The 144,179-nt window shown below is 37.8% G+C and overlaps 1 protein-coding gene across 2 annotated transcripts; it reads right to left on the bottom strand.

Annotated features, from left to right (window-relative positions):
• Window positions 1–56,922: 56,922 nt before the first annotated feature.
• On the bottom strand, window positions 56,923–143,864 carry LOC125239739 (unextended protein-like). Of its 2 annotated transcripts, none has more exons than XM_048147386.1 (16): window positions 143,480–143,864; window positions 86,710–86,881; window positions 85,376–85,536; window positions 84,109–84,292; window positions 81,318–81,866; window positions 79,157–79,273; window positions 76,763–76,934; window positions 73,878–74,069; window positions 70,700–70,846; window positions 69,755–69,892; window positions 68,541–68,683; window positions 64,571–64,697; window positions 62,574–62,703; window positions 61,043–61,139; window positions 60,671–60,733; window positions 56,923–59,169 (listed from the first exon to the last, which is right to left on the bottom strand). In XM_048147386.1, exons 1-16 carry the CDS (start codon window positions 143,836–143,838, stop codon window positions 59,101–59,103), a joined length of 2,820 nt encoding a protein of 939 aa, XP_048003343.1. In that variant the 5' UTR covers window positions 143,839–143,864; the 3' UTR covers window positions 56,923–59,100. The 2 variants fall into 2 exon arrangements, with proteins under 2 accessions (XP_048003343.1, XP_048003344.1); XM_048147387.1 differs by having other exon boundaries at window positions 86,719–86,881.
• Window positions 143,865–144,179: the final 315 nt, after the last annotated feature.

Raw genomic sequence — 144,179 nt, 5'->3', positions numbered from 1 at the left:
AAAGGCTTCCCAAATCACACCACATAAATAATTTTAATTACATTCAATAAGATTAATTTTCGATTAACATTTTCGATCTGTCAACCTGCACAAGGGACAAAAGTATTACGGGACTAAGAAAATTAGTGAGTATGAGTATGAATATGAATTAAAGTTTAGTTTTAATATCGACTCCATAGTTTTTTTTCATCTTACCATGCGAAAAATAATCCGAGGCCTGGTAATTAAATTCCGTTAGGCCGTTTTCACATTATCCGATCCGATATCGGATGTCGTAAGGATTTCAATGGAAAAAATACAAGATGGCGCCTGTAATGTATGGGATATCGGTCCTACATCCGATATCGGATCGGATAATGTGAAAACGCACTTACGATTCATTAAGTTTTGAAGGAGGAAACAGTCGAGAGCGGAACCTCGATTTTAAAGATTTTTTTCGCAATATCTTTTAACTGAGTTGTTCTGAATGGACAATTTTTTTCGATAAATCTAGTTAATAACACTAGTATATTTAACTAAAATTCCCAAATTGAAAGGGCTCCTTTCCTTTCCATTTTCGCTCCTGTAGCGTCTTAAATACCTAAAAGTACTTAAACACCTAAAAGTACTTAAATACCTAAAAGAACAACCAGCAAATCGTGTCATCACGCACGCACACAAGGGTAGCATAGCTAACAACTGCGACACGGCCGGCCGCCGCGGCACGTTGCCGTATCGTGCAAATGCCACATTGAGCGGTGTAGGGTTGCCAACCGTAGGTAGTATACACAAAGACAGGAAAAATGCTCTGAGGAAAATGATATGATATATAGTATTGTAAGTAATATATTATTTTGGTTCAGCGTACTGTAATTATTTTTAATTTCTGTACGATTTTTTTTGTAGGTACTGTACTACACACAATTACACTGTCATATTTAAAATAGATACCTAACTTAGATAAGTACTCGACACCGATAGCAATAAGAAGCTACAGGGCAATCATGGTCGCGCAATAAATGATAAAACATCGGGTCGTCCCTATCGCACTTACAAATAGTGCGATAGGGACGGCCTGATATTTTTATCATTTATCGCGCGACCATAATTGCCTGCCTGCTGTCTATAAGGCTGTCCTTTCGTCCTTCGTTCACATTAGATATGGGCCGAATATTCGGTAAATATTCGGTATTCGGCATATTTAGTTAATCCCAGCATCTCCAGAGGTCCGACAGGTTTTCTAAATATATATTGTTTTTTTTATTCGAGGTGAGATTTTAAAGACCAGTTCTTCGAAACTTGCTATTGTCATTCTGAAATATTCTTTGAACTTCACTTCACTTGTCTTTAATGCCGCATATTTCCTTTCAAGATGAGTTCCGTCATTATTCATTTTATATATATATATGGGTTGACCCAGCATCTTCTTTTCGTCTCCTTTTTTTTTAAGCGCCTCCGTAATACGAGCAAGAGCAGAATACGCGTAAGGGATCCATGTCTGGACTCTGGATAAAGACTGATCGTGAAGTTCTGCACTGTGTATAGTTATCGAGGCGCGGCGACGCACCGCCAGTTTTGGCGGCGCGGCGACGCGCCGCAAAAATTCTGCGTTGCGGTGCCGCGCCGTGAATCTTTGCGGTGCGTCGACGCACCGCGAGTTCTTGCGTCGCGGTGCCGCGCCGCAGATTTCCTGCCGCAAAAACTGGCGGCGCGGCAACGCAACGCAGAATTTTTGCGGTGCGTCGCCGCAACGCGCCCATGTGGCCAGGCCCTACGGCAAAAACCATCGTTTTGAACTATGATTTTAATATATATCCATAATTTTAAACAGGCCTATCACAGCTCTCGTTAAATATTACTTAGATACGAGAGACTAATACGATTGGTCGGCCGAAGGCAAGACAACTCATTGTGATTCGCTGAGACGCTGCTGCAAAAGAATACAAATAGATAAACCTTTTCATTAAACTTAACTATCTTATAATTTAATCTGGGGGCACGGCAGTACCCCCGCCAAGTCGAGCACGAAGCCAACACTGCCGTACCATCCTTTACTGGAACCATTTCGCCGCATTTTCAGGCCCCTATTTGAGAACCTCTGGATAAGACCGGAACGCAGAAATTTTCGTCGTCTAGTAAGCTATAATAACATACTTAAAACTCAAAATTGCAAGTCTGTACGTCGCAACACGGGTGGATAGCCGCCCCAAGATTAGTATACAAAAAGAAAATTTCTAAAAATTCAAAATGGCTGCCTTTGAACGCCAATTGCAATTTGTATGGAGGTTTTTTTTAATCGCCATAGCTCCGTAACGGTAGAAAAAAGGTTAAAGTGCTTGAACTAATGTTGTACAGTTATCTTAGGTCCATCGAATGGCATTTACAAAATTTCAAAATGGCCGACTTTGAATTATTTTTTTTCTTCGGTCCGAGCGCGGTAAAATTTGGCACGTGGTAAAAACGGGGGCCAAAAATAGGAATGAGAATTTTTTTTTGGAAAAGTCAAAAACGGCGGCGAGAGGGGACAAAGTCAAATTTCCCAAAATCAAAGTCGGTCATTTTGAAATTGTGTAGTTCAAGCTTTTTTGACCTTTTTCCTACCGTTACGGAGATATGGTTATTAAAAAAATCTTCCATACAAATTTCAATTTGCCCACAAAGGCCGCCATTTGAAATTTTTCAATAATATTCTTTTTGAATACTAATCCGTCGGCCGTCCTCGTGTGCCAAATCTCAGCGCGCTAGGACCATTTTGAAATTTAAAAAAAAGTCGGCCATTTTGAATTTTTTTTAATACAACTTTTTTCTACTCCGAGATCTGTATGACATTTGGTCGAGCACCCCCGGCTATCTCTTACAATTTAAAAGTTGCCATACAAAAGAAAAGTAGCCAGTTTTCTCACATTTGTCGCATTTTTCAATTTTTTTTTATTTAATTCTAATCAAGGCTACTTGGAGATTCTACGACCAAAATTAGAGTGCTCTACGACAAACTTGAAAAATCGTCTAAAAAAGACTGTCATTTTGAAAAAAAAAATGGCAGCGTCAAAAATAACCCAGAGTCCTCTATGACATTTGGTCGAACACCCTTTGGCTATCTCCCGCCGTTTGGTCAGGCCGTCCAACATTTTTTTACCTGGAACAGGTAGACCGACGGTCGGATTTTTACAGGGTTGCAGGACAAACCTCTATACGGCCACACCAAACACTGCCACCGGCGGAACCTCCTTCTGGCTGTTTTTTGAAAAATGTCAGTCGTGTTGCAGCTTTATATTACACTAGCTTTTGCACGCGGCGTCGCTCGCGTTAGAAAGAGACAAAAAGTAGCCTATGTCACTCTCCATCCTTTCAACTATCTCCACTTTAAAAAATCACGTCAATTCGTCGCTCCGTTTTTCCGTGAAAGACGGAGAAACAAACAGACATACTTTCGCATTTATAATATTAGTATGGATAGATAAATGTAAGTAAAAAAAATACATACGTATTTTGATTACCATTTTTAGGGTTCCGTAGTCCACTAGGAACCCTTATAGTTTCGCCATGTCTGTCTGTCCGTCCGTCCGTCCGTCCGTCCGCGGATAATCTCAGTAACCGTTAGCACTAGAAAGCTGAAATTTGGTACCAATATGTATATCAATCACGCCAATAAAGTGCAAAAATAAAAAAATGGAAAAAAATGTTTTATTAGGGTACCCCCCCTACATGTAAAGTGGGGGCTGATATTTTTCTTCATTCCAACCCCAACGTGTGATATATTGTTAGATAGGTATTTAAAAATGAATAAGGGTTTACTAAGATCGTTTTTTGTTAATATTAATATTTTCGGAAATAAACGCTCCTAAAGGAAAAAAAAGTGCGTCCCCCCCCCTCTAACTTTTGAACCATAAGTTTAAAAAATATGAAAGAAACCACAAAAGTAGAACTTAATAAAGACTTTCTAGGAAAATTGTTTTGAGCTTGATAGGTTCAGTAGTTTTTGAGAAAAATACGGAAAACTACGGAACCCTACACTGAGCGTGGCCCGACACGCTCTTGGCCGTTTTCTAAGGTAGGGTTAAATTCGAAACCAATTGAGGTAATGTCGAAAATCTGTAAAAAGGATACTAATGCCATATAATGAGAATAATTACAATAATGGCTACCGCAGTCTCACCACCTGTGTTTGCACACACGCGCGCGCACACAGACACACGCGGCGGGGGACTTTGTTTTATAAGGTGTACAGGCCCCGTAGCCGAATGGCATTTCTCCGACGCCAAACGAAAGCGATACGCCGCTGGCTCTGTCGCGCCAATACGCAAGCGCGATAGAGATAGATATCTACTAGCGCTTCGTTTCGTGAGCGTTTCGTGAGCGATTGTGCCATTCGGCTAGCCACCCTGATATATTATGCCGCCGTGCGCTTCGTGTCCATTATAAATGTTAATTAAGGAAAATATAGGAAATAATATTCAAGTTACAATTTATTGTTTTTGGGTTTTGTATCCATTTGCATCCATAAATATTTCCCGTCATAAAAATTACACCCTGTATTGTGGAACTAAAAACTGAAATCAATAGTTACAATAATATAATCACGGTGTATGAATAGGAGCGCCGGATCGAATTAGGTACTTCAATATCGGGACAAAAGGTTCTGGAGTTTCGAGGATTTCGTAGGGAAATGTAAAATAATAGTGCATTAGGGTAATTCCGAAAGTCGTCTAATTACGAAAGTCACATAAAAATCATCATTATTTCCATCATATCAAGATTCTCTCTTCGGAATTACCAGAGCATTTTTGTCATTCGGAATTACCCTAATGCACCATAATAAAAATTTACGATAGTTTAGCTAGTTTACTTCGTTTATTTTAGATAGTAGACCTTTACGTGTTTTCGACATTTATAATTGGTCTGTTTTCGTTACTAATGTAATAAAGTTCTTAAGGTTACCTACTATGTATAAGTTTTAATTGGGAAGACTTACAAAAAAATCGGGAGAATCCCGCCAAAGCCCGACCCTCTGGCAATCTTAAATTATGTATGACTGCGCACGAGAAGTAAGTACCTACGCCTCGTATCACAGCGCGGCGTCGCGCCAGCGGCATGCGCCAACCTGATTGGCTATCGGTTGCGCGCCACACAGCGCAAACGTTTAAAATACTACTCTATTGCGTTGCGTTTTATTCTGCCAAATATTGAAAACCCATGGATGAAAGTGACCCAAATTAAAAATGATGACTTGATATCATTTTATAATAATATAGACGTCAACTTATTAACATGAATTTTTTTTTCAGGGTTTGACAGGGTTTTTATTAAAAAAAATTTTTTTTTATATATAAGCAATGGATAAAATGTGACACACTTTAAGAAAATATATATATAATAATGTCCTGAATGGTATAAGACTTCACTTACCAACTCTAATATTTTGTTAGGTGTTTTAGGGCCAATATTAGACATTTTTGAAATATCATTAAACCCATGGATGAAAATGACCCAAAATGCATATGTACATCGGCAACCACGTTGTTTTTATATAGATACAAATAATTTCTTCTCGAATATTTCTTTGACTGAACACTGCTTAAAAATAGAAATACCTAAATTTCGAGCTAAGCAGGTACCTAGGACGACCCAAAATATTATTTTTATATTTGATCAATAGTCTAAAAACTATATGCAAAAAAGAAGCAACGTGAATATTATCGAAACCTCAAAAGCTATCGCTACCCGACTATGATGACATTTTGAGATTAAATCAAGGTGAGTTTTTGTTGGTAAGTTAAAAACAACGCTTGCTTTACTTACCTTCGTTTTAAAAAAATCGGCCAAGAGGAGTTCCCGTACTTTTCTCATAAACTATTCAACCTATTTTTATACCTATATAGGTACCGGCGATCTCGGAAAAAACTGTAACGATTTCGCTAAAATTTGTTATATGGGGGGTTTCGCGGGTAAAAAGAAACCACATGACACAATAAGTAAACATAATATACATATCTCTTTTGACGACCGGTCTGGCGCAGTCAGTAGTGACCCTGCCTGCTGCGCCGCGGTCCCGGGTTCGAATCCCGGTAAGGGCATTTATTTGTGTGATGAGCACAGATATTTGTTCCTGAGTCATGGATGTTTTCTATGTATATAAGTATTTATATATTATATATATCGTTGTCTGAGTACCCACAACACAAGCCTTCTTGAGCTTACCGTGGGCCTCAATCAATCTGTGTAAGAATGTCCTATAATATTTATTTATTTATTTATTTATATCTGTATGTGCACAACAGCAAAAGTACCTTTTATTTAACAGATTAAGCTTTTAGCCGAAAAAAAAGACATACATACATACATACATATAATCACGCCTGTATCCCATAAAGAGGTAGGCAGAACTCATGAACTACTAAGTTTCAGTGCCACTCTTGGTAAAAAGGGGTTGAAAGAAATCCAAATTGTGACATCGCAGTGACAGGTTGCCAGCCTCTCGTCTACGCCACCAAAAAGACACGTAAAAATATTAAACTAAAATTAAATTCAATAAAGCAGATCTGATAATTGATGATAAATTAAAGCTCAAGATCTGTCTGTGATATCGTCATCAACTCAACTTGTTGTTCATTTCCGACTTCATTTTAAATCCATCAAAGCAATTACTAGGTCAACTTAAAAATAGACTTAAACCAAAATTTGTCAAGCTTAGTCTATATTTCTCCATTCGAAATAACACTATATCTTGTTGCATTAAGTGTTATAATCAGAAATAACACTTCAACAATGAGTTAACGGGAACATTTCTTTTTTGTAGAAAAAGACCATTCATCATGGCCGATGATTGAAAAAAGAGTAAGAATTTTAAAGTTAGATTGACGTTACGTCATTTTCAATTTAAAAGTTGTTGAGTATTGTAGTGCGTTTATGACTTATGAGTTACTAGCTTTTACCCGCGGCTTCGCTCGCGTTGGAAAGAGACAAAAAGTAGCCTATGTCCATCCCTTCAACTATCTCCACTTAAAAAACACGTCAATTCGTCGCTCCGTTTTGCCGTGAAAGACGGACAAACAAACACAAACTTTCCCATTTATAATATTAGTATATATTATGGATAACTTTGCAGCTCAGTTGAAGAATAAGGAATATTCGGTAGGTACTTATACTCCCGTATTATTTTGATATTTGCCAGTCGCATTTCGATTAAGAAAAACGTCGTGAGGAAATCGGGCTAATCCTGAGGCCTAGTCACCCTTCGGGTTGGAAGGTCAGATGACAATCGCTTTTGTAAATATAGTGCCTACGACAAATATTGGGATTAGTTGTCAAAGAGGAAACCAGGTTCCCATGACCAGTAGCAAATTGCCGGGATAACGCAAGGAGGATGACGATGTTCCAAGTGGTCTTGCAAAACGCATTATGTAATAAGATTTCCCACATGTTGACGAGTGCACTGTAATACCTGAAACAAGCAAAAATAACATAATTACAAACTTAGTTTTAACAGGTATCATGTTTTGGTAAAATTTGTTATACATACATACATACAAACACACCTGAATCCCATAAAGGGGTAGGCAGAGCACATGAAACTACTCAAGTTTCAGTGCCAAACAAAGGGCTGAAAGAAAACGAAATTGTAATTTGTAACATTGCAGTGACAGGTTGCCAGCCTCTCGCCTACGCCACAATTTAACCCATATCCCACAGTCGACTTCTACGACACCCATGGAAAGAAAGGGGGTGGTGAAATTCTTAACCTGTCACCACACGGGTTATAATTTGTTATAATTGAAGTGAAGCTTCTAGTGCGACTTCTAACTGACAGCGCGTAACACTCAGTCATTGTTACGTTGCGTGAAATGCCGCTCACTCGGCGTGTAACATTATGTCAGTGTCGTTGCGCTCAACGCGACTCACTCATTCCATTCATTCACTTATTCACTCAGTCCGTGACAGAACAAAATGCCCTGAATGGTTTTGAATGGTGGAATGGTTGGTTAGAATGTGTGTGTTTTATATTTAGATAAACGTAACTAAACGTGATTCTCACTTGACTTCTGGTTCGAGCGCCATCTTGCAAATAAAGCAAAAGAAGTAAACCCATATTCTTTTGTGCCTATACTTAATAAAGTTTTACACCGCCTACAACTTTTAGATAGAGAATGCCTTATGGCATTAAGTTCGCTTATTAAACATTCTGTTTCTTTGTTCAATAAAGATTATTTAAATAAGTTGACGATGACGGTGATCACTGATCAGCCGTCACAAGAAGTCTCAAATTAAAAAAAAACTGTTTTGGCTAACTCACGTTTTCCCCCCTTCAACCCCTTCAGCGAAAAAAACTCAAAAATTAACCCATTTAGTATGCTGTCAAAATTAAAATGTGACCCCATAAGCAATAAGGAAACGTCATTAAACTTGGTAATGATCAATTTGCGCGGGTCCCGTTCGAAACTCGGTTAAAGCTGAACCGAGCTGACTGTATTTCTAAATTTATGAGCGAATAGCTGCGCAACAACTAGTATTATTTGACCCTGTCTGTTTTTGGATCCCTATTTATAACAATTCAATTTATATTGGGGCTTATACTTTGCGGAGAATTGAATACTGTCTTCGAATTCTTCTTCCATTCAAAAAAATCCCAATAAAATTATTAAACCTTTTTTTTATAAATTTTCCTGGTGTGACCCAATATCCTCCTAGCTTTATGAATTGTTTATTCGCAACTTCAACTTATATTAATAACTGTAAATATTTTTTGTCCTTTGTTTAAGAGTCCAAAATGTTGTTGCAAAAAACAAAATTCCAGTAGGTACCTACTTAATTATTTACAAAGTTTAGAACAGGCTTCGTGAAGGTAAAATCAGTGGGAGTATGAATGGGATATGACAGTTCGACTGGTCGCGTTTATGACAGGCGGTAACTGTGAGGCAACCGAGAGGGGGCGGGCGGCACTTTCAGCGGGGAGCGGGAGTGGCCATACTGTATGATAGTACTCTTTATTATACTGTGGAAATTTGTCATTTTGGTCAGACACCCGGTCAGCCAAATTGCATGAAACCGAAATGTGCAAAATTGCGAAATCGGACTGGATTCCAAAATTACAGTTTATTAGTACTCCTTGAAAAGTATAGCAAACTAGCTTTTACCTGCGGCTTTGCTCGTGTTACTTTCGAAAATTGCGGATTGCTCCATACAAACTTTCACTCCCCATTTTAGGGAAGTGGAGGGTTAGAAAGAGATAAAAAGTAGCCTATGACATTCTCCATCTTTTCATCTATTTATCTCCAATTAAAAAGTCACGTCAATTCGTCTCCCCGTTTTGCCGTGAAAGACGGACAAACAAACAGACACACACACTTTCCCATTTATAATATTAGTATGGATGATTGACAAATAGAGCATTTCCTGTCCTTGAGCCATAGAGCGTAAAATTTCAGACTACTGCGCTGAACGAAGTTGCCGCTTCCTGGCTCCGTCGAACAGAAAAATAGTTTACACACCTTGGACAATAAATAAGAAAGCCTCAGCTCAAAAGTGTTATTTTTTACTGCCATATTAAAACTAAGACTAATTGCACAGTTAAATAATTAATGATTAGTCTTAGTCTCAACTCAAGTTTCAGTGCCACTCTTGGCAAAAAGGGGTTGAAAGAAATCCAAATTGTGACATTGCAGTGACAGGTTGCCAGCCTCTCACCTACGCCACAATTTTAACCCATATCCCACAGTCGGCTTCTACTACACCCACGGGAAGAAAGGGGGTGGTGAAATTCTTAACCATTCACCACACGTGCAATTGGTTTCAATATCATGTTAATTTGTTCATGTACTTAAATGAATAACTTCTCAATAAGTTGTCTTGGATATAAAACGTCCTTGTGGCATTGCAAGGATACTAGTGACATTTCGAAACAGCTTTTGACTCAGGTCAAGGCTATATTGGTTTTCCATCAGCTCAGTCCGTTGCTAACAGCACCCTTCGCCTCGCTCGTAATCTCATTAAGCTCTCAGCCCGCAAAGGCCAATAAGAGCAGGCTACATACATAACATACATAAAATCATGCCTGTGTCCCATGAAGGGGTAGGCAGAGCACATGAAACTACTCAGGTTTCAGTGTCACTCTTAGCAGAGCAGGCTACGTATCCACATAAATCAAATATAACAAGATCATACCATCCCATACATTAAAATGCGACCGCCTAAGACCGCGCTTACACTCCACCACACATAGATGGCGCCACAAAAAAAATGTCTTGTAGCTTTCGATTATACTTGTAGATGGCGTTGTCACTTTTGACATAGATTTACGGCTCAGAATTGACACTTAATGCCAATCTACAAATAATCGGTGGCAACAAGACATTTTTTTGTGGCGCCATCTATGTGTGGTGGAGTGTAAGCGCGTTCGTAGGCGGTCGCATTTTAATGTATGGGATGGTATGATCTTGTTATATTTAATTTATGGTATCCAAATGCACCAACGCTCACGATAATATCTGTTTCGTAGCTATCTATCTCTATCGCTCTTGCGTATTGCGACAGAGCCAGACTGCGTTTCCATCGGTGTCTGGCGGCAATTGCTATTCGGCTACGTTGGCTGTTTCACAATTTCATAAAATTTGACTACTAGGAAATCGGATTAATCAGTTTGTGCCATTCCAAGTTAAAAGGGACGAAATGCTTACTTTGCAAAAACGACCATTTTATCAGAATTCTTGTTGTAATTTTGATTAAAAAAAGTACTTATATTATTTATGATGAACATAAACTTATTTTTTATCATGCAGAAACGTCTGCGAGCGACACAATGTATTTTTAAATTAAAGGAAAAATTAAAAAAAAAAACAGTGCGTGGAGTCTTCATAACACAACCTCAATATAATAACATTTTCTCAAGTGACCATCGCGTTTTTGCGTTTAGTTACGTCCATCTTTTACTGTTTTAAATATTTTACATTGCTATTTGCTCAACTTATTGAAAAACAAACATAAACCCATTTTGCACTCGATCTAAATATAAAACACACACATTCCAACCAACCATTCCACCATTCAAAACCATTCTGGGCATTCTGTTCTGTCACTGACTGAGTGAATAAGTGAATGAATGGAATGAGTGAGTCGCATTGAGACAGCATGTTACGCGCTGAGTGAGCGGCGCAACGTAACAATGACTGAGTGTTACGCGCTGTCAGTTGGAAATCGCATTTAGAAGTTTCACTTCAAAAATCACACCTCCAGCAGACCAAAAGCAAAACCCCGATTACCTACTCCTTATTACATTTGGATTGTATCATCAAGTTACTTACCTATTGTAATTGGACAGGGTAATTTTATGAAATTCGCGTAGTAATTATCTATAACATATAAGTAGTAATAATATGAATGCAATTTTACTACAAAAAAAAAACTTAACTACGAACTTATAAATAAAACTATAACTAAACTAAGTAATCATTATATATAATATGTTTTACTAAACTAAGTAATAATTATATATAATATGTTTTAATAACTTAAGTAGATGATAATTCACAGGAAACAAATTTGAAATAAAACAAAAAAACTTCAAATATTAACTTACGCCCTAAAATTTAAATACCGCCATAAATTAAATATAACAAGATCATACCATCCCATACATTAAAATGCGACCGCCTACGAACGCGCTTACACTCCACCACACATAGATGGCGCCACAAAAAATGCCTTGTTGCCACCGATTATTTGTAGATTGGCATTGAGTGTCAATTCCGAGCCGTAAATCTATGTCAAAAGTGACACTTAACGCCATCTACAAGTATAAACGAAAGCTACAAGACATTTTTTTCGTGGCGCCATCTATGTGTGGTGGAGTGTAAGCGCGTTCGTAGGCGGTCGCATTTTAATGTATGGGATGGTATGATCTTGTTATATTTAATTTATGATACCGCCAAGAACGATTTAAATAATACTGAACTGAAAAAGCCCATACAAAAACACGTACCCCTGAAATGTATGGACCTTTAGACTTAAAACTAGATGGCGCTGTTCGCAGCCTGGAAGTGGCCAAAATCATATTTTCCAAATATTTTTGCGTGTTTTTATTTTCTATATTGAACAAATGACATATTTCTTTTTTTTTAAATCATGACATCACGTCAATACACATTTTGAAAAAAATTTATTTGTAGGCATCACCAGTTTAATTATAATAGTATTTAATAGGTGGCGCTACTACAAATGACAATATATGATACTTATTGTCATTTGTTCTTATAAAAAATAAAAACAAGCAAAAATATTTACACCTTACAACCTAAATGGTCGCGCACCGTACGGTTTCAGAGGAATTTCCTCCCACGAACGCTCCGGCTATGGAATGAGCTCCCTGCCGAGGTATTCCCGGGGATGAACTACAGTATGGGGTCCTTCAAAAAAGAAGTGTACAAGTTTCTAATGGGTCGGCAACGCGCACGTGACACCCCTTGAGTTGCGGGCGTCCATAGGTGGCGGGCCGTATACCTGTTTGCCACCGACGTGGTATAAAAAAAAATTGGGAAAAAGGTGATTTTTTCCACTTCCAGGCTGCAAAACAGCGACATTTAGTTTTATTCCTAAAAGGCTCATACATTTCAGCGGTTCACTTTTTTGTATGAGTTTTGTCAGTCCCTATATATCATCCTTGTTTTTAATATTCCAAGCTTAAAGATGTAAGATCTAAGAGTCAAGTAAACAATGTAACAATAGAAATCGTGAGAAAAACTAATCCTCTACAAATAAAAACACCTTTTCAATTAAATAATCATTCATCTTTCAATTATGTATTACGTAAAATCCCACGGTAATCTTCCGTCCCTCTCGTACACGTTACAAATGTTTAGAGAAAAAGAGAGGGAAGTTTTTGTCTTGTAATTGTATCCTGTTTGGGATCTTAATCAAATTAATGGAAGAATTAGTTTAGGTTAAGAGGTTAGGTTCAGAATTCATTCAGATTGTTATATTTATGCCATCTTGTTAAACAAATAAATAAATAAATATTTTAGGATATTCTTACACAGATTGACTGAGTCCCACGGAAATTTTTACGGAAACGTTCGTATTTGTTCGTATAATGCATTTATTCGTTAACACACACAAAATAAACATGTTACAAATAAGAAGACATAAACAAGAAGGAGGTGCTACGAAATGGTCTAATCTTCCGATCAGACCATCATGGTAACAAAAATTGTAGAAAACATACATTTTAAATAGAAAATTACAGAAACATAGAAGCAAGTTACATTATATACAAAAACACAAATTATACTACAGGTTTTTAAAACTAAAACTGCTACCAAAAATATTAACACTTGTCATACCATCATATCTGGTCGGACACCGCTTGGCTGAACATTAAACCAGCCATTGCAACCAGCGCCACAATTTAATGCGGTAGCTACGTGCACTAAAGTGACAAACAAAACAAATCGAATCGTACTGAGACTGGCTGAAATAGCATGACACGTTCGTACGTTTCCGTAAGAATAGGAATGAACATCTTTTCGCACTACATCTGTACTAATAGACTGACAGACAGATAATTATGTCAAATTTATAACATTTGGGGGTTAAAAAAATGTTCTGCAAAATTCTTTTCCCCTCACTAGCTCGGAAACACGTGTTTTGTCCTTTAATACCAGCGGGTAAAAACGCATTTTATCCACTAGTGGATAAAGTAATTTGACCTTGAATATAGCCAAATGTTCTGCTTTAAAATTGATAAAAGTGGATTAATCTAGTGATAAAGATGTTTTACCACCTGTGGAACTACTGGAAGCAGTGATAAACGCATTTTTTGCGTTGTAGTTTCCTCGCTATAGTCAGGGGAAAAGTTTTGTGTTACACACGGGTGCAAATGTATTTTACTTCTCGTGTGTTAAAAAACTCGCAAGTTCAGGATTCTATTCTCGAACCACTCGCTTCGCTCGTGGTTCAACTATAGAATCCTTTCACTTGCTCGTTTTTCAATTCCACACTCGGCGTTAAAATACAACTTTGCCCCCTTGTATAACAAATAACTATTTCCCCCAAAAATTACCAGTAGCAGGCCTGACCTAATAAAATAATTCCATATACTTACATAAATATATCTTAAATGATGGCAACGTAGTTAGAATTTAACCTCCGGTATCCATAAGCTACAGTTAATTATAAATGCTTACTATCAACTAATCTGTTGGAAGAAGAAAATCAGCAGAACAAAAAACATACTGAAGGGCGAATTCAGAAAAATATTTCCAAAAATGTTTTGCAAAATCTAGATCATTTTAGCACAAAATATTCCAGTATCAGGCTGTCTGACCTTCTAAATAATTCCATCAAGGCCCATTCATGGATTTTTAACACTTCGGGATACACTGCGTATGAATTTTATAGCAAAAACTCTGAACCCTAATATATAAAGGATAAGGCTAAAATTGGCTGGTTGGCAAGACCATCTGTTGCTGTCAGTCTAAATATTTTATTAAGTCTGTTATAGATTTTATTAATATGAAACTGGTGACATCAAAGAGAGTTAACTGTGTTAGTAGAAGGACTTAGTGCTCAAAAATATCGGATCACTATACCTACCAGTGGCGGAGCGTCGATACAACTCGATTCAAAACGGGTTCCCTAAAATTATATATCTGTAGAAGTCCATACACAACAGATTCCGAAAACCCCTCCGGCTTTACCAACGAAAATTTTCACGGGTGTGATAAGTTTGACGTGTCTGTCTGTCTGTCTGTTTGTCTGTCTGTCTGTGTGTGTGTCTGTCTGTGGCATCGTAGCTCCCGAACGGATGAACCGATTTGGATTTTTTTTCTGAAAGCTGAGTAAGTCGGGAGTGTTCTTAGCCATGTTTCATGAAAATCGATCTACTATGTCGCGGTCGGGGGTTTATTCAAAATTTTAATTTTGTGGTTAGTTTACATGTTTACATTCTGAATTTATCGAAGCACTTCTAATGCGGTTATATTAGACTCTGAAATAAACCAAAGAGTGAATGAAAAGAGTTAATAAAAAACCGCCTGTTTACACGAGATTCATTATAGACAGCATTGTTTACACGAACTCTTGAATAACATACACGCGTGAATGTAAACATTTCGTGTCGGTTTTAGAATATGGATGCGCTATGATTATGAATAAAATAGATTCAGAAACTGTCTATGCTAATTTTTAACCTATTTTAGTTTTGACATTAAGACGATCTAGGAGGGGTCAATTCTCCATACAAACGCTCTCGACTATTTCCTCCCTGGTTTTTGAAAATAAAGCTGATTTTTTCAACACAGATTATTATTATTTTTATCTGTGTCAGACCGTTTTGATTTTTTTGATATTCTTATATTTGAAGACGCTAGAGCCCATCAATAAATTATTGATTATCGCAAAAAAAGGCGTGGTATTCAAAATTTGTAACAATTAGCTAAAAAAACTAAACGGTCGGGCACAGATTATTTCATTGTTATTCGTAGTCTATAAAAATAAGAATATCAAAAAAATCAAAACGGTTCGACGCAGATAAAAATAATGTAAAGTGATGAAAAATCATTGCTTTATCTTCAAAAACCAGGGAGGAAATAGTCGAGAGCGTTTTCCTCCTGTATAGTCTTAAAATTCTAGACTAAACGTTCTTATTGGCCACAAAACTTCTTATTGGCTACAAACTTTCATCTCAATAGCTTCAATCGAATCGGTATTGACGATACTACGTGTAGAAGGGGACGGGGTGTGCGGACTAGATCAGGCGACGTTGCCGCTCTTCGCAAACAAACTCTTGCGCAGGGCGGCGTTAGGGTTGTCACGCACGCGCTTCAAAATATAATATTGTGGAAGGTGCGTATTGTTGTTTTTTTTTAATATTTATTTCAGATCCATAATAACAACAATGAACAAAATGATTAGATAATAGAAAAATAAAAAAAAACAATATTTTGAAGATGTTTTCGTGCACTAATATTGTATTAAAATCTATATGTCTTTTTTCTATCATAACATACCGAATTTCAACATTTTGATCCGTACAAGATGATTTTCAAGTTATGTTTTAAGTTAAAATACAATGATAACATGTTTCCTCCTACTGGGTAAACTTTATACGCAAAACAGCTAGACAAGACCCGTTCCGTTCAGTAATAGTACATTACATCAGAGGCCGGGAAAATGAGGATTTCCGGCCAAGTGGGTATATAGGATATGGATACGAGGCCGGGAATCCGTTTTCACGCCGAGGCATGTATAGTGCTTTTCTCAAACATACAATGAAATAAAAAAAATGCTCTAAAGGACAATATTTTATTAAAAAAAAGTTACTTTGCAGGCCTAGGCCTAAAAAATAATATGAAATCCCTTTACAGTCCTCTCGAGTTATTGCGCCCAAAAAGCGATACTTCCCAGACCATTTTAAGGAACGTAAAGACAATATTTCATTGCATGTTTGAGAAAAAGATATTTCAACTGTGATTTATAATTTTAAGACACACTACTCATGTTTTTCGCTTCAGAATGATTACACCCATTAATATTATTTTTTGCGTCATGCGTACAACTTTTTATCGCTGTTTTACAGAAAAAGGTTTAAATTTGCATTTGTAGTATTAATATAGTAAGAGAAACATAAACGTTTTACAAATCATAGGTTTTTAGCATAATTGCTTAGGTAATTACTTATGTAACTAGAGCTACATAAATATGCTAAACCCTAGTCATTTTCAGCCCGATTCAAATGTAATAACTTGTTGTAGTTTTTATTTTGTTTCGATAGATTGTTATTTTTAAATCCTGTTTCTATTTGGTACAGGATGCAATAAAAAGGACTTTTCAAACTTTGCAAAGTGACAACAAGAACAATAACAAAAACTACTCTTTACTGCACACCTTGATAAAATACAACAATACAAACAAGGAAGCAACACGAACAAAGGTAAACAACAGGCGGTCTTATCGCTAAAGAGCGATTTCTTCCAGACAACCTTAAGGGAGCGGAGGTTTGCAAAGTGACTTTTGAGGTCATAATCAACAACTTTTATTATGAGACCAAAAAAAAAAACGCGAAAAAATTTTTGGCTGTTCCATAGAAATGAGAGGAGCCATGACAATCGAAATGTATGGAACATGGAACAGATAATTTTTTTTTTACAATTTCATCATTGGTCCTGTAATAAATCTTGGTTTCTGACCTCAAAAGTGACTAATGTCACTATGCAAAGTTTTACCAGTCCTTTTTAGGGTTCCGTAGTCAACTAGGAACCCTTATAGTTTCGCCATGTCTGTCTGTCCGTCCGTCCGTCCGTCCGTCCGCGGATAATCTCAGTAACCGTTAGCACTAGAAAGCTGAAATTTAGTACCAATATGTATATCAATCACGCCAACAAAGTGCAAAAATAAAAAATGGAAAAAAATGTTTTATTAGGGTACCCCCCATGCATGTAAAGTGGGGGCTGATATTTTTTTTCATTCCAACCCCAACGTGTGATATATTGTTGGATAGGTATTTAAAAATGAATAAGGGTTTACTAAGATCGTTTTTTGATAATATTAATATTTTCGGAAATAATCGCTCCTAAAGGAAAAAAAGTGCGTTCCCCCCCCCCCTCTAACTTTTGAACCATAAGTTTAAAAAATATGAAAAAAATCACAAAAGTAGAACTTTATAAAAACTTTCTAGGAAAATTATTTTGAATTTGATAGGATCAGTAGTTTTTGAGAAAAATACGGAAAACTACGGTAGTTTAGATCGATGACGGAACCCTTCACTGAGCGTGGCCCGACACGCTCTTGGCCGGTTTTATTTATTAGTAAATTACCGAGTTATTTAACTCGATTTCAAATAAATTTAACCCGCGGTCCCGGGTTCGAATCCCGGTAAGGGCATTTATTTGTGTGATGAACACAGATATTTGTTCCCGAGTCATGGATGTTTTCTATGTATGTAAGTATGTATTTATCTATATAAGTATGTATATAGTCACCTAGCACCTATAGTACAAGCTTTGCTTAGTTTGGGGCTAGGTTGATCTGTATTAAGGTGTCCCCCAATATTAATTATTGTAGCGAGACAAAATAACATCACGCGCGAGCGCGCGGATCCGAATACTTTCTCGCTCGCACATCACTACCTGTCACGATCAGCGGACCGATCTACCCGAGCGGGCGTGAAGAACTCCGAGCGGCGCGGGGAGCGCAGGCGGCGCGGAAACCGTAATAAAAGGCGCCGCGAGGCCGCCGATCAGTCATTCTCTAGCTAGCGGTCTAGCTTGGGAGACGGCCTCTGCTATCCCCAAGGTTAACCACTAAATGAGCGCGGGTCGAGACCGTCTACACGGCCCGCCCATAAGTTCATACTCGGTTGGCCTTTGGACTTGCAGTGGACATCCCCTGAGGGGCCGAGTAAGGGGTGAGAACGCCGATGCGTACCGCCCTATGCTCACTAGTACCTATGTTTTGTAGCTAGGTACCCCACTTTGTATGATATAATATTTGTTTGTATGAAAACCAATAAACCACTGGTACCTACTTGGCGTCTCATTCCGCCCCCCTACATTATTATTTATTTATTAGAGTCTGGTTAATGAAAGTTGAACCCAGTATTTTTTTAAAACAGCAACTTTGGATGTCATATCATCGATTGTCATCTGTCAGTGTAACTGTCACTTTAACAAATTTCGGTAAAAGTCAACAGCGAATTCTATAAATAATAATGAATAACACCATAAAAATTAGTAAAGTAAGTGTAAAAAAATAATAAAAAAGAAACCATGTTATCAATGTGTTGCCAGCTCCAATTTTTTTGAAATTTCCACGTTTTTTCGGGATCAAATTTCATTAGCCAGACTCTATTTTTTTTAATTATTTTAACCCCCGACGCAAAAACGAAGGGGTGTTATAAGTTTGACGTGTCTGTCTGTCTGTCTGTCTGTCTGTCTGTCTGTTTGTCTATCTGTCTGTGTGTGTGTGTCTGTCTGTGGCATCGTAGCTCCCGAACGGATGAACCGATTTAAATTTTGTTTTCTTTGTCAGAAAGCTGAGTTAGTCGGGAGTGTTCTTAGCCATGTTTCATGAAAATCGGTCTACTATGTCGCAGTCGGGGGTTTTTTTTAATCTTAATTTTTTATTTAATGTCAGAAAATCGTTCAAATTCATTTTGACAGCTCTTAAAAAGAAGCTGCTTTGACTAGAAGGAAAGTAGCCAATTGAAGCTTGCGTCTAACTCAAGATGTGTTGTCGTATCAAAACCAGTTCGCATCCGTAACCAGTTTTTGAACCCGAATCGTTTTTCGGGTAATTTATGTTGAGGATCACACAGACTGGCATCCCTTATAATTTAAAGCCGAGCATTTCAGTAAATTTAATGTGTAAATTTGACTCTCGTAGTTAGCAATGTTATTCCAATTCTATTCTGAGTAACAGGTAAATATATACCTACATAAGTGTAAGTAAACTTCGGTTGTGACATAGAATATAAAATATATACTTATTTTCGCAAAATGTGACAATGTAAACAAGAATTGATCAACTAAATAATAATTATTAAAAATTATAAATGAATCCTAGCTCTAGGCAATATACTTAACATCATCGGTGACAATAATAAAGTCAACATGAAGAAGAAATTATATAAAATATGAGAAAAAAGCAAATAACATATTTTAATGATAAACATAATTTTTAAAATTTCATCAAACATAATTTGTACCAATATTAGTACATTGATACGCTACAGGATAAAGTTGGCAACCCTAGCATGGCGTACGCAGAGCGGCAACGCGACAGATGCGTTACCATTGTTATAGGGCTGGCGTCAAGATTAATAAAAAAAAACAATCAATTAACTAACAGCTGATATGAGAAAAGTGGGTTTATTCCCGATTGGATCAGTTTAGGGAATCGATATTAAATTGGTTTTAAGTGAAATGTGAAGTTAGTAAACACCTCTAATAAAATTAGGTACACTAAATATCACCCCAAGCTGTTTTTGCTCTTATTCGAATCACTAGCCTACCCCACGCTTTTCAAGGACAGTAATTATAATTATTAAAAATTAAAATTTTGAAAAATAGTGGACCGATTTTCATGTAACATGGCTAAGAACACTCCCGACAAATTCAGCTTTCAAACAAAAAAAACTAAATCGAAATCGGTTCATCCGTTCGGGAGCTATGATGCCACAGACAGACACACACACATACAGACAGACACGTCAAACTTATAACACTCCGTCGTTTTCGCGTCGGGAGTTAAAAATTACCTTTGACGAATTTTTACTTAGAACGATTTTTTATTGAATAAAAAAAAACCGGCCATGTGCGAGTCGGACTCGCGCACCGAGGGTTCCGTACAAAATTAAAAATTTATGGTTTTCGTAATTTTTCCTTTATCTATGCTATAAGACGTTGCTTCGTACCAAATTTCAAGATTCTGAGTTCACGGGAAGCACCCTGTAGGTTTTGATTCCCTTGCAAGTGTCGAAAATTTGCGGCATAAACGGCTGTATCTTTTGATTGCGTTGGCTTAGAAGTTTGATTTTTTCACAGCTTCAAGGGACAGTAGACCTGAGTAATTGATATAAATTTCAGCTTCATACCTCCACGCGTTCCTGAGAAAAAGGGTCTTGACAGACGGACGGACGGACGGACAGACGGACAACAAAGTGATCCTATAAGGGTTCCGTTTTTTCCTTTTGAGGTACGGAACCCTAAAAATATATTATACATTTTTTATGTGAATGTTGTACTGTAGTAATTGTAATACTTTTAAACCAAATCATGACAAAAAATGGCTTTACAAATAAATGAGTATGAGTATGAGTAAAAGGTTATTCGACATATGTATTAGCCAAGTGACTTGCGTTCGAGAAATCTTCAAGTATAAATCGAGTATCAGCAGTAACGCCGCAGCGTCTCTTTGCTCTTATTCGAACCACTGACCTGCGCTTGCGCTTCAAGGACAGAGACGAAAGGCCTTACCATCAACAATGGTGGGCAAAGCCACCAGGAAATAAGGTATAATAGTAATAAATCTAAATCGGTTCATCCATTCGGGCGCTACGATGCCACAGACAGACACACACACAGACAGACAAACAGACAGACAGACAGACAGACAGACAGACAGACAGACAGACAGACGGACAGACAGACACGTCAAACTTATAACACCCCTTCGTTTTTGCGTCGGGGGTTAAAAATATACGCGATGAAATAAAACCGGCCAAGAGCGTGTCGGGCCACGCTCAGTGTAGGGTTCTGTAGTTTTCCGTATTTTTCTCAAAAACTACTGAACCTATCAAGTTCAAAACAATTTTCCTTCACCTTTATAAAGCTGTACTTTTGTGATTTTTTTTTCATATTTTTTAAACATATGGTTCAAAAGTTAGAGGAGACACACTTTTTTTTTCCTTTAGGAGCGATTATTTCCGAAAATATTAATATTATTAAAAACGATTATTGTGAACCCTTATTCATTTTTAAATACCTATCCAACAATATATCACACGTTGGGGTTGGAATAAAAAAAACAGTCCCCACTTTACATGTAGGAGGGGTACCCTAACAAAACATTTTTTTCCACTTTTTATTTTACCACTTTGTCGGCGTGATTGATATACATATTGGTACCAAATTTCAGCTTTCTAATGCTAACGGTTACTGAGATTATCCGCGGACGGACGGACGGACGGACGGACGGACAGACAGACATGGCGAAACTATAAGGGTTCCTAGTTGACTACGGAACCCTAAAAAGCCCAGTAACGGTGTACCATTTATATAAGTTGTTTATTGTATTACTAACATAGTTTTTAAGTATTATTGTACATAACTAACATCTTATGAGCCATGAGCTTGAAATAAATGAAATTTAATTTAATGTAATTTAATTTAATTTAATGTAATTTAATTTAATTTAATGTAATTTAATTTAATTTAATTTAATTTAATTTAATTTAATTTAATTTAATTTAATTTAATTTAATTTAATTTAATTTAATTTAATTTAAAATTTAATTTAATTTAATTTAATTTAATTTAATTTAATTTAATTTAATTTAATTTAATTTAATTTAATTTAATTTAATTTAATTTAATTTAATTTAATTTAATTTAATTTAATTTAATTTAATTTAATTTAATTTAATTTAATTTAATTTAATTTAATTTAATTTAATTTAATTTAATTTAATTTAATTTAAAAGGACCGTTCAAACTTTGCATAGTGACATTTGAGGTCATAATGAACAACTTTTATTCAAATCAATGTTGAAATCTCAAAAAATAATTGGCTTACATACATTTCGACTGTCATGATGGCGCTCATTTCTATGGAAACGCCGAATTTTTTTTTTTCGCGATTTCAGCTATGGCCTCATAATTAAAGTTGTTCATTATAACCTCAAAAGTCACTATATGCAAAGTTTAAAAGCGGCTTTTCATTTCACCCTGTATGTTTTTACTATACCAACTGGTAAAGGTCCTCGTGATTATTCGAAAACGGACAGCAAAATGTCACTTTATCCACAAGAGTGCAAAAGTAATTTCATAGAAATTTTCACTAGATATCTTATTCTGGATGTTAAATTTTACCTATAAATTATGATCTTGAATCGTAAATATTTCATCAAAATGAAATACTAATTGGTTCGAACTTAAATAACGCCGGAAATTAGATCTGGATAGAATAATTGTATAATACAATACAATACAAATACTCTTTATTGCACACCTCAATACACGAAACAACATAGCAAGTATAAACAACAACTTAAGAGGTAAAACAAGAGGCGGTCTTATCGCTAAAGAGCGATCTCTTCCAGACAACCTAGGTAGTGGAGAATAATAAATTTAACCTTGTATAATATATCGTATTTAGAGCTAATTTTTGAGGTAAGTTTACAAAAAAGCCCAAACTGTACAAAAAGAAGGCTGCATAAATATCTAAACACGCTATGGCTCTAGAAATAAGACTGAATATTTTTGAGCGTTGTTATTGTTGACTTTCAATAAGGCACTATTTCTATCAACTTTTTTTTTATACTACGCCGGTGGCAAACAAGCATACTTTTCATTGAAAACCAACCTTAACAGTAAAGTGGTACCTTTTTGTTGAAAGCGCCACAGTTAAACTTGATGATATAATCACAGCGCTAATAATAGTAACATTCTAACAATGTGCATACAAATGAAAGTAATTTAAGTTAACACGCCATGAATTAAACATTTTTATATTAAAGGAAAAAATGGAAAAATTTACGCTTCCGGCGGGACTTGAACCCGCACCATTTTTGCAATCCGTGCAATGCTCTTACCAATTGAGCTACGGAAGCCACGCCGGACTTCGCAAATCCTTCCATGCCTTTCCTTTTTGTACACACGTCTTGGGGTGACGTCTAGCGCCATCTACCGACAGACTATTACATCTTGCAACGGCACTGGAGTCTCAAGTTATATTGAGAATTCACCAGTAACAATGTGCTAACCCATACTAAATTAATTTTTATTAAATTTCAGAAACGTTTCTAGTGCTAACGGTTACTGAGATTCTAAACATTTTTATATTAAAGGAAAAAAAAAGTACCTGGAAAAATTTAATTTTCCTTTAATATAAAAATGTTTAGAATCGTTAGCAGACGTTTCTGCTTAATAAAAATTAATGAATTAAACATGTTCATTTTGTTCTTTCGTTAATTACGCTAAGGCAGCCATACTCAAAGTGTGCTCCGCGGACCCCTAGGGCTCCACAAAACCTCTCTGGGGGCTCCGTGTGAATTTTGGTTGACTGACATGCGACTTCAACTCTCTTCCATAAAACCAAAGATTCGCCAACCACTTGTAAAAAAACAGTTTCATGTAATACCTCACATTAGATTTTACTATTATGTTTAAGACTTATAATGTTAAAGATTTTTATAAACTTTTTTTTTTTATTTAATTTAAGGGTTCCGTCAGATATTTTGCTTTCCAAAAGTGTTCCATGGGAAAATAAGTTTGAGAACCACTGCGCTAAGGTAATGATTTATATTTCTACTACTTAGCTTAGCCAAGATGATATATTCACTACAACGAAACGCTAACCTGCCTCCCTTAATATTACTCTTTCATCTTTTCGTATTGTTTGCCAGTCACTAGTCGTTTGCAGTTTGTTGCCGGTCCCATAGTGGATAGGTACTCTCCTCCATAACCTAACCACAAAATTAAAATTTTGTGCCCGTGTGGTGCCGGGTTAAGAATTTCACCACCCCTTTCTTCCCGTGGGTGTCGTAGAAGTCGACTGTGGGATATGGGTTAAATTGTGGCGTAGGCGAGAGGCTGGCAACCTGTCACTGCAATGTCACAATTTCGTTTTATTTCAACCCCTTTTTGCACCGGCACTGAAAATTTAGTAGTTCATGTGCTCTGCGTACCCCTTTATGGGATACAGGCGTGTATGTATGTATGTAAAATTTTGAAAAAAACTTCGACTGCGACATAGTATACCGATTTTCATGAAACATGGCTAAGAAAACTCCCGACTTAGTGCGTTTTCACATTATCCGATCCGATATCGGATGTCGGAAGGATTTCAAAGGCAAAAATCAAAGATGGCGGCTTCAATGTATGGGATATCGGTCCTACATCCGATATCGGATCGGATAATGTGAAAACGCACTTACTCAGCTTTCAGACAATAAAACTAAATCCAAATCGGTTCATCCGTTCGGGAGCTACGATGCTACAGACAGACACACACGCAGACAGACAAACAGACACACACACACAGACAGACACGTCAAACTTATAACACCCCGTCGTTTATGCGTCGTGGGTTAAAAATGGCAACATTGTAGTGTCTCGTTTCAAAGGTTTACTCATTGATTTCAAAGGGACGACATTTTTAGGGTTCCGTAGTCAACTAGGAACCCTTATAGTTTCGCCATGTCTGTCTGTCCGTCCGTCCGTCCGTCCGTCCGTCAGTCCGTCCGTCCGTCCGTCCGTCCGTCCGTCCGTCCGTCCGCGGATAATCTCAGTAACCGTAAGCACTAGAAAGCTGAAATTTGGTACCAATATGTATATCAATCACGCCAACAAAGTGCAAAAATAAAAAATGGAAAAAATGTTTTATTAGGGTACCCCCCCTACATGTAAAGTGGGGGCTGATATTTTTTTTTTTATTCCAACCTCAACGTGTGATATATCGTTGGATAGGTATTTAAAAATGAATAAGGGTTTACTAAAATCGTTTTTTGATAATATTAATATTTTTGGAAATAATCGCTCCTAAAGGAAAAAAAAGTGCGTCCCCCCCCTCTAACTTTTGAACCATATGTTTAAAAAATATGAAAAAAATCACAAAAGTAGAACTTTATAAAGACTTTCTAGGAAAATTATTTTGAACTTGATAGGTTCAGTAGTTTTTGAGAAAAATACGAAAAACTACGGAACCCTACACTGAGCGTGGCCCGACACGCTCTTGGTCGGTTTTTTAATTTAAGTATACTCTTTTTTTGCAAGACTATACTTGCGCGCTAAACTTGGCAAGGAAGCACCGTTGCTTAGTGCCATTGATTCAACAACTACAAATACAGATTTAATCAAAAAGCCTTACTGTGGAACTTAAGTTCTTCTTGTGTGGAATGATACCTTGTGCCAGTGTAATTAGAGATCAATTTTGGACTTAAAGTTAGTTTACTCAGTTTATTGATACGGTACCTGCATTGGCGTAAAGCGTGCGGTTTAATATCGCGATTTTTAAATTGTATAGACTTCGGAGAACTGAAGAAAATGTTTGTATACACCGTGTTGTTTTTGTTTTCCATTAAATTCGACAAGTAGCTAGGTTCATTATCAGGAACCACCCTGTATATCACTTTTAGTTAAATTCGCAAAAAAAAATTCATCATTTTCATACATAATAAATGAATTTATTAGTGTGAGAGACCCTTATGAACAACATTCAAGTTAGTGTCAAGTGGTTGACGGCACATGTCAAAACAAATAAAATAACATTAGGAATTGGTAAAGGTTGTCACACACGTGTTCAGTAATTATCTTTATTTTTTTAATAACTCGATAACCGTAAGAGTTAAGACGCTAGTTTCTTAGATAAATTAATTATATTTGATCTAAAGAACCTTCCCTTAAAGTTAACGGAATTCAATAAAAACAGGTTGTATATAAATCTCCACCGAACCTCTGTGAGGGCAGCGGCAGCAGCAGAGGCGGCCGAGAAAATAAAGGTAGGAAAATACAGCGGTCTCGGCGCCGAATATATTTTTATTCCATTCGGCGTCGAGACCCTTGGTCCAAGGGGCCCTGGCGCTCTGAGTCTCTTCAAGGACTTATCGAAGAGACAACGGCGACCGAAGAGCTGGCAGCTTCCTCGCTCAGCGTATTAGCTTGACAATCCAGCGAGGAAATGCTGCCAGCGTCTTCGGTACTATGCCACAGGGGCCGTTTTTAGATTTACTTTAGTTTAATTTTAGTTTTATTTAGTTTAATTTAATTTTTATTTTATTTTATTTTAAGTTTAATTTTAGATTTAATAGTTAGTTTTGTTGTAAGATAATTTTATGTCCCTAATGTTTTATTATGTTATATATTAAAGTATTAAACCATTTAATGTTCGAATAAGATTTTAGTCTTTACTTTAGGCGTTGAGACCTTGGGGCCATGGGGGCCCAGTGCCCGTCATTTGTATAAACATTTGTCATCTCGCCTAATAAAGACCTCAGGCAACCAGAGGGCTGGCCAGTATTTTGAGCAACGTATAAGTATCGCTATACAGCGTGGAAATGCTGCCAGCCTTCTGGGTACCTTGCCCATTGACGGCGATTTAGGCCAAATTTTTTATTTATAAGTAGGTTAGATATTTAGTTTTAAGTAGTTTTATCATGTTTTTGTTTGTTTGATGTATTTATTGAATAAATTGATGGATGTCTTTACTAACAATATTCATACTTTTCGATTGTTATATTGGAAAATATACAAATCAACTTTCAATTATTATATCACTAGCTTTTTCCCGCGGCTTCGCTCGCGTTAGAAAGAGACAAAAAGTAGCTTATGTCACTCTCCATCCCTTCAACTACCTCCACCTAATCACGTCAATTCGTCGCTCCGTTTTGCCGTGAAAGACAAACAAACAGACACAGATAATAAATTCTAAAATAAAATTTACTTAGTATCGGTAAAAGAAACATACAAATATAAAAATTAAAATATACTTGTTTGACCAGTGGCCTATTACACCACAGTGACATTGACACTTGATAGTCTTGATACTGACAATTCATCATCATCCTCCTTGCGTTATCCCGGCATTTGCCACGGCTCATGGGAGCCTGGGGTCCGCTTTGACAACTAATCCCAAGATTTGGCGTAGGCACTAGTTTTTACGAAAGCGACTGCCATCTGACCTTCCAACCCGAAGGGTAAACTAGACCTTATTGGAATTAGTCCGGTTTCCTCACGATGTTTTCCTTCACCGAAAAGCGACTGGCAAAATATCAAATGACATTTCGCACATAAGTTCCGAAAAACTCATTCGTCAAACTTGTCACTGACAATTATGTGCCTATTACTGCTTCTTAAGTAAATTGTTACTCAGCATCAAAATCTCCTTATCCGAAGTGTCACTGTCGGGCGACAATTGTCACTATTGTGAAATAGGCCACAGCTATAACTATAACTAACAAATTCTTACAGTAGAAAATATTAGTCGTCATCCGTGCAGAAAAGTTGTTACACTCACAGTAACCACCTCGAAATTTAATTAAAGTAATAACTTTTCCGGACTTGGTTTGATATTTAATTTCCACTTTCGAGCCAGCTAGTTCAAGATTTTTAAAATTGGAGGAATAATTAGGTTTATTTTATGGCCCATATACTTTTTTATAGTCGTCTTTTGTGTAGACATATTATTGTTAAGGTATATAGGCATTTTCGCGAGAACAATCACAAAAAAAATGTTTCTGAGGTAGGTAAATTTTATGTTTTTACTACTACAGAATCACGAGCCATTTCGATCTAGGATAAAAAACAAGAGACAAAAAAATGGTCCCAAAATTTTCTATTATTTTGCATACTTTGAACCGCTGTGTTTGAAACATAGTAACAAAGTAAAAAATTAAATTTGGGACGCTTTTTTCTGCTTAGTAGGATGAAAAGGGCTTGTGACAATAATATGATAAAATCGCAAACATCGTACGCCTGCAGAGCGTTTGAAAAGCATTACGGCTCAGCCACGACATTGGTCTAACGGCTCAGCCACGACATTGGTCTAAGCGCGACAGCGGCGAGCGGCGGCTATACATTGAAGCGAGACACAGCGATGGGACTTTTCGTTCGCACGTATGGCTGCCGCTCACCGCTGTCGCGCTTAGACCAATGTCGTGGCTGGGCCGTTAGGATTACTCGTAGCTTAGCAATCCAAAAATATTACATCCCGTAGCCGACTTTTAAAAACTTACACATTACACAATGTATCATTTGTCTGACTATTTCTGGTATTTTTGATACAACGTACAGCTTTTGATACAATATACAGCATGTGGATTTTTTTAAGCGTTTGATATGGTCGATAAGCTACAATATCTTTGGTTTAGCCCAGACAGTGACTTTTCTATTTAGAAGAATAGTATGAGCGTCTAAAATGACTAAATTTTGCAGTAGTCGCAACTATTTATACATATTTTATCGCAAAACGGCCATAAAGTAATGAAACTAATGAGACCGAGTTTGGCGCACGCAAGGCAGTAACTTTGGGCCAAAGTTTTTCCCGCAGTCTAACAACGTTATAGTTCAGTAAATGCCCAATTACCATTAAAAATAAATTATAATCGTACGATCGTATTACCATTGAAAATAAATTGTGATCGTTACGACCTTCAAATCTTAAAGAAAAGAGCGTACATCCATCTTAAAGGCCGGCAACGCACCTCCAACACCTCTGGTGTTTCTGATGTCCATGGGCGGCAGTGATCGCTTACCATCAGGCGACCTGTCTGCTCGTTTGCCTCCTATCCAATAAAAAAAAATTATCGAACGCCCTCTAGCGTATTTTAATTTCATTAACATGCAGACTTATATTTCAATGCAAAGTTAACCTTTTATTTATAAAACCAGCCAAGAGCGTGTCAGGCCACGCTCAGTGTAGGGTTCCGTAGTTTCCGGTATTTTTTTCAAAAACTGATCAACCTATCAAGTTCAAAATAATTTTTCTAGAAAGTCTTTATAAAGTTCTACTTTTGTGACTCTTTTCATATTTTTTAAACTTATGATTCAAAAGTTAGAGGGGGGGGACACATTTTTTTTTCTTTTGAAGCGGATAATAATTAGTTTCATTTACTATCTTTTCTATCCAATTTATTGAAGTAACGTTATTTTTTTTTTCATTAACCAGGCAACATTACACAACGTCCTTTATCAAGGAAGTAAAGGTATTGATCGATTCCAGCCCTGACAGGGGTCCAGTTGAAACCTATTTAGGAATGCTACAAGGTAAAAGACTTTTGTGATAGTTTTCTACCTACGGGCCGATTTTTGAGTCTCACGCGTTCGAATTCAGAAAATTGTCACTGAAAATAATAAGCAAGTCACCGTTTTCAACCGGTATTTTAGTGACAAAATCCCGTATGCGAGATTCGAAAATCGCCCTCCTACACACATACACTCACTCCATCCAGGCCCCGTCCACTTCATCCACTTCCCTGAAATGGGGGGTGGAAAGTATGGGGAATCCTGCAATCCGCGGACAGAAGCTAGTCCTATATAATAGTATTTTATACAATCGTGATAATACAAAGCTTTTCAGTCGAGTACCATGTTTAGGCCACGAAGCTTGCTGAGTGGCAATAAAGTGTTTTACTAATACTAATACGGTACGAGAGTGAAAAGCTTTTAATTATATCACTATATAATACTTTTTCTACGAGTCATCATCTTCATCATCAATGGACGGAAATATCATCATTCATGCAAGTTAAAATTAATGTTACTAGAGTCGTTCACCGTTGTATCAACATCGAATTACCTAGCAACCAATTGTTTGTAATAACCGTCTATGATTGGCCGATAACGCGACAGATAAAAAAAATGTGTTTCAGATGCAGGAAAATTTGCCAGGTATCGCAAATTAGTATAGAAATTGTATGAAGTTCTATTTTTTAAATTATTACAGTTAACTAAAGTCAACTATAATGAGCTTATTATAATTGAGTCGGAACTGCCCTAGAGTATCCAACACTGAAAAGTTAGCACTTATAGTTTAGTCTGTGGTGTCCTAATGGACAGATTACAGTCGATAAGTAGAAAAATTATCATTTTCTACGATCAACCAGTGACTTAAGCCTGTATGTATTAATAACATAGTAACAAACCGCGATATGTCACACATTCATCAGAAAAGCGACACTTCTAACGATTGCCAAGAAACCTCTCTCGCAAATGAGATGCTATCGGAGACATTACGCCGTATTTTTAGAAGAATACCTTCTTACATTGCCCTTTGATCTTTGTCTTCAATATTTTCTCTTTTGTTTGTTGCAGGAGTGCTACTGCTATAGTAATTAGGTTATATTGAAATACGAAAAGGAATAATCTTCTATAGCTACTATACAGGCTGTTTCAATGAACGTATTTACAAAACATGTTTTTCAAACTCGTCTTCCTATTGCTAAAACACTATGTTAGGTCGCGTGTTATAATCATTAATATCATTGTTTTCCTAAATCATGTTATTTTGGTAACAACATGGTAACCCTACCTAGGTTTTTAAGAGAAAATAATTCGAACCTAGTTTTGGAGTATAAACTACCCTTTTTGTTTATCTAGGCTGACATTTTATGAATAAAATGTATTCTGACATGTTACCTGACACAATAATCAACACATTGATAACTAATAAGACGTCACAGTGAGTGACCACACTTCGAGAATTAGATTTATTTATTTTATTAAAAAGTAGCAAAATTTAAATACGTAGAATATTAAGACCAGGCAGGCAAGTATGGTCGCGCGATAAATGATAAAATATGATAAATGATAAATAATAGCATGTTAGTCTGAAATAAATGCATTTTTTTTTAATATCAGCACGGGTAGCATGGTCGCGCGATAGACGATAAAATATCAGGCCGTCCCTGTCGCAGTGTCGCACTATTAGTAAGTGCGATAGGGACGGCCAGATGTTTTATCATTTATCGCGCGACCATATTTGCCTGCCAGGCCGTCCCTATCGCACTATCTGTAAGTTCGATTGGGACGGCCTGATGTTTTATCGTTTATCGCGCGACCATGCTGTCTGCCTGGATACGTGCATTATATTCTTCGTCGTTAAGCCGATACGATAGGGGTCAATTATCCATACAGACGCTCTCGACTATTTCCTCCCTAGTTTTTGAAGATAGAGCAATGATTTTTTCAACACAGATTGTTATTATTTTCATCTGTGTCGGACCGTTTTGATTTTTTTGATATTCTGCTTTTTAAAGACTCTAGAGCCAATCAAAATTTTCCAAAAACGGCCTTTTTCATTGTGGCGCAAAAAAAGGTGTGATACTCAAGATTGGTAACAATTAACCAAAAAAGCTAAACGGTCCGACATAGATTATTTCATTGTTATTCAGATTCTCAAATTTCGTTCCGATTGATTAAGTTTTGAAGGAGGAAAGAGTCGAGAGCGGAACCTCGATTTTAAAGATTTTTTTGAAATATCTTTTGACTGAGTTGTTCTTAATGGACAATTTTTTTTCGATAAATCTAGTTAATAACACTTGTATATTTAACTAAAATTCCCAAGTTGAAAGGGGGGCTCCTTTCTATTTTAGCATTTTCGCTACCGTATCCTCTTAATAGAGCCGGAATCACTTATTTTGTATTACGTTAATTGAAACAGCCTGTAGATTAAATATAAAGAAGATTATACCACCCCATACATTAAAATGCGACCGCCTAAGGACGTGCAAAAAGTAGATGGCGCCACTAAAAATGCCTTATTGCCATCGATTAAATACTTGTAGATGGCGTTTTTCGATATAGATGGCTTGAAAGTGACACATAAAGCCAATCTACAAGTAATCGATGACAACAATAATTTTTGCACGTTCTTAGGCGGTCGCATTTTAATGTATGGGTTATAATCTGCTTATATTCTATGATAGCTTGGTACTCCATTATTAAACATACCTACTGAGGTTTTGAATTTGGTTTAAGAAATCTTCATCTTACCGAACATGGATTATGTTAACGTCAATTGTGGCTATAGGAATTAAGAGCCTTATTCGACTCACGTTAACTATCAAAACTGCATCGTTTTAAAATACATAGTAACTAAAACGAATAATTTTAATAAAATAATGACGACCGGTCTGGCGCAGTCGGTAGTGACCCTGCCTGCTGCGCCGCGGTCCCGGGTTCGAATCCCGGTAAGGGCATTTATTTGTGTGATGAGCACAGATATTTGTTCCTGAGTCATGGATGTTTTCTATGTATATAAGTATTTATATATTATATATATCGTTGTCTGAGTACCTGCAACACAAGCCTTCTTGAGCTTACCGTGGGACTCAGTCAATCTGTGTAACAATGTCCTATAATATTTATTTATTTATTTATTTAATGTAACATAAAACAACGTGTTTTATAACTACTAAAAGTTTTATAAAAATTGGTTTGGTTGACACACTTGTCACCTTACTGCAAACATCTAATTTTGACAGGTGATTGAATCTATTCGACAATTTAGGATATTCTAATACCTATCTACTTACAGAAAAATAACACGAATCATCAATTTAATCATGTCCATATAAATATTATATAGGACATTTTTACACAGATTGACTGAGCCCCACGGTAAGCTCAAGAAGTCTTGTGTTGTGGGTACTCAGACAACGATATATATAATATACAAAATACTTATATACATAGAAAGCATCCATGAATCAGGAACAAATATCTGTGCTCATCACACAAATAAATGCCCTTACCGGAATTCGAACCCGGGACCGCAGCGTAGCAAGCAGGGTCACTACCGACTGCGCCAGACCGGTCGTCATAGGTATAGGTAACCTCTGTAAAAAAATCTGCAGATTTTAATTTATTTGGCCCATCGTCTCTTACAAATTCTCAATTTAATAGCTTGGATATCTAGCTTCAAATCGACCTAGTTTCGAAGCTACCTGTAGCGCCGCCTATTGTGAGCTTCGCAACTTTCCACTGCAGGCGGCCTGTAAAGGATCCGGTCCAAATGATATTTTTAAGCACAGTATAATAAAGAGTACTATCGTACAGTATGGCCACTCCCGCTCCCCGCTCAAAGTTTCACCCACCCCCTCTCGGTTACCGCCTGTCAAAAATGCGAACAATCGACCTGTCATATTTCACTCATACAAGCATAGTACGCGTTCACCTACACGAGCTAAGACTGTGTGCTAGGAACGCGCCTCTTTTTATTTATTTATTTAAACTTTGATCGCCAGTGTCCGAGGTGTGACGTAAGTGTAGTAAGGATGCTGATTGAATCATCTGTTATAGATGCAAAGGCCTGTTATTATTATTAATCTTGAAGTTTTGCTTTTCTTTAGAAAATAGAAATTTCCGAGCTCATATAACCCGGCAACCTTCAAATCAAGAGTGAACAGGCATCTTCTGGGCGAGCTCACTCCATCGTAGGCCACGTCTTTGCCTTTGGCTAGTCTGTGGTCAGGAGTAAAGCCCATTTATAATAAAAAAAAAAAAAAAAATTATGACTGATGTAGGTAAAAGAGTCGCTCCCAGCTATGTTGTGAGCGATTTTGCCTGTGGTATGGTTAAGTTAAGCGTCAAAATTTCATTAAAGTTTGGCGTTTCAATTTCACTGGCACCATCATCCTCCATGCGTTATCCCGGCATTTGCCACGGCTCTTGGGAGCCTGGGGTCCGCTTTGACAACTAATCCCAAATTTTTTACGAAAGCGACTGCCATCTGACCTTCCAACCCAAAGAGTAAACTCTAGACCTTATTGGAATTAGCCCGGTTTCCTTCACCGAAAAGCGACTGGCAAATATCAAATTTCACTTGCATCAATGACTACTAAAAATCGCTGTGTACTAAGCATGCATGGCCATAAGTATTTAATTAAGTTTTTGAAAAATGGATTTAGTCTTAATTTCATAGACGTTTGAAGTTTTAGTTCAATAAATAATTATTTATTGAACTAAAACTTCAAACGTCTATGAAATTAAGACTAAATCCAAGTTTAATTAAACTGGGACTATAATATATATAAAATAGGCTAGTTTCCTTCTAGTCAAATCAACGTCTTTTTATGAACTGTCAAAACGATTTGCTAATATGGAATTACTATGAAATACTGAGGAGTGACGTCACGGTCCATTCATTTACTTTATATATTTCTCTTTGAGTTATTAAATAGAAATTATGTTGAAACATAATAACTACGAGTACTGTCCATATTTTTCTTCTAATTAGGTGGTGTTTTTTATTTCGTGCACTGCATAAAATATTTTATTTTAAGTCTATTTTCTCGTTTGAACATGAAACAGAACCTATTTTCAAAACTGTTTATTTTTCATTTCTTAACAAGGCTTCTTTCTCTTATATTTTTTTTTATTTAAATCCATCGTCATAACCAACAAACCCGCAAAAGTGTATTCTCGAAAAAATACAATAATTGATAGACTTATTTACGCTTCACTAAATAATTTCACCTAAATGTCAAAGGCCTAAATTCAAATCGAGCGTTAAAAATCTTGGAAAGTGTATTGAATCGTTTTTGCGTTCATCGGTTCAGTGCTCACTGAGATTACGGTGGACAAAAAAATATCGTGCTTAGGAAACGTTTTACCTAACATTTTAAATTTGTGAGCATTTTTCATGAATTCTTCTACTTATTATGTCATTGTAAGAGACATCTAGCGGCAGAATTAAATGAGAGAAAGTTAGGTTTAGTATTTTACCTTGTCTGCTTTTCGAAATACAGACTCACATAAATTCACGCCTGAGTTCCCAATACAAATAGAGTAAAGCAGAACACATGAAACTGATCCAGTTTCAGTACGACCCTTGGCAGTTCAGGGGTTTAAAGTAGGGAAGGGCCTCATGGGAGTCTGGGGTCTTTGACAACTAATCCCAATACTTGGCGTACTGATAAAAACTTGCTGGTAAAAACCATGTTATAAGTTATGATCATTACGGCTATCAACAACATTAATCATTTTTGCTACCTATGCGTGATATTGGATTGTAATGTAACGTTTACCGTTTCAATTAAAATCGCAAGCCTAATTATAAACCAGTTCAGATGGCATGATTTTCAGTAGATATTTTAACCGTTTAATCGAAACCGTTAAATTAAACTAATCGATAAATTAAGGTCATCGATGTATTTTACCATGAAAGGAATGAAATTAATGACTTTTTATTGATGATTTTATCCTTCGACATACCGTACGGTAGCGACACCGGTAAGATATGTCGACAATTTTATCGCCGTGGATAAAAACGGTTACTCGTTTAGAACGGTGTTGTCAGATATAATTATATGTATAAATGGAAAATTAAACCCCTGTGGTCTAAACTGAACTTTTTTTACCGACTTTTTTATAGTCTGGATGAGGAAAATAAGAAAAAACAAAAAATAAATACATACATAATAAATACATTATATTACTATGAAGAAAATTTTATATAAAAAAATCGTTCAAAAGAATTAAAAATCAAATAACCTAATAATATCTATAAACTGAATTGTACAATTTGTACAGTGCTTTGGTTTCGACTGTAATGCTGTAAATTATGTTTACAATAAATAAATAATAAAATTAAAAAAAAAAACATTTTATTGTATTTAATGACTTACTGAAAGTGGAAATACTTTTTATAACCCCCACGTTTTATAACCAAATTGAGAGTTCTGGAAATTAAGGGGAGAGACATTGGCAAGCACAAATAGGCTATAGAAAAAAACCCCCGCAGAAAAATATAATAAATTAATATAGAATTGGTGCCAATCTCTGTGGATAACTCTGTGGGTACATTTTTTGGAATCGTAGTTCTTCAATGAATGGACTGATTTCGACTTTTTTTACGTGAAAGTATATTTTCTTGCGGCAGTTCTTAGCTATGATTGATAGAAATCGATTGAGCAATTTAAAGACATGCCTTTCATTTTTATACATTTCCAAAGGCGTTTTATTTAATTTCCAAAATAATAACAGCTGCTTAATTTATCGCAATTATCAGATGTGTCATTGTTTTTACGAACGTAGTGTTTTTTTTATTTTTATTATCTATGCTTTTTCTAAAGGAGACTTTAGGTGAACTCACATTTTAAACACAACATGAATTATTTAATTATTTTAAAGTCAAAATTCCTATGTTTTGCAACCATTGTGTGTCTTTCGCGTCACACTTATCAGTCAAAGAACTCGACGTATACCTAACGGTATTAAAAATAAACAATCGAAAAACGGTTAACGAAAAAAGGATAGTTTCTAATGTAGGTTGTTTTTTGAAACAGGCTTTTGAGGTGAATATCCGAAAAACTGCAGTTGAATGCAATGCCACTGCACTCAACTAGGGTCACCAAACGTCAACATTTTTTTGAACACTCACTGCCAAATCGAAATATGACTCAATGTTTTTTTTTTTTGAATGGGTTTCTAATGGGTTGGCAACGCGCATGTGACACTCCTTGAGTTGCAGGCGTCCATGGGTTACGGTGACCGCTTTCCATCAGGCGGACCGTGTGCTTGTTTGACGTAGTATAAAAAAAAATATAAATATTTTTAAAGACTTTACATAATTTATGTATATGAATGTGTCCCATCAGAGATTATGGATTTATGTATATATATGTGGTTTGTGGTCCCATCGTTTGATGTTTTTATTTTTTTAGGAAAATTTGGAAGAATATTGTCATGGTTGTTGTTGATATATGTTTTATATACAGTGAATTGCAAAAATGCATGGCGAATTTATCAATTAATTCATTCAATATTTTTCCATGCAATTTTGCAACTCACTGTGAAAAAGAATTCAATAACTATAAAAAAAAATATGACTTGGCTCTATAGATTATTTCAACTTTTTTTATTTATGGCTGTGGTTGGCACTTGGCATAATAAATATCATATCCTATGTATCAAAATATTTTCAAGAATATTTTATATTCAGGAAATTGTGGACAAATTTTGTGTGGTAAGGTGGTTTAGGGCAATCGGACATTTTCATTTGAGATATGCAATAAAGAGTATGTCATTGTATTGTAACTAACCTTACCTTAACATTGAGGTACCTTTTGCAATGATTTATAAAATTGTACAGCCTTTTTTCAAAAACATGCATAATAAAAAATATTTAGACAGGATTGCTTTAAAAAAAAACACGCAGTGTAGCTCAAATCGATACCGCGAGACTTCCGCAGAATGCAAATACCTAATGAAGTACCTGTGTAGGTACTTATATTTCACAAGCAAACGGGGGACAGAATCACACAATAAGGGTTTTTACCTATTTGTTTACTATTAGGTACGGAAGTATGGAACCCTAAAATGCCGACTGTTAAACCCTGCCCCTGAACAGACAGCATTGCGGAGTTAAGGCTGTTACATACGCTGCGATTTGACGATTCGCAAGTGGGTCCCGAAAAATCTAACAATAATAAGTAATATCACAGATCAACATTGACAGCAAACTTTTTTTTGGATTGTTTGGAACCAGCAGATATTGGTTGTCTATGGAGTATGGACGTATAGACATTCCGCCCACTAAAGTAGTTCTGATTGGATCCCTATTTGTGTTTTATCAGATACATTGATTAATTGAATTTCAACACAATAATTGTATTTTTATAGTTATTAACTGGTGCATGAAGCTTCTTTTAAGCCATCAATGTTGTAACATAAGCGAGTTCACTTATATATCGTCAGTTCACAACCGTGGAATCACTAGCTCCATTTTATCAGGTCGAAGGAAGCCATTTGACTGCACTTGGATTGGGGCAAGGAATTTAATTTCAGTAGGTAACCATTTAGTACCTTGTCACACTGACAATAGTGTACCGTTGATTAATGAAGTTTCTAGTTGATTGTCATTGTGACAACGTACAAAATGGTTCTGAAATTAAATTATTTAACTGTACGACGGACGTTCGTGATTTTACACTCAGGCCATAACCTTGTACGATTATAATTGTCATATTTTGGCAGCTGACGGCTCGTATCTTGTCGATTCTTGTCACAGTTGTTATTGGATCAAACTGACCGCCTTGTCAATCATTCAGAGATCGTGTTACACATTCCATAATGAATAAACAAGAAACATTGAACCGATCGGTTTTAAATTCACATCTCACGAGCACAGTTCGCGTGTATATTTTCACATAAAAATCTTTTATTGCTTTTCGTTAAACACTTTCCTACACGCAATTTTGCGTTGTTTATACCGTATAGGCGTAAGGATGCTGTGGAAATACCGGCAGACAAACGGCATGGATACGCGATTTGTTCGTATCGACGTTTCTATGCCCGCCGGAGCGTTGCGGGTTACACTGGATCTCACTCTCACTGTATTCTCACCTTAATCTCACTGGCGGCGGTATGTTGAAGGCCGGGTATAACTTAGCATTGGGGCTCTCGAACAACATTGTCTATGTTTTGTTCACCGTTTAAACATCGCGTGCGTCCGCCTCGAGTTGCGTCCGGCCGAACACTGGCGAACTGGCGTTCCCCCCCGATGTGACGTCACAATTCCGTAACCTCCCCTCCTTGTCTGTCCTAATATGTTAGAGAGGGATAGTCGGTTGGGGTGCGTAGTGGGCAACGCAGCCCCTCGTAGGGCTTCGGTCGCGGCTTTAATTATCTTTAACCTGTTCGCGGCTGGAATGCTTGGTGATGATTTTGACAGCTGTACATTTTATATTTATAGGGATAGGTTTGTGATTCTGACAGAAGTTTCATGGTAAAGTTTGAGTACTTACATTAAGTGTTTCAATAACAGTTTGGAAATTATTTGTAAACACTTTATATATAAACTTTGGTTGTGTATCGTCAGTCATCAACAAACGATCGCTTAGAGAACTTCCTATAGGTACTATGTATTTTTTTTTTTTTCAATTAACAAAAAACTTTTTTTATGACCCATCAAGAGTCTAAAACAATTATGCTGTGGTGGTTCTTAATTAATTTGAATTTGTAATGAAAAATCTTATAAAGATTACATTTTTCAAAATGCGGTAGCGATCCTTAAAATTAATTAAAAAAAATTTTCATCAGTGTCACATTTTTCTTATGCGTTTTTCACATTTTTTCTTAATCATCAATCGTCAATTAATTCGACAAAATTAACGACCACCGTAATGCGAATGTGTGAATTACACAAAAACATTGAAAAATGTCTTAATTTATTTTATTGGTTTAAAAAAGTGAACCCTTAAATATTTCCTGAGCACAGTAAATTTAATAACGTTTGAATTCCGTTTATTAAATCATATAAATCCATACTAATATTATAAATGGGAAAGTGTATGTGTCTGTTTGTTTGTCCGTCTTTCACGGCAAAACGGAGCGACGAATTGACAAGATTGTTCAGGTGGAGATAGTTGAAGGGATGGAAAGTAACATAGGCTACTTTTTGTCTCTTTATAACGCAGGCGAAGCCGCGGGCAAAAGCTAGTAAAATATATTTTCCCCTCACTAGCTCGGAAACACGTGTTTTGTCCTTTAATACCAGCGGGTAAAAACGCATTTTATCCACTAGTGAGTAAAGTAATTTGACTTTGAATAAAGTCAAATTAACTGCTATAAAATTGATAAAAGTAGGTGAATCTAATAATAAAGATGATTTACCACCTGTGGAACTACTGGAAGCAGTAATAAACGCATTTTTTGCGTTGTAGTTTCCTCGCACTCGTGAGGGGAAAAATTTTGTGTTACACTCGGGTGCAAATGTATTTTACTTCTCGTGTGTTAAAAAACTCGCAAGTTCAGGATTCTATTCTCGAACCACTCGCTTCGCTCGTGGTTCAAATATAGTATCCTTTCACTTGCTCGTTTTTCAATTCCACACTCGGCGTTAAAATACAACTTTGCCCCCTTGTATTACAAATAACTATTGATTCCTGGCGGCTTTCTTTTCCTCGTGTTATCAATTTTTTTTTTTTTTTGCCTCTGTCTCCCGAACTAGGTCGAAACCTGTGACTCGGGAGTCAGCGATTCTCATGTAGATGTATAATCATGAAATTTTATAATTTATATATTCATTTATAATTACAAAGACAGTTATACTTAACTATTTATATTTTTTATTTATTTATTTATATAGGTAATTACAAACAAAACTCTCTAATTAATTTACACAGTATCATTAAACCAAACTCAGCCTCCTTCGAGTATCATTCATCCATGGTACACGAAGGAGTCGGTCACAAGCCCGACTAAAATGAGGAGTGCAAAGGTCGTTTTGTCGTCTCGGGGTAACCCGTCATGGCAACTCGCCCCAAAACCCCCAGGGTCAAGGTGGGAGGACGTGCCGAGGACCCTCACAGCCGGCTGTGGGCAGCGGGGGGTGGTGCTGATTGGGCTCGCAAGCGGGAGAGGGGAGGGGGACAGGACCTGTGTTGTATCTGGTTTGGCGGGGAGGGGTGGTTGTCGCGGAACCCCGGGGTGTCGGGGAGAGATACCCTAGGGGTGAAACACTTCTACTCTGACCTGTCGACTGGAGTGGTGGGGTATATGTGTGCAAGTGCTAGCCCCGGGAGCCCATGAGCGGGTTCCTAGGGGTGAGCCGACGCGCACATTCCCACCACAACAGGCAACACAGGAGCTGTCTTACCATGCTTGCGAGCCTACTCAGCACATTCGCTGTCGTTAACGACTATGCGCAGGGGGGTGGCGCCACTGTCGTAGGAGTCAATTTAGCTAGGGGCTGTACGGGAGCTCTGCAGCTACCCTTAGTTTTTTATCTCACCACGCTGAAATAGCACCTTTAATAGTTATAAATTGGATGTCCGCCAAAGCTTCTCTCAATTGTTCGAGCCTTTCATGACAATATGCGTGGTTCCGTTGTCTATGATGGCGATTCCTCATCGCCCTTCTGTGTTAATCGTGGTGTCAGACAAGGATGTGTACTGGCACCAACACTTTTTGGAATCTTTTTTTCAGCCCTACTTATATCTGCTTTTGGAAACTGCGATGTTGGAGTGCATCTACATACCAGAGACGATGGGAAATTATTTAATATCAGACTCCTAAGATCCAAGAAAAAGCGTCTAGATATCATTGCACGTGAACTCCTATACGCCGATGACGCTGCACTTATCGCTAACACTGAGCAAGACCTACAGGAACTGGTTACAAGGTTTGATCGTGCTTGCCGTCAGTTTTCAATGACTGTAAATGCAAAGAAAACCGTTGTCATGGTGCAAGGAGATGTTCGCCCTCCATCTATAATGCTCGGTAGCTCTGTTCTTCAAGTCGTGGATCATTTCTGCTATCTTGGTTCCACTACAACGCCTACGCTATCCAATGACAAAGAGCTGGAGACTCGTATTGGTAAGGCATCTACAACATTCGGAAAGCTTTACTCGCGCGTCTGGAGAAACGAAAAGCTGTCCATTAACACCAAAATTCTTGTGTATAAGACTTGCGTTTTGAGTGTTCTTCTGTACGCGTCAGAGACCTTAATAACCTATGCAAAGCAAGAACGAAAACTAAATGCCTTCCATATGCGTTGTCTTAGATCCATACTGGGAGTGACGTGGAGAGACCATATAAGTAATCAAACTGTGCTAGCTAAAACAAATTGTTCTTCTATAACGGCAATGTTAAAGCAAAGAAGGCTCACTTGGCTTGGTCATGTGCATAGAATGGATCATACCAGACTCCCGCGTCAAGTCATGCTGAGTCAAGTTGCAAATGCCAAGAGGCCGGTTGGGCGCCCTATGCTTAGATATAAGGATTGCTGTAAGAGGGACTTGATCTGCTTTAATATTGAACCTCACATTTGGGAATCTAAGGCCGAGATGAGACCAGAGTGGCGCCGTGATCTTGAAGCGGGGGTAGACAAACATGACGAGGATTGGTTAGAAAGCCTCAGGCAGAAAAAACTACGCGCTGCCAGACCTCCTCCCCTGAACTCTGATCATGTCTGCGATCGCTGTGGCAGAAGATGCCGCTCTGGTATAGGTCTCTTTAGCCACCGAAGACGTTGCTATCAACTACCCCACAACACATGATTTACTGGACGCTGCTACAATCATCTGCAATAGATGTCGTGGCCAATGATGATGAATAGTTATGCAATATGGAGAACTTTTCAAATAATAACAATAAAACTAAAACCAACACCGCGTCAGCGGCGAAGAGACCCGAAAGGGTAGAAGTGCGTGAGGGCGGGAAGTCTGCTGACGGACCCCCGATCGCTGTAGAGAGTGGGCTTCCGAGTTCCGGTGAGGAGCAGAGCAGTCTACAGAGAAGAACTGGGCAGGGTACTCCGGATGTCCTACAACTGGAAGGCCTGTCGCTAAGTGAAGAAGCGGAGCTGCTGCGTTCACCGAAGAGGGAGGTAACCGAAAGGGAGGCCACACCTGCGGAGAACGGGCCGTTCTATAAGTATCAGTCTAAGGCCCAGAAAAAGAAGGCTAAGGTTCTGAGGAGAAAAGCTGCGATTGCTGGGGAAAGGGGTGGTGTTCCGGTGGTGGAATTTAAGGGGGACGCCAAACCTGGCCCGAGCAAACGCGGCCTCAAGATGAAGATGCAGAGTACTGATGAGGGTCGTTCGGAGCGTCCTCCGGCGAAGCGCCAGAATCAGGGCAGGGCGGCTGCAGACGGACCACGGAACGTCGCTAGGGCGAACCGAGGTCTGGCTGTGGCTGTCGGTCGTGAGGATGGGGCTCCGGTGGACGAGGCTCTGGCGAAGCTCATCAGGAAGAAGCTTACGCAGTTGATAGAGGTGGTCGTCCTGCAGGTAGTACGGGGGAGCCAGGCGTAGTAGCACCAAGGTTCGCTGCGTCGGGTTTGGTGTCGGAAGGATTTTTCCTTGTGACACCAAAGTCGACGGAGTCTAGGGACTGGCTGCTAGGTCAGGACTTCGGGGTGCTGGACGGACACCGAATCATCGTGCGTAAGCTGGAGCAGACTAGGGTACAAGTTTGGGTTCCGGGTGATGCGGATACGGAGTATGTAAAGGAATTCCTTTACGCTCAGAATCCGGATCGCCGGGATCTCAAATTCCTGGAGTGGAAGGCTGCGGGCAGGGATGCTCTAGAGTTAGGTACCCGGTTGACCTTTTTGGTCCCGGATGGAGTAGAGGAGATCTGGGGCGAAGAGAAGACGAAGGTCATGGACTTCTCCGCCACCAGTGTGAGAGTTAGGATTTTGAGGGCCAACATCACTCAACAACCCTCAGAACCTAACAATGAAGAACCCGAACTGAGAAAGGAGGGCACGGCACCGAGCGGCGTCAATACGGAGGAGAAGGAGGGTATGGACGACGTCGACGGGGGCGAGCTCTCCGAGTAACAGTCCGGGGACAACAACACTACACACAACTAACACTATGAACACACAAAGAACACTACACAAGCACCTACACACAAACACACACACAAACATATGCCAAGTAAACCTCCAACACTGCAAGGACGCAATGTCTGAGCTAGGACAATATGTTAGGAGGGCCAAAGTTGAAATAGCACTGCTGCAAGAACCTTATGCATGGAGGAACCGGGTGGCAGGCCTGGGACATCTGGGGGGAGCTCTGTACTATGAGGGAAATGGTGAGCTACCTCCTAGAGCATGCATATATGTGAGTAATAATGTGAGAAATATGGGATGTTTCATGACCATGTGTTGCAGAGACCTTGTCGTGGTGGAGACCTACTTCATCAATGACGAAGGGAAGAGATGCAAGGTGGCGCTGGCGTCCTGCTATCAGCCGGGCGACGCAGAGACACCTACAAAGGAATTGGAAGAGACGGTTCTGAGGTATAGAGGTAGGAATATACCCCTGATAGTTGGTTGCGATGCTAACTCACATCATGAGGTGTGGGGTAGCACCGACACCAACGAAAGGGGGGAATCTCTATTAGAATTCATAATAAGCAATGACCTGGAAATTATAAACACAGGTGATACACCGACGTTTATAACAAGGGCGAGGAGAGAAGTGCTGGACATCACTGTAGCATCGAGAGAGATATCAGGCAAGGTAAAATGTTGGAGGGTGGACGAGGAGGACAGCATGTCTGACCACCGAAGGATACTCTACAGCATTGATTGTCGGGTAGAAAAGATGAAGGTAAGAAATCCACGCAAAACAGACTGGACGAAGTTCGGAGAGGAGCTAAAGAGGACTTCCGTCTCGGGTGGTAGGTACGAAAGTATTGACGACCTGGACAAAGGAGCACTCAGGCTGAAGGAGTTAGTAACAGCAGCATACCACAAGGCATGTCCAGAGAAACTCGTGCAGGCAGGTAAAGGACAGCCATGGTGGAGCAGAGAATTACAGAAGGTAAGGAAGAAGGTTCGCAAGGCTATGAGGGTGGCGGTAAAGAAAGGCGACACTCATAGCTGGGACGAGTATAGAGAGGTCAGAAATAAGTATACCAGACTAAGAGAGAGAGCTAGACAGGAGGGCTGGAGAAGATTTACAGAAGACATTGACAGTTACTCAGAAGGTGCGAGGGTGGTAAAGCTATTAGCTGGAGACCGGGCGTGCCAACTGGGGAGCCTAAGAGTAGACGGTGACTTAATCACAGAGCCGGAGAGGGTACTGAGTACAATGCTGAGCACACATTTTGCGGGCTGTGAGGAGGTGACAGAGATAGATGAGCAGGTAAGCCGGGGGGAGGCCGACTGGGGAGGAGCGGCGGAAGTGGTGGAGGAGAGCAGGATGGAGTGGGCGCTCTTCTCCTTTGCACCCTTCAAGTCTGCGGGCCCGGACGGGGTCCTACCGGTACTACTGCAGAAAGGGTATGAGCATATAAAAGATGACCTACTGGAACTGTACAGGGCAAGTATCGCTCTCAGACACATTCCAAAGGTGTGGAGAGAGGTAAGGGCGGTTTTCCTACCTAAACCAGGCAAGAAATCATACCAAGAGGTAAAATCATTTAGAAGCATAAGTCTATCATCTTTTGTCCTAAAAACCCTAGAGAAGGTGATAGACAAGCATATAAGAGAGAAGGTCAACGGCAGTGGAGACCCGCTTCACGGGAATCAGCATGCATATATGGCTGGGAAGTCAACGGAGACGGCTCTTCACAACCTAGCTGTGAGGGTGGAAAGGGCCCTAGAATCAAAACAGTACGCTCTAGGCTGCTTCTTCGACGTGGAGGGGGCCTTTGACAGGGCTACCTTCCAAGCCGTTGAGGAGAGTCTGGTGAGAGAAGGCATCCGACCGACATTAGCGCAGTGGATAGGCAGTATGCTAAGGTGCAGGTCTATAACGGCGGAGTTGGGAGGTATAACAAAGACGATTAGTCCCAGGAGGGGGTTCCCGCAGGGAGGCTGCTTGTCACCCTTGATGTGGTGTCTACTTCTGGACTCTATGGTAAGAGAACTCAACAGGGGAGGCCTGTACATGCAGGCCTACTCTGATGACGGAGTACTACTGGTGAGAGGTATGGTCCTCAGTGTCATGAGGAACATAATGGTAAGAGGTCTCAGACAGGTACTGGGATGGTGCAGAGGGAGAGGACTGGATCTCAATCCGTCAAAAACTAAGCTGGTGTTATTCACTAACAAGAGGAAAAAAGAGCTGGAACCCATAAAAATAGAGGGTGTAGAACTAGAAATGGTAGACGAGTTCAAATATCTGGGCATTACTCTTGACAGTTCGCTCAGATACAGGACTCATATCAGAGAGCAGACGGCTATGGCCATAAGAACGCTGTACCAATGTAAAAGGGCAGTAGGGAAGAACTGGGGACTGAAGCCGAGTATGATCCACTGGATTTACAAAGCCATTATCCTACCCAGGGTGCTATATGGGGCGGTGATCTGGTGGCACAGGACCCATATTGGAGAATATCGGAAGAATCTGACAAAAGTACAAAGATTAGCTTGCCTCATGATGACGGGGGCTATGAGAACCACCCCGACACATGCTATGGAGGTGCTGATAGGCTTAAAGCCCCTCTGGATTGAGGCAGAGAAGAGAGCCATGGAACAGTGGTACAGAATGAAAGCATGCAAGGAATGGAGAGGAAGTTGTGTGGACAAGAGACACGCACTGATACAAAGAGAGGCACTATCAAAACTAGAAATGCTGATGGTCAATAATGACCTCATAAAGAGGGAGGAGATTTTCGATAAGAAGTATAGGGTACATATAGGAGAAAGAGACAACTGGAAGGTAGAGGTCGTGCACCCAACGACTATATGTTTCACAGATGGCTCTAGGAGAAGCTCTACAAAGCTAGCAGGGGCGGGAATAGTAATCCCGAAACTAGGAGAAAAGGTGTCGATACCACTAGGGAGATTCACTAGCGTGTTCCAAGCAGAGGTATGTGCCATAGCGCGCTGTGCACGTATATTAAAAGAAAGCGACAAACAAGATGGAGCCGTGGTCATATACACCGACAGTCAAGCGGCGCTAAAGGCTCTGAAGAGAATATCGGTGACCTCGTCCCTGGTGAGAGAATGCAGGGAAGAGCTAAACTCGATAGGCAAGCATAGAAGTGTAACGGTTGCGTGGGTACCGGGACACCAGGGAGTCACAGGTAATGAGAAAGCGGACGAGTTGGCAAGGGCGGGGGCGGAGACGGAATTCTTGGGTCCGGAACCGGCTCTGCCTATGTCAGCTGACGTCACGAAAGGAGTCATTGAGAGGATAAAAGAGATGGAAGCACAAAGAGCCTGGGAAAGAGAGACCAGTTGTAGACAAACGAAGATGATGATAGAAGGTAGAGACCAAAGGAGAACTAGGTATCTTCTGAAACTAGGTAAGAACAGTCTAAGAATGTTGACCGGTATCATAACGGGACACAACACTCTTAACAGACATATGAAGATAATAGGTATCAGTAGTGACGAATCCTGTCCACATTGTGGTAAGGAGGAGACTAGCTTGCACTTACTAGCAGAGTGTATCATGTACGCGGCACCGCGACATGACACATTCGGTAGAGACAATCTGGGAGAAGATGAACTCAAGGATGTCAAACTTAAAGATGTCCTTCTGTTCTGCAGGAAAACAAGAAGATTTGAGGAGAGAAGTGTGGGAGGGCAGCCGGGACAGTAACCTGCAGCTCCAACTCCAGGGAATTGGGCTGAATGAACGCACCAGCGATCGACAGCCCGCCTGTATCCGGCCAGGCGTCCCTACACTACATCTACATCATTAAACCAATAAGGTTTCTCTCGATACCTATTCCATTCCGCGCTAGATGTTATACAATACAACCTTAATACAACAATCATATGATTATGTAGGGTCCTATGCTATAGTTCATAACATTAATTAAAGGTAATTTAAAAAATAACGTATGAATTGTCGCCAGAATTTATTTTACGACTTATACAATCAAATAATTATTGCGATTTATTACATGTAATATTTTGTTTATTTTAGATCATAATAAAAAAATATCCAAATAAAAATACGTATAAAGATGGCCACAATAAGGACTGTATCGATAAGTATAAGGACAAAACAAACCTCGTCTAAATGTTGACATGTGCATAATTTTATATTATTATGTTCCGAGAGTATGATCTGAAGGTATTGGTAAGCACTATTTGATATAAGAAGGTCTAATTTTTTATTTATTTTAGAGACTTTATGGTACTTTCATTAAGGTCTAGCAAATAAATTTCGGACAACCCCTATCTGGCTTAATTTGAGAATATTTCAATGACTGTTTGTACGATTTCAACAAACAAAGGTTAATATGCTGCCAAAATATATTCTTTAAGAGTCCTCTTCACGGTTTTTCAATTGGGTACTTGCAGAATAAATGCGGTGAATTTATATAATTAAAAAAAACGCTATTTTGAGCAACGTTCCGGATTGTCGTAAATTTTTGACGCAAGCAGGATGAGAGAAACAGATAAAAAAATTAGCCATAGGCCAAAGTCTAACTGACATTCACGGTGTTTGAACAGTGCCTAAACCAAATCGATATAAACAGTGTATGATAGTTAAATTCGACATCAAAGTCGGAGTTAGAGGAAGCACCATGCCACATTCTCTAAATGGCCGCCATACACAGATCCTGAACTTTATTTCTTAAAAATAACTATGGCTAGACTATGTCCAGATATTCTGCTTTGTGGATCATATGTCGTTGAGGTTCACACAGTACAATTTTTTTTCGCAATCGTATCGTTTTTTACGCACTTTGTGAATTTTCTAGTAGCATTTGTCCGGAATCGTAATTGTTACTCGGGAGGATTAAGTCAATACTGTCTAAACCACTTGCTTTACGTCGAGTTTCTAGGACAAAATGTGAACCTTATTATGTGCGTTATTAAGCCTATGTCTTGTTTTAAGAAAAAAATATAATAGCAAATAAATACGGCTACTCAAAGTTGTCCTCATACTTAACGATACAGTCTTTATTGTGGCCATAAAATTTTTTTTTTTTTCAACAAGTCATTATGTTTTTATTTTTGAACAAATCGAATAAAACCTTAAATGACCTAGCTAATATCATCACCATCAGTAGTTCACATAATACAAAGCCCATTATGTAACAAAATCTAATCCACAAGGAGAGCCGGGCTTATCGCCAAATCTCTTCCAGGTTCGTTGCCCTGCGGTGTCTGGCCCGTGCTCTATCGCGCACGCTCGGTTCTACATTTTATAAAAAGTGATTTAGGCTCTATTTATTTATTTAAACTTTATTGCACAAAAGACAAACTTAATGTACAAAAGGCGAACTTAATGCCATGTGGCATTCTCTACCAGTCAACCTTAAGGCAAAGCAGAGAAGATTGTAGGCGGTGCATTGAAAACAAAAGAACAGAAAAAGAAAATCAGAAATCTAAAACATACTTACATCAAATAATACATAAATACATATAATACATAAATATAATTTAATGATATATAAATATACTCATATATACATAATTAATATATACATTTTAAACTTGTTAGATAGATACTTAATTCTACTTTGAACTACCAACTTGTACTATTTTATATTATGTGGAACTACCAGCAAAGAAATTACGCACAGATCTTTTGAATGTAAGTAGTCTTATTGGGTGCTTTCCTGATGCTAGGGGGAAGACCATTCCAGAGGCGGGCCACCTGAACAGCAAAGCAATTGGACATGAAGCCCGTACGATGAAGAGGGATTGAGAGAGAGAGATTGCCAGTGGAACGAAGATTACGATCACGAGAGGCACCAAAAAAGTGAAACAAGGACTTTAGATATTCAGGGGAGCGAGGGTCATTGAGAATGGAATCGAGTGTGCAGAGCATGCGAATATTCCGCCGTTGCCGAATAGGGAGCCAGCCGAGCTGTGTGCGAAATGAGGACACGTGGTCGTATTTCCGGAGGCAGAAGATAAAGCGAATACAATTATTAAGGAGCCGGTCCAACTTATTAAGAAGTTCTACGTTTAAGTCCGGGTAACACACGTCACCATAATCGATAATGGGTAAAATCAAGGTGTTGACTAACAATATCTTGGTTTTTACTGGCAAGAAGTGTCTAAGCCGGTTGAGTGCATGAAGGGTGCCAGTAACCTTCCGACTAATCTCCGCAACCTGCGGTCTCCAACTCAGTGTGCAGTCCAAGTACACTCCCAGGTCCTTGACGCTCGGGCTAAAAGAAATAGGAGTGCCATTGAAGTGCACCGGCCTAACCGAATCTAGGTCCAGCTTGGCAAGTTGTCGCGAACTACCCAGGACAATAGCCTGACACTTTGCGGGATTCACAAATAAGCCAAACTTCTCCGACCATCGTTGAACATGTAGGAGATCCCCATTTAACACGTTCACTGCGTTACGGGGGTTTTTGAACCCCGTACACTGTCATCACTCAGTGCGGGTGAGAAAAATCGTGTTCACTCCGCTGGTGCGGAAGCTGTATTTTGGTCATTTTTACAACTACGAAAATGACAAATATACATTTGGATTTCTGTTCAAAAGTATTATTTATTGATATATTAATTATATACGGGGTCTCAGGGACCCCGTACCGACCAGGGGACAAAAATGACCTTCTAGTGCGATACGGGTCTCCGTGAACCCCGTAAAAGGATTTGCTGGCCCGTACGGGGTTGTGGGCACAGTTTCGCTAGTGCAGTGCTTACTGAAATACTTGTTATCGGCAAATTAAAAATGAAGCGCTCGAACCACACGTTAGAACTACTATATTCCAAAAAAAAAAAAGGTTATCCCACAAAATAAACGTCAGAATCACCACAAATTGACATCTAATTACAAGTAGGTAATTAAATATATGTTTTTAATATGTAAAAACGGTGGTGGTTTATCTTATTTTATGTATCTTTGTTACTTACTTATATTAACTACTTTCACAAAAATACAAGAGTGCGAAGTATCATTTTTGATGTGTAATTTTTTTATTAATACAGCATATACATCGATATTTTTATTTCCCATCACTATTAATTTATCGACCTTAATACATTACATGCGTTACGGGGTGTACTAAGCCCCGTATTTTTTCAATTTTAGTGCGATACGGGGATAATATAACCCCGTATTTTCTTTTCTATATAATTTTGTGAGTTTTTATTGTATCCACGTGCGGGCATAATGAGACGTAGGAAATTTCATACTCTTACAGTTAGTCGAAAAAAATATTGGAAAATCTAATATTTCAGGAACTTACAGCACTTTTAACAGACTTAGGCGTACGGGGCACTTTTATACCCGTAACGCACTACGGTGTAAACTATTACGGGGCGGATTGGGCCTCGTAACGCACTAGATTTTGGGTTAAGGTTTTGGCTTGCCGCAGCGAACGTGTTAATTTATCAATGGCATTTGTTATGTCTGTTACATGGCATTTCTCGTAAAGTTGTAGATCATCCGCGTACAGATGGTATGCACAGCCTAACTCAGGGGTGATAAAGTTTATAAATGTAGAGAAGAGGAGAGGAGAGAGAATACCACCCTGAGGAACGCCGGTGACTAGGTCGCACCAGTCCGACAAGGACCGGTCAGCTCGGACGGCTTGCTTGCGTCCCCCAAGGTAGGCAGAAAACCATCTTAGAGCTTGGGGCGAAACATTTATATGGTTAAGAAGAGCAAGGAGAATGTCATGATCAACAGTATTAAATGCGTTAGAGAAATCAACTAAAATAAGGACTGTGACCATTTGATCCTCCATGCCCTGTCTTATGTCTTCAGTTACCTTAATCAAAGCAGTACATGTACTATGGCTAGGTCGAAAACCAGACTGAAGCGGACTTAGCAATTTGTGTGTAAGTATGTATAAAGTTTGAGAGTTGTTTGTGGGCGACAGCTTCAGCGATCTTTGATAGGAAAGGAAGTATTGAAATTGGTCGAAAATTACTAAGCAAAGTGGGGTTTTTAGTTTTAGGAAGTGGGATCACAAGTGCCTTTCGCCAAAGCTCAGGAAATTGGCCATTCACCAGAGAGAAATTAATGATGTGAGTAACCACAGGCAGTACACAATCAAGAATTGAGACTATCATGTAACGACTCACATCATCACATCCAACGGCCTTAGATTTGATGGCCCGAATAATATGTTTTACTTCTGTTTGAGAGGTAGGGTTAAAACAAAAAAATCTCTATCAGGTAATCCGTACTAATATTATAAATGGCAAAGTGTGTGTGTCTGTTTGTTTGTCCGTCTTTCACGGCAAATCGCAGCAACGAATCGGCGTGATTTTTTAAGTGGAGATAGTTGAAGGGATGGAGAGTGACATAGGTCACTTTTTATTTCTTTCTAACCCCCCCCTCTTCTCTAAAATGGGGGAGGGAGTTTGTATGGAAGATTCCGCATTTTCCGGAGTTAGCGCGAGTGAAACCGCGGGCAAAAGCTAGTTTTATATAAAGCATCGATGCTATGTAATGAAATGAACTAAATATAGGAAAAGTAAATATGTGACAAAAAAGCTAGCTGTCTGTCTGTACCGTGCTCTGTTGCGCACACTTTGCTCTACATTTTATAAACAGTAATTTAGTCTCTATCAGGCAATTTTATTTTAAGCATTGGTATTAGAAAAAAATGTATTAGAAAACCCTATCAGTATCGTGCTACCGTGCTCTATCGCGCAAGCTGTCTCTACATGTTATATTATATACAGTAATTTAGGCTCTATCTGGCGGTTTTTTAAAGCATTGGTGTTTACCTAATCTTCTTCTTCTTCAACCTAGCATTTTTTATGATATTATATAAATCTAACATCTTCTTTACATTTAATAGGAGTTTATAGTTAATTTTTCTACAGATTTTTATGTTTTTACGAAAAATTTTTGAAGTTTTTTGACCACAATGTCGCTCAGTGGATATGTAAAAGTGATTGTAGGGGGTTCTTTTGTGTTTATTCTACTGTTTTTTAAAAATTTAAGTTTATTTTGTTAAGACTTCTAATATTAATAAAAGATTTCACATAAATACGTCTTTTTTTGTTATTTTTATACATTAGTAAGTTTGTAACTCAGTGGATCACCCAGCTCCAGAAACACCGATTAAAGTTCATTTTTTTCTCAGTTCTTACAAAGATGCTATTAATTTCATTGAATTGTATGTAGATGAATGACTAATGAACACGAAAAAACAATTGTTATCATTCAAATTAACAACATTTATAAAAACACAAGATTTTCAAAACGCTACAACAAAATAAAAATCCGCCCATTGTTCCGTGATGGGAAAGACATACAAATTATTAATAACATAACAACATAACCATTTTTTCCCCTCACTAGCTCGGAAACATGTGTTTTGTCCTTTAATACCAGAGGGTAAAAACGCATTTTATCCACTAGTGGGTAAAGTAATTTGACCTTGAATAAAGTCAAATTAACTGCTTTAAAATTGATAAAAGTAGGTGAATCTAGTAATAATGATGATTTACCACCTGTGGAACTATTGGAAGCAGTGATAAACGCATTTTTTGCGTTGTAGTTTCCTCGCTACAGTGAGGGGAAAAGTTTTGTGTTACACTCGGGTGCAAATGTATTTTACTTCTCGTGTGTTAAAAAACTCACAAGTTCAGGATTCTATTCTCGAACCACTCGCTTCGCTCGTGGTTCAACTATAGAATCCTTTCACTTGCTCGTTTTTCAATTCCACACTCGGCGTTAAAATACAACTTTGCCCCCTTGTATAACAAATAACTATTACACGTTCTCATTAAACTTTTACTTTTACGATTTTATATCTTAGAAACATTCTTACGAGCAAAGATGATTTATATAGGATTGACAATCCTCATGCTAAGAATATAATAGTACCTCCATTTTTTAGCGCTACCTATTAAATATTATCATAACTACACTGATGATGCCTACTTTTTTAACCGCCTTCCAAATCTCAAGGGAAGGGGTTCTCAATTCGTCTGTATTTTTTTTTTAATGTTTGTTCCTCGATATCTCCGTCGTTACTGGACCGATTTTGATTTTTTTTTTTTGATTGAATGTATATGCATACAGATTGGTCCCATTTTTCTCAGAACCCAGTTCTGGTGGTGGGATCCTGGAGAAATCGAGGGACCTCTTCAAATCTGAAAGGCATACATACGGTGATTTTTGTGTTTTTAAAGGAACAGCATGCATTTACGTACGGAACAGTGACATTTGGTGCAGTGGAACTCCTGATGATGGTCAGAATGGAACTCCTCAAATCTGAACGGCACACTTATAGTGACTTTGGTATTTTTATAAGAACAGCATGCACTTACGTCCAGAACAGTGACATTGGTGCAGTGGAACTGCTGATGATGGTCAGAACGGAACTCCTCAAATCTGAACGGCACGCTTATAGTGACTTTGGTATTTTTATAAGAACAGCATGCACTTACGTCCAGAACAGTGACATTTGGTGCAGTGGAACTGCTGATGAAGAGTGAGCCGCCCCTGGTTAGAGTTCCGTTCTGATAATCATTCTCATCTGTAAGTACTTCAGAATCATCCAAATTTCAAAATTGGTCCAGAAATGACGGAGATATCGAATAACAAACATTAAAAAATATACAGACGAATTGATAACATAATCCAACATTTGAAAGTATTTATCACCAGAACCCCAAAGGAAGGCGGTTTTTTTTCTTAAAAATTATTTTGTTTCAAAATGTGTATTGATGTGACATCATGATATTAATATATGTATAAAGAAATATGTCATTTGTTCTTATAAATACGTTTTTGCCACTTCTAGGCTGCGAAACAGTGCCTAGTTTTATCCCTAAAAGGCCCATACACTTTCAGTGGTACACTTTTTTGTATGGGCTTTGTGAGTCCCAGTATATATTCGTCCTTGTTACGAGTAATTTACTGTTCGTTCCGCTCTTAGATTTAATAATAGGTAGCCGTGTTAGGTGTTCGCTGAAAACTTAATTAATTATTTATGATATACACTCGGTTTAAAGAGCAGTGATTAACGAAAAGGCGTAAATTAACTGAGAGTGTTTTGTTAATTCAGTCCTATCGGGTTCATCAATATGTATAAGTGTGTAAAACACGTTCACTAAAAATAAATTGTAAAAAAAGTAAAAAAAAAGAGTGTACCTAGTGGTAGCTATAGTTACCTATTTTTTAATTGTTACTGTCATAAGTTTAGTAACAGATTAATTTTATTTGTGTTTTTTTGTGGTCCGAGTGGATAAAATAAAAAAAATATATAATAAACTCAGTTACAATGTTTTGTAACTGAGTCATCAATTTATACTTGCAGTTATTAAAAGCGTACAAAAAACTTTTTAAATATAATAAATAAAATATGACTTATTTCTTATTTTGCAGTAATACGTCGTAATTAAAACTGAACTCAGTAAATATGAGTAAATACACCGTGTTTTTATTGACTTCCGTTAACTTTAAGGGAAGGTTCTTTAGATAAAATACAATTAATTTCTCTAAGAAACTAGCGTCTTAACTCTTACGGTTACCGAGTTATTAAAAAATAAAAATAATTACTGAACACGTATGTGACAGCCTTTACCACTTCTTAATGTTATTTGTTTTGACATGTGCCGTCAATCACTTGACACTAACTTAAATATTATCCTTAAGGGTCTCTCACACCGATTACCTACCTAATTCATTTATGTATTATGTATGAAAACGATGAAAAAATATTTTTGCGAATTTAACTAGAAGTGATGTACAGGGTGGTTCCTGATAATGAACCTAACAACGTGTCGAATTTAACGGAAAACAAAAAAAAAACACGGTGTATAATATTTCATTTCATTTTTTATTCATGTGTAATTATCTTTTCTAATAAGAACATAAGGATGTAATTACGTATTCATATCCACAACGCGGAAAATTTCCAAAATTTCTCTTTGTTCATAAAAGCATTGTTTTTCAAAACGCATTGTTTTTGCACGAGTACAATGACCTCTATTATCACCCGTGTCAAAGCTTACGGTACACTATTGTTTGAATTACTGCATAGTTCTATGAGTACGGTATTTATTTACTATTGTGTTTGACCCTTTACCCTGCTGTGACTAGTGAAGGTACTTACTTATATGTTATACTAAATATATACTTATTTTATTTTATCGTCATTATAATGTTTTTAATTCTTTTACATTTTTGGGCATGTAAGGCACTGGTCCCACCGCGAGCTAGTAAGCTATGAGCTATAAAAAAGAACAAAAGAGAATCACTCCCGGGGCGGAAAAAGACACGGCGATGTTTATAGCTACTCGCTCAGCGGTGAGCTATCAATATCGCCGTGTTTTAACACATTATTTGCACGGAGTGCTTATCTTTTGTTTGTTTTATAGCCGATAGCTCATAGCTTACTAGCTCGCGGTGGGGCTAGTGCCTAAGTATATCTAAAGTAAAATTAAAAAATAATTATTACAGAATCTCGACCAGTACTCGATAACACAAACCTTCTTGACCTTAGCGTAGGACTCAGTCAATCTGTGTAAGAATGTCCTACAACATTTATTTATTTCATGAGTTTCTTTTAATCATCACGCAGTGCCGCCGCCTTCTACGCGACGACGCGAATTCGCGTCCACGGCATCACGTTAACATTTCAACGGACGCGAATTCGCGTCCGCGGCATTAGGTTATATATCACACTTGAAGGACGCGAATTCGCGTCTGCGGCATTAGGTTATTTCACACCTGAAGGACGCGAATTTGCGTCCTCGGCATCACGTTTACGCATACACAGGACGCGAATTCGCGTCTTCGGCATCCGAGATAAGAATTATGAAAATTACAAATGCAAGCTGAATCCAGAAACCAGCGACGGTATAATATTATCCTTCATAAATAAAATAACATTTTCGTATCAGCTTTTAAGTACAGTTGATTTCTAGCAAAAAAAAACAAATAACTCGTGGACGCGAATTTGCGTCCTCGGCATCACGTTTACGCATACACAGGACGCGAATTCGCGTCTTCGGCACTGAATGGGTTAATAATGTTTCTAAAACTCTAATACTGGCAATTTATTTTTCTCAAACATGCAATGAATTATTGTCTTTACGTTCCTTAAAATGGGCTGGGAAGTATCGCTTTTTGGGCGCAACAACTCGAGAGGACTGTAAAGGGATTTCATATTATTTTTTAGGCCTAGGCCTGCAAAGTAACTTTTTTTTTAATTTCGACAACATTTTTTATTTCATTGTATGTTTGAGAAAAGCACTATACATGCCTCGGCGTGAAAACGGATTCCCGGCCTCGTATACCTATGTATACCCACTTGGCCGGAAATCCTCATTTTCCCGGCCTCTGATGTAATGTACTATTTAATAACAGAAATTTACTATGCAATGAAACATTAAAAATTTAATTGGAATAAATTGGGGCATAATAAAAAAAACAAACTCAAGTTTCAAAAACTGATATATTTTCATATTGAACATTTCAGCACCTTATTTAAGGATCATTTTAATTGCGGATCACACATCTACAGTACAATTCATAAAATATGGAAATTTAGATCACGTATAATGTTAAATAGAGATTAAAAAAAAACTCAACTCCAAATTTTTTGTAAATTACAAAAAATTACTGTCATGGTTACTTACCTCCATAACCTAAATTTCCATATTTTTTCTTTAATCTACTTTAGTAACGTAAGTACTTTATACATTTTAACAATACATTCGTTCAAAAATCTTACAATAAATGTAATTTCACTTCATATTTCATTTTCAATATTTCAAGGCACTATAATGGCAGTTGGAACTTTAAATGGAACAATATTTTATTTTAAAAGACATGTTAACACGTATATATCTCATTTACGGTACGTATACATATAAATGTCTTAAAAGCCCTTATAAAATATTGGTTGAATGTAAAAATGTAATAAATAAAAAATACATGCACCCACTTACGATTCTTCTACGTATTTTAATTATATAGTATTTTATTATTGTTTATAGGAACACAAATTTATCTGCAATTCATTATTCGTATTATTTTATGATAATTCATTAAAAACTCAAAGCACGGCACGTTTTTGTATTAATTTAAATAGGCAATTGTAAAATTAAATAAAAATTAATGAGATAGAAAAATCAAAGATTAATAAGTTAGTTATTAAAACATAATTAATTTAATACAGAATTTCTAAATAATCTCCGAAAAATATATGTTCCTACAAACAAAAAGTAACATTTTATAAAATATCTATTCTATGTCAAGCAATATGTAAAATTGTTACTTTACTTACAATTAAGGCAGTATCATAAGATTTTTTTATCATATTTTAAAACATTTTCAAGCATATTAGCGTTTCACGCTTTGCCAATTTTTTTTTATTCGACAAGGAGTTAAAATACGCGAACATATTAAAAGAACTTAGGAATTAATGTCAGATATTTCATGATTATTTAATTTGTATAGCTTCAACATAATTATAAAAATTAAAAACAAAATTTCCGTTTGTACTATTCACATTTCAAAATATTAAGTTAACTACACAAGTAGTAACGATTAAAATATAACGTATTGATGATACAAAACTCAAAATTTAATTAATGTTCATCCATGAATATTCAATAAATATATTCAAAACAAGCAAAATTCATTCGACCATGAAAATACTGCATTGGCTCAGCAATTTTTAGGATATGTTAGTTTTTTTTCTAAATAAAAATTGCACCAAAAAAAGTGTAGCGAAAGTGTTGCCATATTAAAAAAGTAAGTACAGTTATAATAATTCTAACCTAAAAACTATTTTGTTAAATTTCAAATGCTATTAAATCGATACTATAGACTACGTTCTACATTTGTCGATTGCCCCTAAGGCCTATACAGACTTTGCAACAAATCGCATGCGATTTCAGATAATTAATTGGCAGCTAACTTGTGCTATACATCTTGGCAAAAAAGAGTAGAAATGGAACATTTTTTTTATTATAGAAACACTTATTTTTCTCATACAAAAGTCTCAATAGTTGCCACATGCAAAACGGTTTACAAAGACAGTGGCGCCCCTATTATTTTCTACTCTTTTTTAGCAGGCTGGAACGTGTAATTGTAATGAAAATCGCATGCAATTATCAGCGCAGTGTGTAGAGTCCGTTACTCATGTATGTGAACCCCAGAGTGAGAGCTGTGTTAGTATTTTTTTGACGCAATGAATGGTTGCCAGTCATAAGCAGTAGCTAGCGACGACCTCAATTTTACACCCATAGTCTGGCGAACAATTACGTCAGCAGAAAAAAAATCATAGACGCAATATTTGTTTTTGTTGCTCAGTGTATGTACTTGTGACTGAAATGGTTGGCTCGACTAAAGCAGAAATCAGCTTAGATTATCTTAATTTTACATCAATATTTTTATAGAAATTAGAAGTATGTATTTAATGACATTTTCACACTTTTTCAGGTATCCCACGCAGAAATAATGATTTCAATACATGACAGAGATGTTAGGCAAATTTTGCTTGTTAAATAAATGTTTAAATAAATTGTCTTGTGTGTTATAAAACTATTAGAATCTGAGCTAATATTTCTGCTTGTTAGATTGAGGTCGGTCGCGACGTCTATTTCTTTAGTAATGCCTCCTCCTCTGGGTTTTCCTTTTGGTTGAGTTGATCGTAGGGCTGGCGGCGGAAGTCTCCTGAAAAAAAAAAAATTTAATATCCATACTAATATTATAAATGGGAAAGTGTGTGTCGGTTTGTCCGTCTTTCATGGCAAAACGGAGCGACGAATTGGCGTGATTTTTGAAGTGTAGTTGAAGGGATGGAGAGTGACATAGGCTACTTTTTGTATCTTTTTAATTCCCCACTTCCCTACGACAGGATTTCCGTTTTTTGGGTGGGAATAGGAGGCAAAGGAACAGACAAATTTCCGATTGATACGCAATTTATCGAATACTTACAAACAATTTTACTATACAAACCATGTTCCCTTAATATCGTGTCTTAGGCACTTCCAAAGACTGCAGCGTGCGTAAAAAAATAAATGTAAGTATATATATAATTTAACAGTGAATTTATACATTCATTTCTCAATGTTCATGAAATTTCAGCACAGTACCTACTTTTATCTACAATTAAAACTAAGTAGGAGTGGCGGCTGGTGAAAATTTCTGCTAGGCAAAACTGAGCAAAAAGAAATCTATACCTTAACATTAGGTACTTTACTAGTAAACCTTTCGGCAAGCCGGTGGGAATCGGGTTGTACGAACCAGCCGCTGCTGGTACCTATATCAGACGGCCTAGCTATTACTTGCATCGTAGTGAACGAAACGATAATCTCATCATATCACTCTTCCGTATTAAGGCGACAGAGTGGCACGAGCGGACCTTCTTTTACGAGAGGCGGGCTTACTCTTGACAACAGACTAGCCAAAGGCAAAGACGTGGCCTACGATGGAGTGAGCTCGCCCAGAAGATGCCTGTTCACCCTTGATTTTAAGGTTGCCGGGTTATATAAGCATGGAAATATAGCCGCCGGCAAGAAATTCCACTCCTTGGCAGTGCGCATAAGAAAAGAAGAAACAAAGCGCTTCGTGCGAATTCAAGGAATACCAACCAACAAGAACATTGGGGGGATACCTTACACAGATCAACTTAGCTCTAAACTATGCAAAGCTTGTTGGTGTCAAGCGACGATATAAATACTTAAATAGATAAATTCATACTTATATACAATAGAATACATCCATGACTCAGGAACAAATATCTGTGCTCATCACACAAATAAATGCCCTTACCGGGATTCGAACCCAGGACCGCGGCTTAGCAGTCACTACCGACTGAGCCAGACCGGTCGTCAACATCAATAATAAATAACTAAACATCATGGCTGGGCATCATAACCACTTGTTTGAAGTCCATTTCTGATATGAAAAAATGAAATGAAATGAATGTTTATTCAAAACTAAAACTTAAAACTATACTTTAACTTCTGCCAAACCAGAGTATGGTTTGTTGGCAGACGAGGCTCCTAATACATTAGGTTCTATATCTACTTATATTATTCACTAGCAATGGCAAACAAGACAATACAGCACTGTAATATCTTGTTTGCCATTGCGTAGGTGCATACGTAAGATTCACTACTATTATTACTTATTAGTTTTATTTTATTAGTTTTTAGTTATGATATCGTACCTGAGGTTGAGGTGGTGCGTCAGTTTCCCGGAGAGACTCATTTCTACCCTCATCACGAAGTAACTGAAAAAATACAATAACAACGATGTTAGCGTTTTATACCATAGTCAGGAATTTAGTAATAGTAGTTACAGGACCAGCCCCGAATCGCGAAAATAAATATAGTTTTTCACAGAAAATATCAAGTCAGACAGACAATATCGAGATGGTGATTATTTAATATTCCTAACACCGATCAGCAAATATTTCTGATTGATAAAAAATTAAATATTGAAAAAACCCATAGTGGACTGATTTTCATAAACATGGCTAAGAACACCCCCGACTAACCCAGCTTTCAAACAAAAAAAAAACTAAATATATAAAGCATACCTTGTCAACTTCTGGCTCGATCTGTTCGTTGGTGTTGCCCTTCGTGAGCGCACCCTTTTCCATCAGGGTGGCGCGCTTCGCTGCCAGGTACATCGAACTGGAAAACAAATAATTCAAATTAAGATTTTTTTTTTTTTTTTTTTATTTTTTAATCTGGGTGAATGGCATCGAATCCCAGTTTAGTGTAAGAGGCCAAGAGTATGAAAGTCATGTGACAAGAAAGGTATTGCGAATAAATGTGATCTAAACGGAAAAACCAAAGAAAAGATGGATCGACTGTGTGAGAGATATGAAACGAAAACAAGCGAATGATGAGTGTCAGAAGCGGTTCAATAATGTCTTGCAGAAACTTGTTTCGCATATATTAGATTCGTATAATTCTTGGCAGAAGTCACGTTTGGCAGAAACACCTTACGCAAACGCTTTGGTGCTTTATTTCGTGCACTGCATAAAATATTTTATTTTAACTATAGGAAAATAGCCTAGGTATACCGAATGGTATGTTGGCATAATGTTAATGAGCATAATAGTACTTTCGCAGATAATATTTGTGCATAATATTTAGGCGGCATAGTTTTCCATCTCCTTCTAATTTGGTTTTTGATAGCGATTCGAACGTATTAGGGATGCAAGATATGGCTCTGGAACAGTATTTCCTTTTTGATAACGTGTCATAATTTTGCTCTTGTAATAGTAATGCTATATGATAATCATGGTACATAAAATAATGCTAAATCAAATTCGACCAAACTAATGTTCTGCGAAACAATATTCTGCGAAATGTGTCGTATGGTAGTAATAATGCCAACTATTTTTTCTGCGAAACATGTTATGCGAAGTGTGTTTCTGACTAAATTTTTCTGCCAGATGAGGGTAACCCATCGGAGACCAATGTAATGTCGTATTTTTTTGAAGTATTTGATTGTAGAATCTTCATTTCGCAGATACAGATAGATTGAATATCAACCAGTGTCTCCGGACATTTTGTGAAACACTTTAAGTATTGCAATTTTGTAATCTTTATCAACAATTGTATTTTCCCAAATGATTGATTCTAAGCAAAGAGGATCGAGTACTATAGAGAGTTACTGTCGAAGTAAAATGTGTAGTCACAGTGCATAGACTGCCATCTCTTGACACAGGCTTAAAACTTTTGAACCTCAGTTTTGACAATTTGGCCCATATTCTTAGCCTGCCGGCGTATTATGATTACAATTTTATCACTTATCCACGTGGATAAAGCATCCGTCACGCTTTGGCAAGTATGTCAGTGTGAGAGTGACAGTTGTCTTATCCACGTGGACAAGTGATAAAATTGGAAGCATGATACGCCGGCTGATATGTTTTAAAATGTCAAATATTAACAGCGCCAACTAGCCGAACGTTCCAAAGAAAGTATTGTGCCATTTAGGCCACCGTACCTTTTTCTGTATGGTACTGAGGTACGTTTTTTTCCTAGACTTTATCTGTCTATACGGAGTTATATATGTCTTTGTTCTAAGGTAGGTATTAGGTATAATAAATTTCTCACCGTTTAATCGTCAGATAGTAGACGTCAGCTATGGCTCGGACAGAGTAGTCAGGGACGAAGGTGTGACGCAGCATGCTGTCCATGTTCAGATTCTGGAGGGAACCCAGGGCCGATGGAGATTGGGGCTCAGCTGAAATGAGATAAAACAATCAATTGTTATCCTCTAAACTATATGTATAATCCACACTATAAATGGGGAAACTGTGTTTGTCTGCCTGTGAGTGAGAGTGAGTGGAAGCTACTTTTTGTCTCTTTCTAACCGCCCACTTTCCTAAAATGAGGAGTGGAAGTTGATATTCTGCAATTTTCGAATTTAACGCGAGTGAAGCCGCGGGCAAATGCTAGTATAATAATAATATATATATATTTTTTTTTAATTTATTTAGAACCACAGAGAACCTCCTATAGAGTAGCATTCTTGTATATTTTGTTCGCGACACGAGTCACCAGTGCCAGGGGTGCGAGGAGCGGGCGGGGAATGTGTTAAGCGCGCTGTGATTGGCCGTTTCAAGGACGGCGGGCAGTCGCGCCAGATGAAAGGGACTGTCCCTCTACTGACGCGTAAGTGGCCAATGTAAGTTGACCTATGCCGGCTCTGAATAAATTATAAATATGACTTTTATGTGGAATGTAATGACGTCTGTTTTTAAATTTGAGCTTCTTGTTACCTTTCCACACCATTTCACACTACAGGTGGACATCTTTAAGACATCAAAATACCCTTTTTCAATTTTTTTATTGCGAAAAACACGCGCTGCTTTCGGGTCTGTTACTTGGTCGCTACTGATCGGGCACGGCGAGCGCCCGCGCTTATATCAGTGCAAATACTAGGAAGGCTGGCGACCGCGAGTCGTCTTGTAATGGATGTCTATAGGGGTTGGTCTGTGTTTAGAACACATACAGTAATTTATACATATGAAAAAGGTGCATATAAATATACGCATGCAAACTTACTCTAAAAAAGACCTGGAGGTTCATATAAACACCAGAAGGGTTGTAGGTGCGTGAAGGTTGGAGGTTGAAGGGTCGTAGGCTTTTAAGATGGGTGTCGCTCTTTTTCTGAAGGTTTGAAGCCACACAACGGGACAATTCTTTAAAACCATGAGGACATACACTGTCCTCGAAATATTGGTGGTAGGTACAGTCGACCAAAAATGTGGTTTACCACCCTACGGTTGAGGTTCGTTTGAACGTCATGAGACAACAAGGTCGATTTCCGATTGCAATAATATTATGTCAGTGACAATTGCTCTCTCTATACACCGTGTTTCACTTAACACTAAAAACCTGAAAACCGTTTCTTCAGAATCGATCCCCCATTCCCATCCCATCGCAATAATTTCCCATCGCAATAGGTCGATTTCCCATTGCAATAATTTATTTATTTATTTATTTAATCAAAAAGTAACACAGCATTACAGTTTACACCAAGGCACTGTGAAACTACAAAATACAAAACATGACTCACAAAAAAAAATTACAAAAGACATACAAAAAATAAACAAATTAAACATTAGATTTGGGCGACGACGTAACAGCGTGGCTCCGTTGCGTCGTCTGACTCGGCGTAGGCATAATATTATGTCAGTGTCAGTGACAATTGCTATGTCTATATTTGATACTTACGTCATGCCAAGTCAACCTTAGCGATCGTTAGAGCTCACAGAAACTTTTGTCAAAACTGGCAGACCACTTTCTTGGCCCACTGTACTTAGGCACTGGTCCCACCGCGAGCTAGTAAGCTATGAGCTATCGGCTATAAAAACGAACAAAAGATAAGCACCCCCGTGCAAATAAAAGAGACACGGCGATTTTGATAGCTCACCGCTGGGCGAGTAACTATAAACATCGCCGTGTCTCTTTTATTTGCACGGGGGTGCTTATCTTTTGTTCGTTTTTATAGCCGATAGCTCATAGCTTACTAGCTCGCGGTGGGACCAGTGCCTTAAAATAAAACGGCGAGTAGGTAAGTGAGTATCGACCTATTCCGTACTCACCGACTCCGATGTTCTGCGTCAGCGCCTGGATACCGAAGTATGTAAACGGTCCAGCTTCGAACACAAGGTTTTCGCGACCCACTGTCACCTCCACTCGGCCTTCCAGGATCAAAACGAAGTAGTCCACCTGGAAACAGAGGAAATTACGATAAGACTGGTATATTTTGCACAAAGCCAAAATACATAGAAAACATCCATGACTCAGGAACAAATATATGTGCTAATCACACAAATAAATGCCCTTGCCGGGATACGAACCCGGGACCGCGGCGTAGCAGGCAGACTCAAAATAAAGTGTGCATAATATTTAATATATTTTTACGCAATTTATAACTTTTGTGCCCGTGTGGTGACGGATTATGAATTTCACCACCCCCTTTCTTCCCGTGGGTGCCTTAGAAGGCGACTGTGGGATGTGGGTTAAGGTGGCTCGCTTTCCATACAAAAAACATCTACCATTTATTTAGTCACCGCACACTACAACTAAATAAAAATATGCGCATACATCTACTATACATTATCCATCGTCGCAGTATTGAACGAAATACATTGTTTCATACAGAAATCATGGACAAATCCATGTGAATTTTTTATTAATTTTACGAAAATGTGCGTGCCAAATTTTGTGTACAGACACAGAGCCGTCATATTTCGCGCATTTTTAGTTGACATTGTCATCAGTGACACTTGGCTCTTGACAAGTAATTATTTAAAGATATTGGTTTACTTAACTCAAGCAGACTCAGAAATAATGACGCATTTTGTCAATAAAGATACATATCGTGTATTTCGACACTGCTAGTGTAAATCGAAATGGCGTCTCGGTCAAACGCATTGACTATGAAGCAGGAGATCTCGAGCTCCATTCCGGAGTCTTTTTTAATCATTTGAACTTTTTTTGGATTTATTAAGTTTTTTTAATATTTTTAATAGAATAAATATTCTATTAAAAAAGACTCTTACTATATTTCTTTCCTATTTTTTTATTTTCATACAAAAATACAATACAATCTTTATTATGCCTTTGTTGATAAAATAAAATATTACACGTCAGGTCAGGTACATAAGTCATAGTGTGGGCATAGTATTAGTAATGTGCTGACTTCCTTACATTTATACTGAGCTAGTTGACCTATGTTATTGTTGTGAATGTTTTTCTTCAACAACTAAATAGTTATATATATGAATGTATGTAGGTATGTGGGTAGCTTTTGCACATTGTAATTTTTCCTCAGTCACCCGTTGAGCTCAGAGACCACGAATGCTGTAGTGTTCGAAACGTCGGGATGAATTGTAAATTCATTATACACGATTTAATCCGTTTTCATAGTTTTTATTTCATGACTTTCATGAGTAACTATCGCGGTAACTGAAGACAATATTAACTAAATGGTTACAAATAATAATTATCATCAATATAATCTGGTCCAGGCAGGCAATTATGGTCGCGCGATAAATGATAAAACATCTGGCCGTCCCTATAATCGCACTTACTAATAGTGCGACAGGGACGGCCTGATAATTTATCGTCTATCGCGCGACCATGCTACCCGTGCTGTACTAGCTTTTGCCCGCGGCTTCGCTTGCGTTAGAAAGAGACAAAAGTAGCATATGTCACTCTCCATCCCTTCAACTATCTCCACTTAAAAACATGTCAATCCGTCGCTCCGTTTGGCCGTGAAAGACGGACAAACAAACAAACAAACACACATTATCTTTGATGAAACAACGAATTCTTCCACTTCAGATTATAGAGTAACCAGCTTTTCCCATTTATAATAAACTAGGTTTTGACCGCGGCTTCGCTCGCGTAAGAAAGAGACAAAAGGTAGCCTATGTCACTCTCCATCCCTTCAACTAAATCCCCTTAAATAATCACGACAATTCGTCGCTCCGGTTTTGCCGTGAAAGACGGACAAACAAACAGACACACACCCTTTCTTATTTGTAATTTTATTCTAGTATGGATTTGACATTTATTTATATTTAAATAATTATATACGTATAGCCTAATTTCGTCGGTAACAGCGTGCTATGTAATGGCGTCGTTGGTGAACAGTCGCCTGTCACACCGTGAAACTGCGTTCGAATCCCGGGATTCTATAAACTTTTTGTATTTTTTTTGATATAAATTTCGTATTTTTTATTGACCGAGCAAGAATGGAGAGCCGAAGGTATCAATTTTATCTTAGAGAACATATTGATTTTTTTATTGTCATTTTGATTTTCTATTTATTAAGTTGAGATATAAAACACAACTTTTAATACCCTCGCTAAATATAATATATTCTTGAAATTACTCCTTAGATAAAAAAAGTCCACTTGAGTTTTTAAAGCAAGCACTACGATACTCAGTTAACTATTGCATTTTCATTTACTAATTTAAGATTTCAAAAGCGATTTGAATACCCTTGCTCCATCGAAAATAAACAATTAGAAAAAAAAAACATTCGAATCGTACTTTAGAAACTAAAATTTATCTATACTTTTTGGAATTTTTTAAAATATCAGATTATGATAATTATGTTAGAAATTCTGAGTTCGACGAACCCAAAAATTATTACCATGTAAGAGAATAGGTTTTTAATCTTTTTTGTGGAAAACGCTCAGTAACTACTGTACGAGTACATATACATTTATGTATAAATAATAAAACAAAAAATAGTGTCTCATAGTGTTGTGTTCCTGCCGGTGAGTAAGGCTGCCAGAGCTCAACGAGGGTGCAGGGTGCTGACGACCGGAGGACTTACGGAACTAATTTGTTCCGTCTATTGTCCTTTGAGTCGTCGGCAACCCAAACCCTCCTTTGAACTTGTACACTCCTTTTTGCTGTGCACACACAGCAAAGGGGAGTGTACAAGTTTCAAATGGGGCAGCAACGCGCATGCGACACTCTTTGAGTTGCAGGCGTCCATAGGTTACGGTGACCGCTTTCCATCAGGCGGACCGTATGCTTGTTTGCCACCGACGTAGTATAAAAAAAAAAAAAGAGAAAAAGTCCTGGATTCGAACCCAGTACTTCCATGAAAATCATGCGATAACACGTATTTACCGCAAGGCTATTTAAACAAGCTGTCGCCGCGTGAAATTATCGACTAGAAGGAATACAAAAACACTGTTTGTATGTGTGAGTGGTACTTAAAAATAGTGTAAAATAGTAAATTTAGTACATTAAGGGGATTAACGTTACAAGTTGAATGTATGTTGTAATACGTCAATTTTAATGTTAAATGTTCGCAAAGCATAATTGAAAGTATATAAATGCCTGTACGACTCCACAAAAAAAATAAGACCGGTAATTTGCAGATTAACGCCATCTAACGCAGCCTGAGCTTCGGGTAACCTAGGCGAGCCACCTTAAATTGTGGCGTAGGCGAGAGGCTGGCAACCTGTCACTGCAATGTCACAGTTTCGTTTTCTTTCAACCCCTTATTTGCCAAGAGTGGCACTGAAACTTTAGTAATTTCATGTGTTCTGCCTTACTCCTTCATAAATAATACAGGCGTAAAGCAATAGAGACTTGCATGGATATCCATGAAGTTAAATTTTACTTAAATAATCGACCGTACGTAAAACGTTAAAGAAGTCACAGAACGTTTACAAATATCACCCTTCCTCGGGTAAATCAAATACTCAATGAAATAGGCGTTTTTTGCAAAAAAAAAAAAACATTTTTGGCACAAGCTTTTATCGCCGACTGTACCTTTCTTTCAACAGTCATATACTGTTCTCGGAGACGTTTCTAAAAACCCCTTACTCGATGGGGATACGACGTTTCATAACAGAGTTTCTATGACCACATTTCTGTTCCATCATCAGATCAGCTCCATGATACCATAATATTGCATTGTCACGTGATTTACATGCGTGCAAAATTTCAACTCAATCGGAAACCGGGAAGTGGGTCAAATTGACCCAAACTAACATAATAAAAGCTTATAATAACCATATGTACATATGGTAAACATACCGGTCTGCCCTCTTGGAAGACATAAGCCTTCGGGTCATTCCTGTCCTCGTCTCCTCGTAACTTGATATGCTTCACAACGTCCTGCTTCAGCAATCTTCGGAGTACCGTCTCCGAGATCATCTCTGGACGGAAGGGATCCACACCTGGAATGAACAAGTGGCAATTTAGAAGTCAATCGAATGCATTTGGTGGATTTACATACATTTGTGTAAAGCAGCTGGAAGGCAGTAAGCACAGCTTTAGACAATTTGATGTCTGCTGAGCTAGATTCTGGAATAACAGAACTGGAATAACTAGATACAGACAGCTCTTTAGCGATAAGACCGCCTGTTGTCTGCCTCTATTTGTAATCATATTTGTATCTGTGTAAGAATGTCCTGTAATATTTATTTGTAATATTTATTTATTTATTTGTTTTGACTCCACTGTATCTTTTTTCTGTGTCTGTTGCTGAGGTGTGCCAATAAAGAGTATTTTATCTATCTTTCTACAGACAGCTATATCTCGAAAACAGTTCCCTACGGGTGACCAAAGGTACACTGATGGATATATCCCGGAAGTATCCTAAAGGTCTCTAAAAATAGTTACTCGTGGATAAGAACTGGAAGGTGGCAAGAACCAACTGTGGTGACACATGGACTCTATGTGGCTGGCGGCCGGCAAAGGCAGCTAAATCTTGGTAGCGATTCAGAAGATCAGATGGAAGTGACCTTCTAGATCACAGTAACTAGAAGGTCAAACCCAAGTATATTGATTCGTGGGGGAAATGAAAGACCAAGCACCAACTCTGGATAACTTTATGTATGACGTGCTATATCTTGGATGTACCCTTAAGAGCCATGTAATACAAAGATACTCACCAACTTGTAGTAGTAATAGTGTAGCTGTAAGGGTCCCCCCACATCTAGCATCTCGCGAGCGTAGCGTCGGGCCAACAGTATGGAAAAGCCGTCGACGTCGCGCCGACGCGGCGTCGTTTTCCATACAACTGGCACGACGTTACGCTCGCGAGACGCTAAATGTGGGGGGACCCTAAGCAGGTAATTCCTGGAAGTGATTCAGAGGATCAGGTGGAAGTGGTTTCCTAGAAACTGGGATATATCGTGCCACGAATTTCGTGGATAGAAAATGAAAGACCAAGCATCAACTCTGGATCACTTGACGCATGGTGTGCTTCCTGGATGTACCCTGAATAAAGAGCCAAGGATACTTACTAGTGGATAGGAACTGGAAAGTGGCAAGCACCAACTGTGGTGACACATGGACTCTGTGCGGTTGGTGGCCGGCAAAAGCAGCTAAATCTTGGAAGCGATTCAACGGGCGAGCTAGACGCTTCTTGGTGCGGTTGTCAGCTGAAAAGTAATAAAATATTGTTAGAAACAAAATTTCCTTTTTTTATAAACTACCACTAATATCTCCTAGATTCTTTCAAGGAGGGTAGAAGACACACACAAAAAACGGATTATCGATTTAAAAGGCGATGTCTAAGCGTTTGCCAAGGTCCAAGTGACGAGAGGCAAATTCTTGGGCGAATTTGGAGGGATAAAATGTCCAGAAACAAAAAAGACATGAAGCTAAAGATGGACTTATAACGTCACTTTCATCAACGAGCTCAGCTTGGTTAATCTCCTCGATGACACCTTCCAATGCCACGAGACCTACGGTCTCGAAGACCGGTCTCAACCCTACGACCGACCGGCATTGCAAATGGTTATGGTCACACTTAGCGCATTTGACAGAAGAGCATCGCCCGCCATTTTGCGGGTCCTATTGTATTTCCCCAAGTTGTGTCTATTTTTTGTGGTTTGTTGTATGAAATCCTTGTATTTTATGATCATTGGTATTTTAGTTTAACAGTACCGAAGACATAACTCCGTATAGACAGATAAAGTCTAAGAAAAAAACGTACCTCAAAACCATACAGAAAAAGGTACGGTGAGCTAGATGGCGATACACCTTTGGGGTACGCTCAGCTAGATGGCGCTAATATTAATATTTGACATTTTAACACATACCAAGCTAAGAATATGGGCCAAATTGTCAAAACGGAGGTTCAAAAGTTTTAAGCCTGTGTCGAGAGATGGCAGTCTATGCACTGTGATTACACGTTTTACTTTGACAGTAATTCTCTATAATATAGTCTCTTTGACAGTACTTACTGATAACGTCACTCTCGTCAACTATCTCGGCTTGTATCATCTCTTCAATGACGTCTTCCAGCGTCACGAGACCTACGGTCTGGTAGACCGGGTCTCCGTCCCCAGACCGGTCTATGCGTTGGACGAACGCCATGTGGCCCTTGTGTCCTGGAGAATAAAGATTACATTAGTTTGACTCATGATATGCACCGTGTTTTTTCCTTTTGCTGTGATAAGTACACAGTACATTAGTTTGACTCATGATATGCACCGTGTTTTTTTTTTGTTTTCTGTTAAACCCAGGGCCGCAGCTTAGCAGGCAGGGTCACTACCGACTACATCATAAAAATAAAAGTACTTATATCGTATGTGATCTCCATTAAGTTTAGGACGGAAATCATCAATACACACCGCAAGTAGGTCGAGAAAGCTAAAATAACTGACTCATTTCATAATTTGTTTGTGCCAAATCCGTGAGCATTTGACCGCCAGCACGCAGCTGGAGATTATTATTATTAGTTATATCAGATAAACATAATAAATAATAATAAAAACATGTGTTCCGACTGGGTAGGCACTGGTCCCTCCGCGAGCTAGTAAACATGAGGAGCTTTTTTGTGCACTGCATAAAATATTTTTCAGTACAGATGGTCGTTTTTTTACGCACTAGTTCGAGAAGTGGTTCATTATATGCCAGGTCGAAACTTCGGAGGCTCATCTGTACTGAAAAACGTCGTACGATACTCGTGCGAAAAGGAAATTCGCAACTCGTGTCGATTTAAAACACTCCCTTCGGTCGTGTTTTAATTTATCGCCACTCGTTTCTAACTTCCTTTTTTACGCACTTGCATCGTAATGTACTATTCTCTACTCCCGAACTCTTATTCGTCATTTACAGGGTCGTGCATAGATCGAAAAAAAAAATAAAAAATCGTTTATTCTCAAAAAAAACCCTTGTTTAACAACATTAAATTTTCTGCCAAACTGCAGGAACCCTACATAAAAGATGCCCGCCCCCGCCCGGCGTCCCGTGCACCCACTCATACGATATAGCTCTTAAAGTATTGTTAGGTAGCCTTTAAGAGATATAGCGGGGGTGCGCGGGGCGCCGGGGGTTGCGGCGGCGCAGGGGAGTGCGAGCGACAGGCTGAGTGCAGGATCGTTACAGAGAACAAGTAAAAATACAGGGAACAGTGCGAATTTCACGAAAGTTATTCTAGAAAACTATTAAAAAGTAAGTGCATGGTCGTAGAAAAAGTATTGTATGCAACGGTGTTTAACTGAGTCAAAAAATACTCGTGGCGTCTTAATAACAATTTTGGGCTTCGCCTCAAATTGTTACCCACGCCACTCGTCTTTTTTGACCTCCTTTAAACGCTTGTTGCATAAAATACTATTATTTTAAGTATAGGAAACTAGCCTATAGATTGACTGTACTGACGATCCAAAAGTCTGGCATAACGCCAGCCAGACGATGCCGTGATTTTTATATAGTTTACCTAATTTATGACGTAATCTATCTTGGATTAAAGTTTTTATAGATTTTTAGATGGTTTGACCAGCTGTGCGCTAAATTTTATCTGGAGAAATGACGTATTTCCTCATAAAAAAAAAAAGTTTTATCTGTATCAACAAATGTTTTACAAAGTATCTGCGCTGGTGCCTCTTTTTAAGTGATATTATATTATTTACACTTTAAGGGGCCTTGTGACTACCAGTCTGTCTACCTCTATATAGAGGAATAAGTAAAGGAAGAGTTGTAACTCCATACATTAGTAAATGCATGTTATTTGTAGTGACATCTAGCGTCATTCACGCGTTTTTTTTTTTTAAATTATAAATGGGCTTACTCTTGGCCACAAACTAGCCCAAGGCAAAGACGTGGCCTACGATGGAGTGAGCTCGCCCAGAAGATGCCTGTTCACTCTTGATTTGAAGGTTGCCGTCAATCACGCGTCAACTAGCGTAAATTATCAGTACCACTACTCGACCCTAGGTGTCAACAGTGTCTTGTCTGCCAAAAATGTAATATTAAAACAGTTTACAACTTATATTACAAGCAGAAGGAATTTAAAACAGAGTACTGATTAATAATATTATTGAGCATTAGACTTTTTGTTCGTCGCGACATCTATTGACAAGTAGCAGTACTGATAATTTACGCTAGTTGACGCGTGAATGACGCTAGATGTCACTAAAAATAACTTGCATTTACTGATGTATGCAGATATTGTGATGTGTGAGGTGGAAATGTAAAACTTTATAAGCTTTATTGATCAGAGCGCAGCGTAGGTCTACTATTTAATTCTGTTTGCTTTTTATATGTCCGCATATTCTGATCTACAAGTTACACTTAACACTCAACCGAGTTTCGTCAAACGGTGCGACGATTTTATGAATAAATAAATAGTTATTGGAAATTTATCAAAATGCAGAAATTGCCACAAAACTTAAAATCCTATATTAGCTTATATGGCGCTTAAGACCATCGCGAATGAATATGAATAAACTTTTGCTTTTTATAAGCATCTCAAGAAAATCTAGCTCAGACCCAAAAGTTTTTATAGAATGCCAAGATATAGGTATATCAAAATCCACGCAGGAACAGGACTAAGGTTGCAAAAAAAAAAGGTTTTTTTCTGGCTTGAAAAAAACATGAAAAAAAAACAGTTTTTTTCTGGAGGATGTTTATTTTCTAAAGTACGAAATCTCAAAATTTGCAAAGCAGTTAAGTTAATAATACTTTTATACGGTTTTTTAGACTTATTTATTTAATCAAATAACTTTAATTTCTGGACTTATTTAGTAACATTTACGAAATCTGTAGTTGGTAGTTATCACTATTTACTTTTGGCAACACCACCGCCTCTCCACGCTGCACGCCGCATCGGGAATTCCCCAATAAACGTTTGTATACTAAATGTTAATCGAATTAAAATGTACGTTATTGTTATTGAAACACGTTACAACTCACGAAAAACCGTTATTGTCGAATTATATGTTCATCTGAAAAAATACCATATTTAGAAAAAAACAATGGTGCTGGGTTTTTTTTTCATGTTTTTTTTTTCATAATTCTGAAAAAAACATTTGTTTTTTTTTCTATTTGCAACCCTAAACAGGACCGAAGCAGAGTGTTGCTACAGGGTTCAAGGTCAGGTCCTTTATAAAGTCTAAGGTACTATATACTATCTCCTACCTTCTTTGAACTGTTTCAGCATGACGTCCAAGGTGACATCCTCGAAGACGAAGTTGCAAGGGTTCTGGTAGTACTGCGCGAGGGTGCGCAGCGGCGTGTTGTCGTCAGGGTCCACGAAGGCCAGGTCCTTGATGAAGAGGACGGTCACGATGTTGCCGCGGTAACCTTCGTACACTGGGATACGGGAATAGCCTGGAAATAAGGAGTATATTTAGAGAGTGATGGCAAAATGTTGATATTACAACCGTAGTTGGGACACATTTAACACGCATACTTATTTCATCATCCTCCTTGCGTTATCCCGGCATTTGCCACGGCTCATGGGAGCCTGGGGTCCGCTTTGACAACTAATCCCAAGATTTGGCGTAGGCACTAGTTTTTACGAAAGCGACTGCCATCTGACCTTCCAACCCGAAGGGTAACTAGGCCTTATTGGAATTAGTCCGGTTTCCTCACGATGTTTTCCTTCACCGAAAAGCGACTGGTAAATATCAAATGACATATCGCACATACGTTCAGAAAAACTCATTGGTACGAGCCGGGTTCGAACCCGCGACCTCTGGATCGAAAGTCGCACGCTCTTACCGCTAGGCCACCAGCGCTTGTTTATGACACGCATACTTATTTATGCATAGCTGACGAAGAGGAAAATACCGCCAGGTTGAAGTGGGACTGGGCAGGCCACGTCTGCCTACGGTTGCAAAAAAACGGTTTTTTTTCTGGCTTGAAAAAAAACATGAAAAAAAACCGTGAAAAAAAACAGTTTTATTTCTGGAGTATGTTTTTTTCTAAAGTACGAAATCTCAAGATTTGCAAAGTATTTAATACTTTTATACGGTTTTTTAGACTTAATGTTAACTATTAAACGAATTTAATCAAATAACTTTATTTTCTGGTCTTATAAAAGTAACATTTACGAAATCTGTAGTTGGTAGTTATCACTATTTACTGTTGGCAACACACGCAGCATCGGGGATTCCCCAATAAACGTTTGTATACTGAATGTTAATTGAATTAAAATGTACGTTATTGTTATTGAAACACGTTACAACTCACGAAAAACCGTTATTGTCGTATTATTTGTTCATCTGAAAAAAAACCATATTTAGAAAAAAAACCATGGTGCTCGGTTTTTTTTCATGTTTTCTTTCATAATTCTGAAAAAAAAACTTTGGTTTTTTTTTCTATTTACAACCCTACGTCTGCCGCATCAGGATTCAGGATGGGTGAGCTAATATAACCACCAAGTGGATGCCGACAAAGAAGCGAGGACCCACGTCCTAGGCGAAGATGGCGGGACGACTTGGACGCTTTTATGAGTGACTCGCGGAAAAAGCACATCAGAGGCAATTGTAAAAATTAAGGGGAGAGGCCTTTGCCCAGCATGAAGCCCAGTAGAATTTTCAGGTTTGTATGAGATTTTCAAAATTTCAAACCTAATACGGGGGCTGAAGATGTTGATTTAAAAAGCTGAAATTTTGCACAAAGGCTTCATACACTAAGGGTCATTGATTGATAACTATTAGGTTTGCTAATTCCAAAAATAGTTATTTATTTTACAAGGGGGCAAAGTTGTTGATTGATACCCGAGCAAGCGAAAGATTCCAATATTGAACCGCGAGCGTAGCGAGTGGTTCAAAAAGTGGAATTTTGATTTTGAGCGAGGGTATCAAGGCACGAAGGTTAAACAAACTTTGCCACCGAGTGAAACACAAAATTTTTCACCACACCAACACGAACAAAATACTGACTATAAAACATCAAAATAAATCAAATCCATCAATTTATTCAATATTTATGATTCAAAATCATCATTTATAGGTAAAATCTACCAGCCAGATGACATCGAGTTAAAATTTGTATTAAATTACTTTGCCCCCTTGTGGATAAAATGCAATTTTGCTATCTGTTTTCGAATAGCAAAGAAATCCTTTACCAGTTGGTGTGGTGAAAAGTGTTTTTTTGTCCAACCTACTAGAGAGTCCAGTCAAACGATACAATACAATACAATACTCTTTATTGCACACCTCACATAGTTAACAAGTAATGGACAAGAAGAAATACAGACGCGGAAATGGCATTGGATTGGACACATCCTCAGAAAACCTGATACCTACTTTAGTAGGAGGTAGGGCATAGCGAATGATATTCCGCTTTGTGTGGTAGGGCACAGCACAGCGGATATCGTCTCGCTCGAATCTAGAGCAGAGCCCAACTGGGGAAGTACCTCCGCCTTACAGAAGACCGCAGCCAAATAGCACTAGACCCTACTCATAGTGTTGTGTTCCTGCCGGTGAGTAAGGCTGCCAGAGCTCAACGAGGGTGCGGTGTGCTGATGACGGGAGGACTTACGGAACTAACTTGTTCCGTCTATTGTCCTTTGAGTCGTCGGCAACCCGAACCCTCCTTGGAACTTGTACACTCCTTTTTGCTGTGTACTTAACACAGCAAAAGGGAGTGTACAAGTTTCTAATGGGGTGGCAACGCGCATGTGACACTGTTTGAGTTGCAGGCGTCCATAGGTTACGGTGACCGCTTTACATCAGGCGGACCGTATACTTGTTTGCCACCGACGTAGTATATAAAAAAAAAAAAATTTAAAAAAAAAACCTATCCAAAATGGCCCTCACCTGAAATGTACCCGGAAAGCGCAAACCATGCCACCCTAAATCGACCTGGCGTCGTTCGGTTCAGCAGGAGTTCAGGGTGCTAGGCATGGGGTGGGAGGAGGTTACCCAAACTGCCCAAGACAGGAGTAAATGGAGAAATATGATTCGAGCCCTACACCCCAGAAGAGGGTAACAGGATGCAAAGAAAAGAGGACAAGAAACAAAAACAAATTTAATATAAATATAATCATAATGTAGAAATTTGATCGTACTGACCTGACTTGACAATTTCGGACATAGTCTCAAAGTCCAACACGCTGGTGATAGGTAGCATGAAGCAGTCGTCCAGCTTGGTCATCACATCTTGAACCTTCTTCTTCCTCAGGTCCAGGGCTCCTGAGATAATGTTCACCTCTTCCTTGTCGAGGTCATTCACGTGATTCGTCACCTGAAATAGAAGGATGATGAAGCTTGCTATTCAGAACCCTACATCACAGTATAATAAAGAGTACTATCGTACCATAAATTAAATATAACAAGATCATACCATCCCATACATTAAAATGCGACCGCCTACGAACGCGCTTACACTCCACCACACATAGATGGCGCCACAAAAAATGCCTTGTTGCCACCGATTATTTGTAGATTAGCATTAAGTGTCAATTCCGAGCCGTAAATCTATGTCAAAAGTGACACTTAGCGCCATCTACAAGTATAATAGAAAGCTACAAGACATTTTTTTGTGGCGCCATCTATGTGTGGTGGAGTGTAAGCGCGGTCTTAGGCGGTCGCATTTTAATGTATGGGATGGTATGATCTTGTTATATATAATTTAGGATCGTACAGTATGGCCACTCCCGCTCCCCGCTAAAAGTGCCGCCCACCCCCTCTAGGTAACCTCCGTTACCGCCTGTCAAAACCGCGAACAGTCGACCTGTCATATCTCACTCATACAAGCATGGTACGCGTTCACCTACACGAGCTTAGGCTGTGTGCTAGGAACGCGCCTCTTTCATATATTTGATCGCCAGTGTCCGAGATGTGCCCATGTTATGTAAACCCTTAGGAACCCTTAGGAAATTTAAATAAATAATAATAACAAGTAATTTACAACAAGTTACAACAAGTTTGGTCCTAATTACTAGAGTGTAATTAATTTTTGAAAAATTATTGAGCAACATTGATAGTCCGTTGCTTCTGGAAAGTTATGTATGAAAATGTTGGCATAATTAATGGAAGATTTTTTTTGATTGGGATATGTACATTACAGGCCGAAGTTATTTTTCATCAACCCTCCCCGTCCCTCCCCCCTCTGCATCACCCCTCTTCCCCCCCTTAAATAGCCGAAAATGCGGTTTTTCGCGATTTCTGACAAAACCGTTGTAGATACAGAAAAAGCGTGTAGGAAAAAAGTAATCCTTGATAAATTTACTACAAATCGTTTATTGACACTTTGGTTCTAGCACTTATAGGTTTCGCGTGATCCATCACGAAAGTTGGTCCTTTACTGCAATTTTCTTTAGTGAATGTTAAGTTTTCTCCCAAATTGCTTACGAAATCTGTTTGATATTACTAAAATATTATAAACTGAAAATGAATTTCAGGGGGAAAAATCACTACCATGGGTGGGACTTGAACTCACGGCTGCTGGATTGATACTCCAGGGCTCTACCAACAGCTACCAAAAGCTCATCCCCAGTCATAGATACACTATATAGATCAATGGTACTCCTAGCGACTACTACCGTGAAAATATTACGTCTTAAATAAATACTGGAATTCCAAGACATATTGGAAATTCCACCCATGGTAGTGATTTTTCCCCCTTAATTTTATTTTAGTCATAAGTTACAATATTTTAGTTATATCAAACAAATTTCGACGATTTCGTATGCATTTTGGGCGAAAACTTAACATTCACTAAAGAAGATTGCAGCAAAGGACCAACTTTCGTGACGGATCACGCGTAAACTATAAGTGCTAGAACCAAAGTGTTAATGAATGATTTGTAGTAAATTTATTAAGGATTACTTCGTTCCTACGCGCTTTTTCTGTATCTTCAACAGTTTTGTCAGAAATCGAGAAAAACCGCATTTTCGGCACTTTAAGGGAGGGTAGAGGGGTGACGCAGAGGAGGGAGGAGTGGGGAGAGTTGATGAAAAATAACTTCGGTCTATAACGTACATATTTCAATTTAAGAAAACCTTCCATTAATTATGCCGTAATTTTAGCTAATTTCCCCCTGCTATTGAGTTACATGCACCTATTTGACGACCGGTCTGGCCTAGCGGGTAGCGACCCTGCCTGTTACGCCGCGGTGCCGGGTTCGAATCCCGGTAAGGGCATTTATTTGTGTAATGAGCACAGATGTTTGTTCTTGAGTCATGGATGTTTTCTATGTATATAAGTATTTGTGTATTAAATATATCGTTTTCTGAGTACCCACAACACAAGCCTTCTTGAGCTTAACTTCCACCCCTCATTTTAAGGTAGTGGGGGGGGGGGGTAAGAGACAAAAAGTAGCCTATGTCACTCTCCATCCCTTCAACTATCTCCACTTAAAAAATCACATCAAACCGTCGCTAGGTTTTGCAAAGACAGACAAACAAACAGACACACACTTTCCCATTTATAATATAAGTATGGATGTATTAATAATTGTCTCACCTTGACCAGCTCCTTTAGCCTTTCCCTGTTATAATGTGTTCCTATCTCTTCGCCTAGGAAGTAGTCCAAGAGTTTACTCGTCGGCCAAGCTAACGGGGCACAGATACCCATCACGATCTGAAATATATTTAAGCCATATATACCATAGATCAAGCAAATGTATCTACTTAGCGTGTCAAATAAACTCAGTGAAATCCACTGAGTTGTCCGTCTTTCGGGCGCAGCTTGCAGCTTTCGGGCGTAAATTTTTGTAAGTAGAAGTCAATATAAACATTAAAAATGCCTCGTTACGTGGTAATTAATTGATACAACACAAAAATTATGAACACTCAAGGGCCTGAGACATAATTAAAATCACAGTCAAGTAACAACTTCAGTACAAAATCTGACACGCTCGGCCGCCATACAAATAGATGAACTTGTTTCTTCTACGTCAATCTAATTCTGTGATTTAAGCCGATTTTAAATTAAATACAAGGCAAATTTTGAAAGCGAATAGCCAGGTCAACACAGAGCGACGCACGTCGCGAAGCAATGAGGAGGCACACTCAAAGGTTATGACAGATGGCGCCACCCTATTAGTCCATTTCACAGATAAAGAATTGCATGGGCGATTTTTTTTTTTCAAAGTTGTCCACCCCACTTTTTTTCGGATTTGGAAATTTTTATGTGGGATTCCACTGAATCCTAATAGGAGAAAAAAAGTGTCCCAAGGTTTTTTTCCTATTCCGTTACCATTTTTTTATACATTTTGTATGGCGGTAACGGAATGGAAGGTCTGAAAGATGTATGGAAATCTTGGGAATTTTTTTTTCTCCTATCAGGATCGAAAGACCTCGCGATTCTGAGTATGAATCGCGTAAAAAATACCCATGTTACAAAAAAAGTGGGGTGGACAACTTTGAAAAAAAATGGCCCTCCTACGTGAGAGCGAGAAGATAATATGTTTTTTTCTCTCTCACGTATGAATGACAGTGACATGCCTAGGCACTTGAACAAGCGCTGGCGGGGTAAAATGTCAGTGTGCCTCATCATTTCCTAGCGCGGCAAATAGGCTATGTAGGTACACGTGCCTCGGCCGAGCAGAACGCGCTCATTGCCTCGGCCGAGGCACGTCTACATTGGACATTTGCCGCGTGAACATGGAATGTCTCGCGAAATGCCTCGCTCTGTGTGGATTCGGCTATTGAGTTTGGTATTGCCTCAGTAACAGTCGTTTAGATACAAAAACTACATAAGTTTTTTTTTATTGTTTGAATTGACTTAAACCCTGAGGCAAGATTTATGTCATGACATCATCATTTCAAGCTGCAAAATTATGACATTCAAGATAAACAACGCTATTTAAAAATGATACTTAAGGCACAGTCAATATTTACAAGGCTGTGCACATCATTACAGTCTTTTAGTACACGATAAGAATGGCTAATCTTTGGGTAATAAAGTTGACTTAAAGAGTAGATATGTACTTATATGCATCCGTGGCAGGCAAAACGTCCCAATTTTTCAACATGTAAACCTCGACCACAGTATAATAAAGAGTACTATCGTACAGTATGGCCACTCCCGCTCCCCGCTGAAAGTGCCGCCCACCCCCTCTCGGTTACCTCACAGTTACCGCCTGTCAAAAACGCGAACAGTCGACCTGTCATATCTCACTCATACAAGCATAGTACGCGTTCACCTACACGAGCTTAGAATGTGTGCTTGGAACGCCTCTTTCATATATCGCCAGTGTCCGAGATGTGCCTCGACCATAAGTAAGCGACAGTGTAACTTTTTGCCAGCCGCGAACACATCGTGATTACTGATAGCCGGGTCCACACTGACAGCACGCCTCGCGAGGTAAACGTCCGTGCTCATGCGCGCACGTTTGCCTCGCCCGAGCAAATTTGCCAGGCAAGATGGCGGCCCTCGGTCAGCTGTTCAAAGTAGTTCTATAACAGTGCGCGGCCACTGTGGACTCGGCTATTATTGCATGCCATTGCCATGTGACAGCGTAGTTCGGTTTTAAACTGACAATTTGTACCAGAAACATAATCTAATCCTATGATTACTTTTGATGTCTGACGACGTCAAAAATATATATTTCGTGCATTTAAATTTGCTAAGCGGATTTATATCGTATTTACTATTTACATAACATTCTAAAATAGCTTACCTTCATAATCCAAATGCTCTTAGCACCAACAAACAATCCATGTCTAGCGCACACAGCCTGCGGTGTAATCTCAGCTATAAACACAATAGCCAACGTAGAACCTATCACAGCAACCAAACCAGACGTCAGATCATCCAATATAACAGTAAACGTACTGTTCACAGCTACATTACTCAGTAAAATCGTACAGAGGAGATAGTTTCCATGAGCTCGGACGGGCATGATCGCTCTTGCATATTTCCTTTCTTTCTCCGTTCCTGTGTTAGCTATGATCTTCAACTCTGTTCTATCTAAGGCCATCAGACCTAAATTCAATCCAGAAAAGAGCGACGCTAATAACAGTAAGATTATAATCAAGATTATCGAAGCCCAAAGAGGTAGAAGTTTGTGATGGGTGCCAAGTATCTTCCAGGTATCATTGCCTTGGTGTTTGAACCGGCCTGATGGGGAGTCTCTGATGCAGAAGTAGAATTTGTGGCCTTCAGGTGTGTCGGCAGGGTAGGGCGCGACTAGAGATATGAAGGCGTCTTCTTCTGAGTTAACTTCTACCTGAAATAAGGTGATGGGTATAAATTAAATGATAATAAATTAAAACAGTGAACCAATCATTTATGTCTTGACACCATACCGTAATTTGGGGTGAGCAGGGTTCGCGGGGGGAATTGGGTTACGAAAAAGGGAGAAGGAACGCTTTAATAATATTCATAATAAAAAAATGAATCAAACAATCTTCCAAAATCGTCTTTGTAGTATGAAATGCCATTTTATCCAAATTACGAGGGACTAAGGGGTGAGGTGGGATTTCCTGTTTATCGTCAAAATTACGAAATGGAACTACCTAGGTACCCAAAATAAAAATAAAATTAACCCTAAAAATCCTAAAATGAATGACTCTTTTTCGCGTAAAAAAATATATGATGTAATAATTGGAAAAAATAATAATGGAGTCTGTGTTCAGGAAAAAAAAATCCAATCAATAGTTTCTTAGAAAAACAATATTTTTTTGTTCCACATGTGGAACTCCATGCATTAAGCTCAAAAAGGCCGTAAATAGTTTCGTTCATATCGTCTAAATAACAATAATTACAAAATGAAACAAACTACGAGCAAAACATAAATAACCGTTCCTGGGTGAATTTCTCAGCGTGATTTTTTTGTGGCGGAGCTGAAATTCATTGTGTGGGCTAATTGTTTCCGGGTTTTTATTTTTTTTATGAAAACCAATCCTAAAATACTACCTTCGGCAACATTGCAAATTATTACAAGTGTTATGTATATTTATTTAAAAATAATTTTCCATCCAAATTCTAATTTTGGTGTAGCGTCCAGAGCCTGTTTTTAGCGGATTATTGCTATGGTAAATCCAGTAAATCCGCAGCTATAAAGATGATTTGCCATAACTTCATTCTTTATTACATTAAGTATATTTTAAGATGACATAAGTCAATATTATTATACAATTTGACACTTATAACTGAGCACCAAAAGTTGTCCGGGGGAAAGAACCAATTTTGGTGGTAAGTATTGAAATCATTTTTATGGTTAAACGAGACGCAGCAAGACAAACAAACGTGTCGTAACATGACCATTCAGGTTCGTTCCTGCATTTAGACATGACACAAGTGTCATACCTTGCTGGATTGGTCCGCCCCACACAAAAATATCTAATTTTGGTGGGTCGTAATATTTTTTCCACCAAAATTGCATAAATTTTGGTGGTGAACAAATTGAGGGCAGTAACGTTTTTGTTTCTATTTGAAAAGTATTTATTACATGTTAAAAGTTTATTATTTCAAGTAGAAAATAATAGAAAAATGAATAAAAGGCTTTATTTTTGATTATATTTTTTATTTTTGTGGGTAGACCAATTTTGGTGGCTACCATGTCATTGAAATCGTAATTTCTCTAAAACTACTTATTATAATGAAAGGTCATTGATACATAACATTGCTAATAATTAGTTATGTAACATCAGTAAATAATTTCAACAAAAATTACAAAACTAAAAAAATCCACCAAAATTAGGCAAATTTCGAGTATGTTGAAATTCACCCTCCTACAAGTTAGACGAAGTTCAGCCTTCTGCCGATGTCATAACGACTCTAAAAACGCAAAACATTTTTCACCCAATATTTTGAGCCTAAATGCATGGAGTACCACATCGGGAACGCATAAAGAACCGGTGGCTGGATTCCCATGTCTCTTATTATTATTTTTTTAATTATAAATGGGCTTACTCTTGACCACAGACTAGCCAAAGGCAAAGACGTGGCCTACGATGGAGTGAGCTCGCCCAGAAGATGCCTGTTCACTCTTGATGTCTAGCCGAAATGCCGCAGTCGTTGTTGTCAAGCAGCGAGATCGTAAAAGCTAAGTGTAGTATGTATCATTTAACGTATAATAGATGTCGCTGCCTACCACATTTGTAGCGTAATTCGCATTTATATTGGTTGTCCCAGATCGGGCACTGTATGCATTGTAGGGTTAAAATCGCCCGGAACACTATTTAATAAGCATAATATGTAAGAATAAAATGTTATCGAGGTTTGAAAGTCAGTTTTGTACCAACTCACCCCAAATTATGGTACCTACTAGTTGTTTGCCTTCGAGACACTAACACCGTGGCTTGCGTGGGCGACGGTCGCGCGATGGTCGCGCGACGGCGATGCGACGCATACGAAATCAAACCTTATCGATATGGAAGCATGAGACGCGACGGCGACGGTCGCGCGATCATCGCCCACGCAAGACCCGTGTCTTGCGTGGGCGTCGTAAGAATTAAAATACATACCTTATACGTCTCATCTAACAAATGCACACACTCGTCTCCATACGCCGACTTGGTATGAGTGAACGCGATCTCCATACCTTTGACAAACTTCTCCCCGAACAACCTCAGGTTAAAATTAGTATTCCTTAATACACTAGGTATCATTTCATCCACTATTTTTGGTTCTTTCTCTGACTCTTCAATTCTGAAAATAAAGATATACAATTTTAATCATAATGACAATAACAACGCTCATACGTTTTTTAAGAAACTTTAAAGCCTCCGCCACACATAAAGCGTTTTGATAGCGTAGCGTTAGCGGAGCGCAATGATAGCGGTGCAATCCGCGCTCGTTACTTAGTTCCCGCCGGCGTCCGCTCGGCGCAACGATTGCGTTCGTCCGGCGCACCGCTGCCCGCCTCCGCCTACGTTATCAAAACGCGCATGTGTAGCAGAGCTTTAATAGTTATAACACTTTAAGTTCTCGCGCTTTGTATTTGTACACATATTTAAAGTCACACACAGGTCGAACGCGATCAATTAACATTATTAATTTATCTTTTTTCCCAACGTTTCGGCCAGGTTGCACTGGCCGTGGTCGCGGAAGACTGCATGACGTCCCAGCAAAGTGTCACCGGAGATGTAAACACCACAAAACTACCCGATATTAGGTACTTTATATAAATGTTCGGGGTTTGACCAATAAATATAATCTACCCGCTTTTAAATAATGTTTATTTCCCACCGCACGACACACAAAAAAAAACAGAAAAAAGTAAAAGAAAGTTGGAAAAAAGGTAAAGTAATTTAATTAATCTCTTTCGACCTGTGTGTGACTTTAAATAACTTTAATAGTTTTTTTTTTAATTTAACTGGGGCATAATGAGAGACATGGAAACATGAGTGTTGTTTTATTAAACGAGCCAAAAGGTGAGTTTTGATAATAAGATGACACGAGTGAGTAAAATCTGTGACTGCAGCCCTTAAAGCTCGGCCACACATGCGCGTTTTGATAGCGTAGGCAGAGTGGTAGCGGAGCGTCAGCGGAGCGCAACGATAGCGGTGCGCCGGACGAACGCTGGCGTTGCGCCCAGCGGACGCCGGCGGGAACTAACGAGCGCGGATTGCGAGCGGAATGCGCGCGGATTGCGAGCGGAATGCTTGCGGATTGCGAGCGGTGCACCGCTATCATTGCGCTCCGCTAACGCTACGCTATCAAAACGCTTTATGTGTGGCGGAGGCTTTAGTCTGCCAAGCAATCCTTGAGTCTGTAAAGCCTTGCACTTACCTAAACCCTATAAGTTTGATATCATTGATAACGGTGGTTGCATTTTTAGGGCCGAGGCTGGTGTCTGAAGAGTTTGCGTCACGTTTTGGTCTTGAGAGGTATTCTTCTGTGTTTTGGAATTCGCCCCATTCCGAGTTCAATTCAGTACTGGGTTCTGATACCTGTAAAAAATAGGATTCTGAGATATAGATAAATAAGCATTAACAGCGAGCGTTTGTAAGCGGACATGTCTGAATATAGATTAGGTAAATGATATCATTTAGCTAATTATAATACTTATAAACTGAAATAAATACCATACACTAAAGAAAAAGCGATCAAGCGCACTGGTGGCGAAGCCGAGAATCGAACCCGGTCTCCAAGAGCCAAGTGTCACTGATGACAATGTCAACTAAAAATGCGCGAAATATGACGGCTCTGTGTTTGTACCTACACAAAATTTGGCACGCACATTTACGTAAAAGTAATAAAAAAATCACATGGATTTGTCCATGATTTCTGTATGAAACAATGTATTTCATTTAATGCCGCGACAATGGATAATGTAAAGTATAGTCCCATTACAAATTGAACGGAATAAACGTAAACAAACTGCTGTCACTGTCAAAGTAACACGTGCAGCTCAAGTCAGGGGTTCTCAAAGTAAGGGCCGAGAGAAAATCAAATTACTTTTAACCAATTATTAACGATCACTCTATTACATACTTAAAAATCGTGAAGCGATCGAACACAATGACTGTTATATTATGTTATGATCCCATGCAAGTCAATATAGAAATCGGTCCAAAATAGACGATGTCCTGTCATATCAGATACTCACAAAACCAATAATTTAATTTATAACCACCTTATTACCACCATCGCATTTGAAGAAGACGGTTTTAATTATTAATTAAAAATCACTGCCACCTAGTCTCAAAAGTTGCTAAAAAATAATGTTTAGCGGCCCGCTACTTGGTCGCCCAGGTACATTTCCACAGTAATACCAGTGCAATATACAAACTACCCGACAAAAACGGCTTTTTAATTTCAATAAATATACCAAAAAGTTTTAGTGTTTCAATTTATTTTCGTTTAAAAAGAGTCATTATTTGTGTAGTGGAATATGTAAAGATTTTTATTAAACCTGTAAAATATCGGCAATTTTAATACCTCGAATGGTGCAAATTTTTTATAGCACCGGCCACACTTTTGTTTACAATAATTCCGGCTAATTAAAAATAGGAGTATAGATGTATGCGCATATTTTTATTTAGTTGTAGGGTGCGGTGACTAAATAAATGGGAATAGTTTTTTGTATGGAAAGCGAACCTTAATAATAAAAATAAACGTACCGCACTAACCACCAGCTTGTTCGGCAGATACGCCCACGTCTCAACCACGACGTCACTCACTGCGTCACGGTTCCTGTTGACGTCGACGTCATTCCGCAGACCGTCGACGTCACTCACGTTGTTTTCGACGTCGGCGACGTCATCGAGGAGTTCCAGGTTTTCCAGCTGTTTGCTGAAACAAATAGAGATTGTCTTTAATGAGTGATATGAGTACGCTTAAGACGCTATAGGAGCGAAAATGCTAAAATGGAAAGGTGCCCCATTTCAATTTGGGAATTTTAGTTAAATATTACTAGTGTTATTAACTGGTCCGCTGGGCGCAACGCCAGCGTTCGTCCGGCGCACCGCTATCAATGCGCTCCGCTGACGCTCCGCTGACGCTCCGCTAACGCTCCGCCTACGCTCTCAAAACGCGCATGTGTGGCCGAGCTTTAAAACTTTAAAAAATTCGCGGATTTTTCAGAAAAAACAAAATTAATTTTTAATAGTTTCTATTTCATACAAATAAATGAGACAGACACCTTTAATGTTTTGAATTCTTTTTTATTTATTACTTGATTATCATTATTGTAACGACTTTTAAGACAAATCGGGCCAAATTACAGTAGGTACCATGGTACCAACAAGAAAATCAAGAAACTTAAATTATTCACGTCGTCTTGAGAGCATTCTCTCATTTCTTTCGCCAGTTAAAAATATCATTCGTATTTTAAAATAAGAAATAGGTCATGAACATTGTAGCATTTTCTCGTGTACACAAATAATTTGTCCAGGTGTTTGGGTAGTGTAAAACATAAAAAATAACCTTTTTAGGGTTCCGTGCCAAATACGTACAAAAGGTATGGGGCGACTCTGTCCGTCTGTCTGTCTCTCACATTCCTACATATCTCGAGAACTACTTATCTGTCAAGTCTGTAGACTTACATGAATAACATTTAGTGATTTAACATTAGACATTAGCTAGCTTTTAAGTTTAGTCTTTAGTTTCTTATAAATTGATGATTCAACTATTGAAAGTTTATCAATATCTTGTTATATATGAGTCCATATCAATATCTTGTTATAATGTTTAAAAACAAATTTGATGCGCGGATCAACTATTGGGGTTTATCATGCGGAATCCCCGGTGGGCGAGTACAACTCGATCACTTGACCCCGACCCCGGGGGGGCTGGTAACTTTACCACGTGACCCCCCCCTGGGCACGAAGCTGGATCCGCGCTTGAACAAATCAAACATTTATTTGTAAATTTCAAAATACTTGTAATGTTTGGTACGCCATCGCCAGTCACGATGATTGCGGGAATATTTGCACTAATAACGAAAATGTAAGTGTCAAACAATAGGCTACTTGACCCTTTTTAAAGTCTGTCTTATATGATACTGTCAAATTAACCGAAATAAAATATTACCATATTTTATTATGACCTAAAACAGCAAAATAGTATTTTATACAATCGTGATATAATACAAAGCTTTTCAGTCGAGTACCATGTTTAGGTCACGAAGCTTGCTGAGTGGCCTAATAGTACGGTACGAGAGTGAAAAGCTTAATTATATCACTATTGTATATGTATACAATACTTTTTCTACGAGTCATCATCTTCATCATCAATGGACGGAAATATCATCATTCATGCAAGTTAAAATTAATGTTACTAGAGTCGTTCACCGTTGTATCAACATCGAATTACCTAGCAACCAATTGTTTGTAATAACCGTCTCTGATTGGCCGATAACGCGACAGATAAAAAAAAATGTGTTTCAGATGCAGGAAAATTTGCCAGGTATCGCAAATTAGTATAGAAATTGTATGAAGTTCTATTTTTGAAATTATTACAGTTAACCAACAGTTAACTAAAGTCTGATGAGCTTATTATAATTGAGTCGGAACTGCCATAGAGTATCCAACACTGAAAAGTTAGCACTTATAGTTTAGTCTGTGGTGTCCTAATTGACAGATTACAGTCGACAAGTAGAAAAAATATTTTTTGAATAAAATTTTACATAATCATATGTCAGTGATTGTTTTGACATGAAGTAAGTTCGAATTCGATGACGTCATTACATCGCTGACAGCGTTTTCGATGACCAAAATAAAAAAAAATTAAACATTTTAAATCTAAAATACGTAGTCATCACACACTTTTAATACCCTATATAAATACTACAGAAGACAATCATTTATTGTACCAAATTCGATATGAGTCTATTTAAGAATAAATATTAGAATTGTCTATGTAGGTGTTATAGTTACAGATATATAAGCCGCCGCGCCATAACACTTTTCGTTACACCTGGTTTTCAGTCCGGTCACTCTACTACGGGTTTTTAAAGACGTTCACCTAACGTTTCACGTCAAAACACACGCACACGTAGGTAATGAAAGTCATAAATAAAACGAGCACGTATTAAAATGGTAGCTCGCTTTCGTGGGGTGACCCATTTTACTGTTGACCGACATTCCTTCCATCTATCACACGCATTTTTTCAATTAACTGTAAGAGAATCATGACTTTTGATTTTTAGGTGTACAACGTAGCAAGAACGATATAATACTGAACTGACAAAGCCCACACAAAAAAGCGTACCCCTGAAATGTATGAGCTTTTTAGGCTTTTTCTTTTTTTCGTTATAAACAAAGAAATATTACAACAAAGTTTTGTAGTTATTTGCCAAACTGCACAGCAGTTTGTTGGCAGAAAATTATATTAAAACTAGATGGCGCTGTTCGCAGCCTGGATGTGGCCAAAATCATATTTACCACCAGGATTCAGGTTGCCGACGACTCAAAGGACAAATAGACGGTACAAATTTGTTCCGTAGATCCTTCCGTCACCAGCACACCGCACCCTCGTTGAGCTCTGGCAGCCTTACTCACCGGCAGGCACACAACACTATGAGTAGGGTCTAGTGCTATTCGGCTGTGGTCTTCTGTAAGGCGGAGGTACTTCCCCAGTTGGGCTCTGTTCTAGATTCGAGCGAGATTATATCCGCTGTGCTGTGCCCTACCACACAAAGCGGAATATCATTCGCTATGCCCTACCTCCTACTGATATATACTGTGGCGGTACTGTTTTAAATATGTTTTTTTTTGTTATTTTTTTAATCCATAAACTATTATGAGTTATTATAACCCACAATATCGTCACCACATATTACCTACTGTAGCTATACCATAGCTACAGCTAACCCACTATTAGTTTAAACGTTTAGCATACTTTCAGGAACTCAGTGTCATGTTTGGAGTAGCGCTAATTGTGTTAACTGATATGAGTCAGACAGAGATAACGAATAGATGGACACAGGTTGTCTGAACTCAGTGTCATGTTTGGAGTAGCGCTAATTGTGTTAACTGATATGACTCAGACAGAGATAACGAATAGATGGACACACGCATGTTGTCTGAATATTCTTTTCTGTGTGTATAACCTAACCACAAAATTAAACACATACATACAATCACGCCTGTGTCCCATAAAGGGGTAGGCAGAACACATGAAACTACTAAAGCTTCAGTGCCACTCTTGGCAAATAAGGGGTTGAAAGAAAACGAAACTCAAAATTAAAATTTTGAAAAAACCCCGACATAGTATACCGATTTTCATGAAACATATTAGCTAAGAACACTCCCCACCCGACTAACTCAGCTTTCAAACAAAAAAAACTAAATCGCGCATGCGCCGTCGATCCGCGCGCGTTTTGCAAATGGTAACTTCTAAGCCTAAGTATATTTTGCAACTGTAAACTTCTAATAAGTATTGAATGACACATAAGGTCTCAACAACATTTTGGAATAAAACAATTACAAATCATTTATTCAGCAAATAGGCCACAGGGGCACTTTTACAGGTCATATACATACAGGGTGATTCATGAGTCGTGAGCAGGAGTGAACAGGGTACTGGGGAGGGTCACACTGAGCAACTTTCATAATGGGGCAACACTAAATTGTGATATTTTTTTTTTAACTATGACTTAATTGATAGTTAATCATCAATTAAGTCATAATTAGAACGTAATTGATAATTAGCTATCAATTAAGTACTTATCAATTAAGTCATAGTTAAGAAAAATAATCACAATTCAGTGTTGCCCCAGTATGAAAGTTGCTCAGCGTGACCCTCCCCAGTACTCTGTTCACACCTGCTCACGACTCATGAATCACCCTGTATATAAAAAACATTTAGAGTTGAACTGCAATTACAATTGATAATCCTAATTCTATGTTCTAACTAAAGTATAACTCTACTACAATGATTAGAGATGTATAAAGGTATCTAAATGTCGAATTTCAAATAAAAATTACACATAATATTATAGAAAAGTACAAATACAAAATAAGAAGTCTAAAGTTACTTTAGATATTTATTTATTTATTTATTTAATCTTTATTGCACAACAAAATAAGGTACAAATGGCGGACTTAATGCCTCAAGGCATTCTCTACCAGTCAACCAATGGGCTAAACCAGAAAGATTAAGTAGGTGCAGCAGATTAAGTAGAGATGCAAATGATTCTAAATGTCACAACTAAAGATAACATGTATACTTAATCTAATAATCCTTAGCGATGTATAGGGTCTCCAAGAGTCAAACTTGTATAGGTAATCAAAATATTAACTAAAAGAAAAGAAACAAACGAGAACCGAACACAGTGTCCTAATGAAATATAAATCAGAATGATATCAAAACGCCCCATGAGTGGCCGAACCTTTGTCAGTCCTTACAAAGTGTAGGATTACAAAATAACCACATAATTAGTTTGTTTACATTCTTTTTATTGATGTCTTCATTATACTCATTAGGCGTAACAGTAGCCGTCTCGTACGAGATGAATCATACACCCACTGATAAGACGGCGTGAGACATAATTATTTTGTTTGTTCATCCTGGGATTCGAGTGTCAAAAAAAGTTTTGACACTATTAGGCTTCCCAACAGACAGTCTTAAAAATTCATAATCTTAATAAAAATTTGTATGCAAATTGACACTGACAGATCTGTCAGTGTCAAATTTGAACTGTCAGACATTGCATACAGATTTTTTTCGCCTACGATTATGATATTTTCTAAGACTGTCTGGGAAGAAAGGGGTGGTGAAATTCTTAACCCGTCACCACACGGGAACAGACACAAGTAAATTAAAATTTCATAATCTTAAAAAATCATAATCTTATGAAATCAGATCGAGTGCACGGATTCCCATACAATTTCGCAACTGTCCACACACAGTCTTATTTTTTAAGATTATGATTTTTTTCAGATTGATCTGACAGATTGCGAATAATTTGAATTTTAAGAATGTGTGTGGCAAGGCAGTCAATCTTATTTTATAAGATTATGATTTTTTAAGATTATGAAAATTAAGACTGTCTGTTGCCGGCCTTAGTCATTATTCAGACTACAGATAAGCATAACTATCTCATGACTATGACAATATTTGCTGAAGACGGACGCTAAATAATATCCACTTATGAGTCAACATCCTTGTATTTTTGTTGCACAAACCCTCGACAATTGCTCTGATTGGTGTGAATTGGAAACAAATGTGCCCCACATTTCCGCTGAGCGTTGACCCGAGACGTTGTCAAATGCGTCTTTTGAGGGGCACAATTCTCTTATTTTGACCAAAATTACATATTGTCCCGGATCTGTAAGTTCACATTTGATTTGAAGTATGTTGCGATGTGGCTAAGACGTATTGTTTGCCAAATCTAACGATTAATTTCGAATTGGTTGAATCGATTAGGCCCTATGTACAAGGAGGCGCTTAAACAAATATACGATTTCTATCAACTTACTGAAATGTCATTTGAATCGAAATTACAGACTCTGCCACAGCACTAGTTTAATGCGCGAGTTTACGTATTGTGGACGCTGTCATGTGCCAAAAAGAGGTTCTTACAGCTCTGGGACAATACCTACTCCGTGACGCTATTGAGTCAAGCATTGTAAGGGCGTTCCCTGCGCCAATAACCTTCGATTTGAATCCTTTGATATTATAATAGTTTCTAAAGCTTATCATATTAACAGAATCGTCTTTAAACATAATTTTTAAGAAAAAAAAACCGTCGCCTTTCGGGTTCTGGTGAAAGTTACTTGCGAATGTTGGATTATGTAGAAATGTGTAGGTATTTTTTAAAACTGCTTTTAATGCTTTAATTATTAGATGGCAACACAAATGAATATACGTATAACGTTAAGGTTTGAGGAGTTTCCTCAATTCCTCATGAATCCGATTATATTATAAGAAATCGAAGCTTGACAAACTTTGACTTGAAAACTCAATATGCTTAATAAACATAACTAAATAAATGTCACTGTTCTGAACTTAAATGCATGCTTTTCTTACAAAAATACCAAAGTCACTTATGAGTGTGCCGTTCAGATTTGAGGAGTACGGTTCTGACTATCATCAGCAGTTCCACTGCACCAAATGTCACTGTTCTGGACGTAAGTGCATGCTGTTCTTATAAAAATACCAAAGTCACTATAAGCGTGCCGTTCAGATTTGAGGAGTTCGGTTCTGACCATCATCAGCAGTTCCACTGTACCAAATGTCACTGTTCTAGACGTAAGCGCATGCTGTTCTTATAAAAATGGCAAAGTCACTATAAGCGTGCCGTTCAGATTTGAGGAGTTTGGTTCTGGCCATCATCAGCAGTTCCACTGCACCAAATGTCACTGTTCTGGACGAAAATGCATGCTGTTCTTATAAAAATACCAAAGTTACTATAAGCGTGCCGTTCAGATTTGAGGAGTTCGGTTCTGACCATCATCAGCAATTCCACTGCACCAAATGTCACTGTTCTGGACGAAAGTGCATGCTGTTCTTATAAAAATACCAAAGTCACTATAAGTGTGCCGTTCAGATTTGAAGAGTTCCGTTCTGGCCATCATCAGCAGTTCCACTGCACCAAATGTCACTGTTCCGTACCTAAATGCATGCTGTTTCTTTAAAAACACAAAAATTACCATATGTATGCCTTTCAGATTCGAGGAGTTCCCTCGATTTCTCCAGGATCCCATCATCAGAACTGGGTTCTGAGAAAAATGGGACCAATCTGTATGCATATACATTTAATAAAAAAAAAATTTTCAAAATCGGTCCAGTAACGACGGAGATATCGAGGAACAAACATTAAAAAAAAAAAAAAAAACATACAGACGACTTGATAACCGTCCTTCTTGAGAGATATGATATGAGGCGACGGTTAAAAATAGTATCTCATAATTACTTCAATGCTTATTGTGTCTGTGATATTTGGCATCAAAGTTGAACAATTTTAGGGTCCAGAACTGGTTTTTTGGTCATAACTTTTGTTTTAATTAGTTTAAAATTAAAATCTCTCTTGATTTTTTAGAAAAGTCAGAGGTAAATCGAAACATGTCGATTTCATGTATGTAACACCCTTTACTAAAATCAAATTTCTAGAAAAGTGTTTTTAGGCCATGTTTAAAAAAATCGTAAAAAAAAAACATTTGTATATTTTTTTCCAAAATTATGGCTCTCGAATAGAGATAAAAGATTGAAGAACCGATGGCCGTTGGTCGTATAATTCTATTATAGCATAAATTAAATATAACAAGATCATACCATCCCATACATTAAAATGCGACCGCCTACGAACGCGCTTACTCTCCACCACACATAGATGGCGCCACAAAAAATGCCTTGTTGCCACCGATTATTTGTAGATTGGTTTGTCAATTCCGAGCCGTAAATCTATGTCAAATATCCGATATTCGAATATCGAATTATTCGAATATCCGCCAATATTTTTATCCGAAAATATTCGAATAATCCAAGTGAAATTATCCGGATAAACGGATAATTTCTATAAACATTATTTTTTATTTATAAGTAATATATTTAATAGATAGACGTCACTGAAACCAATTTCGATCAATTCTTAATACGGACAATGTTATTGCTAACAAGTCAACACCTATTTATCTTCAAAATCAAACTAATATTTACAAAACAAAGAAAGCATTCGTGGACAAGAAGTAAGCAGAATGCCTCACCCCACGCACTCAGTTCTTATCAAATATTCGATTAATTGGATGATTTAAAAAAACAGAAAAACGTTCAAGTATTATTTTTAATACGAAAACGTTACCCCAACCTACTTTCATTACTGCTAATAGCTAACGTGAAGTTATCTGTAAAACCGTACTTAATAAGGGAGATTTATACCTAGATTTCCTGGTCCCTTGTTTTTTTGAAATTGAAATTTAGCGCCTCACTCCGAATTTAGCTGTTATCAGTTCCATGGCAATTTAGTACGCCAGAATTCCCTCCACTTCACTAAGAAATATAAGGCATTTTCCTTTTAAGTCCTTAGTTACATTCATACACAAAAATCGGTCTAATTACTACTTATACTTTGAAATCTTAGTCGATCTACTGATCAGCTTGGAAACTAAAACCCATCAAATTGCTGCCGAGCAATTTGAGGTGTTTTGGATTTGAATATTTAAATAAGTTCGCCTTTGTACCTCCTCCTTCTTCATTTTTTTAAATTTTATGTCTTGTATATTTTATGTTGGTGGTACAATACTTATTTATCGCCTCTCCCCTTCCATTGGTACTTTGGTACCAGCCACTGTGCAACTAAGGTCTAAAATGATCCACACCTGGATAGGAAGTATCTTCGACTAATTGGTCTTCTCTTTTTTAGTAAATTATATATGGTTATTCTGTTTTGAACCTAAGTACCTATGCTCAGTTGCTTATTCCTGTTCTAAGACCCTAACCAGGACGCTTTTGTTTAGAGCCTACGAAAAGAGTTTTCAACTTTTTATATTAAGTATCCGATCCGGTCCAAGATGGCATCTGGTATGGGCGTAGGCATTTATGCAAATGACTAATGACTACAGTGGTAGTATCAGCATGGGCAATTATGCCACTGTCTTTTAAGCCGAGACATACGCAATAATTACCTGTGTACATAAGAATATAGTTAGACAAACCCAAGGAAAGAATATCTATATACTCAGCGACAGTCAGGCGGCACTCAAAGCCTTCACATCGCCCAGAGGTGACTCTTGACTGGTATTAAACGGCATCCAAGCTCTTAACAAGCTTGGAAGGCAAAACAAGATGCAACTGGTATGGATACCGGGGCACGAAGGCTTCATTGGCAATGAAAATGCTGATGAACTTGCCAAGGCCAGGTCTGAAGACAACGTCACAAGGAACCATTAAAACGGCTATGAAGGACCATACAAAGGCCAATCACCAAAAAGAGTGGGATGCCCTGGTAGGTCTGAAGCATTCAAAGCTCTTTATGCGGAGGGTAGAATCTGGATGGAGCAAAAAGCTAGGAAAGCTAGGCAAAAGACAACTCCAAATTATAACGGGGGTGTTCACGGGCCATTACGGGATCAAAGGAATGTTGGCCAAGATGGGACACGCTGACTACACAGATTGTCGCATGTGCGGCGAAGAGGAAGAGACCGTCAGACATCTAATGTGTGAATGTCACGCCCTCGCCAGACAAAGAATGAAGAACTTTGGAGCAGGCTACCTAGTACCAAAGGACATCAGAGAGCTACCCATGAGCCTCATCATCCGATACGTGGAGATGGTCGAGAAGCTCCTGAATAGCTGAAGGATCTTAAGATCTAAGGGGTAATTGCACAAAAGATCCCGATGGGTCGAAGTGTATCCGGAAGGGCCCCGCAGATTTAAGATAAGATGAGTATCCGATCCGATCGAGCGAAGGACCGACTCCTATACATTCTCGAAATCATTCAAGGCGCCATCTTTGATTTTTGCCTTTGACATCCTTCCTATATCCGATATCGGATCGGATAATATGACAACGCTGTATCCCCTATAACCATCATCATATCCAATGATGTTGTTTCACGTTCCACTCTACACAAGCCATCCTCTCTACCATCCATTTCCAAGGTAAAGGTGTTGTCAGAAAAACTTCTCGTTATACCTAACACCTAACTAATCACTACTACTAACTGTCTTATATCGACAGCTCACTATCTGATTGCAAGATTCTAGTCATAGAACTAAAGATAGAGAGCTAGGTGTGTTTTAATTTCTACAGTTTGCTGATTTACGCAAAAAATAAATAAAAATGTAGGTAAATTTTGCATTATGGCGCTCATCTATCTCAGCCGTTATCAATTCCACGCTTATAAGCACCTGTAACATTAATTTTGTTCCATTTAATAAATTATCCGAAATTATCCGAATTATTCGAATATTCGAATAATAAAAATTGTATTATCCGAATTATTCGAATATTAAAAATCCGTCGGATAATGCAAACTCTATTCGTGATGCACCATCCAACTGAAGTCATTTCGGATTTTCTACATAGGTAGGTAAATGATGTTCTTTAAAACAGAAACTTTGTTCTGTATGTAATGCATGCTTTAAAAAAAAAAGAATTAAAATTCTTTAGATTCATCCAGGATCCCGTCATCAGAACATTCAGAACTTGCTTTTGACCGCTGGGACCAATCTGTACTTATTCTAGAAAACTCCCACATTCTTAAAAATTCATAATCTTAGAAAAAATTGTATGCAATCTGACAGTTCAAACTGACACTGAAAATTTGAACTGTCTTTGCATAACAAGTTTTTTTAAGATTATGCCTCAATTTTTCACCTGCTGTGAAAGCCATAGTCTTTTTTGACCTCCTTTCAAAATCTGGCACTAGAAAACAAATTTTAAATGAAGGCTCAAGACACTCTTCATTTTCTGCCTTCTAAACGATGAACGTTGGCGGAGTCATCAATCATCGAGCCAGACCACATTTAAATTGATTGAAAATTATAGGGTCGAAGGTTAAATTACCTTAGTATTATAAAACATTTGCGCTTATCTTTAGTGCCAAATTTTCACAGTCTATTTTCCGTGTAAAACATGTATAATAAATAATTAAATTGGAAACATAAATATGCCTTTCATTTCCCCAAGAACAAGAACCATTTAATTTAATTGTAATCGTCCTTGACCATGAACATTGCTTTGAGGTATTTGCTACTTTCATGATATTGAGAAAAAAGCGTTGGTTGTCTGTAAAGTCGGTTTACGGACGGTAGTTTAACGTGATAACGTCAAACATTACAGTAGTATAGACCAAGTATAGACAGGGGCGGTCAGAGTATAGCAAAAGGGGCCCGATTCTGGGACTTTTTTCACGTTTTTTTATTTATTTATTAAAAATACACAAAAGTTAACAGTATTTCACCAAAGCACTTATGTGGTAATTAGGGTTTGCAATCCGGATATTCGAATATCCGAATTATTCGAATATCCGCCAATATTTTTATCCGAAAATATTCGAATAATCCAAGTGAAATTATCCGGATAAACGGATAATTTCTATAAACATTATTTTTTATTTATAAGTAATATATTTAATAGATAGACGTCACTGAAACCAATTTCGATCAATTCTTAATACGGACAATGTTATTGCTAACAAGTCAACACCTATTTATCTTCAAAATCAAACTAATATTTACAAAACAAAGAAAGCATTCGTGGACAAGAAGTAAGCAGAATGCCTCACCCCACGCACTCAGTTCTTATCAAATATTCGATTAATTGGATGATTTAAAAAAACAGAAAAACGTTCAAGTATTATTTTTTAATATGAAAACGTTACCCCAACCTACTTTCATTACTGCTAATAGCTAACGTGAAGTTATCTGTAAAACCGTACTTAATAAGGGAGATTTATACCTAGATTTCCTGGTCCCTTGTTTTTTTGAAATTGAAATTTAGCGCCTCACTCCGAATTTAGCTGTTATCAGTTCCATGGCAATTTAGTACGCCAGAATTCCCTCCACTTCACTAAGAAATATAAGGCATTTTCCTTTTAAGTCCTTAGTTACATTCATACACAAAAATCGGTCTAATTACTACTTATACTTTGAAATCTTAGTCGATCTACTGATCAGCTTGGAAACTAAAACCCATCAAATTGCTGCCGAGCAATTTGAGGTGTTTTGGATTTGAATATTTAAATAAGTTCGCCTTTGTACCTCCTCCTTCTTCATTTTTTTAAATTTTATGTCTTGTATATTTTATGTTGGTGGTACAATACTTATTTATCGCCTCTCCCCTTCCATTGGTACTTTGGTACCAGCCACTGTGCAACTAAGGTCTAAAATGATCCACACCTGGATAGGAAGTATCTTCGACTAATTGGTCTTCTCTTTTTTTGGTTATTCTGTTTTGAAGGAGTACCTATGCTCAGTTGCTTATTCCTGTTCTAAGACCCTAACCAGGACGCTTTTGTTTAGAGCCTACGAAAAGAGTTTTCAACTTTTTATATTAAGTATCCGATCCGGTCCAAGATGGCATCTGGTATGGGCGTAGGCATTTATGCAAATGACTAATGACTACAGTGGTAGTATCAGCATGGGCAATTATGCCACTGTCTTTTAAGCCGAGACATACGCAATAATTACCTGTGTACATAAGAATATAGTTAGACAAACCCAAGGAAAGAATATCTATATACTCAGCGACAGTCAGGCGGCACTCAAAGCCTTCACATCGCCCAGAGGTGACTCTTGACTGGTATTAAACGGCATCCAAGCTCTTAACAAGCTTGGAAGGCAAAACAAGATGCAACTGGTATGGATACCGGGGCACGAAGGCTTCATTGGCAATGAAAATGCTGATGAACTTGCCAAGGCCAGGTCTGAAGACAACGTCACAAGGAACCATTAAAACGGCTATGAAGGACCATACAAAGGCTAATCACCAAAAAGAGTGGGATGCCCTGGTAGGTCTGAAGCATTCAAAGCTCTTTATGCGGAGGGTAGAATCTGGATGGAGCAAAAAGCTAGGAAAGCTAGGCAAAAGACAACTCCAAATTATAACGGGGGTGTTCACAGGCCATTACGGGATCAAAGGAATGTTGGCCAAGATGGGACACGCTGACTACACAGATTGTCGCATGTGCGGCGAAGAGGAAGAGACCGTCAGACATCTAATGTGTGAATGTCACGCCCTCGCCAGACAAAGAATGAAGAACTTTGGAGCAGGCTACCTAGTACCAAAGGACATCAGAGAGCTACCCATGAGCCTCATCATCCGATACGTGGAGATGGTCGAGAAGCTCCTGAATAGCTGAAGGATCTTAAGATCTAAGGGGGTAATTGCACAAAAGATCCCGATGGGTCGAAGTGTATCCGGAAGGGCCCCGCAGATTTAAGATAAGATGAGTATCCGATCCGATCGAGCGAAGGACCGACTCCTATACATTCTCGAAATCATTCAAGGCGCCATCTTTGATTTTTGCCTTTGACATCCTTCCTATATCCGATATCGGAACGGATAATATGACAACGCTGTATCCCCTATAACCATCATCATATCCAATGATGTTGTTTCACGTTCCACTCTACACAAGCCATCCTCTCTACCATCCATTTCCAAGGTAAAGGTGTTGTCAGAAAAACTTCTCGTTATACCTAACACCTAACTAATCACTACTACTAACTGTCTTATATCGACAGCTCACTATCTGATTGCAAGATTCTAGTCATAGAACTAAAGATAGAGAGCTAGGTGTGTTTTAATTTCTACAGTTTGCTGATTTACGCAAAAAATAAATAAAAATGTAGGTAAATTTTGCATTATGGCGCTCATCTATCTCAGCCGTTATCAATTCCACGCTTATACGCACCTGTAACATTAATTTTGTTCCATTTAATAAATTATCCGAAATTATCCGAATTATTCGAATATTCGAATAATAAAAATTGTATTATCCGAATTATTCGAATATTAAAAATCCGTCGGATAATGCAAATGGGCAACTCTAAAAATAACTTGTATTTTGATTTTTATCACCTTTGAAAGTTTTTTCTAAGAGGTAATGTATTGCGAATTCTGTTAAGTCTAAAGTGTGACAGACAACGTCAATGACAACAATAATGGCGTACATTGAAGCTAATATTTATTTTGTATGAAAAATTAAAAATTTAAAGACTTCATAATTTTTAAAAGTCACTGAACAAATGTTGATCAACGTATAAGGAGAATAGCCTACAGTTCAATTCTTCGCCTTTGTTACAGGCCCCACTCTGTATAAGAAACTAAGACTAAACTTAAAAGCTAGCTAATGTCTAAAATAGGCCCTTGAGGCATTGTACCAAGGATACTGGCGACATTTCCTCGCTGTATCGCAATGCTGATACGTTGTGCGAGGAAGTCGCCAGCTCTTCGGTCACCAGTTACCTCAACCAGACGCTTCGCGATTTCTGTGAACTATCTATAGATTAACATGACTTGTGTTGTTTTCACCTGATTACGTAAGTGTACTTTAAGAATATTTTTTGCTGTTTTTAAGTCATAATAAAATATGGTAATATTTTATTTCGGTTAATTGGACAGTACTGAATCATATAAGACAGACTTTAAAAAAGGGTTAAGTAGCCTCTTATGATCAATATGGCAAGTATTCGCTACGTCCACGACTGGTGCTGCCCGCCTTTTGTCGGCTTATCCATAGTAAATTGTGTGATGTCAAATTAGTTGCTAGCAACGGCCGTCGCTAACATTAACGTAGACATGCCCTTGATGATGTGTATTTGTGACAATCAGCGCTACTATGTCAATAGTCAAAATTAAGGCACTTACCAACAGTTTTACTGGCAGGCCCACAAATGAATGTAAATAAAATGGAAATTCTATTCGGTCACGCGACGACGCTGCATAAAGCTATCGTATAATAATAATCTGTTTTTAACCCCCGACGCAAAAACGACGGGGTGTTATAAGTTTGACGTGTCTGTCTGTCTGTTTGTCTGTCTGTGTGTGTGTCTGTCTGTGGCATCGTAGCTCCTGAACGGATGAACCGATTTTTCTTTGTCTGAAAGCTGAGTTAATAGGGAGTGCTCTTAGCCATGTTTCATGAAAATCGGTCTACTATGTCGCAGTCGGGGTTTTTTTTTTTTCAAAATTTTAATTTTGTGGTTATATATGCTAAGGCAAAATTGATATTAAACAATATTATAAGTTGTGACACACAATAACAACACGTAAATATTGAATGCCGTTCCTAACATACCTACCTATATTTAAAAAAAACTCATTGATGTAGACACACTAGGTACTCGGTGACTATAGAATAGGCCAGTTTCCTATACTTAAAATATATTATGCAGTGCACGAAATAAAGCACCACATAATTAGAAAAAAATGTGGACAGTAGTTATTTTTTAACATAATTTTTATTTAATAAGTCAACGAGAAATATATAAAGTAAATGAATTGACCGTGACGTCACTCCTCAGTATTCCATAGTAATTCCATATTAACAAATCGTTTTGACAGTTCTTAAAAAGAAGCTGATTTGACTAGTAGGGAACTAGCCTAGTAATATACGAGTAGACGGTCAACCAAATCTTTAATTAAACCCTCGCCCCTACATTTTCAATCAATTTTTAAGTGTTATGGCCACGTTATAGATAGATAGATAAATCATTTATTTGGCAAACTGCAAACACACCCAATATACAGATTAAAGGAAACACACAAATTAATCGCAACATAATAAAAACCGGCCAAGAGCGTGTCGGGCCACGCTCAGTGTAGGGTTCCGTAGTTTTCCTTATTTTTCTCAAAAACTACTAAACCTATCAAGTTCAAAACAATTTTCCTAGAAAGTCTTTATAAAGTTCTACTATTGTGATTTTTTTCATATTTTTTAAATATATGGTTCAAAAGTTAGAGGGGGGGGGACGCACTTTTTTTCCTTTAGGAGCGATTATTTCCGAAACTATTAATATTATAAAAAAACGATCTTAGTGAACCCTTATTCATTTTTAAATACCTATCCAACAATATATCACACGTTGGGGTTGAAATGAAAAAAAATATCAGCCCCCACTTTACATGTAGGGGGGGTACCCTAATAAAACATTTTTTTCCATTTTTTATTTTTGCACTTTGTTGGCGTGATTGATATACATATTGGTACCAAATTTCAGCTTTCTAGTGCTAACGGTTACTGAGATTATCCGCGGACGGACGGACGGACGGACGGACAGACAGACATGGCGAAACTATAAGGGTTCCTAGTTGACTACGGAACCCTAAAAAGAGACAGCAAAAAATGAATGAATAAAATGAGACAGTAAAAAAAAACAATAATAAAAAATAAAAAAGTACAGAATGCAACTGTGTGCGCTGCAGCAGGACAAAAGGATCTCGGCTCAGTGATACGCTTCGCTCTTTCGACCAAAGCACTGATTTTCTGTTATGACTCGTTGATGAAAAAAAAAAATCGTTTATTCTCAAAAAAAACCCTTTTTTGACAACATTAAATCTTCTGCCAAACTGCAGGACAGTTTGTTGGCAGAGGGGACTCCCTTACATAATCTAAGTGGGTTGAACTATCTGAGTAAAGTTTACTATGAGCTGAGTATGATTCCACCAACCGCAAAGAAAGGCAAGAAAGGCACGCGCTTTATAAAGACAATTGGCCGGTGAATCCTACATTTTATTTATTTAAACTTTATTGCACAAATTTACAAAAAACCGGCCAAGAGCGTGTCGGGCCACGCTCAGTGTAGGGTTCCGTAGTTTTTCGAATTTTTCTCAAAAACTACTGAACCTATCAAGTTCAAAACAATTTTCCTAGAAAGTCTTTATAAAGTTCTACTTTTGTGATTTTTTTTAATATTTTTTAAACATATGGTTCAAAAGTTAGAGGGGGGGGGACGCACTTTTTTTTCCTTTAGGAGCGATTATTTCCGAAAATATTAACATTATCAAAAAACGATCTCAGAAAACCCTTATTCATTTCTTAATACCGATCCAACAATATATCACACGTTGGGGTTGGAAAGAAAAAAAATATCAGCCCCCACTTTACATGTAGGGGGGGTACCCTAATAAAACATTTTTTTCCATTTTTTATTTTTGCACTTTGTTGGCGTGATCGATATACATATTGGTACCAAATTTCAGCTTTCTAGTGCTAACGGTTACTGAGATTAACCGCGGACGGACGGACGGACGGACGGACGGACGGACGGACGGACGGACGGACGGACGGACGGACGGACAGACAGACATGGCGAAACTATAAGGGTTCCTAGTCGACTACGGAACCCTAAAAAAGAGTACAAATGGCGGACTTAACACGTTGAGGCGTTCATTTAGTTGTTAAATTGTATCTTATGTCACGCTACTGCTACATGCTCGTTTAGATTAACTGTTAAAACTAATTTGACAGCTAATTTAAAGTAATTAAGCAGGCTATGGACAGTCCAAAATGTCCAAAATATAACGGGTTGGTTGTGGTATAAACAGCGCTCAATTCAGTGTTATAGACGACAGTTGAGCAAGATGTAAACAATACAATTTGCCTACTCAGACATTGTATCCATGTACTATACATGATGTACATACAGATATAGTGCGAAGTATTTTTAGGGTTCCGTAGTCAACTAGGAACCCTTATAGTTTCGCCATGTCTTTCTGTCCGTCCGTCCGTCCGTCCATCCGCGGATAGTCTCAGTGACCGTTAGCACTAGAAAGCTGAAATTTAGTACTAATATGTACATCAATCACGCCGACAAAGTGCAAAAATAAAAAGTGAAAAAAAATGTTTTATTAGGGTAACCCCCCCTACACGTAAAGTGGGGACTGATTCTTTTTTTATTCCAACCCCAACGTGTGATATATTGTTGGATAGGTATTTAAAAATGAATAAGGTTTTACCAAACTCGTTTTTTGATAGTATTAATATTTTCGGAAATAATCGCTCCTAAAGGAAAAAAAAGTGTGTCCTCCCCTCCTCTAACTTTTGAACCATATGTTTAAAAAATATGAAAAAAATCACAAAAGTAGAACTTTAAAAAGACTTTCTAAGAAAATTGTTTTGAACTTGATAGGTTCAGTAGTTTTTGAGAAAATACGTAAACTACGGAACCCTACACTGAGCGTGGCCCGACACGCTCTTGGCCGGTTTTGTTTCTTCATATTTTTACGGAAACGTACGATCTCAATACACGAAGTACCGACTGACATTGAAAAAATGAAAAAAAACCTATTAGGTTTATACTTTTTTTGTCGTGTTATTGTCAGTTTTCATGTTATGCGTCACTCTTGCACTTGTTTGCGAGATACTGTCGCGCATACATGACACGGACAATAAAAAATGGTTCAGAAGAAAATTAAAATGTGAACCGGATCGTAGTCGAAACTCGACAAATGATTTTTATGCCAGAAGAGTCATCAAAACTATTCCAATAGAAGCATACATATACAATTGTAGGTCTCAATTTAAGCAAGCGCTATATTTGCAAATTTGCTACCTTTAATAAAATAAATCTTATACTTTTAAACGAGCAATTCTTGTATATTTATTTACTTATATATTTATTTACACTGACGATCTCGGAAACCGCTCTAACGATTTCGCTGAAATTTGTTATGTGGGGGTTTTTGGGGGTGAAAAATCGGTCTAACTTATCCTTAGGTCCCGGAAAACGCGAATTTTCGAGTTTTCATGCGTTTTTCTTCGCGCGCCATCTCGTGTGCAGTAGTTGTACTGTTAAGACAGAATTCTTTCGGTCGATGTAAGTACTATTTATTGCAAACACTAGATGGCGACTCAGGTCAAGGCTAAAACGAATAGAAAAATACACTATTTGAGTTTTTGTGGCGAAATGCGCGCCATCTCGTGTGGAGTAGTTGTGTTGTTAAGGCTGAGAATTCTTTCGCTCGATGTAGGTACTATTCATTTTTGAACTAGATGGCGACACATGTCAAGGATACGAAACAGAACCGAGCGAAGCTCGGTCGCCCAGATATTACAATAAATATTGGGGGACACCGTACACAAATCTACCTAGCCCCAAACTAATAAGCAAAGCTTGTAATACGGGTGCTAGGCGATGCGACCGCCTAAGACCGCGCTTACACTCCACCACACATAGATGGCGCCACAAAAAAATGTCTTGTAGCTTCCGATTAGAATTGCATATGGCGTTAAGTGTCACCTTTGACATCGATTTATGGCTCGAAAGTGACACAACGCCAATCTACAAATAATCGATGGCAACAAGGCATTTTTTGTGGCGCAATCTTGGCGGTCGCATTTTAATGTATGGGATGGTATGATCTTCTTATATTTTTCCCCTCACTAGCTCGGAAACACGTGTTTTGTCCTTTAATACTAGCGGGTAAAAACGCATTTTATCCACTAAGGTAACTGTCCCATATTACGGGAACTTAAGACGTTTCCTACTTTGAGTGAGGATTGTAAAAAAAATGCGAAGTTTCTAGTCGTGTTAATTATTTTATTTTAAGGATAAGTCTTCTACGATGGATTTAAGATACTATTTTCCATCGTAACTTCTAATTTATAGAAATTACCGTTGTTTTACTTAACCCTTAGTTTGCCCATTATTCCGGGATACAATTTTGGTATGGCTTCAATTCCGGGAGGCGTTGTACGTAATTACGGGATACCTTTAAAGTCGACGTTCTTTAAGCATAATGTAAGAAAATGAATTAAAAATGTTGTTTACATAGATATATAATTGCACATATCGTTTTAATGCAACAGAGTGTATTTTTTATAATTGGCAATGTTTTGATGGGTTGGGGTGGGATGGGAAACATGATATTTTACGGTATAACGATTGTATGATATAATGACAGGGTGTTATAAGTTTTACTGTCTGTCTAAGGCATCGCTTACGAATGGATGAACCGATTTAGATTAGTTTTTTTCGTTTGAAAGCTGAATTAGTCGAGAGTGTTCTTAGCCATGTTTGATGAAAAACACTTCACAATGTCGGGGTTTCTTTTATCAAAATTTAATTTCAATCCAGAAGCTATTGCCGGTTATAAAAACTGCAAGGTACTCGTGAAAATTTCAGTTTTTTGTTACTGGTGATCACTGAGCTACACCGTATACATATATGGTGGTGATACGTTATTCAAGTATGTATATATAAATAAATAGTACTCAATAAATATTATAGGCCGTTCTTACACAGATTGACTGTCCGACGAATTTGTACTATTTTATATTTATATAGCTTTCTAGTACTAATAATGATTGAGCTAAATCGTAGACGGACAGACTGACTGACGGACCAAACCAATGTGCGGTATAAAGATTTTTAGCTAACTAAGGAAGTTTAAAAACATAATAATAGTCGGGTCTCTATACCTTATTTTTTGTTTTTTATATTTTAATATACTTTATATGGGCATACCGGAATAAGATACACTCATATAAAGTCGTGTACTTAATTACGGCAGTCAAAACGAAGGTTATATTAAAAGACAAACAAGATTTTATTCTTAGTACATTGGAAGATTATATAACAATTATACTCAAAACATCGAAATAAGTAACCTTTGTGCTTTAATTTTATGAAATAAAACAAATTTAATGTCGATGCCACACTCCAATATTTCGCACGTACCTATTACTCAACGAGTATACATTTCGTACTCAATTATGAGACTAAAATCTAAAAAATATATGTGCCGTAATTATGTCACTATAAATCTGAAATCTTTACTCAATATATTTACATCAAATATATAAATATACTTCACCGCAAATAGTAATAAAACATAAAAACATTGTAGACTGTGTTTCCGTTATTCCGTGATACTCCCGCAATTATGTACACCGCGTCAAAATGGTGTACATTATTCCGGGAGCGGGTATTTTAATTAAAATATGCTTTAAATTAATTTGAAAAGATGATATAAATGTTTTTTAATAACTATAAAACCATTATGATACAAATTTAATATAAATAAACTTACCCGCATCACAGTAAACCCTTAAGAAGTTCCGCTGCCGCGTTAAGCTCACCGTCAAACACGCCCATAGAAACCACTGCGTGGTTGCGACTGACGCGTTTGGAGGTACCTCACGGCTTCAAAAGATATGATACATATTCGGAAATCGACTTTTTCGGTTCTGTTTGATCTATAGTTAATAAAATACTGCATTAAATTATGATTTTACTGATAGTTTCCTTAGTTTGCGACAAAAACCAAAGTATCCCGGAATAATGTACCACATTTTACTATCCCGGAATAGTGTACAGTTACCTTAGTGGGTAAAGTAATTTGACCTTGAACAAAGTCAAATTAACTGCTTTAAAATTGATAAAAGTAGGTGAATCTAGTAATAAAGATGATTTACCACCTGTGGAACTACTGGAAGCAGTGATAAATGCATTTTTTGCGTTGTAGTTTCCTCGCTATAGTGAGGGGAAATGTTTTGTGTTACACTCGGGTGCAAATGTTTTTTACTTCTCGTGTGTTAAAAACTCGCAAGTTCAGGATTCTATTCTCGAACCACTCGCTTCGCTCGTGGTTCAACTATAGAATCCTTTCACTTGCTCGTTTTTCAATTCCACACTCGGCGTTAAAATACAACTTTGCCCCCTGGTATAACAAATAACTATAATCTATGCTAAAATGCTATTTGCGCTCAGTGCAATATTGGCGATTTGTAGTTTTGGTATATATTTGGTATAATATTAATAATATGTATAATGAATAGAATACCTACATAATTATATGATTGTTGTATTGTATAACATCTACCGTGGAATGGAATAGGTATCGAGACAAACCTTATAAGAGGTTTAACGATACTGTGTAATTAATTAGAGATTTTTGTTTGTAATTACCTAAATAAATAAATAAATGAAATGCTTATATACATAAATACGTACTTATGTACGTAGAAAACATCCATGACTCTGAAGACATATCTGTGTTCATCACACAAATAAATGCCCTTACCGGGATTCGAACCCAGGACCGCGGCTTAGCAGGCAGGGTCACTAGGTACACGTACGCGCTAGGCCAGATCGGTCGTCAAAAACTGATAAAACCCTTTGCATCGCGCTGTTGGAAACAAATACGCCTAGTAGTATAACGGCTCAGCCACGACATTGGTCTAAGCGCGACAGCGGTGAGCGGCGGCCATATATCGGAGCGAGACACAGCGATGGGACTTTTCATTCGCACGTATGGCTGCCGCTCACCGCTGTCGCGCTTAGACCAATGTCGTGGCCGGGCCGTAAATATGACAAAATATAGTAAACAAATAGTTGCGTGCGCCGTACCCATTAATACAATAATGATTCGCCCGACCAAAGAGGATCCAGTATTATAGAGAGTTACTGTCGAAGTAAAATGTGTAATCACAGTGCATAGACTGCCATCTCTTGACACAGGCTTAAAACTTTTGAACCTCAGTTTTGACAATTTGACCCATATTCTTAGCTTGATATGTGTTATTAAAATGTCAAATGTTAATATTAGCGCCATCTAGTTGAGCGTACTCCAAAGGTGTAATGCCATCTAGGCCACCGTACCTTTTTGTGTGTGGTACTGAGGTACGTTTTTTTCTCAGACTTTATCTGTCTATACAGAGTTATATATGTCTTTGGCCCGACGTAATAACGTTGAGTGCTAAAGATAATCCAGCTCAGGTTATTAAACAGATTTGTATAAAACGATAACTTTGTCGCGTGACTCTTTGTTATCAAGTATACGTTATCAGTATCACACTGTGTGAGTGGGACAACACTATTTCGTGCATACTGACACACTTACACAGTGACCACCACCATATTTTGTGTGCTTTAATTGGGAAGAAGTTTTCTGAAGATAGGCAAATAATATAGGTTTTCTGATAGTATACGTTATAACAGTACGTTGTAACAGCAGTTGCCTGTGTGGTGACGGGTTAAGAATTTCACCACCCCCTTTCTTCCCGTGGGTGTCGTAGAAGGCGACTATGGGATATGGGTTAAATTGTGGCGTAGGCGAAAGGCTGGCAACCTGTCACTGCAATGTCACAGTTTCGTTTTCTTTCAACCCCTTATTTGCCAAAAGTGGCACTGAAGCTTTAGTAGTTTCATGTGTTCTGCCTACCCCTTTATGTGATACAGGCGTGATTGTATGTATGTACGTTATAACGATAACGGAAAGGCGACTCTTTTATTTTGATTTCATATTATTTATTAATTTATCTTTTTTTAAGTACCTAAACGAAATGACGTTTGTGAAATTTCATGGCAGATGAGGTGACAATGCCTTTGCGCGTGCTGAATGTATAACAATGCAGAACAAATAAGTACATTATATTATTACACACTTAAAGCTCGGCCACACTTGCGCGTTTTGAGAGCGTAGGCGGAGCGTTAGCGGAGCGTCAGCGTAGCGCATTGATAGCGGTGCGCCGGACGAACGCTGGCGTTGCGCCCAGCGGACGCCGGCGGAAACTAACGAGCGCGGATTGCGAGCGGAATGCCAGCGTTCCGCCGGCGCACCGCTATCATTGCGCTCCGCTAACGCTACGCTATCAAAACGCTTTATGTGTGGCGGAGGCTTAATGTTTCTCTCCAAACTGTATTGCAGTTTGTTGGCGAGATAGCGAACTAGAGCATTTTAGAACAGCACGACTACTTCTGTACATACCTACGGGTTGTAAATTCAATATAGGCGAATCTATCTATCTAATACCTTCTAACGAGCAATTCTTGGATATGTATGTATGTATCTCGGAAACAGCTCTAACGATTTCGCAAAAAAATGTTATGTGGGGGTTTTTCGGGGATGAAAAATCGATCTAGCTTAGTCTTAGGCCACGGGAAACGCGAATTTTCAAGATTTCATGTGTTATTATACACCGTGTTTTTTTTTGTTTTCCGCTAAATTCGGCACGTAGCTAGGTTCATTATCAGGAACCACTCTGTATATAACTTTTAGTTAAATTCGCAAAAAAAATTTTTCATCATTTTCATACATAATAAATGAATTTATTAGTCTGAGAGACCCTTAAGAATAACATTCAAGTTAATGTCAAGTGATTGACGGCACATGTCAAAATAAATAACATTAGGAATTGGTAAAGGCTGTCACACACGTGTTCAGTAATTATCTTTATTTTTTTATTAACTCGATAACCGTAAGAGTTAAGACGCTAGTTTCTTAGAGAAATTAATTGTATTTGATCTAAACAACCTTCCCTTAAAGTTAACGGAATTAACTCCTAGCGAAGCTCGGTCGCCTAGATACTAAATCTTTAAGCGTCGACTCATTTAACCCAAGAAACAGAAATACATTTTGTTTAGAAACATGTAGGTAAAAATATTCAGCAAAAAAAATCATTTGGCCCATAAAAGACAAATCACTAGTTGCGACATATTGCTCCGTCTATCGAATCGAAACAAATAACTGGGAATTAAGAACCGCCCTTTGAAGTTTAAATATAGACCCAATAAAATTGTGAACACAAAAAACTACTCATTCATTTTCGACAACAACATAGTTAACCAAACCCATTAGTTTCGTCTGAACTTGAACCGACACAATTAGAAAAACCGGTATTTACCGGTTGAAATGAGCGCGCTCTGTAAATAACCGTTACGTCACCCGTCTGGCTGAATGCCGAGCGCCGCTACCTGAGTGATTGAAAAAAAAATGGCGCTTGGAAAAGCGCGGGAAATGACGGGTGTGTAAATATTATGTAAAAGTATTTTAAATATTCATAAAGTTAAGTTTAGCCTAACCTAATAAATAAATACTTGCCTAACACATCCATTAATTAAATATAAAACATAAAAAATCATAAAATATTTAAATAAAGTTATATTTGTTAAACCTAAGATATGTAGCCACCTAACACATTAATTGTGTTGTTGTAGTCCTAAGCCACCCCAGAGGTGCAAAGGGCCTTCACAAGCTCGTGCCACGCCTTCCTATCTTCAGCGACCCTTGTGGCCTCGCTCCAGCTCAAACCAGCCGCTCGTAACTCATTTTCAACGGACCGCTTCCATGAGTGGACAGGGCGCCCGGGGCCACGGCTTGTATTCTGCGGTTTCCAGTAGACAGTAATACATTAATTGAGTATAATAAGACATTAACACATTAATTAAGTATAGTAAAACATTTCGGAAGTGTTAAAACCTAATTTTAGTAATTTATAATGATAATGAAAGAATTATCAATCAATAAATGACTAAATTATACCTAAATATACCATACGCATGTTCTTACGCATTGTTTATCATAGCGCGGTGCAATAAAAACTACTAATCATATGATTGTTTATTATTTTATCAAAATTTTACCGTTTATAAAAAGACTCGAGACTCGACAAGACTGCCGCTCGTAGCTCATTTTCGACGGACCGCTTCCATGACTGGACAGGGCGCCCGGGCCACGGCTTGCATTCTGCGGTTTCCAGTCGAGAGTAGGTGGTAATACTCGCGTTATTTCTTAACACATTAATTGAGTATAATAAGACATTAACACATTAATTGAGTATACTAAAACATTTTGGAAGTGTTAAAACATAATTTTAGTAATTTATAATGATAATGAAAGAATTATCAATAAATTAATGAGTAAATTATTTATTTATTTATTTATTATTTAAATAAGTTACACAGCATAACAGTAAAACCAAAGCACTGTGAAACTAAAAAATAAAAACAATAGGTATAGCACATAAAACAGTAAAAATCAGACAAAAAAAACAATATTCTATTTAGGTGACGACGTAACAGCGTGGTTATATCTAAATATACATATATTCAGTTTAAGTAGTTGTGTTTTCATACTAGTAGCCTATATTAATAATCTCTTAACTTGTTTGCTAATAAATGGATTGCAAAATCAATGCTTTTCATTAAGTAATGACACAATTTTCATCACTTGAGAAATATCTCGATTGTGAAATAAGCATGGGATATCAATTGATTTCGAGTGTAAATGTAAGTAAAGAAAATTATCACTTGACATAGAAAACTTGCTACTCAACCTATAAAAGGTATTAATTATTTGTTCAGTCGGGACAAACTTGCAATTTAAATAAAATACCTCAGCAGTTCTCAAAAAGTTTGTACAAAAATTAAGGAATAAGTTAAATTTGTTTTTATTTTTATTCTTATTTTGTTACCAAGATTTTTTTGATGAATTGAGATTTTAGTAAGTAAGTTTTATTTCGTCATAAAGGTTCTCTAGTATCTATATTTTCTAAGTACGAAAGTCGACATATATTACTTAATTTTGGTAACAAAATAGGATCAAATAAAATTTGTTGAATTGGCTATGTATAAACTTTTTGAGAACTGCTGACCTATAACGCCTCATGCATGATAATACTGATACCAATCAAAGTCTAGAAGATCAATGCTAATCTAATAGATAACGCGCTAGTTAGTGCTAACCTTACTTGCGCATTTTATACATGCAATAGGCGAGACGACTAAAAAAAAACTAATTAGTCCGTCAGTTAGATTATCAAAGAATTTTAGACACGTATTTTTTCTTTTTTCTCGTAAACTAAAATGACGACGGTACAGTGCCTTGAAGTTTCGCGTGACGTCACGCCTAGGTACAATTTTTACTTAATGTTAGAGTCCGAAACTTTGATGCTCTACATCATCTCTACATCTTTGTATTTTTTCATTAATTAGAAAAAGCGAAAAATACGTGTTCAGTATTATATCTAACTGACGGAATAAACAGAATGCCATTTTATATGTAGTCGTCATCCCTATTAATGTTTATGTAAAAATAAATACGCAAATAAATAAAACAACCCATCACCAAAAATACAAAATTCGCCTCTCTACGAGGCATCTTTAAGTGATTTATTTAATCGTACGGCGATATGTACAAATAGGCAAAATAAAAGATTATAAGGCAACATCCAAGTCTTGCAACCACTGCACAGCGTTGGGCGTCAAGTCCAGCAGATCATGCGGGCTAACCGAATATGCGCGAAGTGAGCACCGCTGTATGATGTGCTCCATGGTCTGGTCCTCGGCGCCGCAGTCGCACAGCGCGGAGTCTCTCCATCCCCACTTATGCCGGAAAAAATTGCAACGTCCGTCGCCCGGCCTGCTGCTGCAACACTCATACCAAGTTCCTTCGACGCACAGCAGCTTTGGAAACAAGAATGGATGAGGCAAGCTGACGGTACCCCAGCTGTGAACATCGACCCGACATCCATGAACAAGGGAACCAACTAGGGTTTGCAATCCGGATATTCGAATATCCGAATTATTCGAATATCCGCCAATATTTTTATCCGAAAATATTCGAATAATCCAAGTGAAATTATCCGGATAAACGGATAATTTCTATAAACATTATTTTTTATTTATAAGTAATATATTTAATAGATAGACGTCACTGAAACCAATTTCGATCAATTCTTAATACGGACAATGTTATTGCTAACAAGTTAACACCTATTTATCTTCAAAATCAAACTAATATTTACAAAACAAAGAAAGCATTCGTGGACAAGAAGTAAGCAGAATGCCTCACCCCACGCACTCAGTTCTTATCAAATATTCGATTAATTGGATGATTTAAAAAAACAGAAAAACGTTCAAGTATTATTTTTTAATATGAAAACGTTACCCCAACCTACTTTCATTACTGCTAATAGCTAACGTGAAGTTATCTGTAAAACCGTACTTAATAAGGGAGATTTATACCTAGATTTCCTGGTCCCTTGTTTTTTGAAATTGAAATTTAGCGCCTCACTCCGAATTTAGCTGTTATCAGTTCCATGGCAATTTAGTACGCCAGAATTCCCTTCGCTTCACTAAGAAATATAAGGCATTTTCCTTTTAAGTCCTTAGTTACATTCATACACAAAAATCGGTCTAATTACTACTTATACTTTGAAATCTTAGTCGATCTACTGATCAGCTTGGAAACTAAAAAACCCATCAAATTGCTGCCGAGCAATTTGAGGCGTTTTGGATTTGAATATTTAAATAAGTTCGCCTTTGTACCTCCTCCTTCTTCATTTTTTTAAATTTTATGTCTTGTATATTTTATGTTGGTGGTACAATACTTATTTATCGCCTTTCCCCTTCCATTGGTACTTTTGTACCAGCCACTGTGCAACTAAAGTCTAAAATGATCCACACCTGGATAGGAAGTGTCTTCGACTAATTGGTCTTCTCTTTTTTTGGTTATTCTGTTTTGAACGAGTACCTATGCTCAGTTGCTCATTCCTGTTCTAAGACCCTAACCAGGACGCTTTTGTTTAGAGCCTACGAAAAGAGTTTTCAACTTTTTATATTAAGTATCCGATCCGGTCCTAGATGGCATCTGGTACGGGCGTAGGCATTTATGCAAATGACTAGTGACTACAGTGGTAGTCTTAGCATGGGCAATTATGCCACTGTCTTTTAAGCCGAGACATACGCAATAATTATATTGGTATGTATATCAAAATGTTAATTATCGTTGATTCGTTACTGCTAGCGCCATCTATGCTCCCAATGTATAAAACTTATTGAGTACCGTTACTTGTCAAATAAATCAGTCTGTTGCGAATATTCACGGTGTTTTATTAGGTTATGGGCGTTTCCTAGTTTTTATCAGTTATTTCAGTGTAAAATAGATAAAAAGTGAAAGTTTATTCGCGGTAACATGACTACGAACTATATTGCCAGTGTGCCTAAGTTGAAAGGCAGGGACAATTACGATGAGTGGAGTTTTGCGGCTGAGAACTTGTTGGTGCTAGAAGGGATGGAAGGTTACATCAAGCCGTCAAAAACCTTCGAAGTTAAACCAGTTGAAGACGCAAAAACGAAGGCAAAGTTAATTTTAACTATTGATCCTGGATTGTACGTGCATATCAAGAACACACAGAGCTCAGCGGAATTATGGACTAAATTGAAGACCATGTTTGACGACTCTGGTTTCTCAAGAAAAATAACCTTGCTTCGACATTTGATAAATATCAGACTTGAAAACTGTGACTCGATGTCTACCTATGTCACACAAATGGTCGAAACAGCTCAAAGGTTAAACGGCACAGGATTTACAATCACCGATGAGTGGGTAGGATCATTACTATTAGCTGGTTTGTCCGACCGTTATTCACCCATGATTATGGCAATCGAACATTCGGGTATTTCGATAACTGCAGATGTCATCAAGTCAAAGTTACTTGACATGGAAGTAACGAAAGATTCTGAGGTTGGCAGCAGTGCGGCATTCGTAGCGAGAAGCAAATGTCACTCTGGCAACACTAAGCCAAAGAACTATGGCGGGAGTGGCGGCTTGTCAATGTCAAATAAGAAGACAGTGACAGATACAACAACAAAAGAAGTGATTTGCTACAAATGTAAGTCCAGCGGACATTATCGAAATCAGTGTCCTACGTTGAAGAAAAACGCTAGTAAATGTGTATTTAGTGTTGTTTTCCTTAGCGGGAAGTTCAGTAAGGAAGATTTTTACGTGGACTCCGGCGCGAGCGCGCATTTAGTGGTGAACAAAGACTGGGTGAAAAATGCAAACTTTACGCCTTGTTTACCAGAAATCATTGTTGCAAATGAAGAAACAGTGCCTGTTGTTTGTTCTGGAGACGTGGAAATTGTTTCCGATTTGAAATGTCAAATAACAGTGAAGGATGTGCTATGCGTGCCTAGTTTGACAACAAACTTGTTATCAGTGAGCGAGCTTATCAAAAATGGCAACAGAATTAATTTTGATGAGAAACATTGTTACATTAGTAACAGAAACGACGAGTTAGTTGCTATAGCCGATTTGATTAACGGTGTTTACAAGTTGCGACTTCAGAAACAGAGTTGTTTGTTGGCAGCACCAGCAGTTACTGGAGAGCTTTGGCACAAACGTTTGGCTCATATTAACAGCCAAGATTTGAATAAAATGAAAAACGGCATTGTTGATGGTGTGTCTTATGAAGGATCTTTAGACATAACCAAGGCACAATGTGAAACCTGTTGTGAAGGAAAGCAAACAAGGTTACCTTTTACACATGTTGGTACCAGAAGCACAGAGGCTTGTCATAGAATACATAGTGACCTGTGTGGACCCATGGAGGTTAATTCTTTAAATGGCAGTAGGTATTTTATGCTATTTATCGATGACTACAGTAGAATGACTTTTATATATTTTCTGAAGCAAAAAAGTGAAGCTTTTAGCAAATTCAAGGAATTTAAAGTACTAGTAGAGAACCAGCAAGGCAAGAAAATTAAGATATTTCACACGGATCAAGGTTTGGAGTACTGCAACCGTGAGTTTGGAACTTATCTCAAGAATGCGGGCATCATACATCAGACCACAAATAGCTACACACCAGAACAAAATTCAATTCCAGAACGGTCTAATCGCAGTATCGTAGAGAAAGCTAGATGTCTCTTATATGATGCAAAGCTCGACAAGAGATTTTGGGCAGAGGCGGCCAGCACCGCAGTTTATCTGAAAAACAGGTCCATTGTGTCGGGATTGGATAAAACTCCGTTTGAATTGTGGTATGGTTCAAAACCTGATTTAAGCCATATAAGACTGTTTGGTAGTAAGGCGATGGTTCATATCCCAAAAGAAAAGCGCTTGAAGTGGGACAAGAAAGCAGCAAAACACATATTAGTGGGATATGGAGAGACAGTGAAGGGTTACAGATTGTACAATCCCTCCAAGAAAACCATTATTACCAGCAGAGATGTCATTGTGATGGAAGGTGAAATGGATGGGAGCGACGCTGGTGAGGACTTGGCTCTTTGGATACCTAATGAGGAGGCGCAGACAAGCAGTGTGGAGGAGAAGAGCAGCGTTTCAGTGGGGGATATGCATCCTAATGTTCCAGATGAGGAGCATTCTGAACTCTCTTCAGATTCTTCAGTATACGCTGATGGTAATGAGACTTTGACTGAGCCAACGTCAAGTGAGGAGCCAGAACCAACAGTCCAGAGTACATCGACACCTGAACCGAGAAGCAAGCGTGTCAGAAAGCAGCCTGATAGGTATGGATTTGGCAACATGTGTCTTCCCAGTACTGTTCCAGCTTCAGAGGAGATCACATACTCGGAGGCTCTTGAGGGGCCAGAGAAGGAGCAGTGGAGACGCGCCATATCTGACGAACTGCAGTCGTTCGAGGACAATGATGCGTGGGAGCTTGTCGAGAACCCCGGTAATGTGTCGATAGTGAAGTGTCGGTGGGTCTTTAATAAAAAAAGTGATGTGGACAATAATGTGCGTTATCGTGCGAGGCTCGTGGCCAAAGGCTTTACGCAAAAGCCTGGTGTTGACTATACAGACACTTTTTCACCTGTTGTGCGTCATTCAACTTTGAGATTGTTATTTGCTCTTAGTGTAAAGTTAGGAATGAGTATAACGCATTTAGATGTTACTACAGCTTTCTTAAATGGTTTTCTCAAAGAAAACATATACATGTCAATTCCTGAAGGTTTTGCAAACAAAAGTGGGGGAAAAGTGTTAAAACTTAAGAGAGCTATTTACGGGTTAAAGCAGTCTTCTCTAGCCTGGTATGAGAGGGTTAAAGATTGTCTTTGTAAATTGGGCTTTAAAAACAGTCAGTATGAACCGTGTTTGTTTGCAAAAACTACTGGGAAAGTTAAGATAATTGTCGGGCTCTATGTAGATGATTTTCTGATTTTTTCAAACAGTGATAGTGAGACTGAAAAATTGAAAAATGTATTAAGTTCACAGTTTAAGTTAAAGGACCTAGGCCCTGTAAGACAGTATCTTGGCATGAGAATAAATTTAAATAAAAATAAAGATGTAATAACTGTAGATCAAGAACATTATATTGAACAGTTAGTATGTAAATTTCAGATGTCAGAATGTAAACTGCAAACTACTCCTATTGAGCCTAAGTTAAATTTGGAAAAAGCTGAAGGAAGTTTACCTAATGTGCCTTACCAAAAGTTAATAGGAAGTTTGATGTACTTGGCGGTCTTAACAAGGCCAGACATAGCATATGCGGTAAGCTATCTAAGCCAATTTAATAATTGTTATACCAATGAACATTATAATTATGCAAAACGAATTTTAAGATACTTACAGTGTACAAAAACCTATTGTTTGAGGTACAGTAATAATAATTGTGATTTGCAAGGTTTTGTAGACAGTGACTGGGCAAGTGATGCTATAGACAGGAAGTCTTATACTGGTTTCTGTTTTGTTATGTCTGGATCAGCTGTTTCTTGGCAAAGCAGAAAGCAGAAGACTGTTAGCCTTTCAAGTACAGAATCGGAGTACACAGCTTTGTCAGAAGCTTCTAGAGAAGCTGTCTACTTAAGAAACTTATTACATGAAATTATAGGTGAATATCATGTAATTAATTTAAATTGTGATAATCAGAGTGCTTTGAAATTAGCATCTAGTTGTCAAAGTCACAATAGATCAAAACATATAGATGTACGCTATCACTATATTAGAGATGTTGTTAAGTGTAACTATGTGAATATTAAGTATATACCTACAGAGGAAATGCCTGCTGACGTACTTACCAAAGGTTTGTGTTCTGTTAAACACTACAAGTTCATGAAAATGATTGGTATTGTTCCTTTGTAGATTTATCTCATTTACCCAATTATGTATGGGATTTTTTTGTAGTTAAGATTTTTTTGTTTGGATGTGTATCCATGTATAAGAATTTAGCTTATTTTGATAAGTGGGGGTATTGGTATGTATATCAAAATGTTAATTATCGTTGATTCGTTACTGCTAGCGCCATCTATGCTCCCAATGTATAAAACTTATTGAGTACCGTTACTTGTCAAATAAATCAGTCTGTTGCGAATATTCACGGTGTTTTATTAAATTACCTGTGTACATAAGAATATAGTTAGACAAACCCAAGGAAAGAATATCTATATACTCAGCGACAGTCAGGCGGCACTCAAAGCCTTCACATCGCCCAGAGGTGACTCTTGACTGGTATTAAACGGCATCCAAGCTCTTAACAAGCTTGGAAGGCAAAACAAGATCCAACTGGTATGGATACCGGGGCACGAAGGCTTCATTGGCAATGAAAATGCTGATGAACTTGCCAAGGCCAGGTCGGAAGACAACGTCACAAGGAACCATTAAAACGGCTATGAAGGACCATACAAAGGCTAATCACCAAAAAGAGTGGGATGCCCTGGTAGGTCTGAAGCATTCAAAGCTCTTTATGCGGAGGGTAGAATCTGGATGGAGCAAAAAGCTAGGAAAGCTAGGCAAAAGACAACTCCAAATTATAACGGGGGTGTTCACAGGCCATTACGGGATCAAAGGAATGTTGGCCAAGATGGGACACGCTGACTACACAGATTGTCGCATGTGCGGCGAAGAGGAAGAGACCGTCAGACATCTAATGTGTGAATGTCACGCCCTCGCCAGACAAAGAATGAAGAACTTTGGAGCAGGCTACCTAGTACCAAAGAACATCAGAGAGCTACCCATAAGCCTCATCATCCGATACGTGGAGATGGTCAAGAAGCTCCTGAATAGCTGAAGGATCTTAAGATCTAAGAGGGTAATTGCACAAAAGATCCCGATGGGTCGAAGTGTATCCGGAAGGGCCCCGCAGATTTAAGATAAGATGAGTATCCGATCCGATCGAGCGAAGGACCGACTCCTATACATTCTCGAAATCATTCAAGGCAACATCTTTGATTTTTGCCTTTGACATCCTTCCTATATCCGATATCGGAACGGATAATATGACAACGCTGTATCGCCTATAACCATCATCATATCCAATGATGTTGTCTCACGTTCCACTCTACACAAGCCATTCTCTCTACCATCCATTTCCAAGGTAAAGGTGTTGTCAGAAAAACTTCTCGTTATACCTAACACCTAACTAATCACTACTACTAACTGTCTTATATCGACAGCTCACTATCTGATTGCAAGATTCTAGTCATAGAACTAAAGATAGAGAGCTAGGTGTGTTTTAATTTCTACAGTTTGCTGATTTACGCAAAAAATAAATAAAAATGTAGGTAAATTTCGCATTATGGCGCTCATCTATCTCAGCCGTTATCAATTCCACGCTTATACGCACCTGTAACATTAATTTTGTTCCATTTAATAAATTATCCGAAATTATCCGAATTATTCGAATATTCGAATAATAAAAATTGTATTATCCGAATTATTCGAATATTAAAAATCCGTCGGATAATGCAAACTCTAGAACCAACCTCTCCAGGAAACTTTGGTGTCAATTAAACCGCCTAAGAACCATCTTTAAGTGATGATGTTGACGGATGCAAGATCCGGCAAGCTCTGTTCTTCCATCATCATAACATTCATAACTTTTGAATTCCCTCACACGAATATTACGACAGAAATCCCTAATCCCCTATTTACTAAAGTAAGCAATAAATTTATTACTTATGGCTCTCGCGTGACCACATTAATAGATTCCTGCCCAGTCCATTAGGCAACCTTGGTTGGCATTTGCCGGCTACCATCAATTTTGCAGTAGTTTGTTAGCAGTAGCACCCCCTCCCCCCTCCCTAACAACCATTTTTAACCACCGACGCAAAAACGTCGGGATGTTATAAGCAGAGATCGGACGGATTTGCGACATTCTTAGTGACTTACGTCATTTTTAACCCCCGACGCAAAAACGGAGGGGTGTTATAAGTTTGACGTGTCTGTCTGTCTGTCTGTCTGTTTGTCTACGGATGAACCGATTTAGATTTAGTTTTTTTTCAAAATTTTAATTTTTAATGACTTTTGGTATGAGATGACGCACAAAAATCCGATCTCTGGTTATAAGTTTGACGTGTCTGTCTGTGTGTATGTGTCTGTCTGTCTGTTTGTCTGTCTGTGTGTGTGTCTGTCTGTGGCATCGTAGCTCCCGCACGGATGAAACGATTTGGATTTAGTTTTTTTTGTCTGAAAGCTGAGTAAGTCGGGAGTGTTCTTAGCCATGTTTCATGAAAATCGGTCTACTATGTCGCGGTCGGGGGTTTTTTCAAAATTTTAATTTTGTTGTTAGGTTATAATTCCTCTCGAGGGTGTCGTTAGAAGTAGACTCTGGGATTTGGATTTGAGGAGCGGTCTGGCGTAGTCGGTACCTACTGTCGTTAGCTTAAACAAAGGATACTATAGACTAGACAGCCAATAGGGTATGCAAACCGGTTAACCGGTTAACCGAAAAACCGGTTAACCGAGACTTTTTAGCCTCGGTTAAAAACCGGTTTTCATAGTCTCTAACCGGTTAATAACCGAAACTATATTTATTTCCCAAAATGACCAAATTAGGCATAAAAAAGGGTCAAAAGTGCATAATTCTTCAATGTTTTGTAACAATAAAGATTTATTTATTTAACTACTTTTCATTGACAACATTACGCACCTGCACTGAATTTCTTAAAGTAGTCATAGTATGATCATGATTTTGTAATCTAACTAAACGTGAAGATTAAACAATAGTCCCAAGTCCACTCAAATATACATTTTATACAGTAAAGTCCGGTTAATTAGTATTACGACTCCGCATGCATATATCTAACGTCCAACCGCTTACAATAACCGAATAACGGAAGCACAGGTATTTGTTTGGTTTTCATATGGAATATTATGAAAGTACATCCGTTTATTACGACTCCGGTTTTAACGACCAACCGCTTTTTACGACGTAATTTAACGCAAAATCCGTCCGTCAAGTCCGGTTACAACGACGAGCGACAACGTTTTTACTAGTAAATTGAGGAAACAAAGCTATTTCCGCCCCAAGCACGGCCCCCTGTCTTGCCTACAAGTAGCAAGATGAGATTGTGGCCATGTGACTTTTTGGAGCATTGATTTTAATAATTTTAACAATTGGTTCGCCTGGGGTCTAATCTTATAAGCTCTAAATAGAACCCACTTTTTATTTTTCGATTGCGTATGAACTAGTTTTACTTAATAAAAAAAATCGATTGTCATATTAATTACGTAAATCGAGGTTCAAGGAATGCAACTATTTATTATTACGATATACGACAGTAATTTGCCGGTGATGAGCAAGCACGCATACTAAAAATGACATATCTTTAAACCGAAATGAATTTCGTTTTGTACGACATAATATCAGCGGTCCCTTGGGCGTCGTTATAACCGGACTCTTCTGTGTATTTCAAATTATATTTTTAAAATAAAGGGAAAATGAAGATCTTGGTTTTCTTACGTTAATTTCTTGTATTACTAGTGGCTCTGGGAGCTGTAGACCTCCGCGACATGATTAGAAAACGCAAAACTGACAAATACTTAAAGTGATTATCACAGTAAAGCTTGACAGTTTAAAGCGCCATATACACTATGGGCACTCAAGTCCTTTATGGCAACTTCTGCATTTTACAAAATTTCCAAAAATGGGATAAAAATGATCTTCATCGTGCAAGTAATACCTGCTAAGACATCATAAACAACAGAATTCTTGAAGGTAATGGTAATATTATTGCGTAGTACGGTAATTTACTAAAAATCCGCAAAACCGGTTAAAAACCGGTTAACCGGTTTTGAAGGTATAGGTTCGGTTATTAACCGGTTTTTAAAGTTAACCGGTTTTTGCAAACCCTAACAGCCAAATAATAATACCACTACCGAACGAGATGGTCACATACAAATTATAATAAGAGTGACAGAGAGCAAAATGTTATTTTTTGTCTTTGTCATAGTTTCACTTTTCCGCCGTTGCCACAAACGAGTTTGTGGCAAACAATAAGGACGTGACTTGTCAAGCTTATTATCCGCCCAAATTACGTAGGTTGTTTATGGTAAACTGTCAGCCATTTTTAAAGTGATTCTTAAATTCGCTCCATTATTCTATATCTGTCCCTTACGGGTGTACGCTTGCGTCTAGTCTATAGTATCCTTCGTCTGAGGTCGTTAGTGACCCTGCCTGCTAAGCCGCGGTCCCGGGTTCGAATCCCGGTAAGGGCATTTATTTGTGTGATGAACACAGATTGTTACTGAGTCATGGATGTTTTCTATGTATATACGTATGTATTTATCTAAGGTATAGCGGGGTAAAACTCGACTGGGGGACAAATGTAACTGGTCCATTTTTCCATGTTTTCAGTATTAAATAGAGTGTCAACCGGTTATATATGGTAGGCGTGTTCAGTGGATACATGTAGAACACGACAGCAGTGTTATAATAAAAAAAAATGGATTAGTTACAATTGACCCCCAGTCGAGATTTGCTCCGCTGTACCTCATATAGGTACATAATATGTACATCTTCGCCTATTATAGCACCCAACCTATAAGCTTTGCTTAGTTTGGGGCTAGGTTAATCTGTGTAGGGTGTCCCCAAATATTTATTTGACGTGTCCTGAAATTAAAATTTTGAATAAACCCCGACCGCGACATAGTAGACCGATTTTTCATGAAACATGGCTAAGAACACTCCCGACTAACTCAGCTTTCAATGAAAAAAAACTAAATCTAAATCGGTTCATCCGTTCGAGAGCTACGATGCCACAGACAGACACACACACAGACAGACAGACATACACACAGACATACACGTCAAACTTATAACACCCCGTCGTTTTTGCGTCGTCAAAAACACGGAAAATCTTTATTTGATCAACGTTGTGTACACATATTTAACCAAATCATATGTTTAGTTTACACACGCCTTTCGAGTATTTGCTTACTGTTAGAAAATGATTTATTAAATTATACTATATTATCATAGCTAGGCTTCGAACTGTTATTTACTTGTTTGTTTGAGAAAGCTGTATATTTGATTAGTTGTGTTTTATTAATTGCCTTTTTTGACAGGACATTTGTTTTGATTTTGACTAAGATTTGGTACCGATGGAATAATAGAAGCTGTAAAACATTATTACAAATCAATCCGTGACCAAAAAAACTCAAAACTTTTAGATTGATTGCAATTTTTTTTTAATTTTGAGGAATAAAGTTCATATTAGTAGGTACAATACTTATTTCTACAATACTAGCGAACTAGTACTCTCGATTTACGAACTGTGGCCCGTTTCTCGAAAGGTACAAGCCTTGTATTACAAGTGTGTTTCCATGACAACCCATACGATTTGACAGTTCGCGCACTTGTAATACAAGGCTTGTACCTTTCGAGAAACGGGCCCCAGGTATATTAAAAGTAAATAATCTAAATCTAAATATTTTACATTGTACACTAAACTATAAACCTACAAATTTTATCAAGGTCATTTCCATATCTACTGTTGTTTATCATAAATCGAACTTATCATGACTGATGCGCAGACTTATCTAATAAAACTTCTTTGGTAAAGAATCCACGTGTAGGCTTATCTTGCTTATGAACAGAAATTAATCGTAAATAACAATTTTAAGTGATGATTCAATTATTATACATGAATCACTCACTACGCTCATGTACAGCTGCGAAATTACGTGGAGAAATTATGAATGAATGCATTGATAACTTCGTCATGCACTTGTGCAGCACACTGTACCTACCTAAAACTTTTACGAACTTGACTGCCACATTGAACAAATCGATTAAGAAATCTATCAGAAACTTATCTTTCTGATTTATGGTTTAGAAAAGAAAGTACTTAACCTATGCTTTTTATTATTGTATGTTACTTACGTCTTATTATAAGAATACACAAATATTTACAATTTATTTATGCACATTTCCTGTAGATATTAAAGGACACCTAATTATGAATTTATCAGTATTAAAAAATGTTCTTAGTAAATCCTATTCAAATCGCAAACCCTAGCAGAACAAGCACCGATTTTTGTTGCAACCGTTTTTGACCATATATATTGTAGGTATATTATTATTTTCACTATTTTCAGTACACATTGTACTATTTTATCGGCTTATCGCACTTGTGCATAAAGTCGCCGTCAATAATTTGTGAACAATGTAAACAAACCTTGTAGTCTAAATGTCTTTGATTTCCATTCTAACTCATCAGATACTGGCTAAATCCATGAGTTATTTAATCAATTCATATCACATTATGATCCTCAACCTTTAAAATAATAAAATTGTGCTCAAATATTGATATTGTATATAATGGTTTTATTTGTTTACATTGTTGACAATTTCTATTGACAGTGATTTTAAAGTGGTTCAAAGGGCCATATATTACTGAAAAACGTCGTACGATACACGTACGAAAAGGAAATTCATAATGTAGGTCTATTCTGCTACAGCTGTAGCCCATAAACTCCGGAAGTTAACAATGAACACGTGTTTACATTACGTCGCCTTGGCCCGTTCGCGAAATGGCTGAAACTCGACTTTCATATGTCTGGTAAACAAAGCTGTCAGACAAGACTCCGTTACTGGCACAAAGCCTAGCGTTATTTCGAAAAAACGTTATGTGAAAACGGTTTTCAGAAGAGTCCCATACAAAAACCGGTATTCAGAAAAGGCCGTTTTTGGAAATTTTTGATGGGCTCTAGCGTCTTTAAAAATAAGAATGTCAAAACGGTCTGGCACAGATAAAAATAATAATAATCTGTGTTGAAAAAATCATTGCTCTATCTTCAAAAACCAGGGAGGAAATAGTTCCGTGGTGACATGATGAACATACATATCGATCCCGACGCGCCCTCACTAACGGCAAAGATGATGAAACGCCGGAGTGGGTTTAGTGGGTAGGGCCAAGTTTCCCCCCTCTCGCTAGGGGAGGGGAAAGAAACGGCGAGTCCCACACATCGTGCGTAACTGCATTCCCACTCCGTCAAAAAAAGGGAGGAAATAGTAGAGAGCGTTTGTATGGAGAATTGACCCCTCCTGTATCGTCTTAACAATGGACATACTCGTATAAACACATACAGTCGTACTTCACCTTGGCCAGGGGGGTTACCATGACGTACTAAAGACGTTCAGTTTAGGTTGAGAGAAAGGGACACAGCTATAGCAGTTACATAGCTCCGTCCCTCTCTCTCAACCTAAACTGAACGGCTTTAGCACGTCATGGTAACCCCCCTGTAAGTTGTTAACATTCGTAATGTACTTCTCAGAAACAGCTAAAGCTTCACCTTTCATGTAGGTAAACAAATCGATCTGAAATCGATGAATGAATGAATGAATGGAATGAATGAATAAATGAATGAATGAATGATGAAGGAGTACAGTACAGCGGATCGAACATTTTTGCACTTCATCACCGGACAATGATCGAACGAATCGATATCCTACAGATTCTATTACCTCGGACGCTGGCGATCAAATATATAAATAATAAATAAATAATAGTATTTTATGCAACAGGCGTTTAAAGGAGGTCAAAAAAGACGAGTGGCGTGGGTAACAATTTGAGGCGAAGCCGAAAATTGTTATTGAGACGCCACGAGTATTTTTTGACTCAGTTAAACACCGTTGCATACAATACTTTTTCTACGACCATGCACTTAGTTTTTAATAGTTTTCTTGAATAACTTTCGTGAAATTCACACTGCTTCCTGTATTTTGACGCAAAGGTTTGCACTGTCAGCTCGGCTGCCCAGCCTTTCCGAGCACTCGCGCAGTGTCATTATAAGGCGTTGCCATGGTTACAGAGCCAAACAATGCGTTTTCAGTTTTTTCGATACTGCGCGCATGCGCGGAAAGCCGGCGGACGCTGGCTTTGGGGTATAGACCTTTATGTAGGGTTTTAAAGATCTATGCACGACCCTGTAAATGACGAATAACAGTTCGGGAGTAGAAAAATAAATAAATATTATAGGACATTCTTACACAGATTGACTGAGGCCCACGGTAAGCTCAAGAAGGCTTGTGTTGTGGGTACTCAGGCAACGATATATATAATATATAAATACTTATATACATAGAAAACATCCATGACTCAGGAACAAATATCAGTGCTCATCACACAAATAAATGCCCTTACCGGGATTCGAACCCGGGACCGCGGCGTAGCAGGCAGGGCCTACCGACTGCGCCAGACCGGTCGTATATGAAAGAGGCGCGTTCCTAGCACACAGTCTAAGCTCGTGTAGGTGAACGCGTACTATGCTTGTATGAGTGAAATATGACAGGTCGACTGTTCGCGTTTCTGACAGGCGGTAACTTTGAGGTAACCGAGAGGGGGTGGGCGGCACTTTCAGCGGGGAGCGGGAGTGGCCATACTGTACGATAGTACTCTTTGTTATACCACAGAATATATAATAGTACAAGTACAGAAGGCCCACTGCTTTGATGTTCACGACATGCTGCCTTTTTAAATGCCTACAAAATTCTAACAAAGAAACGAGCCGCACGTGCGCAGCGTCGGATGATAGGGTTGCCTACGGATTAAAACGATTTAATACTCAGATAAAATGTTATACTATTATATTCAAGTCTTGGGTACTTTCTAGGTATAAATATATAGTATTTATAAATTTTTGTTTAAGTTCCAATATCACAAGCCTTATTCAATCTTTTCGGGGCCTTAATCAATAGTAGATCTGTGTAAACATGTCCTATGGTATTTATTTTATTCATGATATCTATTAACTAAGCATTATTAGCCATTCCACACGCGGACATCGCATATGAACTTTAAAAAAAACTCGTGACGTAAAGTAACATTAGAAAGTGCTAACGTGCGTTCCGTGAGAACACGCGCCACCCCTGATTAGGCCGCGAACTCGCGGCCGCCAGCATGTCCTTGTAGCGCGGCGATAGAATCGCGGAGTGAGCCGCCCCAGGGTGCGTAGCCGAATTAGGGTATGCAAAAACCGGTTAACTTAAAAAACCGGTTAATAACCGAGACTTTTCCTTCAAAACCGGTTAACCGGTTATTAACCGGTTTTGAGGATTTTTAGTAAATGGCCGTACTACGCAATAATTACCATTACCTTTAAGAATTCTGATGTTGATGATATCGTGGGAGGTATTACTTGCACGATGAAGATAATTTTTATCCAGTTTTTGGAAATTTGGTAAATGCGGAAATTGCTAAAAAAAGGCTTGTGTGGTTTGAATTGAAATTGAAAGTTTTGCGTTTTCTAGGCATGTCGCGAAGGTCTACAGCTCCCAGCGCCCCTAGTAATACAAGCAATTGATGTAAGAAAACCAAGATCTCCATTTTACCTTTCTTTAAAAAAATATAGTTTGAAATATACGGTAGACTCCGGTTACAACGACGCTCAAGGGACCGCTGATATTACGTCGTACTAACCGGATGTCGTACAAAACGAATTTAATTTATTTTAATTAAAAGTAATATCTACATCTCTATTACTAAAACATTTCAATCAATAGGTCTATTTACAGGGTATTATTATCATAGTATTAATACCTTATTTTATTGTGACTTGTTTAGTTAGAAAAGTCCTTTTTTTTTAGTATGCGCGCTTGCTCATCATTTGTAAGTAAAGCTAGTTTATACGCAATCGAAAAATACAAAAAGGTTAGACCCGAGGCGAACAAAATGTTAAAATTTTAAAAGCAATACTTCAAAAAGTTACGTGGCCACAATGTAATCTTGCTACTTGTTGTAGGCAAGACAGGGGGCCGTGCTCGGGTGGAAGTAGCTTTGTTTCCTCAATTTACTAGTAAAACTAAAAACGTTGTCGCTCGTCGTTGCAACCGGACTTGACGGACGGATTCTGTGTAAAATGTGTCGTAAAAAGCGGCTGGTCGTTAAAATCGGAGTCGTAATAAACAGATGTACTTTCATACTATCACATACAAAAACCAAATAAATACCTGTGCTTATGTCGTTGTAAGAGGTTGGACGTTAGCTCTATGCCGAGTCGTAATATACTAACCGGACTCTACTGTATTGTATAAAATGTATAATTGAGTAGACTAGGCACTAATTTTTAAAATAAAATCATTACAGATACTAATAAAGTCAATGAAAAGTAATGAATAAATCTTTATTATTACAAAACTTTAAATAATTACGTATTTTTGAACCTTTTAATGCCTAATTTTCCAAATTTTGAGAAATAAATACAGTTTCGGTTATTAACCGGTTAGGGACTATAAAAACCGGTTTTTAACAGAGGCCAAAAAGTCTCGGGTAACCGGTTTTTCGGTTAACCGGTTTGCACACCCTAAGCCGAATGGCATTTCTCCGACGCCAAACGAAAGCGATACGCCGCTGGCTCTGTCGCGCCAATACGCAAGCGCGATAGAGATAGATATCTACTAGCGCTTCGTTTCGTGAGCGTTTCGTGAGCGATTGTGCCATTCGGCTAGCCACCCTGGTTATACTGTAATATCCACAGACCAACCCCTATAGACATCCATTACAAGACGACTCGCGGTCGCCAGCCTTCCTAGTATTTGCACTGATATAAGCGCGGGCGCTCGCCGTGCCCGATCAGTATCGACCAAGTAACAGACCCGAAAGCAGCGCGTGTTTTTCGCACTAAAAAATTGGAAAAGGGTATTTTGATGCCTTAAAGATGTCCACCTGTAGTGTGAAATGGTGTGGAAAGGTAACAAGAAGCTCAAATTTAAAAACAGACGGCATTACATTCCACAAATAAGTCATATTTATAATTTATTCAGAGCCGGCATAGGTCAACTTACATTGGCCACTTACGCGTCAGTAGAGGGACAGTCATACTTCTGTCCCTTTTCATCTGGCGCGACTGCCCGCCGTCCTTGAAACGGCCAATCACAGCGCGCTTAACACATTCCCCGCCCGCTCCTCGCACCCCAAACACTGGTGACTCGTATCGCGAACAAAATATACAAGATTTCTACTCTATAGGAGGTTCTCTGTGGTAATATCGTATTATCGTAGCTAGACTTTCCGAATTTTAAAGATACTAGCTTTTGCCCGCGACTTCGCTCGCGTTAAATTCCAAAATTGCGGATTACTCCGTACAAACTTCCAACCCCCATATTAGGAAAGTGGGGGGTTAGAAAGAGACCAAAAGTAGCCCATGTCACTCTCCATCCCTTCAACTATCTCCACTTAAAAAATCACGTCAATTCGTCGCTCCGTTTTGCCGTGAAAAACGGACAAACAGACACACACACTTTCCCATTTATAATATTAGTATTGATACTAGCGTACGTAATATAAACTTTACTGTTACTATAAAATATAGCTGTTAATATAATAGCTTTGTATAAATAGTATTACAATATCAATAATACAAGCAAGATACTATCGGGATATGTCAATCATTGGTGTGAGATGACGATCTCTAGGTAAATAAGATTACAGAAAAACAAAAAACTATTTCATAACTTTAACAAACTCTAATAATAGTTATTTGTTATACAAAGGGGCAAAGTTGTATTTTAACGCCGAGTGTGGAATTGAAAAACGAGCAAGTGAAAGGATTCTATAGTTGAACCACGAGCGAAGCGAGTGGTTCGAGAATAGAATCCTGAACTTGCGAGTTTTTTTAACACACGAGAAGTAAAATACATTTGCACCCGAGTGTAACACAAAACTTTTCCCCTCACTATGTCGAGGAAACTACAACGCAAAAAATGCGTTTAATCACTGCTTCCAGTAGTTCCACAGGTGGTAAATCATCTTTATTACTAGATTTACCTACTTTTATCAAATTTAAAGCAGTTAATTTGACTTTATTCAAGGTCAAATTACTTTACCCACTAGTGGATAAAATGCGGTTTTACCCACTGGTATTAAAGGACAAAACACGTGTTTCCGAGCTAGTGAGGGGAAAAATTAGATATTATGCAATATGCTAGGCACTTTTCAAAACCATTTAGAAGTATCCTAAAAAACCTTGGCACAATTAAACTGAAACATTAAAAAACTCGTTAAAAATGTTAATAAAAACGAAAATTATAACCTCTTAAAATTGAGTTATGCGTCAGCTGAGCAAGACCGTTATAGCGACATGTCCGAATGACGTCATCACGTGACGTCACTGGGTACAGATTTTTCGATTTGGAACGCACGAATTCGCCGTTCGAAAGTCTGTCGAAAACATAGAGGAATAAGTATGGGAAGAGTTGTAACTCCATACATCAGTAAATGCGAGTTATTTGTAGTGACATCTATCGTCATTCACTCGTCAATCACGCGCCAACTAGCGTAAATTATCAGTACTGCTACTTGTCAATAGATGTCACGACGAACAAAAAGTCTATTGCTCAACAATTTTTAGCTAATATTACAATAGTATTAATCAGTACTTTGCTTTCAATTACTTCACCTTATAATACAAGGTATAAACTGTTTTAATATTACATTTTTGGCAGACGCAACACTGTCGGCACCTAGTGTCGAGTAGCAGTACTGATAATTTACGCTAGTTGGCGCGTGATTGACGAGTGAATGACGATAGATGTCACTACAAATAACTCGCATTTACTGATGTATGGAGTTACAACTCTTCCCTTACTTATTCCTCTATGGTCGAAAACGACGAAATTCTATTTTTAACCCCCGAAAAACGACGGGGTGTTATAAGTTTGACGTGTCTGTCTGTCTGTTTGTTTGTTTGTCTGTCTGTGTGTGTGTGTGTCTGTCTGTGGCATCGTAGCTCCCGAACGGATGAACAAATTTCGATTTAGTTTTTTTTGTTTGAAAGCTGAGTTAGTCGGACGTTCTTAGACATGTTTCATGAAAATCGGTCCACTATGTCACGGTCGGGGGTTTTTTATAATTTTAATTTTGTGGTTAGGTTATTGAAACATAACGGCCAGTATTTTAAATATAGTTTTAGATTTCCTTAATATAGTTTTAGTTTTAGGTTTTCTTTTTTAAATTAATTATTGAATTTATTTGAGAGTATTTTCTATTTTTAAAATGTAATATTGTATTGTACCCTAACTATGATGATAATTTAACTTTAACTTTGACATGTAAAATTGTTAATTTTATGAATAAATGAATATGAATATGAATATGATTTAGCTCATAGTGCTCATATATAGAATTTAAATCGATAATGGTGGTGATATTGCAGTGGTGTTGGTTGAGTTGCAGGCGTCCATAGGTTACGATGACCGCTATCCATCAGGCGGACCGTATGCTTGTTTGCCGCCGACGTAGTATAAAAAATATATTGTTGAACGAAATTCACGAAATTGATCGACGATAAAAATCGACCCCCCCCCCCCCCCCCCACGACCCACGACCGATATAGCATAGCGACATATTCGAATGACGTCATCACATGACGTCACTCGTCGGAAAATTTTGGCAGCACATACCGTCAATTGAACGCATTTGTATTAGAACTTCAACTATAAGGGAAAACTAATAAAGTCGAAAGTAAAAGAGATATTTAGACGGGTTTGAAGCGTGTAATGTTTCTTAATGAGTATTACAAGAGTATTTTGACTCATGAGTACTAGTATTTCGCAATAGTACTACAGTGATCTCTACATATGATCCTCCTTCGTACACACTGCCAGTCGTTACCCGTGATCTGTTGACCAGGACCTTACATTCGATGCTGAAAAAAGAGAACACTGTCGATGCTTTTGACATTTCGCCGAAAATTATTTTATGTTTGTGGCCTGTTGTTGGCGACATACTTGTCACTCTCATAAACATTATTTTTGAAACTGGCACGTATCCTGACGTGCTGAAAAACACGAGAGTCTGTCCAGTGTTCAAGGGAAAGGGTGACAGGTGTGACGTCAACAACTATAGGCCTATTACAATAGTACCCACAATCTCTAAAATGGTAGAATCGGTCCTGTCGTCTCACCTTATGAGTCATATAGAATAGAATAACCTACTTACGGAAAACCAATTTGCATACCGACAAAAAATGTCAACAACCACCGCGACGTATAAGATATTCGATTCTATAATGACAGGGTTAGACGATAAGGATAAGATTGCCGCAATACTGTGCCACTTGTCAAAGGCATTTGACGTCATTAGCCACGAATTACTCCTGGAAAAATTGAAAATGTATGGAATCACAGGCACTGCCCATGAACTGTATACCTCATTCCTGTCAGACCGCAAGCAAGTCGTGAAATTACTCAATGACGGCAAGTCAATCCAGTCTGATGTGGGATGCATAAATATTGGTATTCCTCAGGGTTCGTCCCTCGGAAATACCTTATTTTTGTTATTTGTGAACGACCTACCATCGAATATTGGAGCTGGCTTGCCTGTATTGTTTGCGGATGACACGAATGTATTAGTTGGTGCAAGTACTTATGACCAGTTGGCTTTAAAAATTAATGATGCTTGCCACCAATTGCAGGCATGGTTTTCAGCAAATGGTCTCTTACTCAATTTTTCTAAATCAAATATAATGTTATTTTCCGGTCGAAAGGTACAACCACCATCATGCATGGCTAATTTTCCGATGCCCGTGTGCGAACAGAGTAAGTTTTTAGGGTTCCTGATAGACAACACTCTGAATTGGAAGTGCCATGTTGACAATCTTTGTGATCGATTGGGTGGTGCGTCGTTTGCGTTGAGGAAACTGAAGCCTCTTATCTCCGCAGAAGCCTTAAAGCAGGTGTACTTTGCGCATTTCCACTCTATTATGGCATACGGATCGCTGCTCTGGGGAAACTCATCAGATACAATAAGAGTCCTTATAATGCAGAAACGTGCAATACGTATACTTGCTGGAGTAAGAGACAGGCACCCTTGCAGAGAGCTCTTTATTTCTCAACATATAATGACGCACTACGCACAATATATGTTTGATATACTGTTATTTGTTAGGCAAAACATATCTCAATTTGCTCGCGTTGCCTGTCCGGGCAAACAGCTTCGAGCTACAGGCCGTCTGAGAACAGTCCCCCGTCGCATGGTACTTTCAAGAAAGAACCCGCGTGTCATCGGCCCTACTTACTACGAACACTTACCTGCCGATCTTAGGAATGAGCCATATGACGAAGCATTTAAGCGCAAATTGAGAAACCTTTTGTTAGATAACCCTCTGTACTCTGTAAATGAGTACATGGAATTGAATTTGTGATAGCATGCATTTGATTACACTGACTTCGGATTTAATTTCATTTCTTAATTTTATTGTGTTTTATGTATTTCTATTTGTAAATGACGATCCTTATTGGGAGAAAATATTCATTTTATTATTTTCAATTTATAATGTAATTTTCGACGATCATGATGAGAAGATAAACATAACTTTGGCATGTAACAAATTTATAGTGTAATTTTTATCATGAAATAAAGAAATCTAATCTAATCTAATCAGTGAAAATAGCATTATGTAAGTCTAAAAATACCTAAATATGTGTACAAAATAAAACTAGGGCACTGTAGTTTGAAGCGCACTATTTTTTATATATTATTTCTACGAAAGACATATTAACTCCGTTTAGATAGATAAAGTTTAAAAAAAAAAACGTACCTCTGAACCATCAAGAAAAATGTATTGTCGTCTAGATGGCGCTACACCTTTGGTTGGTTGATTCACGGCTAGATAGCGCTAATTTTGATTTGATAATTTTAACACTGACCAAGTTAAGAATATATGATACAAGCTTTTGCCCGCGGCTTCGCTCGCGTTAGAAAGAGACAAAAAGTAGCCTATGTCACTCTCCATCCCTTCAACTATCTCCCCTTAAAAAATCACGTCAATTCGTCTCTCCGTTTGGCCGTGAAAGGCGGACAAACAAACAGACATACACACTTTCCCATTTATAATATTAGTATGGATAATTGGATATGGATATGCTGATATATGCCTGATGATAAATATATGCCTGAGGTTCAAAAGTTTTAATCCTGTGTCAAGAGATGGCAGTCTATACACTCAATCTTTCGTGTTCTTACCCAGGAATCTCAGGAATACTTATGTATGTATACGTACGTGTAAGAAAAGCGTTCTAAATATTCCATACGTTTTTCGTAACCATTATACAAACTAAAATGAAAACCTCGAATCTCAATATTTCAAAGTAGAAACAACATTAAAATACAAATAAAAAGTGCACTAAAACTAAAACGTCCCATTTAGTACTAAAACATAGACAATAGAGTAATAAGAATTTATTAATAAATTAAGCAAAATCTCAGCAATAATTCTGCATAATTTATTCGTTTTTCCTTCAAAAAGCCTATTCAGATCCAACACAATGGGTACTGAACGAATTTATGTTTCGTTCACCTTCGACGTATTGAACGAATGGAAACAGGTTAACAAGTTTATATATGTTCGCCATCAAATATATCGGAGCTGCCAAAGTTCTCACAAATAACGGAACATTCGGAACACGCCTCTATTGTCAATTGTTTCGATATCTGACTGTCAAAGTAAAATGTGTAATCACAGTGCAGACTGCCATCTCTCGACACAGGCTTGAAACTTTTGAACCTCAGTTTTGAAATTTTGGTCCATATTCTTAGCTTGATATGTGTTAAAATGTCAAATATTAATATTAGCGCCATCTAGCGGAGCGTTCTCCAAAAGTGTAACGCCATCTAGGCCACCGTACCTTTTTCTCTATGGCTTTGAGGTACTTACGTTGTTTTCTTAGACTTTATCCGTCTATACGGAGTTATATAATGTCTTTGATATCGGAGCTGCCAAAGTTCTCACACATATCGGAACGCGCCTCTATTGTCAGTTGTTTCGATATTTGTAAGAGCTTTGGTAGGTCAGATATATCTGATGGCGTGTTCATTATAGTGTGTTTTTAGGGTTCCGTAGTCAACTAGGAACCCTTATAGTTTCGCCATGTCTGTCCGTCCGTCCGTCCGCGGATAATCTCAGTGACCGTTATCACTAGAAAGCTGAAATTTGGTACCAATATGTATATCAATCACGCCGACAAAGTGCCCCCCACGTAAAGTGGGCAGTGATTTTTTTGTTCATTGCAATCCTAACGTGTGATATATTGTTGGATAGGTATTTAGAAAGGAATAAGTAAGGGTTTATTAAAATCGTTTTTTGATAATATTCATATTTTCGGAAATAATCGCTCCTAAAGTAAAAAAGTGCCCCCCCCCCCCCCTCCTTCTAACTTTTAAAAATTAAATGTGAAAAAAATTACAAAGGTAGAACTTTATAAAGACTTTCTAGAAAAATTGTTTTGAACTTGATAGGTTCAGTAGTTTTTGAGAAAAATACGGAAAACTACGGAACCCTACACTGAGCGTGGCCCGACATGCTCTTGGCCGATTTCTGAATGTAATATTAGATTGTATTGTGACGTTAATGGGATAATGGGTATGAGCAAATGAATGGTTAAATTAGTTGTCTTTGTTTGTTAATTGGGTATAAAATGTGTACAAGCACTCTTTATTGTAGAGTGCACGACAAAACAATAGATAAAGAAGTAAATAAAATGCAGTCTTAATGCTAAAACGCTCCTTTTAGTCAACAGAGTCTGAATCGGTCCGAGTCTGAGAAATTCATAATCTGGAAAAATCTAAATGTGTGCACGGAATTCATTCGACACAATTTACCTACGGCCTGGCAAAAAGAGTAGAATAAAAAAGACCGGCCAAGAGCGTGTCGGGCCACGCTCAGTGTAGGGTTCCGTAGTTTTCCGTATTTTTCTCAAAAACTACTGAACCTATCGAGTTCAAAACAATTTTCCTAGAAAGTCTTTATAAAGTTCTACTTTTGTGATTTTTTTTTATATTTTTTAAACATATGGTTCAAAAGTTAGAGGGGGGGGGACGCACTTTTTTTCCTTTAGGAGCGATTATTTCCGAAAATATTAATATTATCAAAAAACGATCTGAGTAAACCCTTATTCATTTTAAAATACCTATCCAACAATATATCACACGTTGGGGTTGGAATGAAAAAAAATATCAGCCCCCACTTTACATGTAGGCGGGGTTCCCTAATAAAACTTTTTTTTTCATTTTTTATTTTTGCACTTTGTTGGCGTAATTTATATACATATTGGTACCAAATTTTAGCTTTCTAGTGCTTACGGTTACTGAGATTATCCGCGGACGGACGGACGGACGGACGGACAGACAGACAGACAGACATGGCGAAACTATAAGGGTTCCTAGTTGACTACGGAACCCTAATAATAGGGGCGCCACCGTCGACCATTTTGCACGTGGCAACTATTTTGTCAATTTTCTATAGCCCGCACGCGAGTGTGGATTCGATACGCAGAATGCTCCACACTCTCGTTCGCGGCAACGCGCCACTGACGCGCGCGCATAGTCTGGAGCGGGCTTATGAGAACAGTTAAATGTTGCTATGATAAAAAAATAGTTCCATTTTTTTTTTCCACTTTGTAGCTGTTGTCAAAAGTCAAAACACATTCTGTTTTGATTTCAGAATATGAATTCCTCAGATTCATCCGATTCAGACTTTTATTTGTAAGGTCGGCAAACGTTCTGAATTACTAAGATTTATTAATTTTTCAGATTTGTTCAGACCAGGGGGCCGATTTTTGAGTCTCACTGTCACTAAAATACCGGTTGAAAACGGTGAATTGCGTATTATTTTTTAGTGACAATTTTCTGAATTCGAACGCCGTGAGACTCAAAAATCGGCCCCCCATGACGTAAGGCTGGCGTGTAAAATACGAATGAAAACCATTTCGGAATACATCTATACTTAAATATATCCGTTAATATATGCAGAAGGGAACCACCCAAACATTGAGCGCGACTGGTCGATATCCACCCAGAGTGAACCAGTTGGTTCTAGTAACAATGAGCATGAAACATAAGTGATTGAAGGGTGGGGCCGTAGTGTTGTCGTGTTATAGTTTCGCTTATAACTTGACCTAATAATCACACATGAAATATAGTGCGTGAGCTTTAAAAAGAGCCTTCAAACTTCTGTTTACGTTAGATTTTTAAATTTATTTGGAATATTTTTCAACCCCCGTCGCATAAACGACGGGGTGTTATAAGTTTGATGTGTCTGCGTGCGTGCGTGAGGGCGTGCGTGCGTGCGTGCGTGTGTGTGTGTGTGTCTGTGGCATCGTAGCTTTCGGACGGATGAACCGATTTAGATTTCTTTTTTTTTGTTTAAAAGCTGGATTAGTCGAGTGTTCTTAGCCATGTTTGATTTAAATCGGTCTACTTTGTCGGTTTTTTTTAATATAAATTTTACATTATTTTGTGCATTCTAAAGTAAAATAAGGCCTTCCCGTATCCTCTAAATATAGTTATGTACTTAACATTTTATTTGTCACGTCAGTTGGTGGTAATTTAAAATACTTACAAACCTCGATAACAATCATTAATATCGCAAAATATAAAAAACTATATATCCATTTATATCAATTATCAGTAATTAGTAAGATATCGCACTGATTTTAACAAGTATTTAGCAATTACCTAAAACTAAAAGCAGAAAGAAATCCGATTAGGTATGTTATATATATTATATTTAAGGAATTTTAATTCTATTATCTATTTACCAAATGCAAGGATTATTTGTGTATATAGAATTTAATAAATAATCTGTGGGCCTAGTGAAAAAGGGTATAACTCAAATTGACTCGGTGAAAAAGGTCACAAGTCCGAGGTGGGACTTGTGCCCTTTTTCACCGAGTCAATTTGAGTTATATATACTTTTCACTAGGCCACACCAAGTGAGGGAAAAGTTTTGTGTTATATTTTCACTTCGTACCTTGATTTTTAGCGCCATATTACATACTATCATAACTCCACTGATGATAAGAATCAAACCTTGATTTTTAGCGCCACCGTATTACATACTATCATAACTCCACTCGGCGTTAAAATACAACTTTGCCCCATTGTATAACAAATTTATTTGTTTCAAAATGTGTATTGACGTGATATCATGATTTTAAAATAAAGAAATATGTCTGTATGTATAAAAACTTAATGTAAAAGACGAAGTCTAAAAAGTATAAAGTATGACTCTGACTGTAAAATATGACGGCAAAAATCTAAAAGTAAACATCGTCTGTGAAGCGTCTGGTTATCTGCCAACGGCACGTGGGCGGATCGTGCGCAGACGCAGACCAATCATATTGCAATTATTGCACAACTATGTTGCGATATACAGGATTAAAAGATACTAACGCAAAATTGTACAGTACATTATGATACACGTGCGGAAAAGAGAAGGGAGTATTTTAAATCGACACCAGTCACGAATTTCCTTTTCGCACGTGTATCGTACGACGTTTTTAGGGTTCCGTAGTCAACTAGGAACCCTTATAGTTTCGCCATGTCCGTCTGTCCCTCCGTCCGTCCGTCCGTCCGTCCGCGGATAATCTCAGTAACCGTTAGCACTAGAAAGCTGAAATTTGGTACCAATATGTATATCAATCACGCCGACAAAGTGCAAAAATAAAAAATGGAAAAAAATGTTTTATTAGGGTACCCCCCTTACATGTAAAGTGGAGGCTGATATTTGTTTTCATTCCAACCCCAACGTGTGATATATTGGATAGGTATTTAAAAATGAATAAGGGTTTACTTAGATCATTTTTTGATAATATTAATATTTTCGGAAATAATCGCTGCTAAAGGAAAAAAAAGTCCCCCCCCCTCTAACTTTTGAACCATATGTTTAATAAAAAATATGAAAAAAATCACAAAAGTAGAACTTTATAAAGACTTTCTAGGAAAATTGTTTTGAACTTGATAGGTTCCGTAGTTTTTGAGAAAAATACGGAAGACTACGGAACCCTACACTGAGCGTGGCCCGACACGCTCTTGGCCGGTTTTTTCAGTAGGTACAGATGACCCTCTGAAGTTTCGACCTGACAAGAAATGAACTAAAACCTTTTACGGCATAATAAAGGTTTAAAAGGATTCTTATATGATTTTTAGTGAGTAAACAACTACACATCTTAAAGTTCAAGGTGATTTAAATTTTGGATTGTAATGATATACTTAAGATAGAATATCAGGTAACTTTTCTTTTCGTTTTTAAAACCTAAGTGGGCTTAAAGGCTGATTACAAACCAGGGATGTAACGGAGTTCTGCTTCTGCTTCCGTTACTGCGGAACTTCCGTTTTGTTTTACACATCCGCTTCTGTTCCGGTTCTGTTATTTTTCAAACGGAAGTTATAACGGATGTCGGAACCTAGCGCGACGGTGGGACATGAGCGGCGTACATCAAAGACCAACAGGTCTATACCTATCATTCGCTCATCTCTCCGCTTGCCACGTGCTGCGATACTAAACATTAATCGCTTCATTCCATTGCGCGCCAATATTTGTCCTGTCCACCTAGTTAGTAGCGAGTGAACAACTATTCAGTGGTGCAGGGCTTATCTACGATCCCCTTAGAAGCTCCCCTTAGATTTGTTTATTAAATACAGTTTACTTCTTTTACAATCACTCCATTTAATTTAAAAATTTAATTGTGTGCTAACAATTACACATATAATTTTTACTGGTTAGTTTTGGATTGTATTATACTACCTACGAGTAAGTTTTCTTTTCGTTTCTAAAACCTTTTACGGCATAATAAAGGTTTAAAAGGATTCTTATGTGATTTTTAGTGATTACCTAAACAACAAACAATCTTAAAGTTCAAGGTGATTAAAATTTTTGGATTGTAATGAATGATATACTTAAGATAAAATATCAGGTTACTTTTCTTTTCGTTTTTAAAACCTAAGTGGGCCTTTAAGGCTGATTACAAACTGCTGATTACAGGCTGAACAGTAAACACCTAAAAGTTCTAGGTAATTTAATTAGTTTTGGTTTATGTTATACCTATGTGGTATTTTTTCATTTCGTTTTTAACATCTATAACTTCCGCTTCTGGAAAACCACATCCGTTACATCCCTGTTACAAACTGCTGATTACAGGCTGAACAGTAAACACCTAAAAGTTCTAGGTAATTTAATTAATTTTGATTTATGTTATATTTCTTTTCGATTTTAACATCTATAACTTCTTCTGGTTCCGGTTTTCTGCTTCCGTTAAACAAATTCAAATAAAAACACATCCGTTACATCCCTGAAATGAACTACTTCGCTAAAAATCACTAATTGTACTGATAAATAGTTTTTCGATTAATTATACCTACGTTTTGACACAGATTATATATAAGAAGAACATACCATCCCATACATTAAAATGCGACCGCCTAAGAACGCGCATACACTACCTACACTACACATAGATGGCGCCAAGGCTCTAAATAATTATCTAAAATTCAAACTTTTTTGTTTTTTTTTTCGCCTATGATCGAAGTAGTCTAGTAAAATTTAAGAAAAATATATGTATCATGGATACAATGCCAATCCCTTAAGATATCTACTTTCTAGTAGAAATGTTACAATTTGGACAAAAATAAAACATAAACTACAACGCTCTGCTGAAAAACCGTAAACAAAAAAAAAAAAAAATAAAACTACGTCATACTAAACTTCAAGTTTTTCCATTAAATTTACGAAACGTAAAATTGTTGATGTATGATAATCTGACCTCAACACGAAAATAATTAAAGTGTAACAAAGTACAGGAAAACAACGAATTAATTAATATACTACCTATGTATTCAAAGCGTATCACAGTCATGTGTACCCCATAACATGAACAATGGATACAGTTAAATGTACATAATAAAATACTTGCGGGGATTATACATATTAGTTTTGTTGTTTGTCTCAAATATTTGTCTATAAATATTAAAACTATTTGTTTTATACTTGTTATAAATGCTTGAATAAATAAAAATAATGTTGGTGAATATTAATGCACAATAGTGTGCTATAAGATGGTAAAAAAAAATGAGGCAGCACTTTTTCTTCTTAATTGTCAGATTTTAACATACACAATTACACAAGGAAAAAAATGTATGGAAATTTCCCGACAAAAATATAATAAAATTTGTATATTCTTATACTCAAGTTAGTGATAATCGTATAACATTTTTTTTTTAATTTTGAAAAAACCCCCGACCGCAACATAGTAGACCGATTTTCATGAAACATGGCTAAGAACACTCCCGACTAACTCAGTTTTCAGACAAAAAAAAACTAAATCTAAATCGGTTCATCCGTTCGGGAGCTACGATGCCACAGACAGACAAACAGACAGACACGTCAAACTTATAACATCCCGTCGTCTTTGCGTCGGGGGTTAAAAATGAGGCAGCACTTTTTCTTCGTAATTGTCAGATTTTAAACATACACAAGGCAAAAAATGTATGGAAATACCCCGACAAGAATAGAATAATATGTGTATTCCTATAAAAAATTTTAATTTAGTGATAATCGTATAACATTCAATTTTAAAAAGCTGAAAGAAAATTTCTATTTTTAAGAGAACCTGAACTGTGAAATCATAATAATGTAGGTAAATAAGGTAAAAAATAGTAATTTATAATATAACTGTTACTTATTGTAAATTACATAGGTTATACCTATTACCTATTTTCAAAAGAGTTTTTAATTTAAAAAACCTTATAAAGTAATTTTCTTTCACTTATTTACATAAGTTTTAAACGAAAAAAGAAAAAAAAAAAACATTCTATGGGAATCACCAGACCATAGACATTACATAACATCACAAAAAACCGCTTTCAACACGGCGACAGTAACACGTGTAAATTAAATTAGCTCTTATGACTCACACGTGAAGGTCGAAATCAATATAACGTGCTTCTGACGGAAAAAATAAATTATCATAAGTCAACTTTGCACACAATCTTTTGCATACAATGTAATTTCTAAATTCAAATTCGAAAGCATTTTTTTGTTTTTTTAATAATAGCGGCCAGTATGTTTTATTTGACTTTGGCAGATGTACTTCGAAACTGTAATATTGATAATATTCCAATAAAAAAAATATACTTACTGCTTATCAGGGTATCACAGTTAAATATTTGTATATTTAGAGTCAATATTTCATACACACACGGTTGATACTGTACAAATTATCAAGTTTTGAACGTAACCCTTATCAAACATGAGAGGTTCCAAATGATAAGTGTTATTATTGTCGGATTTTTCGAATTATTTGTATGTCAAATCGGTGCATTCTTTTTCAGTTTGATTCACATTTTTTTGACATATTTTTTCCACCTACCCACAGCAAAAACAAACTTAATACCTAACGATAAAGGGTTATATTTTTCAGTTCACGCTTAAATCGCGAACCAGCGAAGCAAAACCACGGGGCGTAACCATAACCAACATACCTGATTCCTATGACGTCACCGTCCAAATATAAATCGACTCCTTGGTGAAGCCACTGCTCGCCTACTTTGGCGCAGAAAAACATTCTATCATTCTTCTGAACAATTAATTCAGTGTCTAGAACATCCTTGGTGATGGTAGGATTGCAGAGCGCACCGCGAACCGCCGGCTCTCGGGTTAACGACCACGATTCCACGTTCGAAACTTCCAAATTCAAATTTAGAACACATTTTTCATCGGCACACCTGCTTTTGTTCACACTCACTGCGAATATCCAAGGTTGGAACACTGCATAGGCGTTTGTTATTAAGAATAACAATAAAAATAAACCACTAGTCCGTAATAATGTTAGACACGCCATCACGTCGCGAGCGCCACTGGCCGAATGAGAGAGCGAATGGAAACGTCGACAACATGTTGCTGATCGAACGAATGTGTCACGTGGTTTGTTTGATAAGTTTTGAAGTTCGATTGTTTCCCGCTAAAATATTCTCATTTCTAATATTTATATTTACAGGTTGCATTTTATTGCTGCAAAAGAAGTGGGATGTATCAGGGAAACAGACGCTGTTTTCTCCCAAATGAAAAAAGGTAAGACATTGCTTAAATCGATAAAAAAATAGTAAATATAATAATATTTAAAAAAAAACTATTGTTTGCTTTGAACCTGCAATATTTATAGACATATATTCATAGTGGACA

The sequence above is a fragment of the Leguminivora glycinivorella genome, chromosome 26, assembly GCF_023078275.1.
Source record: "Leguminivora glycinivorella isolate SPB_JAAS2020 chromosome 26, LegGlyc_1.1, whole genome shotgun sequence".
Classification (NCBI taxonomy): Eukaryota; Metazoa; Arthropoda; class Insecta; order Lepidoptera; family Tortricidae; genus Leguminivora; species Leguminivora glycinivorella.
The sequence above is the reverse complement of the archived record's forward strand: the minus strand, read 5'-3'. Positions and strand labels throughout refer to the sequence as shown.

Excerpts from the sequence above, each read along its gene's own strand:
- LOC125239739 (XM_048147386.1), bottom strand. The coding sequence starts at position 143,838 with ATGGCGTGTCTAACATTATTACGGACTAGTGGTTTATTTTTATTGTTA. Across the intron at positions 68,684-69,754 it reads TTTCCAGTTCCTATCCACTA|GTGTGGATCCCTTCCGTCCA; the intron begins GTAAGTATCCTT and ends TGTTCATTCCAG. Across the intron at positions 59,170-60,670 it reads ACGCACCACCTCAACCTCAG|GAGACTTCCGCCGCCAGCCC; the intron begins GTACGATATCAT and ends TTTTTTTTTCAG.